The following is a 123879-nucleotide window of genomic DNA, read 5'->3' as shown; positions in this document are numbered from 1 at the left end:
GAGACAAAGTTCTTGTAGTTAGGAGTTAGTTATTTGACATTTTAAGCAGTTGTTGACTTCCAGAGAGTTCCTTGACAGAACTGCTCCATTTAAGCCCAAGTAAATATTTATTCATGATTCATTTATTTTTTGGAAACTTTATTCTCCAGATATGATTAATTGTGTACTTTCATTTCGTTTCATTGGAATTAATTGATTGGAAGTGTACCAGTTGAACACTGTCTGTACAGTAGCTTCCCTATAATTAGTACCTAATCACATAGTTCTTTCCAGGAAATTAACAGGAAATTACAGACATGTGAAATAAAGCATTTTCAGGTACTGCAGTTTCTATCTTCTAAAATGTGTGTGATAAGCCAATATCAAATGATAATAAGGGCCTGCTGGTATGTCAGTCGGCTCTAATGTTTACATGCAGCAAACATGCTATTGTTGGTTTTCCTCAGTGGCTCATTAATGTAAATAAGAGCCTCCGACAGCTGACGAGTCACTCGTCAGGAATTCTGAGCTCATTGGAATTTCATTTTCCAGAGTGACTCCACATCCAGGAGGCGTGTGGCGGCGTGCTCGTGACAACATCCTGACACGTTTTCCGTGCAGGCCTATTATTTTGAAATCCACACAAAAACAGTTCACCTAAGTTGTTGTTAAGTGCACAGTCGGCAGGAATTTCCTGTCCAAAAACAGTAATTTCCAAAAGGCTGGAACACAGTGTGAAGAACAGAAAGACCGTGTTGATATTTATCTCGCTGTTCTTCATTTAGCACTCCCTGGAGATGGGACTTTAATAGAAAGATGCATTTTTGCCATTCATTTTCTAACACCAAAGCATGTTGGACTTCCTGTGGCTTTCTTTATGATTTCCTTGTTATGTAATCATGTGTAATTTCTCACTTTCAACTAGACTCCTGTTTCCAGCAGGCAGGACCTTCAGATTTCCCGACAGCCTCGTCATCAGGCTTAAATTGACCATTTATCCAAAACACTTTGACTTTACCAGAGGAGAGCATACTTTTCACATCTGGTGACTTTTGTGTGCAGTTGGCAGCACTTAGTTTGGAGGCACCTCAACGTCAACAAGAGAAACTGAAGGGCGGCCGCAGGTCGGCACACACAGCCCGGGGGATCTTTCTACCATTTGTAGTGTATTTGTGTGAAAAGATAAAGTGCTCACATAGTAGAAAGAACAATGACGACTTCTCCAGCCAACTTATGATATCATTGCTTAAACCTGTCAGTAAATCAAAGCTAATAGTACTGCAATGAGTGTGTGTGTGTGTGTGTTCAGGTGCCTGCTGTCCTAATGCTGAACTTACACACATGCTGCAGATTTGCAAACCAGACACACACACACAGACACACACACACACACACACACACACACACACACACACACACACATGCATTTATAACTGTCACACTTAAAGACACACTGTGATCCAGATTTAAAGCTGGAGTGCAGAACTTCTGTCTCCCCTTTCTGCCCAGAGCCATGTAGAGAGAGAGTTGTGTCAACTCCCTTCTCTAACTAATCACCAAAAATCGCAGTTCTGTCTCTCTGTATTCACTATGGATGTATTATATTTATCTATCTGAAGAACATGAATCAGGTGACGATCGAGCATTTTGAATTTCCTTGATGCAGCTCTCTCTCTACATGGCTCTGCTGTAGCTGCTCCCCCACTCAGCTCTGGCAAACCATTGCTGGTTGACGTAAAACGCATCGCTACTGGTGCACCAGTGCGGGAATGTTGCCACGGACACCACGTTTGAAAACTCCGTGAGATTTATTTATCTGATGCTGAGGAGGTTAACCAGCATTGTGTGAAGGCGTTCCACACTCCAGCTTTAAAGAGTCACTTAAAACCAGGAGGTTCGAAGCTGTAACCACACCCATCAGTGATGTCACAGAGTCCTGGAGTACACCTGTACATCACTGCAGCGAGGTTGAGAAGTGAAACCACTGGAGGTCGGCCAACACGAGGTTTTCATTAAAATAGAGACTACAACTAGACAGCAGCTGAACATAATTTATAAAGGTTTTCTGACGTTGTTTGTTTCCTGTTGAAAGTAAACAGTTCTTTATTTTCAGTTTCAAACTGTGAGCTGATAGAGACTAAAACTCTCCGTGGACCTGAGGAGAGCTGCAGAGTTGGGTGATAAATCTCTCCGACACATACACAAAGAAACTTCACCCTTTGTTATATAATATAAAATATTCATTAGTGCAGCTTTAGATAATAAGTGGGTATATATGCAGGGACATATATATATATATATATATATAGCACACACTCCCTGACGCACAAAGACACACAGTCTCTCACTGATTATCACACTCACTTCCCCTACTTGACTTCATTTCCTGGATTAGGGCTATCTCAATTATGTTGAACTTCCTTTTGGAGCATTTTAATGCACCGTTTTCCATCATGCTGACATTTTTATTTTGCTGCACAGTGTTCTTTGTTCAGTCAGTGTCATTTTCTTGTTACTGGTGTACACCAAGAACAGCAGTTTGAGTCCTACATTTTGTGGCTGAGGAAGACGCTGTGCTGTCACTGGGATGAAAATGTATAACATATGAAATAAGTCTGATTCCACAACACATTTTACACAGCGGACGGTGTTAATGACCACCAGGACATCCAGTATCTCCAGTTATCAGTGTGTGTGTGTGTGAGGAGCCGCTGAGAGACACAAGAGAAAACAAAGAGAAAGCAAACACACAAAAACAGAGACACTGAACAGGATTCAGGAGCGGGATTTAGCCCCCCACCCACACTGCAAACACTGTGGGGCCTCTTTCTCCACAGAGCTAACTCAAGGGCAGACATTTAGGTGTTTGCCAAGGGACCTGAAACATTCTCCATTTGCTGATTCATGGACAGGTGTTTGGCCTGAGAACAGGAATGGGAGTGTTCTTCATTTAGCTCTGGACTCTATGAGACCATTTCTGGCTGTCTCCACTTCACTTGAAGACAGGTTATTGTATAAAACATTTTTCAATACGTATCTTTTATGTTTTTAATATAATAAGTTGTAAAAACAAAGCTCTTTTTTGGTGCTTTAACCTACAGGGGCTCATTCTGACAGACATTAGAAAAGACACAGGAAGGTGAATAAAGCATGTGGACGAGTTAAATCTAGTTTCATTTGTTAAAAAGAACCGAGACCTGAAAGCAGACTGCAGAATCAAATTAAAGTGAGATTTACAAATTTCATACCCAGACACTGGAATGGAAATGTCCTTTATGCTTTATTGGACACACAGAAGCAGCTGATGCCAAGTTCAGCCAATGTCCCTTTAATGTCCAATGTCAACTGCAACACCAGAAGGTTTTGACCTTCAATTCTGGACCTGCAGTTCCAGTCCAACCTGCACCTACAAGAAAGAGAACCACAAGCTTCTGAAATGTTGACAATTCAACTTGAAAACTGCGTCCCATACAGGCGACCGCAGCTTTTGTTGTTAGCTGAAGTCATTTCTTTGCTGCTGAACAGTTTAAATGTGAACATGGGCGTTTCCTGAAATAATTCACACGTGTCCTTAATAGTAAGTAGACATTTTTATTTTAGACGTCAGTTAACTCATTAAAACTGAAGCTGGAGGTGAAAAACGTATCGTTGCATGAATTTAAACCTGCACTTGAATTGTTTTTAAAATCTATTTTAATCTACTTCTGACTCCTCTGATCTCCAGATGTTTGATATTCACCATATACTGTCACTCAATGCACAACCTCCTTCCATCTGGCCAACCAAGCTGCATAAAACCGTAATTACTTGAAATGATCATTTGCATGTAGCATGTCTTGTAGTTCTGCTGTGCACTGAGCAGCGTTACTGTTGAAAGCAGACTTAAATGCTGTTTATGATTTTTCTGGTGATTTAGTTAAAATGAGTTCACGTGTTCAAGACAGTAAAGCAAATATCAACACTTTCATCCAAATTCTTGCCAATTTCCCACAAAGGGACGCGATGATTGCATTATAAATCTTTTAATCGTTATTTGTTGGGGCACTATTTCATCATGGTGAAGGAATTCTGAGGTAATTCATGGCTGATCCAACCTGTGTGTATTGAACAATACCACAAAGCCTGTTTTGGCTTCGAGCCCTCTGCAAACAGAGCCTTCAGACTGAGAGAAAGAGGTGGAAAGACAAATGTGCAGACAAATCATTCTTTATCTGGCAGTCTCCCCCTCCCCCTCTCTTGTTGTAATGGGTAACCAAGGCTCTCAGGGATCCGGTGAGGAGTTTGAGGGTCTTTGCCCTCGTCCTCGAGCAGCAGAAAGCTCAGGTGTACACTAGATATGCACACACAGCTCAGCCGGACACGTTTCTGGCACTGTTCGCCTCGTTGTCTCTTATGTAAATGTGGTGAATAATGCATGGCTCGGCTCCATACGAGAGCTGGTGACTTGTGTAACTGCCTGCAGGCCTGATGGAGCTTCACCCTTCCTGCTCAGACTTCCTAAATTTAAAAACAACATTTATCACCTGAGGGAGGCCGAACCTTCAGACCCCAAACGACAACATTAGTAAAAACCTTCGTCGTTGTGTGTAGTTATTTATATTCAGACGGATAGCTCGGTGTCTCCAATCACTTGTTGCAGTAGGAATTCAGTATTTGAGCTCAATTATATGAACTACATGAAAAATACCATATATTAAGGTGACAATCAGTATAATGATATTGTGACATATACGTCCAAATAAATGAGAGAACAGAGCCAAACATCCAAGTAGAGAGTCCACTCTGTGATTTGTGACAGAATATTATAAACTCAAGGTTCACTTACGTTTTTCCAGACCTTCCTGCAATTTTGTTAAAACGTGACTAAATTTCCGTATTTAGATCACCTGAGAGAGCTCCACTCACTGAAGAAGGCAGTGTGGTCAAAAGCTCCAGGAAAAAAACTTATAAGTGAGACTTGAGTTTAGAAACACAAATATCACTGTCAAAATAATACACACACAAATCATTTTCAAAAAAATGCCTGTTTTCTGTATCCAGCAGCTTCAAGTGAACGCGACATGTTTTCTAAATTGTGTCATTTTAAGTCTCTTTTCTTGTTGTTTTTATTTACAGGCCTATTTAAGTCTCTTCAGGAAACTCAACAAAACCTGCAAAACTGTCGGAGACATTTTCCTGCGTCACTCTGTCTCCCTCTGGTGGACTCCAGGCATCATCTCCCAGCTGGCTAAGAAACAAGAGTTCACAGTGCAGATGGTATACTGATTATTATATTTTAATCTAAATATCTTGTAAAAACCCAATGAAATGTCATCAATATATGAAAAGGCTTAAAAACAGTGAGGAACTCAACAGATGGGAAATATTATAGAAAATATAGCATCAGATTTCAGTCCAGCTGGTCGAGGAACTGAACTTTAAAGTCAGTTTTGTTTACTTCCTGTGTGACTGACAACTTAACTGAAACTGAATTCTTCTGATGCCGTAATGTAAACTCTTCCCTGTAAAACTCTCCAGGTCCCTGCGTCACAGGAAAAACACTCAGAGGATCGTGTCTTTGGGCTGTGGGAGGGAATCAGGACAACAAGATTATGTTTTTGTATAATTTGTGAATGGAAAAAACAACAACAAGAGATTTGACAAACTGAAATACAGAAAGTTGACCCGGAAACACACAATAAACCTCTTTGTCTCATCTGTCCAGAGATATTAGCTGCAGCTTACACAACACAAATACAGCAGCTCTTGATGGGAGGCTGTAAACAGTTTATCTAAGAACGACCGTGTAACAAAGTTCATCTGCCGACTGTCGCAACAGAAAAGAGTTGACAGACGGATCACAGGCGTGTCTGTGAATCACTGACAGCGTCTGTGTTATTGAGCTCTACAGATTAAATGCCTCTGAGTTCCTTTGTGCTGCGTTGAGCCGCAGCCGATATCTTCCAGCTTCTGCAAATCAAATCAAGTTCTGGAGCACACAAGAGCTTTCAGTGAGGCGCAGCAACAAGAGGATAAAGTTTCAATGATGGTGGACACTTTCCTTTCCCCCTCCAGTGTGATGGATATGTAGCTGTTTCAAGTACTGTACTTAAGTACATATTTGAGGTACTTGTACTTTACTTGAGTATTGAGCATTTTATGTAACTTACTTATACTTCTACTCCACCACATCTCAGAGGGAGATATTGTACTTTTTACTGCACTACATTTATCTGACAGCTTCTGTTACTTTAACAGATTACAATTGTTAATAACCTTCCTGTCCAGTGAAAACCATGTATCTCCAAATGAGGTGATTTTGAATGTGAATGTTTCTGATAAACTCAAGGATTAAATGTTCCTTTATGGGTGTAGAAACTTCTCCTCCTTTTTCCTCTTGGATCAGCGGGAGCTTGACTTGTAAGAGATACGTGGTTCTCACAGGACAACGACGCTACGATGATGATGATCTTATAGAATATGATGCAGATTAAACTACCCAACAGCATATAAAGTCAGTCAAAGGAGCTCAACCTGAAACATCTGCAGCAGAAATATGAATCCAGGAACATCAGATAGAATAGAAACCCTGACAGGGAGCATTTCACTGCTACATGAGTACTTTTACTCTGATAATACTTCTATACCTTTACTTAAGTAAGTTTTGAATGCTTTTACTTGTGGTTCTAGCTTCAGCATGGACGGCCACACTAACAACGGAAAGCCTAACCAGTCTGAGGGTGGTACGTCATCCTAGAGGAACTTTGTTTATTCTCACTGACTGACAGACCGATGGGAACAGAGCAGTGATGTCACATTGAAAACAGATCACACATTCCTCTCCGGGCTGAGAAACCTCATCTGACGAAACACTTCAACCGTAAACTCAAGGAGACGAGAGGTTCAACGCCCTGTCGTCCTTCCCCAGGTCACCCCAGGACGTTCAGAAACTTCAATGTGAGGCTCAGAGCTCGGTTCTTCACTGCTGCTGGTCAGTCAGAGGCTGGTCCATCAGCCGGATCACAGCGGGGGATCCCCCAAAAGCAGCTTAGTGGATTGGATTACAGTGTAATTGTTGTTTCAAGCCGCTGAACTAAGATGATTTTCATGTTCACATGGTTTTTAGGGACCTTATTTAAACACGTTTCTTTCCCTTTTCAGAACAGTAACCTTTGTGTTTGAGTTTGTGTCATTACCTTTGAAGCTTATTGAATATTATTGTCATATTATATCACTTAACACTATTTCTGTAACTCCCTCTACGGGTGTTGGAGCCATAGTGCAAAAATGTATTTTTATTTTGTAGTAAAAGTTTTTTTTTTTTGTTTATTTCTTTTTTTTGAATAAATATCTGAGTGCTTCCGCTGGCTTGCTGTTGTCAGTTCCACCACATGAGGGCAGCACAGTCACACAGCTGCTCGGTGGCTACAGGTTTTTTTTTTTTTGGGGGGGGGGGGTTTATTGTCTGACATACAGATAATACTGTATGCCCAAATATGGTCCTCTGGGGATGGAAGGAAGCTCCACATGTGTCACATACGCTGTTGGACAATGAACAGAGGTATTTTGATGCCATGGTGATCTGGTGATCTTAGTCTGGGGGGGGCTTCAACTCGCCTGTTAGTAACTGCAGTCCCAACAAAGGCAGTAAATCCTAACTACGTGTTTCTGAATCATCTGTTAAATCACTGTTGAGTTACAGATGAATATTTCAGTAAAGCATGAAACTAATGTCTGCCTCTAATGACATGATAAGGCAATTATTTATTTATCATTATTATTATTATTATTCTGACTTTGACTAAAACCACCTGTAGTTTGAAGGAAAAAATCATTTTGTGTGTGTGTGTGTGTGTGTGTGTGTTGTGTCACGTACCAGTGGCTCAAACTCACCACTGATAAAAATACACTGAGCAGTAAGTGCTCTGTGCGTAGCGTCTGGGTGTTGGTCAGACTCACTAATCCTCACGAGCATATGTTGGAGTAGATAAGTGTTTACCGCGTGTGCGTCTGTCACATATGATTCATGATGTCATCCTGTAATAGTGCTCAGAATGATAATGATAGTGATTCTTTTAACTGCTGTTTTCACTCATTCTCTTAAAGTGAAAGTACATCCTTATCCTGCTGAGGGCTTCTGGAGCCCCTTGGAGGCCCCACGAGGGACTCCGAAGACCACTTTGTTGATCACTGAATCCCAAATGTTAAACATATGTAAGCATTGGATAGAACTTGATGTCATTCATGAAGAGGAAGTTTAAACGTGTAAAGTATAAATGTTTAAATCACAAAATGAATGTTTGAACAAACAGAAGGACAAAATTAAAAGACAGAAGTAGCAGAAGGTTATTTCTGGTGTTTTTCTGCATGGACTTCACTGTTCACTGCACAGGAAGATACTCTGCAGTTCGTGCAGTCTGTCTGTGTGAGTTGGTGTCAGACACAATAGCTGTTGGTAGATTGCATCATCAGCTAATTGCGACCCAGGAGATAGCCTTCACCGGCAGGCGAGTGAGAGGGGCAACCGTGTGTGTGTGTGTGTGTGTGTGTGTGTGACTGAAAACCCACTGCCTCTGCGGCTGCTGATTCTGCTGCTGCTGCTGCTGCAATCACCTGCAATCCTTTCAACGCCTCGCCACTCCTGCTGGTTGCCTGGAGACGGGGTCGCCTAGGCCACAGAGCTAATGATACTGGGAGAGGATGAGGAGGAGAAAGATGGAGACAAAGATACAAAGAGAGGAGCGGGTTCAAGAAGGAGGAGAAGGTGGCGTATTCATCCTGTAACTAGGACTCACATGTTCAGTCACTTCTGATGCGCGTCTTGTTGAAGTGCCCTTGAGCAGGACGCTGTCGGGCTGCTCGTCACTGTGAGCCGGCTCTGGAAGCAAAATCACAAACAGGGATGGCAGACAGAGGGAGACCAGACAGACAAACCTCCCGTCGCCTCGTCCTCACACACCAAAGAAAAATGGATATTAGACTTTGTTCAGCTCCCAGCTCATGTCACCAGGTCAGCTTCAAAAGCCACAGGAACAAAGGCACAGCATCCACAAAGAGTGCACTCTTTCTCTCCACCGGCTTGCATCATGGAATAAACCTGGTGTTCTGGTGTCTGTAAATAACTAAAGACGCAAGAAAAGCCCTGAAAACATCAGCAGTGAAAGAGCTTCTTCGTGTTCTTGACAAATCAGAGGGTTTGATATTAAAAGCTTTGACCCTGAGGCTTCACTCAAGGACCTCTTACTAGCTTATTGTCTGGAAAAAGCAAATTCATTCATCAAATTCATGCCCAAAATCACAAATCTAAAATATATATTTACCTCAAAGAGATTTACAGCATATGACACCTTCTATCCTGTGACTCAAGTACATTTATCTTTTTAACAATAAATTCAATACATTTTTGTGTTTCTTTCATTTCTATTTCCCGCCGCCAACTTCACCAAAGAACCTTCATTTTTCCAGCAGGGGATCAATTACATTCACAACATCAGCAAAAGACCCACCGCTGGGTTGACGCAGCAACAGTGTCAGCGATTGCTCACCTTTGCACCATCCCTGTGTATGTGTTTGTGTGTGTGTGTGTGTGTGTGAGGGAGGGGGGGGGGGCATCAGAGACCTGCTAATTGATTTCATCCCTCTGGAAAGTCATTTCATCATACTTGGTGTTTTTAACCCTTGTCTTACGACAGCCTTACAGCAGTTAGTCTGCACGGAGACTCACAGCCCTCAGGGAAATTATTATCTCCTGAGTGTGTGTGTGTGTGTGTGTGTGGAGGGGGGTGAGAGAGAGACAGAGAGAGAGACAGAGAGAGAGAGACAGAGAGAGAGAGAGAGAGAGAGACAGAGAGAGGCACATAAGAGAGAAGTGATAAATGTAAAAATGAGGCAGGGATGGGTTAGGATGGATGAATAAAACTGAACGTACTGAGAGCATTTCAAACATCTCTGCAGACATTTAACTGCATCTACAAAACTCAGTCCAGATGTTTTTTTTAGACATCCAGTTACATATAACTGTTGTTTCAACAGCATCAGTGACATTTCAGTGTCCAAACTACAGGCTGAGACACAGAGATGCTGTTGACATAATGGTTACATGTTACAAAAACTTCCATTTTCCAAACATAGACGTCCTGACTCACCTGATCGGTGCTTACATGGAGGGCACAGTGAGCTATGCAGTTACCTCAGTCCCACCATAGGTGGAGGTCACACACAGTTCACACCTACAGGTGTGCTGGAAACCTCACACCCACACTGAACACACGGGGTGTGTCCAAACTGGGTGAGAGGTTAAACTGGTTTGTTTAACCAAAGCTTTTGTTTTGAGTTACTTGCATCATGTTTGCATCAGATCTCCTGACCGGTAAGGCTGTCCTGCTTTTCTGCACGTTCCTTCTGTGTCAGCAGCTGGATCCAGACGGGGGTCGTGACTGCGGTGCGCAGTGTTTTAAAAGTATCAGTGATACACATATCGCTCTTTTGCAACATTTGATAAGATTTCTTGAAACATCTAAACTGATTTTATCTCACCTTTTCTTCAACGTTTCAACATTTCCTCAGAATATATTCTTCCAAAAGGCTGACGCAGCTGATAGGCAGCTTTCATGCACCCTCTACTCAAAAAAGACCCTTCTGGGATGTTGTGTTCTGTCTCCAGCTCACTGTAATGTTGGGAAACAACAGTTGTTTGCTTCTGTCTTTTAGTGAAGCAGAATGAGTTAACTCGTGTCGCCACGTGAACCAGGGAACGATGACAATGTAACAAATTTTATTGATCAAAGCACCTAATGACAAATTTTGCTACAGATGATTTCTGGACATATTCTGGCTACATGACGTTACCACGAGAAGCCGAGTGAGTCACAGAGGACAAAGTGTTTGAATCTTTCCAGTCAAGATAATAATAGACTTCCATCTGCCCACTGAGAGCTAAAAGGCTGCTATTATGTGTCTTCAAATAAGGAAATACCAAACTCAAATATTTGAACATTAAGACAAGAACTGCCACAGGACTGTGTCCATCGTGCTTAAAATAAACTTTTCAAAACACTTTGTACTGTAAAGCTCTGCTTTCTTATGATATCATCATCTACTTTTAACTTCTAGATTCACCACTGTAGTTTGTTCACACATATAAAAACACATAAAAACAGTAAAAAAAAAAAAGAAAAGACAAGCTCCATAGGGCATAAATAAGTTACATTACTAGGTCTGTATATAAGGCATACAAAAACAACATTCCACACGTTAATGCTGAGGTTAATATGAGAAAGTGTCAGTCAGTGCAACAGTCGCACAATGTATAAAACCTTTTGAGGTACAAGGTTGTTCAACTTGACACCGAACATTTAAGTTGGCCTAACATCAAATTTCTAACGGGCCTAAATCAAAATCACTGTTGCATTGCAACCAATCACAAGTTCTCATCCAAAAAGGAAATAAAACATTCAGTGTTCAGGACTTTTGTTTATTTCAAGGCACCGTCCAGATACGCCAGGATCCTCTCTCTGTGGGGCTGCGTGAAGCAGTGGCCGATGGCCTGCTCTGTTTCCCGGATCCGCCTCCAGAAGCGGTCCCGGTCTCGCGCCATTTCTTCCCAGTGTCCTTTCCGAGACGCCTGTCGAGCAAACTGCCAGGTCCGCATGACGTGGACTTGGACAAGAGGAGAAAATTGCACCTGAAATCCAGAAGAAATGAAGAAGAAGAAAAATTCAATACATTTAGTTAAATGATGCTTCTTTGGGGTTTTTAACCTGCTAATGGTGCAAGTTAAGGACTTCAATTAAAGGTCATTAAATAGATGGTTATTACCACTCAGAGCTAAGTTTCATGTGAAAATACCCTACAATTAAAAACTGCACAATGAAGAATGTGTACTTTCCCAACTCTGAGTTCTCCGACGGGCATGTAATCACAATAAGACTGTGACTTGTTTTTCTGCCTCAGGATTTATGTTCTCAGTCTGATGTAACAGGCTATTAATTGAGACAGTATTCAAAATTACTTTGCACTACTGCTGCACCTTCATTTAGTCCACGAGGAAGTAAACCTCTCTGCTGACTCATGGGAGTCACATGACCGGCTTAGTCATGACGACCAGCAGCGTTACTAACCGACAACAAACAACAACTGAGCTTAACACACTGGGCAGAACAGTCTGTGTCTGCTGAGGCAGGAATGAACCCTAATCTTAGATATTCTGAAAAGAAACAGAAAAGAGGTTGCAACAGTCAGCAGGAGACACTGATATGAATGTACTAACTTTAAATAAGTTGATAATAATTATCTTCTGTATCGACTTGGACTAATGAAAATGAAGGTGTCAACTGCCTAAAGGCAAAGCTGTGTTTCTTAGTTTTGGAACTACACTGGCATTTTGGAGAAATCTGGTTATATTACTTCCACTTTATGCCGTTTAGTCCACAGTGGAATAAAGAGGAACATTTCCGTGTATTTAACCTTTTGTCCATATCAATGCTCTGTAGTGTTTACAGAGTAGACTATTTTTATTTCAAACCCCTCATGGGTCTCATTTAAAGCTTTGGCTCAGCCTGCCTGGTAGTTTAACTGTAAATTGTTTTGAGATAATTACCCTTTTCTGGGTACTGCTGGTCTTGCTCTCCTTCTTCTCCTCTGGCAGTGACTGAGGTGTTAGTCCAGGTCTTCTCCAGGGAACCAGTGTTTTGTCTGGATGGGAGTGATGCTTTAATTGCCTCTCTGGCAGAAGGGGCTTCTTGACTCTTGATTTTCGGGGTGTTTTCGCCTCTTTTTCACAAGTTTTGCCCTTCGCAGGTAGAATATATGTGTGCTGGACAACAAGGGCATCTGGATCTTCTCCAGGCTGGAGTGTTGTTGTTGGGGAGCTCATGAGGCAGGCCTGAAAGTTGAGAGGGTGGTACGGGTCGTCCTTTTGGCAGAGAGATTTCCACAGCTGCTCTTCTTCGTCATCCTCAGATGAAGAAGGAAAGCTGCTCTCCTTCTCCTCGGTGTCTGTGTCGGACTTGGAGGGAGGTGCAGGAAGTGAGGCCTGTTGTCTCGAGACTGTGGTGGTGGTGGTGGCTTGAGGCGACGTGCTGCTGACTGTGCAGGCAGTGAAGCACATGGGATTGTAGGGGTCAGGACTGCTGAAGAACTCCAAGAGCCTCTCGCTCTCCTCCTTATCAATGTCGGGGCTCGAACCGTCTGAACTGGCCCAACTGCTCCAACTGCTCTCACTGTCAGAGCGACTGACCCAGATATTCAGGCCTTGAGGCCCCAACATCTCCTCGCTGGCCCTGCTCACTGACATGAGGTCAGTATCGCTGCTGTCCCTCGCTTCGCTTTTACTTTCCCTCATGTTTGTGTTTGTTGAAATGCATGCAGAGAAAAAGAAGGGGTTGTATGGATCACTAGATTTTGACAGAGACTCCCAAAGCGCCTTACTTTCTTCACTGTCAAATTCTACCACGTTCTGGTCTTCCTCGCTACTCCAGTGAGAGCTTTTCTCCTCTTCTGAAGTGTCCTGTTTGAAAACTTTCTCCTTTGAAATGTCTTGTTTGAAGACTTTCTCACTACTTTTGTGGCAGGTGTCGTTTGAGCCAGAGCTGTCGCTGCTTGACACAAAGATGTTCCAGTCACCAGGGAAGCCCATTTTCCAGCTGGATTGGTGTCCAAGAAAGATGCCGTCTTCTTTGCCAGATGTTCTGGACACAAAATCGTCCACTAGTCCGCAGCACAGGTCGTCAGCACGCAGACTGGACAGCAGCGCCTCAGCAGTGGATTTCCCAGCAAACGGGTCGCCGGCGTCAGCGCAGAAGTTAGAGAGGGGATTCGAACCTCCGACCATCACTCCGTTGTCTCCGTCAAACAGGGAGGAGAACAGGAAGGATTCAGTCGGGTTTGCTGCCGTGGTCATGTGCTGGATGTGCTGACCTGTCTCGTCTGTGATTCTCACGTGAACCTCAAACCTGAACATCTGGAAAACTGGAAAATCAGGAGAAAGATGTTGAAGTTGAATTTAAATACAAAAGAGAATGATTTAACTTTCATTCACTGTGCAATTATGATCTCCTTTAGGTCATCAGGACATGGAAAAAAAACAAACTAATGCTTCTTTGTTTACTGCTTATTTTAAACAGACAAACAATAATAACACAACCATCACAGGGCTGGGTAATATGGGAAAAATACAATTGTAATCAGAAGTTTACTTTAATATAAATACATACAATACACATTAAAGTTATGCCATGTTAAATCTGACATGATGCTTTGACCAGTTCATTCTCACATCACAACTGTGCTTCACGATTTATAACAATGCAACATAACTCTGGAGCACCACGGGGACTTTACAGGGAGGGTTACCGTGTTAGCATGGGAAGTAACTGGATTTGGACGTAAACACGAGGAAAACTAGTTTATGTCTCAGAAATAAAATAATAACTGGGCATAACGCACACCTTGAAATAATAAGGCATTCATTGGGGTTATTATAATGGAGTTAACGTCATTTAAGAAGGAGTAACGTTACAGCGACTCGACGCTCACTGTTCCTCCCAGTTAGCTAACGTTACAACGGCTAAATACTGCCGCGGTAACTGGAGGCGTTAACGCAAATAAAACGAGCCAGACCAACTAAGTCACAAGTTTGAATTTGACTTTATTCTTACCCGACATGAAGGTGTAGTATATGACCTGAACCAGCAGCCGAAGCTGTTCCCACAGTACAGTAAGAATCTGTTTAGTCCAAGGCAGAAGCGCCATCCCTCCGCTACCGAACCTCTCCATCGCCGTCCGTTCAGAACCCTTCTCTGGACCGACAATCGTAGCCATTTTAACTTCTTTCCTCTCCTCCTCTACTTGGCTTATGGCGGTAATGTTAACAAAAACCCTCACGTATTCTGGTATTCCTCGTCGAAAACAAACAGATTTCGCGTGTTTGTCAGTGACAGATAAGCGTCGGTGTGCTGTCGCTTCATTTTCCGGCAAGTATGTGCCATGTTTTGATCTCCTTCGTCAAATGTTCTCATGTATTTTCTCCATGTTTCTCTGCGGTGTTATCGTCGTTGTTGTAGTAGGAGTGAATGTCCCGATATTGCAACACTATGCCTTAAATTAAACAAGCCCGACGACAAGCGGTGCTGTGATTGGACGCAGCAGCCGTCGCTCACCAAACCTCCCGCCCTTCCCTTAACAAGCCCCTCCCCCGGATTACGTAGCGTCTGACGCATGGAAAGTGCCAGTAATTTCCTCAGCCGCCAGGAAAGCCCTTTTTACAGGCACACGTTCACAACACGAAAACTGAAATTAGGTTATTAAGAAAGGGCAGGAAGTTCTCAGCCTCCAAGATAATGAACAGAAAAACTCCCTTCAAATAGAAAAATGGTGCCGTTTCAATTTCAGCGCACCACAATTATTTGTTTATATTCCCATGTACTAAAAACAAAATTCCAAAATGTAAACAAGACCTGTAAAACACAAAAAATACAATACAACGATTTCCAATTTAAACTGTTTTATTAATCCAAAAAGTGTAGAGTTTATGCCACCAGAGCAGAAGCTGTAGAGGACTCACTGTAAACAAAGAGAAAACACACCATTAAAGAGAGCACTCCTCAAAATGACTACCACAGTATGTAAAACTACTCCACTGAAGGAGAGAAGTCTGGCTTACATTGTGAAGAAAAATAGCAAATGACTGATGGTGTCAACATCAAGTGACTTGAACTGATTGAATTTGTAGAGTTTCTGTTATCATAATCAACAACCAATAACAATCTATATATCTGGTTCCACGATAGTCCGATGTTTAAATGTGAATGAATATAGTAGCAAACTTTTCATTGTGTGAAGGGGACTGGCAGAGGTGGCACCAAGTAGCCACTCTGCTAATTTACCTCCAGCTTTTTCTAGCACAACAGAAATATCACTACTCTCAATTATTGGAAGAGCAGGACAATGATTTGTGCATATATGCCCATGTGGAAACGTTGGTTGTAATTCTACGACACCATTGAGTTTAACTTTGTCACCATTTTTCACAACAAAAATTGAATCAACTTTTCAAAATGTTTGCAAAATTACATTTCATCAATTTTGGAATAGAAAATGGCAGCCACATTCAAGACCGACCAACATCTGGCTGGTGGCTAATGTTCATTTTCCAACCTAAATATGACCAGGAAAGCTTCCCAAAGCAGAACCAATACGTACTACTTCCAGTTGGGGGCCAGTACTCTCTTGGTCTTGTAGTAACGGGCCAGCCTGTGGATCCTGCTCTCAATGAGAATCAGGCGGAACTTGGCATCCTTGTCCTGCAAACATATTAGCAAAATGTTATGGGTATGAAGTCTAACATTTTAAATTACTGAACATGTGCATCCACCCATGTAAAACCCAATAACTGCCTATGCACAGCCATCACCATATCACTACTGTGACACATATCTTATTCCTTGAGCATTGTGATTTTAATACAATACAAAAAAAAAGAGCCAAATTTCATTGAAAAATGCTAAGTTTATGCTGTAAATGCTGCAAGTCAAGCGGAATTGTAATAGTTACTCAAATTCAGTAATTTCAAAACATTTGGTGGCACCTGCAAACTACAGTTCCCACCCAGAACATCATGGGTGGAAATTAACCACCGAACAACTCAAACCGTGTGACAGAGAAATTAAAAGCTGACTTTCCAAACCTTCAGGTAACGGCATGAAACTACACCAGATACCACTCTAAACCTGGTTGAAAATGACCATGAATGGTCTCAATATTTGACCCAGGTTTTGGGAATAGTCTTGTCATACCTTTCTGTTTCTCTCAAGATGCTTCCTGACTGCCACAGCCTTCTTGATGAGATGGTAGAGATCCTCGGGCAGGTCAGGGGCAAGACCCTTGGACTTCAGGATCCTCAGGATCTTGTTGCCAGTGACGAAACGTACCTGGGCCACACCATGGGAGTCCCTCAGAATCACACCTAGACAAGGTGACAAACAGGCTTGAAACTTGGACACTGTATATTGCTCACAAACAGTTTTACGCATTTGTCTGCTTTTTTTCTGCTTCCTCCATCTAAACTAACCCAACTGGTGCTTAATATTTCAAAAGCAAAGGGGAAACAATTCCGAAGGTCGTAGTGAACGCCGGTTAGCCATATTTGTATACATAAAAGCTTATGTATTAAGATATTGAGCTGGTGCCAAGCTAACACAAAAAGCCTTGAGCAAGGTATCAGATCAAGTTCTTTAAAACAGGTTACATTCATCAATTTCTGTATATCTAACAAAAAGCTCAAGTCTAAAGGCCAAGTTCAAATACGAAGAAAAAATATACAGTTATGGGAATTTATATTTATTAACAGATGCAAAAAATTATGCAGTTTGGGCGGGAAAGATTCCCAACTTTACTGTGTCCTTGATAAGTTGCAATGCAATTTTAGTACAAAATTACAACACTAGGAACCTGGAAAAAAAAAAGGTGTGCAATTAATAGAAAAAGATGTTACATCCAAATTGTAGTGGTCCCTTGTTTTCATGCAGGATACTTTTCCTTGTCACTTTGTGTGGACAGATTGCTGACCAGGCAGTGTTATGTCTAAACTGTCCTGCTGACCTGTGCTCTAAAGCTAGAATTCAAGAGGACGATGTTCATAACGCTCACATGGCAGCTGATGCGACATACAGTTCTTCCAAAAGTTCCGGTGCCGTGTTAAATTTACACAATAGCAAACAAGCTAGATACCCAAAATATATAAGTACATGCTATTATTTTCACCCAAATTGCCCTTTTCAGATATACACTGGGCCTTGAAACAGTTGATTTGTAAAGATGGTAATTCATTTGTTGACAAGAAATTTAACAGCTGTGTTAAGACATGTTATATGAAAAAGAGCAAATATGCTGTCATCCACATCCTCAACCAATGCTACAGAAACTGAAATCTGATTTAATACCATATGTAGCGGTATTCACACACTAAGTCGAGCAATACACTTGTTTTAAGTGGTCATGATTACTATTCTTCATCGGCATACAATAATACATTTCTAGTCCAAGAGTCTCTCATGGAAACACTTACCAATCTGGGAGGGGGTCAGACCCTTTTTGGCCAGCTTGAAGATCTGCTCTTTGACATCATCAGATGTGAGCTTCAGCCACTGCAATTAATGTTTAAATGATTACCAACTGCCCAAATCGGTGCAGAAATATCTAAGCTAGTTAGTGTCACTGTGCGAGACAAACACATTTCTGTATCGTATACTCACAGTGGGAACACTGCGCCTGTAAGGCAGAGCTGACTGGGACAAGCCCTTTCTGTAAAAGAGAAAAATATACGACAAGTTAGAAACTTCAACGGAGAAACCTGAAAAGAAACATTACAGACATGCTGATAAGCAATGATGGAAAACAATTTCTAGCATCTGCAAGTCCTGACATTAACGTTAAATGAGGGTTGACGGGCCGGCTAACGCTAGCTTCATACTCGTGTTAGTGCCATCTATTGTAAAAACTTAACGTCAAGTGCTTACGTTACAAGGGTTTAATTTCTTCGTCAACAGGACGGAAAAATCGTGCACTTGGGGATGTTAATGTGTAATATTTAACGGTCTAACTTGGAAGCTACAGTCAAGCAGCAAAATCGTGGTGAGCAGCTAGCGCCGTTGGCTAATGGTAGCTAGCTGGAGATGGATGTCGATTTGAAGGTGCCTATATTTCAGTTATTTTCTCGCTTCAAGGTTGACTTTGAGAGCTCAATTTGGTCCTCAGTCACCCATAACATGTTTACAAACTACGTATCGCCATCAAAATCGATCCATCGACATTAAAGTTTAACTTTAAATGATAAAAAGAGAGCTCACCCGGGAGCGTGCATGCGACCCATGATGGCGGTAGAGGAAGAGAGGCCGCACACGCGACAGAAAATGGTATTTTGCGCCTGCGTCGGAAATGACGCAATGACGCAGAGAAGAGTTTTGTTGACGCTGCAGACGCATTCAAGATGAAGAAATGGTTATGAACTCTAACGTGTTTCATACAACTAAGAAAAGACATAAATAATCAAATTGATAAATGTATTTTGTTACGTGGGGATCCATTGGAGCGCCATCGAAGTACAAATCCATGTAAACAGCTTTTCTGTTACTAGCTGTAAAGTTTTATTAAGTAGATAATTTCTGTTGTCGCCAATATTCACTGAATATTCCTCCTGTCTGTGTTTAACCAATAGACTGTATGGTACATATTTCAGATGAATATAAATTTAGTTAAAACTTTGTAACAACCTAATTCTACAGTAATAAAACAATTAAAACATATTTTATTGTTGTTGCTGAAAACGAGGCTAGATTACTGACTAAACAAAGCAGGTTGCAAGGCCCCGGGACCTTTGGACTCCCAGAGGCCCCACGTTTACTGTGTATAGGAGGTTTTTGTTTTGGGATGCAATATTTTACAATATTTCACTACTGTGTAGGCACACTATTAACTTAAACTTCATGGGTTTTAAGAGGGGCCCTTTGTTTGATCTTGAGGCTCTGACTTGTGTACGGGTGTCTATGTATTCCCAAAGCCCCAATCAATTATACTGCTCTTATTTATGCATATCCCTTGACAATCTGACTTTTTGTTTGTATCATCAGATTGACAATCTGAATGTAATGAGACAGATGATGAACCTGTGGCCAAGAAGTGTTCCAGTGTACCACTGCTAGGTGGTCAAATATATCTTAGGTATTTTCTTAACCGAGTCAGTTTCAGATACCATACAAACTGCTTACAATAGCATTGTTTGTATTTCATGCATGAATGGGGGCGGCTGTGCTCGGAGGATAGAGAGAGGTTGGTGGTTCGATCTCCAGCTCCACCTGTCCACATGTCAAAACGTCCCTGGGCAAGACGCTGAACCCCACCCCCACATTGCTCTCAGTATGTGTAGATGGGGAAAAAAAGGGAAGTCACTTTGTACTAAAGTGTCAATTGAATGTAACGTTAAGGATGGAAGCGACAAGTGGGTATCAAGATATGTGTCCCGGGAGCCATGTTTGAAACTGAACCTTAAATCACAACTTGGTAAGAACACAACCTAAATGATCACTTCTCACACTTAAATGAAGAAGTTGGATTCTTGGACCAGCCATCTTAAATGCAGATGGAGCACTCACCATAAAATGCAATCAAAGTAGCCTTGAACAAGCCAAACTCACACCTGCATCGATGGAGGTATTCATCAGCCCACTGCAGTTATTCCATGTATCATATCAATACAAACCATACAGTTACATACTCTTAAAATAGAGGGTAATATGGTAAAAATAGATTAAAATAACAATGTGAGATGGCTGGTGCCGTGTGTCTCTAATTCATGCAATTCAACTATACCCAACACATTTTATACTACAGAAAACAAAGTGAAGTAAACAAAGTGTCACACCATATTTGTTCCAAAAACATTTAATTTGCTTTAGGAAAGAGGGATTACAGTACACACTGATCCATTCGGGTTACAGGTCACCAATTAAGAATAAATAACTGGCCATGTTAATACAAACTCTGCTTGCTTTCTTTGTACAGTCACTAAAAGAGTGGATCAAGTCACTAATGTTCATAGTGTTGAGTGTTGCTCATAGATCACAAATGTCTTGTAGATCTTCTCTTAAAAAAACGTTATCAGATAAATTCATCTTAATTTCTTTATTAAACATTAACAACTTTAGATTTATAGTTAGCGAGTGGAGAGGAAAGCAGCAAATCTCTTGCTCAGGATCTTGTTCCCTTTTTGTGAAGATGTTTTTAGATAAAGTTGCTTTTTCGACGCTGATCTATGTTCAGTTTTCCTGAAATTCTCTCAACAGAATGTTTTCTCACTTAAATATCATGAGACCTGGCTGGATCTGGACTTCACTGGCAGTTTAAGTTATTGCTAACCCTTTACCCAGTTACTTCTCACAGCGTCATTACACCACATTAGGCACTGGGAGTGAGTGTGGTATTGCTGCCCGAGATGCAACAGCCTCACATCCAGACTCCAGTTTTCACTCTGTCCCTAAACTGCACTTTGAAAAGTCTGAATTGTGGTTTTAAATCTCCTGAAGGAAACACTGAAGTGACTTATGATCAGCGTTTTTGGGCAACCATAATCTCTTCATCCAGAGAGCAGACGAGAGCGTGTTCCAAAGCTTATGATACAAAGTCCCCTTTAAGGTGTGCTGTGTGAAAATAGTCAAGTAATACCACGAGAGAAAGACCTGGTAGTGTGCATTTAGTGGCAGTCCACTGTTACAAAAAACCTTTACGGTGCCGGTCCGGCACCAGACCTGCTGTGGAAGAACTACTGATATAGCTTTACAGAATATAGGACATATCAGATTGTTAATAAAATATATATAGCAATAAGGCCAAGTTGAGCATTAAAGAGACTGTGAGCACAAACAAAGGCACCCCGTTCAGCTCCCGACTCGGGAGAGTGGTTTGATTTGCCGTTCTTCTCATTACTTTTGGCACATTCTTGGGGAATCATAAGGTCACTGTTGATTTCCTGGAATCTGGTGTGTTGGACTACTCTACCCAGAAGTGTCTGCTGCAAAGCAGGAAACCCTGATGCCTCCTATTTGTCTATATAGAAAATAAACAAGGAAAATGTAAAAATGAGCCCCCTTTCTATTCCTTAAAAAATAAATGTGTCAATCTATATATACTCTTCTGAAAGTAAGCCGTTTTGGTCCTCTAATATCAAAATGTACAAAACATTACAGCTCTTCGTTATAGTTTAGGAAAAAGAGACAAAATAAGTGGAGATTGTTTTTCACAGAAACAATCTTGATTAGTTAAAGAGGGAGAGAGAAAAATAGGGAAGAATTGAGAGCAGGCTCCCCTTTGAGGGTTTGTGAATTGGCCTGTTTGGTCGCCCTTTGAGGGCGCGTCTGAAGGAGTCTGCATTCATGTCATATGGGAATAACCACTGAAGCAACATGATCGGTATTATAAGCAATGACTTTGAGGTGAAGCTGTAACGATGATGACATTCTGTACAATCAGGTGGTTACTGATCAGTTGTTCATGTACATGTTTTTCAGCCACAAGCACAGCTGTATCCTGCCACGACGTCTCAAGAATAATAATTACAGCATGATTCATGTGAAATGGTCCATTTGGTTTGTTAGATTTGAAATGAAAATATCACTGCTCATGCTTCAAATTTAATCATGTGAGAAATCCTGGAAAAAAACGAGGGTCCATCTCCAGACGTTATGAACTGAAAACTGAGGTGAACAGTATTTTCAAGCAAGGCCACATGTGCCGCCTTTCCCATATGATGTGAATGCAGCTTTTGTCTGGAGAGGCGGAGTCGTTCCCAGCTTCAGGAGAGGCAGGTGGGGGTTAGAAGTAGGGGACGGCCGTAAGTTTGTACCACTTGACCGTCTCCTTGCTGAGGTCAAAGTCTTTGAGTCTGAGTGTGATGCCGCCCAGGAAGTAGTTCTCACGCAGCGACTCGGCACTGAGCACGCTCAGTTGAAGTTCCCGCAGGCCCAGGGTTTCCTTGCTGTAGCCACTGTACACCAACTGTGGAGGAAGATGAGGGAAAAGTGAATAAAGTGGCTGATGGCCATGAAGTTCTTGTTTTGGTTCAGCTGGTTGAGAGTGTTCTCATCAAAAGAAAAAACCTCCCTGGTTGATATTTACATTTATAAAACCAAAACCATGGTTCTTGAGCTCAGGAATATATATATATATAAATAAATGTAGCCAATCATTTTTTAGTATTTCCTAACCATCTCATTGAAAGTGGGGTTCCTGGTTTTCCTCGAGATCTTCGTCTTGCGTTTGGATGTCTTGTGTGGATCTGGAAGCAAGTAGGTTTTCACATATGGGTTGGGATCTGTTCCATCTTCAGAAACCTGACGGGGAGCAGATGGATTATTAGTGTGACAGCAGATAGATAAACTAAATGAGAATGAAACAGCACAACTAACTGTCAAAGCAGCATGTATTAAATCATCGCTGTACCAGATCTCTGATGTGCATGACCATGATGAAGAGAGTGCTGTTCCTGTAGGAGATTGAGAGCTTCACTTCTCCTTCCACCCGACCAGAAGTGGGACTCAGTGGAGGCTCTGTAACAGTCAGATACCACAAATCACACAGGATACACACATTTTTAAATATATGTAAATGAAGCCTTTCCTCTTGGGTAGAGACATCCAATAAATAACTACAATGATTATAAACATAACTGTAACCTCACTCTATTTCTCATACAGTGAAAGTCTGACAAATACATGGGAATGTATGGTGCAGGTGTGTACCTGGTGCTTTGGGCGTGGCATCCAAACCTTCTGTCTTGTCATCCCGTGCAATTGGATGAAAGAAGGTGTAGATCAGGTCACACTAGCAACAGAGGAAATGAGATTACTTAACTGACTATTATAGAATACTAATATTGTCCTGATTTCTGAGCATTTGTGTGTGAATGTGTACCTGGGTGACCTCTGTGGAGCTCCTCATCAGGTTGTGGACGTAGTTGTTGAGCTCCAGCTTCCTCTTGGCCGCCACTTCTTTGATGTGGGTGCGACCGAGCACCATTTTGTTAGGGAAACTAGAGATGAGGAGAGAGACAAGGTATACTTGGTTACTGCACTGAGCGTCTGCATCGCAACCTCACAAGGTCATAGAGGGAAAGTTAAGTGGGTGATAGTGGGCCTGTATTATAGGGATATTAATCCAGAAGGTCAAGGTGAGATTCTCTTTCTCCAAAACAAGCTGAGTAACTTGCGAATCACACTGTGCTAACCCCCGATGTGTCAATAAATAGAAGTACCATATCACATTTACCTATCGAGGATTTCAAATCAGTAACTGAGACATTAAGGGTCACAGCGGAGGTGATGCCTTACCTCGGCAGCTTCCAGAGGGGGAAGAGGATGGTGAGTTTGTTGTGGAGCTCCTGAAACTCATCAAATGTTCGGAAGACAAACTGGGGCTCATTCTGACCTTCCCTCAGGATCCTCACCACATACGTCTGCACAGAGACAGCCAGGCAATCAGGTGTCACTACTTTCACAGTTAACACCCGGAGATGTGATGGAACATGGGAAAGTAAGTGGTTGTAAGACAAACATGACACAATGAAACTCACATAGTGCTTGTCGGGGTTGTATCTCTTCTGGAAGGAGAAGATGGAGGCGTGGAGGATGCGGCCCTCCTGTTTCAGAGTGTAAGTCTTGGGGGAGAAAGACAGGATGGGCTCATCGTTGGCTGGCAAACCAGAGAATCGTAGCTGGGCAAGGTTGTGGATGAAGAAGTTGAACTTGGTGGCAACGCTGCCCAGACTGGACTCTATCAGCCTGGAGGAGAGATACAGGTGGAGGCGAAACAATTATCAATATGCTGTTTTCGTTTTGATGAGGCTGTTACACAAAGTTTCCCCGAGGCAAATTCTTTTTGTCAACAAACGTAGTTACAGTCTAACCTGACCGGTCTTACAAAAACAAGGTCCACCTGATACTGTTTCTGGCGAGTCGGGAGTTTTTGTTGCTGTAATGTGAGACAGCAGCTACTCGTTTCCAACCTGTGCCTATACTGCCACCTGGTGGATTTTGAGTTTGTAGCAGCAAAAAACACAAACAATTGTCCTTGAACTCACTCTTAAAACAAAAGCTCCTATTTTGAGGTTGTGTAAAAGTTTGGAAATTACATTTAGCACTTTGCCCAAGCTGCCAATGTATGCTAGTTTGGATCAGCGCTGGGAGAACAGAAGGTAATGCATTTACCTGGTGAAGAAGATCGTTGCCTCAGCATCTGTGTTGTGTGGCTGCAGGGCATCAAACACATACTTCAGATCCTGAGAGCCGGTCAGCTCTGGGAGGCCTGAGGACGTCATCTACGACACACACACACACACACACACACACACGACGAGAAGAGATGAACACACAAGTTCATCATTTTGGACAGTAACATTATTCCATAAAATAAATAAATAAATAAATATACACAAGCATTTTGCATGACTGATTCCATTTCAGAATAAAGCCAGTTACAAAAGTCAACGCGTCAACGGCATTTAAATGTATTTAAACTTTTACATGCTGTTTTATTACTCCTTCTGTAAAGCCCTCTGAATTGTCTTTGTGTTTGGAAGGAGATACAAATACACTCCACCTACTACTAGTACCCCAACATCAAGAAGCCATGTACTACAGCATATTCTATAAACAGACATTTCCAGGACAACAGTGAAGCACTGATTTATTATGTAGGCACAACTGCTTTGCTTGCATATCTCTTTATTCTGGCTCTTGCAGGTGCAGAAGAAAACAGCTAAACGAGGAGGACGCTTTAAAAAGGAGGCCAAACCACTAAAAAGAAAAACGCAGTCAGAAAACAAGAACAAGAATTTAGAACAACTGCACCACAACTACAGATGCGACACTTAGTCGATTAATTGATTGATATAAAAGTAATCGGCAACTATTTTGTTTATTAATCGTATTCGTAATTTTAAAGAAATGCCCCAAAGTCGCTGCTCCCATCATCTGCAATGTGAAGATTTGCTGCTTTTCTCTGGTTTATGTCAATATAAACTGAATATACAGTATTTGGGTTTTGGACTGCTGGTTGAACAAAACAAGACATCTGAAGATCACCTTCCTAATCGCTTAATCGAGAAAATAACATGCAGATTAGCCAAAAAATAATCATTAATTGCAGCCCTAACTACAACCACAGTAACAACCATGACACAATGTCAACCCGATGCAAACACCCATGTGACAGATGGTGCTCTATTCCTTCCTGCCATGTATGTGTGTATTAATAAGTGGTGTGTTTATGTATCTATGCTCCAATGTGTGTATATGGTTTATGTGTGTGTGTATTCTGTCTAACCAGTGACAGCAGGTTGAGGAAAAGCCCGGAGTGCTTGCGGATGAGGTTGTAGGCCTGGCAACACAAGTCCACAAACAGCTGGAAACGGCTGGTGGGACGCTCGCCTCCGTTGATGACGTACGCCATGTCAGAGGTCAGAACGAACGGAGCTCGGTCCCTGATGGGAAAGAAGGAGAGAAGATTTCGATTCAGCTTCTGAGGGGGGGTCGAAGGTCTTTGGTTTAAATCCCTGGGAAACTCTGGATCAGGAAAGTGAAGGCCTCTCCTTCCCTGACACTACCACAGAGTTACGACAAAGCCTCCAAATACTTAGAGGAGATGCTCAGAAGACTGCTGGGCAGCCCACCTGAGTGCAGTGTGTGAGCTATGAACCAGGTCATGCTTAAATACACATTAATCTTGTTGTGTAGAAACACCTGAAATGCAGTGACCCACAAAGGAATCGTGGGTCATTGAATTTCTTGCTGATCAAATTGATGATGAGAACAAATTATGACATCAAAACTATGTGTCTTCATTGAATGATTGAACCACTGTAACACACACACGACAACCATGACACACTGCTTTAGAGTCTATGTTTTCATCACTGTAATGGATAACGTAACCACTAGTCCAATGTTCCAAGGACTTGATGTATTCCTTTACAATTCTGTGTTAGCACTCCCCACTGAAATCAGTTGGTGCAGGAAATTCCACCTATTATCTGTTAACTACCTGCTAATAAAAACAAAAAGATAACAATTAACATCCTGATACACCCTTATGGAAAAAAACCTCTCGACGCCGACAGTGCACCAAAGCGTGTTTTATCTGACAAGCACTTGCACACATGCATGCACATAAACACGCCCCAAAGAGCATATCTGATTTTCACCTTTTGAAGCTGCCAAACATCTGGGCGTGGCCCAGGAATTTGCCAAAGTCGATGTGGAACATGTGACCAGTGGAGCGCAGCATAATATTGTCATTATGGCGATCACAGATGCCCAGTACGTAGGTTGCCACGCAGCATCCTGCACATGAGTAGATGAAGTTCTCTGATGCCTAAAAAGAGGACGAAGAACAAACATGAATACTCAGTGTGAAGCACAGGATTCAGGTCTTGTTTGGCTGTCTACATACGGTACTGCCATGATGTAGCGTAATATCGGCCGCCGAGAAGGAAGCGAAGTTTCGGACCAGAGAGACAAAGTTCCCAACTTTTCCAGATGTTTCAAGCAAACCCAGAAATTATTTTGCAGACTTTCCAGAGTGGCATAAGAACACACTGTCGTGACCAGCCTCAAGAACAGCAGAGCTCCATGTGACCGTGTGTCTGAAGTTTATTCCTTCGTCCTGCTGAAGTTCATGGTCACACTTTGTAGCAGTAGATTTTTAGTGTCAGAAGTTGTGAGTCAGAAGTTTCACATTTATAGGTGTCAAAGGTCATAAAGCTCTACAACTGCTGTAAACGTCAGGAGTACATTAACTTTGTTTTTAACTCCGACACAACCAAATCAAGATAAACTATGGTTTTAATATTTGATTACTTTACATGTTTACCTTCTCATACTCATCCTCGGCAGGGTTGTACTTGCGGAGCCACTCTGCCAGCGGTTTGTCCTTGAAGGATCCGGTGACGCCGTACTCCACCTGGATCTTTCTCAGGGTGTCGGAGGAAGGCACCAACTCCACCATGCCTAAACAACACATAACTTTTATTAACACAATGTCAGCACACAACAGTCAGCTCTGTGTGACTTAGAAAATTGTATTGTACTGCCGTGGATGATCAGAACACGTCCAGTAGTCATAACCTTAAGGCTGTAATGACGATGGCATTACAAAGATGTCTGCTTATGAATCCTCGTCAGCAGCAAGTTTAAAATAAGTCTATTTTGATTACAGGTTGATTACATGACATTCATCATGTCTGCCTGAGCCATCTGACAGCAACTAAATACTTCCTATAAATTAACACTTCAATAAAGGGCTGATCTGTTCTTCCTGTGGCCGTGATGTTTTTAATTCCAGACAGAAAGGTCATTTCCTTTCTGAACCGTGCCGGAAATGACTAATTACCTAATTACCTATTTGTGCAATGGAGTTTATGCTTTGGTGAGAGATGGTACAAATAAATGTTGACTGATGCGAGTGTGTCTAACCCCAGTTACACTTCATGTGTCTTGGGTGGATCAGACAGCTATCTGATCTCAAAAAAGCTGAGTGTAAATGCATCCAAGGAGCATTCAATGGAATGAAATCCTGATTGCTCACGCTTTCTTTCCAGATGTTAAAGAGGTGTAAATGCGTCTCTCCAAGACGTACATGTAATCTTAACTCCTCCCAGTTAAGTAAGTAAGTAATTCAGTAATTGTACAATTTCCCCCCCGGGGATCAATAAAGTGATTCTAAGTAAGCTGTCTGAGCAAATAGCCGCTTACTGTCTGTTTTTCTTAGTTCATCCATGGTCTGTCTCCTGTTGTAGTGACAACAGCAGCTAAAGTTACACAAAAAAATGAGCTGTTTGTTCTCCGTCTCGTTAAAGCAACAAGGAAAAACAGGTCCAGCGATTTCTACACATACAATCAAACAATCAAATACAAAGCGCATTGAGCGGCTGTAGCGTTTATCTGTTCCCTGATCAGTTCAACCTCTGAGTGACCTGTATGGGTGAGAGAGCATTGATGTGACTGGGTGACGGAGCGGTGTGAGTTACAAACCTTTGTCTCGCTGTACTTTATAAACACGATTCATTCCTTTATGTTTATGTTAGGGTAGTTGTTATCTAAAGCTAGCTAAACTGTTAGCTAGTCGTAGTAAAGTTATTCTTCTTCTTATTATTTCCTCCTTCCGGACTGGAAGAGGACCGACTCTGATTTGCATGTAGCCCGGGAATAATAAGATTTGTCATCTGGCCAACAGATTATACCTGTATGTGTAAATCAAATCTCCTCTGGATTTTATTCGGGTATGAGACACTTGAAATGAAAATAAGTGTACATGGGGCCGCCGTACGTTTACCTTTGTCCTTGCCGGTGGAGATGCATTTGAAGTTGACAATGCGGAGGTCCAGCCCCTCCTGCAGCCAGATGCGATCCATGATGCGGATCATCTGAAGAGCCAACATGTCCTGCCTGAGGTCTTCTCCAACCTGACACACGCACCAGTAAACAGAGAGACGAATTACACCAACGCACTGCACTTTTGTTAGTACTGGTTGGATCTCAGTTCAGCCACCAGGGGGCGCAGTGCACAGATGAGAAGCATGTAAACAACAGTTTTGATGTACCTGATGACAACTCCCCTGTCCACTAATGGAGCTCGTGTGAAATACACACAAGAACCATTTCTCAGGTATATAAACCACATACTATACGAACTGCATTTTCCTTTGTGTGTCCATTGTGAGCATCTTCACACAGTTCAAGGTACTGTGTGTGGGTACGGTACCTTGAACATAACATTGATCTCTTCTCCCAGTGGGTCGGCGTTGACCAGGGCCAGCTTGAGGGGAACTGCGTTGGAGTTGAAGAAGGAGCAGGCCTACACACAACAACAGCATACAGTTGATATTATATTCTGCACATTATTATGCCATTATATTGTTTTTAAGATCCTGCTTCACAACAGGATCTAATCTTTTCTTTGTATCTCTGATTTATTTTGAGATATGTTTTCAAAGCCACTTGCTGTTTTGTCTCATCTACCCAGAGGCCACATACTGTATGACACCATCAAAAGTTAGCATCCCATGACAGAAAAATTGCTAATTTTCAAGTAGAGGCAATGAGATTTATGTCTGCTGAACAAAGGGAACTCTGTGGAACACTGTGCCTGGATCATATCTACGTAAGAGACACATAAAACTAATTTGTAACTAGGGTCTATACTTACTAACCAATTAAAGCTATAAATGCGTCTGTAAAACCTGAGGTATGCAGAATGATAGCCAGGTTGATTAGATGCTACTTTAGAGTGCATGCAGATATGATAGATAGGAATATGACACCAACAGTGTCTCATTATCTGTGATGAATATTTGTATGAGGCATGTGTTATATTTTGGTGAAACTGTAACTTAATGAGCTGAGTTTGCTTATTCTCCAGCTGTGTATTTCTATTCAGTGTTACAGTTATGAATTCACTACTGCTGATTATTTGTGGATCAGGTATATCCAGTGTGGTGAGAAATGAGTATTGCGGAGACCCTGATTTGTGTGTGTGTGTATGTGTGACCTTGATGTTTAGCTCCTTGGCCACCAGACTGGGGCTGAGGGGCAGTCGGCAGCTGTTCCTTTGGAAAAAGTTCTGGACATTTTCAAGGCCCTCCTGCAGCGCCACCTGAACACACAAAAATACAAAAACACAGATGTTATAACACACACACACAATATATATATATATATATATATATATAGTAACGTGCAATATTACAGTCAGATCACAACCACACACACACACACACACACACACTAACCTGTCGTGTAGACCCCCCGGCCTGTCTGACCCTCTCAGCCACGGCTCCCAGCAGGGTCACCAGGTGAGTCTGTTTCTCCAGCTCCGCCCTCAGCTTAGCTCCGCACAGACACAGCAAGGCTCCCAGCACCCGCTCATAGCGCCGTCCCCAGGCAGGATCCTGCACAGCGTCCTTGAGCAGCCTGCAGCCATTACACACATCGCAACAGACAACATTTAAAGGGACATTATCATCCTGGACACGAGCTTTGAGCATCAAAGTGCTTAACTTAACATCATCTCTAAGTGTGGTGCAGGGAGTTGGTTCAACAGGTAACCTACTTTTACTACATTCTCTACAGACAGTTTCAGCACTGAGATCATAATTTAAAGATTATTAATTACAAGGCGTCTCTTAGTTTAATACGTAAAGGACCCTCTAAATGGGAAAATAAAACAAATACATTACAAGCCACTGAATAAAACAGGACATGAAGAAAACTTGGGGTTAGATTGTATCATGAACATACGTCTCAGGTTTGATAAATAATGCTACAAACAGCATTGTAATGTGTATTTCTTTGGTGGCTAAGAGCTCATCCCTTCTTGAAATACCATTCCTCCTGATGGATGTTTTTTCACTTGTTCTGGATGCCTGTTTATTCACTTCAGCACCTATCAGACTCATTTTTTTGCAACAGTTCCTTTCAGAAGTTGCTTTGGAAGCACCTGGTTGGTGCTTCAGTGCTGCTGTGAACTCACCAGTAGAGGTAGTGGGCAATGTTGATGTTGCCTTGTGCTCTGGACAGCAGGAACATGACGAGGGCGCTCTTCAGGTGACACTCAAACTTTAATGCCTGGTGAGAGACGAAAGAGAAAAGTGAGAATGACGGAAGAATTGAGTGACAGGGAGTGAATACATAAGACGGACAAGTTGAGTAATAAGTGAATGAGTGAGCGACTGGGTGAATTAACATGTGAGAGTGAGTTTCAGTGACAGTGGCTGTACCTGCACTAGCTGTGGCAGGTAGTCAGCCAGCTCATCATCACTGCTCTTCTCAATCCAACTAACAGCCACACTTCTCACTTCTGTATCTGCAAATCTACACATACACACACAAACAATTAGACACAAGACACACAGATCCATAAACAGAAAACAAACACTTCAAACTTGACTTTGGCTTTACCAAGAAAAATTAAACCACTCATATATATATAATAATACACATGTCAGTTTGACAATCACGAACTAAGTTAAACAAAGTTCAAATCAAGTTATAATATTTTTTGAAAAGCAGACCATGACCAAAAAAAAGAACAAACGTACTCCACTGTATTATACAGTAATGGAAGAACATTGTCACCGTGTTTTGTGTGGTAAAATATATCCTTCAAATGAAATGATTTTAAACTATTTTTATATTTAAATCATTTCTGAAGGACCTGCGGTGCCATAGACCTAATGTGTGTTAACAGTGCATACTTTGAGTCCAGCATCTCCAGCGCAGTGACTGGGGGCAGAGTGGGCCAGTGGTGCAGCAGGGAGTGGATGTGAGCCATGCTGGCCCAGTCCCAGCTGGGCACACTGGCCAGCACCTTGGGGAGGCTGCTGGTGTGGTCCTTCCGACAGTGGAGCCGATGGTCCCATAGGAGCTGGTGATCTGCCCGCTTCAGCCTGGAGACGGAGAGGGAAGATCGATGGGGTGGTCCATTTTTGTACAAAAACAATAAAAATAAAATAAAAGATGTAAATAAACTGGATTGTCAAAGGTGATTTTCACCTCGATCTTTTTATCAGATTTGTCCATCATATCAAATCAAAAGAGAGAATCTGAAATGAGTAAGTGAGCAATAAATTCTCTACACTTTCTCAAGAATAACAATTCAATGTACATTTAAACAAGAAATATAAAGGCTTTCCACCGTCCTCAGTGGGTTTGTTAATGAGAAACACACTGAAAATAAAAGAGCCGGCATGTTCAGATAACCTTTCTGGTCAAACGAAGGTATGTGAATACAATCATATCATGAGACTTCAGAGTCACATCCTTGGGAGGTCTCTCCTGAAGTGCTGTGAGAGTGTGCACTGTGAAACTATATGTATGTCTGTGGCACGTCGCACGAGGGGTCTCCTGGTGGGCCCTGTGTCACTTTTTGAAGCAGTGCTTTAACCAAATAAAATGAGGTTAAATTCCTCTGTTAGCTCGCATTTGCCTCTCTGAAGTTGCCACAGTTGTCGCTCTGTGCCTGACCTCCGTGTAGTAATAAAAACGAACATTTGTCCTTCAGGAATTGATGGAATATCACACACGCTGAAACAACACGTGACAGATCAGCGAGACTGCAGCTACACAAGTCTTGTGCCCACAAAGGCTGGAGAAATGAATGGGCAGGACAGAAAGCAGGCGGTGAGAGCCCACTGAGGGAGCGCTCTGTGCGAAAGTGCCAGTTGAGCCTCATGGATGTTGGCAGAGTGCAGGAGATTTGCCTGGCAGCAGACATAAGAGAGCATTTAGCTGGGCCTGGAGCAGCTGGAAGAGAGCAGACACACTGGAGCAGGCAACATACAGGCGTTTATGGGGAACTGAGGCTGGCAAAGTCAGTGGCATCTTTTAAAATCTCTTCTTAAATCTGGTAAGTCAAACAGATTTTGGGTGGTCTGAGAGACCGCCAAAAAGCTGACTGCTGAAGGGGATAAATTTAACTAGAAACAAGTTTCGGTGCATGTTTTTGACTCTCTCTCAAAAAGCCCCACATTTTCTGATAAGGTACCACGTACTCCATTACAGACTTAGTGGTGTTGTCTTACAGACCATAGAATCGTTTTCCACATAAGAACAATGCAATACCAGGTTTTGTTGCATTTTGACTCATGCAGATGGACATTTGAATCACAATTTAAGAAGTTATTAGACTTCTCCAGCAGTTGCTTCGAGCCTCTTGTGTTTGTACAAGAAGCACGTCTGTTTTGCACATCAAGCTGAGCAACATTAAGACCGCCTCTCCAGTGCTTTCATTCTAAATCATTCCTGCAAACCCAATTTCCCTTACAAACTCTTAGAACTGAAGTGACAGAAACAGCTGACCCATTCACTGTTTCATGTTTATGATATCGACTCTCAGACTGCTATCACCACTTTATAGTTGTGAAAACACGGCCGAGATGCTCCTACCCGAAATTGGAAGCTCGGCTGCAGATTTTCTCCAGTTTGCGTCGCAGATCAGGGTCCAGCTCCTCCAGTGCGTGGGGCTCCGGGCTGGCGGCTTCCTTGGGACCCACGTATAAAACATCCACCGCTGAGCTGGGGAAGTCCACCTGACAATAACACAAGTCATCAGTTTATCCCTCTGGAGTAACTTTAATCACCGTTTGACCACAGTTAAAACCACAGTACTGCTTCCACTACTACACCTACCAGCTCTGCTACTTCTGCTACCACCAGTACAACAACTATCAGATGTACACTAGACGATTTTGGTACTATTAGTTCTATCACATACCTGTAGCACTATTCTCTCTGCGGGCACCCTCTTGCGGCTGCCTGTAGATCCAGCGGCAGCAGCAGCTCCCTGGGGAGATGTCCACAGACACAACAACCTGCTGCCCCTGGCAAGCACCCTGCAAAACACAGTCAGCAATAAACAACCACAACAACAACAACAAAACTATTAAAATAATCGGGGTAAGCAACCTTATAAATAGCATTCCTTACACTGCGGCAAGGACTCAAATTATATATGTATAAAAACAAGTAAAGGACTTATTTCCTGCTGACCGACCAATGTGTAAAATGAGTTTAACATAGAATATGTCTAATTCTCAGGCAGTGAGTGTTTTGAATACATCTTTCACAACTGAGTGTTATTTCAAAAATGTCACAACACGTGGAACATCCAGTCAAACATGAGTCCAGCCTACACCGGATGTTCCTCTCTCCTCACCGTCTGAAGTCAAACAGCGGCATAGAGACTTTGCCCAGCAGCTCCGGAGCTTTCCTCTGTTTGTTGGAGTCTGGGGAGCCGCTGGCATTCTGGTTCAGCACCCCGAACAGAGTCAGGCTCAGTATGGACTCCAGTGGGAGAACAGCTACTGCTATGGGGAAGTTGATCCTGGGAGAGACAAGGACAGTACGTTGTTGTTAAAGGGAAGTTTCAAATAGCAAATAAATGGAAGAGAGGAGAGGAAAGGAGATGAAAGGAAAGGAAAGGGGTCAAGGCAATCACTCACAGTTCATCCCATTTGATGTGGTAGAAGAAGCTTTTGTATGTGCCCACTCTCTTTGACTGGACCGGCTTAAACAGGTTCTTGCCATTGTGGGTGAGGGAACACATCAGGAAGTACTTCTCATAACTGCAACAAAACAACACAATAAGTATTTCTACTGTGTCTACATGTCTCTAAGTAAGTTCGTAATTAGGTTGTTTTTTATCCCAGACACTATGAGCACACGTTCAGCAACGTCCTGCGTCACAGATTTACAGTTAAACATACTTCGTCTTGGGAGCAACTGGGCTACGAGTGCCTTGGCAACTCTGGGCAACTCATAGCTTAGTAAGCAAGGGGGCAGCATCTTGTTCATGATCCCCAACCAGACTTTCTCAACAGTGTGGGACTTGAACCAGCAACCTTCTGGTCTGAATCAGACCACTGATAACACTGACTGCCCTGAACACCCACACAGGTGTTCCAACTATTCGGATTAGACCTCAATGATTTGCAGGTTGATTTTTCTAAAAACTGTTTTAATATTGTTTCATCCAGGGAAGCTTCTCTGTACCTGCCCACACAGACCTGAGAAGAGGTCTGATCAGGCACCATGAGTGAAAACACCTGTGTGGGTGGACCATGGCTGTGTAGAGGCTTTAAGACTACAGAGACTTCAGTGTAACACAACTATCTATTACATTAGCTCTATATGATTGCATGTATATACAGTACTGTAACTTTAATACAAATAAGACATCTATGTAATATTAATATAGGCTAACATGTTGAAATAAACAAACTCCAATAATCACAATTAAAGAGAGTGTTTCCTTCATGCACATTTTGTTGTGGACAAAGAGGGATTTATATTTCCAGACGTGATGCAATAATGAACAAATCAGTCATATCCGGCATTTAATTTGGTTGCACTGCTCAACCACACATTCAAAAATAACCTCTGTGTTTCAATTAGAGTCATATGTGAGTGGAGAGAGAAAATACAAGCACATCAGATACACATTTTCACCACTACAGGCTTGATCCACTGCTCAGTGCCATCTGTGCTGGCAGCTCCACCACTAGTCATGGTGTGTCAATATGCTGGCAATGCCGTGGCATCTACTGAGGCTCCAGATGGATGACACACTAGCTACAACTACGCCAAACACTCAGATCTCAATAAGGGAGCATTATAGTAATACCACAAAACAACAGATATGCTTAGCTACTCGTCTGGGCTGGGAATTACTGTACTCGCTATGTCCCTCTGGCCTTGGGTTGTGAGCAGCTAAATATTTTTGGAGGTGTCTTTGGAATGACTGTCACTGCAGCAATGTTTGGTGCTGGCTTAAAATAGCTGCTTGAGTAAATAGGCCTGTTATTAAGTAGTTGCTCTCTTTGTGAAGGCCTCACTGGCTGACCAGAAAATGACCATGGAAGGAAAGGAAAGCAGCTTTTAAACCTGCCCCCACCTCACAGTCAGGGTTAAAGTTCCTTTATATTCTTTTTAATCCGACCATAACCTATTGACCAGATCTTCACCATGACATATGTATATACTGATTGTGCGCTCAACAAGTCGGAACTATAGCTGAGGACTATTCTCCAGTGATGACTGTCTGGTGAAATGACTGTGGCACTGAATGAACAGTATCTTCCCATATTTACCCAGACTTCCTGTGCTACTTCAAAGTCTTTGAACTCATCTTTTTTTCCTACTTTAAGAGAATCCAAAATAATTTTTATACATTTCTAGATGTTCCAAACCAATGCAACTGTGGAAGGGCTCATCAGAGATGTAATGAGTCTGGTCGCTGATGCGTGACAGAGCTGGGAACGGAAAATGTGGCTCAGCTCTGTTCCAGACACACGCAGGAGATAAAGTCAGGGTGAAACTGGACACCGGCATGGAAAAATAAGACATGTGGAGCAACACAGGAGCTGTTTGTTTAGTGGAAGAAAACTAGACTATCTGCTGTGACAGCACAGCCTGTGCCGTAATGTTGCAGTGTCACAAAAATACTCTCCTTGGTCCTAGCTGCTTACCAATAAATTGTCATCGTATACGTTTATTCTAGAGACAAAACCATGTTTTCTGATCATCACATTACTGTTTGCTTGTGAATTTAAGCTTATTCTTATTCATTGTATGCACAAATAAAGTGATTGTAATTCTGAACTGGCTTCTGTCTTCATCTTTGACCCTACCATGCAAAAGTACAATTAAGTGAAATGTGGGTGGCACTAATAATACTGAACAAGTGGGTGATCATGCAAGAATAAATGCATGAATAAAGGTGTTAATTATCCTCCAACAAAGGAAAGAGTACTTCGAATATTAACATTTCACAGAAACATTCTGCTGCACAATATATCACATGCTTCATGTGGTCGTTCACCCTTATGTCATTATACAGTGATTTATTGTGAAGCAGCATCATCAGCAACAGACGCACATCACTGTTTTATAAAACAAATAGAATACACACCTATCTACAAAAGAGACCAGTACACTTCATATATGGTCTACAATAAGCTGTGTCATTTGTGCAATAAATGACCCCCTATCCTTTATATTCATATTGAGTTACAAAGTGGTTACTCTACACTAGCAGGGCTCTTATTAGCACTATTATTAGCAAAGCTCAAAGTACAAAACATTCAACTAACAACTTTTCACTTTCACAGCTGTCTGTAACTGCTGATGTTGGCTTTGTGTGTTCTCAGCAAAGTTTTAGTTTTTCAGCTTTTAGTTTTAGTTATAATTTGTAACTTGAACGCTAAACATAAATAGGTTCACAAATTGGTTTGAAAGGATTCAGATTAAATAGGCAGATCTGATACTGAGTTCAGATTGGATAAAATGCTAAAACAGCAACCTTAATTTCAAAAGTCTAAAAATAATTAGTGGATAACTGTGCGCCTTAATTTTCATCTGTGCCCCTAAAAGTAAATGTAGACGCAGGGCAGAGTATGTTCATGTATGTTCATCCTCTGACTGTTTACCTGCTGACCCAGTTGGCCGGGATGCCGTGCAAGGCGAACAGAGTGAACTGAAGGTGGTCTGTGGTGCCAGAAGCTTCTTTGCTGCTCCTCCCCTCTACGCCTTCCCCGTCTGCGCCCTGGGGCAACGGAGGCGAGCTGAAGGAGGCAGATGGGGGGCAGAAGGAGCGCAAGTAGAGCTTGGCCAGGCCGTAGACAGCCTGTGTCAGCAAGGCCATGCTCTCCTCCACAGGACTGGTGTGACCTGTCAGGGTCAGGTAGGGATCAATGTGGGGTCGTAGACGTATCATGGCAATAGTTGAGACCGCAAACACAGTTATTAGAAGATGTATACTCGCACTGGAATAAACCACATTTTAAATCAGCTTTTCATCAGTAAATAGGTCAACTTTGTCCTGCTGTCATTACAGACTTGTCATTCTGTCTGTAATATAAACACCACAGTGACATACTACATGCTGTACATGCTGCTACTCCCAGGAACTTCATAAGCTGTCCATGGTGGTTTTATGGCCATTAGTTGGTGAATACTGCCAGTGCATTTCTTTGTTGTTTTTTCCATTGGACAGCAAAATGGTGTTTATTTCTTATTGTAGAGTTTGGAGTGGAGGCGTGACTGTGTGTATGTACAGAACTTACCATTTGATGATTGACCAGAAGATGTGGACCCCATCTACAAAGCAAAACAAAGACATCCTTACATTTAAACAATAGTATGTGTGAATGTGTGAGCGCATACAGTATGTGTCAAGAGCCCACCTTGGGTGAGCGGGTCCTGGGTAAATTGATGGAGTGTCGCAGCCTTTTGACAGCCTCTGTAATGGCTTGGGTCTCCACCTCATCCAGAGCACAGCACAGGTTCTTCATAGTCTGCACCACCCGGTCCACCGTCTTATACTGGGTACTCTGAATACAGAGATACAGAGCAGGTTGGTATAGCACGTGTGTTACAACTGCATCAATCTTCACATAGTCATTCCAGCCTGTTGTGAAAGGGATATCCTCCTGATGCATACTTTTGTTTTCAGCTCGTCTTTAAAACAGACCTATTGTTTAACACAAGAACGACACATCAGGAGGTCTCTGTGAGAGACTCATAAACAGTATTTCAAACTCAAACCAGCCTTCTGTGTGTGCATGCGTTTGTACAAACAGGGATCAAAACAGCACACTTTGGCATGCTAAAAGTAAATCCGTTACTGTCAAGGCTCCCTCATATAAATCTTGATGCCATTATCAGGTTTACGTTGGGTTGAGGGTGGAGCGCAGTTCTCACTTCAGTCTGCATTCAATTACTCCACAATAACCCGCACTGGCTGAAAAACACATGTGCCATTTCTAGAAAGCTTGCCTTCCAGGAATGTCCCAGTCTACAAACATTTATGTGTGAGGTATTCTAACTGACACAAAAACCTTCAGGGAGATTCACGAGGCCTTCCATTACACTACTACTATTTAGGTGTAGCATCAGGAGAAAATACACACCTTTCTACAAAGTACTGTGGACATATAACTAGCTGCTCTACACATAAGTTAATGTTGTCATAGGCTTAACAGTGTACACACACTCTCTGAAGGACAGGAAGTACTGTGAAGAGTTCACAGTACAATGGATTGTTTTCCAAACTAAAGACTACCATTTTACTTTACTTTCAAGACCACAGGGACCACATGTACCTCATTTTGTAGGCAGATGTTGACTTGATTGTGATAGCCTTCTAAATAGTCAGCCAGGCCTTGTCTGCAAGAAGACACACACAGAGAGGTGAGTGAGGAATGAAAAATGACAGTAGTATCACTTATTATCAGTGTTAATCAGATAAGGACAGAACATAGAAAGTTTAGAAAGTATAACTTCAGATCTTTAAAATGTTTTGGCATAATAAAAATGACAAAAAACTGTATATTTAATTCACTCAAATAGGAATACTAGTGAAAAACTGAAATAGGAGTTCATCATAACAGAATTTCTTAACTAGAAAACAAAATCTTAAAATCATAAATACACAGACATTTGACAGGGCCCTCATACCTGGTGACATTCTCCTTGAATGGCCTGTCCACTTGGCCCAGGTGCTTCTCTAAATCTACTGGAGAGTTGTCATCTTCCGCCTAAACAAACAAAATAAAAGAGGTCAACATTTACCAACCAAGCCGATAAAAAGAAAGGTGATCCGTTATCATTAGAAATGATTGAGATCATCATTTCACCAAATGTTGTCAGTTTCCAGTGGGACAAAAGTTAAAAATGAATCTTAGTGGCACAACATGAAATGTTTTATGTCTCAGTTCAGTAACATTCTGCTATAAAGTTTATATGAGCTCGTATGTTAGCTTGATAGGGTGACTTACACTGCGTGCCAAGTCTCTTCTCATGGTGGAGTGAGAGAGTAGTTGTAATGTGATCTCATTCTCCCACTTCCTGCAGTTCTGGACGTACTCATGGCTGCCTAGGCTGTGTTTACTGTGGCACAGGGCAACAGAGAGGCAAGGTTAAGAAAATCACACTATACGCTGTGGATTGTGTTTTTCTTTCATAACTGAAGTCAGAGTGGATTATCCCTCTTATACCAGCGACACTATTACTGTTATTCCAAAAATAATGCACCACCACCACCCAATCAGATTCTAAAGTTTTCTATATGGTATAATCCAAAAACACTTTAGAATAATAACACAATAATAAAAAGACATGTTTTGTTAGACATACTGTATGTCCAGGATTAGATGTTTTGTGTAGAGTCAACCTTGTGCAATGTTGGCTTTAAACACAGCCAATCAGGATCCTCTGATCACAGTCACAGAGAGGCTACTGTAGCTCATTTAAGAAAAATGACAAAAGCCGCTACGGTTTTAACAAGTTATCACTGGTGTGGCAGGGGAGGCTCGCTAAATTACAGGCTAAGAACAAACATTACCAATATTTGGGATTTGGCAGATGGTACATGGCTTCAGGCCCCGTCCTGAGAGGGCTGTCTTTACTATGATTACAGGTAGAGCAATGATGCCAGCGTTGAACGCATCAAGGAATCCATAATAATCATGATTTACAGGTCTTAATACAATGGCTCTCAGTGTATGCGTTTGAAAGAGATGTCTGATTGTCTCCATGGTTACCACAAGAATTGACAACTTGGCAAGTGCAAGGCTGTAAAGATTAGTTACAGTATATGGTCACACAGCATACACAACATTAACCTGTTCAGCAGGTATCATCAGAACAGATTACTTATGCAACTTTGAACATTTGGGTGTACTGGCCCTTTAAGTCCTGGTATGGGGGCAGCCATTCCCATGTAGCCCAGATTAGAGGGAGAACAGAATTTCTATGGAGGAGGGCACGGGGCGAGATATAGAAACATCCGCCAGTCCCCTTTGTACAAGACTTTGAGGGGATGCCAAGATAAGAGCGATAGAGAGAGAGAAGAGAAACATTAAGGGGGAGAGAGAGAAAAGAGAGAGGGAATAAGAAAACAAAACCCGATGCATAATTAACAAAACCGCCAGGTCAGCCTGGGAAACGTTTTGGAGATAAATGTAGTTATTTCTTTCTGACGGGAGCAACATAACTTTTCTGTTTGTGTGTACTCACTTCTGCAGCACCTCCTCCTGGCCACACACTTTGAGCAGGTAGCTGGAGAAGTCGACCTGGTCCAGGTCATCGTGGACCCAGCAGAGAGTCTGACTGATCAACAGCTCCACTGGAGAACTCACTGAGGAAGGCAGAGAGGGAGGGCCAGAGGGAGATCAGGGATATTGATGGAGAGAAAGGGAACCACATGAGACAGATGTGAGGGAGGGGCAATGAAACGGAGAAGCCAGAAAGAAGGGAGGGAACAGTGGTTGGTGAAAAGAGAGGATGAAGAGAGGGAATGATGGAAGAGAGAAAACGTAATGAGAGTGAGGTAAAATGCTTTTAAAACAATAAGGTTATACCTCAGTTACAGGAAACTAAAAACAAGTGGGAAACAATACGATACAAGGAGTATGATCAAGAAATGTCTTTGTGGTGGTTCAAATAAAAGGACCTGAGGAATTTTAAACTCTGTATCCCACACATGTATACATGTTATTAGCAGGGTCAGGCGTCAAGTGCCTGTCATGTCATGCTACTATATCATACAAATGACCCTTTTAGGAGAGAGTCTTATTCAAAGTGATGAGTTTTGACCTGTGTGCTGCCGTGGGAACTGAACTACAGACCTCACAGTTATAAGAACTTCTCTCTAACCGCAAACCATCCTGCCATGTTTTGAGCAGCTCGTGTTTCATTTCAAATAAAAACTACCTTCTCGAATCAAAGGGATTACAGCCGTGTGTTGTGGAACGACACCAAGTGGGGGGGATTTGGGATCAGCTCTAGGTGTTGGCGTATGCTCCGATATCTGATGTGTCCGGCCAAGGGGAGACTGGGTGGAGAGTGCAACCTGATACACGGCAGATTATTCCGATGTTTTGCTACTTCTACAGAGGTTTTAAGCACACTCTTAATCTTGACTGTACACAAACACGGGAAGACAGATACAAGGACAGATACAGACACATCTCAAGCACACACACACTCAGGATACCTAAAAGACGTTGACATAGACACACAGGGAGGGAGACCACCCCTGGCTCTGGCAACAACAGACCTCCACCCCTCAGAGGAATGCTGAGTCTTTTCTTACTACTTAGACCAGTAGCTTTAGCTTCGCCGTCCCATATGCCTGTGTGGCCGTGGCGGTGGTCGCTGGGGTGATATATGTGTTTTCTAGCAAAGCAATTAGACAGGCAACGCCTCATTTTGTGAGCGCTCTGAGGTGGTAAGGGAATTCCCAGCAGGGCATTTTTGAAGGCACCAGTTAAAAGGGGAGAAAATTCCTCCGTCGCATGCTGTTAACCATTTCACACATGGTTGGGGAATGGTGTTAGCGTGTCACACATGGGCACACGCAAAAATACAAGTTTCAGGTCCAATCAGTGTTGTGTAGGATCCACAATGGGAGGGCTGACGAAAGGGCAGGATAACGCCAGAAGTCACACAGCACTTGTTAAATCCACAGGACCAACATATTTCAGATGTAAAAGAGGAATGATCTAATTCCGACATGACTCAGAGAAAACACAGATTTCTGCTTCTGCAACAAGTCCAACTGTCAGACACAGATTCAGAGACAAAAGGAGACACAGGAGGAAAATGGAAAAGCAATAATTAGAAGAAAAAGTACAGTGTTACACTATAACGGTGTGTAGAAAATGGAAGAGTTTAAGGCTGAAATGCATGCAAATTCATGATTAAGGCATTCAGTAAAAGCTTCTGGGAACTCATCTCGTATCTTTTTCAGTTCAGCAATCTCAAACGATCACAAACAAAACAGCATGCCCTTAACAAATAACATAACATAACATCTTGAGGCAAACATCAGTGCATCATGGTGAATTGGCTGTTATAGCTTTTTGCCAGTTTATTAGGTACACACCATTTTGTTAATACCTTGACACACATTTTAATGAGACTTACAGACCTCAGGCCCCAATTTCATCACATGTGAAACATTTTAGACAGAATTGATATATACGAAAAATGAATGGACTGGCATGTATTGCTTATTCATATCATATTTGTGTATTTGCATTGGTATCCTACTCCACCAGTGTCAAATTCCTGCTCCTTTTTTGAACTTTGAGAATGAAAAGGTTCTGGGTTCTTAAGTCTGAAATGAGAAACACGATGGTGTTCCCTCTCCAACACCCTCTCAGCCGCAGACAGTAACCTGAGGCCAACTCCCAGCATTTCTTTCCTCTGTCGAGCTCCTGCCATCTATTTTATCTATTTCACAATACATCAGATTTTCTTAATCTGTCTCATTTTCATTTTTCATCAGTGCACCTTTACCACTTTCTTTCTTCATAACTCTCATCCTGTCTTACTCTATTTCTCTCTGTTCCTACTCTCCCTTCCTCCTTCTCACTGCATTCTCTCTCTCTTTTTTAATCTTTTTCAATGCATTGCTTTTTCCGTCTCTCACTCTTTCCATCTCCCCTATTCAGCCACAGTATGTTAGGAATCCCCAGAAGTCCACAAGTTCACAGCTATGCCCTGGAAGAATTGATTTCCTTTCTTTCTTTCTGCTCTCTCGGAAAAGAGTAAAGGCAAAGATGCAACAACATGGCCAGCAATGACACTAGCAATAACAACAGACATATTTCAGAAAATAATCTCTAATCTCCTTTTACATCCTTCTTTACTCAACAGATTTTTCCATTGTTACTTTTCACATAATTGCACAAGACAATCAGCCACAAGTAAATGTAATGACCTTTTGCAATATTGCCTAAAAGTTGCAAAATATTGCCATTTCCACAGCAGACAAAAGTCAGAAAGAAATATAAAGGTAAAATGAGTTTTAGGAGAATACAAAGCGTGAGAAAGAAAAGACAGAAGAGGGAGGCAAGAAAGAGCGTGATACATTTCTTACGTCTCATGTTAATCTGTATAGTCTCTGAGGTGATAACAGGATTCATTTAGGGGGACAACAGGAGGAGCAAAGGGGGGCAAGATGGGGAGAAAGACGAAAGAAAGAGGGATGAGGAGATGCTGCAAGGAAACAAGGGTGGAGGAAAATATTGTCATGCAAGAGAAGGGAGGGGAGACGAATTGAGAAGAAAAGAGAAAATTAGGAAAAGGAAAAGTAAAATGGAAAGAGAAAAGCAAGAGAAAGAGGGCAGGAGAACAAGCGAGTGGGACACAGAAAGAAATGAAGAATGAGAAAAGGGAGGAGAATGTGAGAAGTAGCCTTCCTGTCCTCCCTCTCTCTCTATCTATCTTTCTATCCAGCAGAACTGAGGCCTATTGTTCCGGACAGCAGATTCCAGCAGTGTCCAACCAGAGGAATCCAAACACAAACAATGTGGGTCAACACGCTGCTGACAACATAGGAAGTCAACCAGGAAACAACGAACTAGACATCATGCTCGGAAAGAAGGAAGCATATCTAGGAAGTGACCCGGGCAGCGGGAGGAGGCGAACTCAGCAGAAGCAGAAAGTCGAGATAAACGAGGAGTCGACGCAGGAAGTGCAATTAGGATGTAGAACGAGCAAAGCAGTAAATATACTTCCTATAGGTTGTTGCTGTTGAACTGGGCTATACAGACAGGTGTCTGGGTCAGTAGGACAGTCTGTTACATACACAGACACTAGAGAGTGCTGAGGACATGGCTATGTGTAAATATATGGGCTGGCTGTCATAAGAAACAATTCAGTGGGGTTGTCTGACGTATAAATATACAGACAATAAAACACACCCTTATAGCAGACATAGACAGCAACACACACACACACACACACACACACACACACACACACACAGTGGCCTAATGGTGATCCTCAGGGACCCACACAGACAGTGGTGAACTTGGTCACACAGTTGGGATAACATGTCTAACAAAAAAGCCCAGTGGATTGGCTGGCAGCCTCCAGTGTGCTTGGCTTCGGATCCCAAAAGACCTGTCAATCACAGTGGTTGTACTTTTGTATGTGTATAACGAGGGGTTAGCCAATAACAGCCCCCCGAACACCAAGGGAAGGAAACCAAAACTCTTAGTGGGCCCTTGAAGAAAAAAAACAACTAGACTCCGGTCCCTTTTGCCCAACATGGCTACACCATGGTGAGGGGACAAATCTTTATTTGTGCAGAAAAGGAACGTAGTGTACTTCCCACGAGAGAAAAAATGAAAAGAAAAAGAAAAAATGAGGTGGGGAGGGGGTTAAGAGTTTGGCAGCTGTGAATGTCGTTTCCTCCTTCAGAGCTCTCATATCTGCAATCTGAGCTGCTCACTCTTAAAGGCAAAGGAGGTACAAGGTTTCTTCTTTGGCTGACTTAAATGTGATCCTGTACCACCATGTGTAGAGGATTTTCTACACTTAACAGTGGGCCATTCTTACAATTAATGTCTATTCTAGAAAAAAAAAGCTGTTGTTGTTCGATGCCTCCAAAACAGGAGGAGGATGAAGACTGCATCCTTGTCATGATCAACGGCCTAATTCAAACACAAACTCTGAGAATTCCCATAATTTGTAGTTTCTAGCAAATGAAATATCCTGATTTGTGCTCAGTATGTTCTAGTGTTACAACAGTTGTAAAATCTGCCATATGCTTTATCCTGTTAAGAACTGGTTTAAAGATGGTTCATACGTATATATGATAGACACTTTCTGTCACTTACCGTCACAGGTGAAGGTTACAGGCTGCTGAGATTCTGAGATTTCAATAGAAACCTTGACAGAGCAGCTATTGTCACCTCCACCGTCTCTCTGGGTAATGACAGGGCTGAGGACGTAGCCGGGGTTGGTGTGCATGTCGCCATGAGGGAATTTGGAGCGCAGACTGGTAGAGAAAAAAAAAAAATCACAACAGAGCAGAGTCAACACTTTTTTCCCGTATTTTGGTCTACTTGGCCAGTGAAAACACATCAGGGGCAGCCAGAGCCAGCCTGGCATATCAGATTGCTTGGATGAGACTATTGGACGCATCTTGGGCAGTATAACAGGAAAACTGGATTAGAAGGGAGGAGGAGCAGCAAATCTGAATAAAAACGGTATTTATATGCACACTAATAAGGTTATATAAAATAATTTGAAATCAAGTCGAAATAGCCTCCACATACAAAAAGTCATCACTCTGCCTATAATGTCGCCACATTTGATACTTGGGTAGCTGATGAGATGAAAACGCTCTGAAGACTATGAGTTCCTTTAAATATCAAACTCTGTGGAGCGAGTGTTGACCAACAAGCAGGCACTGAAGTCGCTGGACAGACAGTGGGCGTTGACTCTTAATGAAAGTGGATTCTCTGAGCGCAGCTTCATCATCACTCCACCCAAACTAACTACTGGAGATTCTGAACAGAGTTGCAAAACATGCAATTATGTGTGTATATGCATGAAAATGTGTATGCATTTACATTCACATACCAAAAAAAGGTTGGGGTTTTTTTGCTAGCAGCATGGCTAAAGGAATGGCGATGTTGGTCTGCGGGTTTTGGTTCAGACTGAAATATCTCAACAACTACTTGATGGATTGCCATGAAATGTTGTATAGACATTCATCGTTCACAGAGGATGAATCCTAATGACTTTAGTGATCCCATGACCTTTCTTCTAGCGCCGCCAGCAGGTCCAAGCTTTCACTTATCCTGTAAAATTTCTCAACATCTACTGGACGGATTGGTCACAAAATTTGGAACAAACATTCAGGGCTCCCAGATGACTTTTGGCTATAAATTAGTTGGGTTGTATAGCCACAATTTGAACTGTGTTTCTGTTTCAGTGTTTTGTAGCCAAAATAACAATCAAAATAATGTTCAGTATTTAATATTTAGCTGCTGGTACAACTGTTACATGTTAAACCTGAAAAATGCTGGACAACAGTTAAAACTGTAACACTCACTGTCTGCAGGTCACAATTGCAGTTATTACTTTCCTTGCCTGTAGGTGGCAACATCACCATCTAAAGGTTTAAACTGTCTCTGTTATTACTTTCTCTTCCTACGTAGGTTGGGCAGGTTGGCAGGTATAGAACTGCAGTCTGCTCAATGTGAGTTTGTGAGACAGTTGAACAAACAAAGACAGTCAATAACAGTCTGAGGGGGGGCTTCATCTGCACTGCAACAGGAGGGAGCTTACGTTGCTACGTCTTCACAGAAGGCGACAACCTCCAGGTTTTGAGCGTCCTGTTCTTCCAGGGCGGGATTCTTCACCAAACCTTTTCCTTTTCCCTTGTCCTACAGGAGACAACAGAGCCCACAGAGTCAGGGAGCTAGAAAAGTACATATGATTAACATGCTTACATACTTCAAAACAGAAGCAGGCCAGATGGAGACAGGCAGCACAGCACATATGAACTCCTTACATCAGTTTAAAAGGACAAGTGGTGGTTTCAGTTTGAGGATTATTGAGGGGTTTTATTAAAAACACCTCAGAGCTATAAATCCTACAGAGTGAATAAACATGTCAGCAAAGGCTTGACACAAAGAAACACACGCAGAGGTCTCCAGCTATTTTATGTCTTTGTCTCTTAAACTGTGAAAATGCATTAGTTTCACATTTAACTAAGGTTTCTGTTTTTTAAGGGTACATTTTGATTAAAACGGTCTTTCTGGTGCACACAATAACAAGTATACACTCCAGAGGCTGAGCTGGCTTTCTCTGGAAAACGTTTTACAATACATGGTGAAAATACTATTCATTTATTTATACACACACACACACACACACACACACACACACACACACACACACAGATCTAGAGACAGCTCCCTTTCCTGGAGGCTGGCCTGTTGCCGGGAACTCGCAGTTACACTCAGCTTTTAACTGCAGTCTTGCTGCCAGCGGCTGAGGAATGCGCTTCCTGTGGCACAGGAAATGAGAAGTGAAAGGGTTCCGCCCCTTCCTGCGCCAGGCTCTGGGCTGTCTGCAGAAGTGCTCAGTCATGCCTGGGAAATCTGTGACTCTGACATCACTCCCAACGAGGGAGAGAGAGGAAGGGAAGAAAATGGAGAGAGGGCAAAGGAAGTCTGGAATGTCATAATAATAGCTCATTCCTCCCCTTAAAGACCTCTGGGTGATTTAGAACCCAGATTTCTTGATGAGTCGTGTGCAATGACACGGAAAGCTTCCTCAGTGTCAGGTCAACTTAACTTTGATTGTTCAATTTAACCAAAAAAAAGCAGAAACACTTGATTATCAGTTTTATTTTAATGACAGACAGTTTAACATACTGTCATGAGCTGCTATTGCAATAAATCAATTTGTAGATCGTTTGAAAAGAAAATCAGCAAATCCTCACTTTGGAGAAGCTGGAACCAAAGAACGGCTGTTCTGCTTAAAAAATGATTTAAACAATGAATCAGAAACAAAAGTAGTTGCCAATGAATATTCAGTTGATTGATTCATTGAGTTACAGCTATACATAAAATGCAGTCACATAATTCTGCTCCTCATAGTCCAACCCGAGAGTGACACATGCCAAATAACCACAATATCTAAGGTTCGGTTCCAGCCAGGGACCTTTGTTGCATGTCGAACCCTTTTCTTTCTTTCTCCTCCTTGTTTCATGCACTATCCATTAAAAGGTAAAATGAATTACCAAGATCACAACAACCAGCAGTTTAATCTGAGATATCATTCAGACCATAACTGTGCAGCCCCAAGAGCAAAGACCTCTTGTTCAAAGCAGCGAGCTGACCTGACTTAACACCAGGAGATATAAATCTCTAAGTCAGCATGGAGCTTGGAAAGGGGGCCAAGCCTGACACCAAACCACCTGCACCTCCCAGCAAGGGAGAGAGGAGGCTGGGTTACTGCCTGCACAATTTCTGTCTCAAATGCTGTTAGTGGTTCAATAATATATACTTTATATTTGACAAAAACAACAACAGAAAAATCAATAAACAGAGTGAGGCGACATGGGGACGGGGAGGGAGAGAGAAAGACAGAAAACAATAAAAAAAAAAAAAGAGAGAGAGAAAGTAAGGATGATAGAGAGAGTGAGAGAAAACATTAGAAAGCCAACGAGAAAAAAAGACTGAGCACATTAGCTGTGTTTATGTTTGGATTGCTTCAGCAAAAACAAACACGGGCTGATGCTCCAATGCGGCCGTGCTAGCTGACTGTCACACACACACACACACACACACACACACACACACACACACACACACACACACACACACACACACACACACACACACACACACACACACACACACAGCAGGCAGTGCAGTGCGACAGCCCCATCTTTGTTTCGCTCTATCGATTTTGTTGGGCTCGGCCGGTCGGAGAGCTCCTGGTGTCTGAAGTCATGAGAACGGCTTCATATGATTCACACGTTGACTAATCTTTTCTCTGCTTTTACTGTGATGTGTCACGGTACTGACTGTAATACCGGGAACACACTGTACAACATAAAGGACTTTGATTAGAACCCTGAACATGGCTGATCTCCAGGGTCCATGGAAAGTAAACTGTGGTATGTGACGGATGACAGAGATCTAAACAGTCAGTCGTAGAGCATGTGATGCTGAATCTTTTCACAGTCTGTTAGGATTATAAACCCTCATTGTGTAATAATTGATGCTACAGTTATCTCATTTACAGATTTACACAATTCCTCTTTAGCTGAGAATTTAAATGACACTAGCTTTAATCTAAAAATCACCATTGAGGTGAATTTCTTTCAACTTTCTCATGATGGATTTCCTTCACATATTTTTCCATACAGACATGGAACTTGTCAAAAATTATTTTTCCACACTTTTCAAATCTGCAGAGAGCTCTGATGTAACCGAGCTGACAAATATCTATATTGGCAAGATTCAAATCTGGAAAAGAGGCTTTTTTTTCCCTCCACCCTGAGTGTCCTACGTCAGTTAGTTGGCCCCACTCTGCTCCAGACTGACACATAATCAATTATGAAACATGTGACTCCTGCTTCTACAAAATGACACAGACATAAAACTATTCATGCTATTTTAACTTAACCTCATCACTGACTGAAGAGACATATCTAGACATATTGAATAATGATATCTGCTCTTAAGCTGTAGCCTGTGTTGGAGAAAGGGACTGAAGGTGTCGGCATGCTTCAGTGCTTGTCAGAACCCCCCCCCCCCCAGACGTCAGAATTAGGGGGGCTGAATCTATAGTCCGACAAGCACGACCACTTCATTCAGCGATTGGCCAGGTGTGTGGAGGGATGAGAAAGCAGGTATGTTTGGAACTTCTCTCTCAAGCTCTATTTTTTCATTCTTCATGCAATTACTCTTTGTGTGTGCACCACAATGCGTACTATACCTTCGAGTCTCAAAAACACAGAACCGTGAGGACGCCCGCTAAAGCTTTTCAGTGCATCTGCCAAGTAAGCAACTTTCCTAGGAGTGAATGCTTTAACTGTGGTATCCAGTTCTCCTTAATACATCCGTGATGTAAACGAAGTGTCGAAATCGCCTTCGATAATGTTTGATGTAAAAGGAAATGAATTGAGCTCTTTTGTTAGACCTCAAGGATACTCACAAGGTGTTTTGGTGTGTAACACTGAAGGTAAACAGAAACTCTGTCTCTCTCTCTCTCTCTCACAGTTTTTCCAGTCTTAGTTTAGCATTTTACTACGTAACTTTGTTTTGTACTCACAGGAGTTCTACGCTTTACTACACAGCAAACATCAAAACCAGTATGGAGATCCCGTTCAAGCAAACAATGAAACATTAATGAACAATTCTTGTTAATCAATCTTCTAGATCAGGGGTGTCGAACTCATTTTCACCGAGGGCCACATCAGCGTAATGACTGTCCTCAAAGGGCCAGATGTAACTTATAAATGTAACTAAATGTAATCGAATGTAATGTAAAATAAATGTAACTCCTCCTTAATGTTAAATAACTCTGAATTTATTACTTATTCAAGTCACAAACATTGCAGTTGCATAGAAAAAATATGTTTGTTTGTTGCTCTGTTATAACATAAATCCTTTTAATTTGTCAGCTTATGAAACCCACATAACTCCATCAATCATGGATCAAACTATCCAAGTGAATGAAGAAAAATAACATAATAAATAACTCTGAAAAAACTCAGAAAAATAACACAATAAATACCCATTACCCACCACCCATTGGCGGTGAGCCGTCACTTCGCGGGTATCATAGTCTACAGGCATTGTGGGAAATGTAGTTTTTGGTCAAAGCACTCACATAAAATGACGTGGCGGGCCACATTTGGCCCGCGGGCCTTGAGTTTGACACATATGTTCTAGATGATTCAGAATTTATCAATCTGTTGTGTTGTCCCTCGAGTTTAACAGACAACAATATGGTTAGCTTGAGGAGCTTTGTGGCATCTCAGACACACTCAGGGAGGCCTGACTGAATACAGTGGCAGAACTGGAAGGCTTAACCACAGCCTCGACTGGTGGCTGGTGGTAATTCCAAGCCCAACATCAGTATTGAGTTACAGTACGCATCTAGACATTAGACACCTACGTCCCTCTCTGTGCCAGCCTAATGGAAATTACCCCAGACTGTCCACAAGAAACCTGCACTCAAATATTCACTAGCCACTGTCAACATTTGAACAGCCTAAAAGTTTTTAAAAAACGAGAAGCTGTACAGCAACATATGACGGTTAACTGTAAAAGAAGAAGAGTTCTTCAGTATTCAAACCGTTAAAAACTTTTTTTTTTAACAGTAGCCAGAATCAGTCGATTATATCAGAGAGTCTACATGCAGGCATTTATCTGACACTCAACCTGCAAATGACCTGCAAGTCTCAACTCAGTATAAGCAAAATGTACTAGAGTTGCTTCAGGGTTCATTTTACAACATAACTTTGTGTGGGAAGCACTGAGTGATGCTGTCATGCTGAACCAGCACATACTGAAGAGATGAAGATTGATTTTAATGGGCTGTGAAAACACAGCAATCTCTTAACTGTCAGAAGAAATGTTTTTGGCTGCACACTTCTGTTTGGATACAGGTTTGTCCACGAGACGTAGTGCCTGTGAGAAGCTCCGTGGTTGACATCAGAGGAACCAGCTGCTCAGAAAACACAAATCAACTTCTTCTTTCATTCAGGAAGCGACTGGCGGCTAACTAACCCACACTTTCTGCGATAAACTGAAATCCCTAGCTTAGACAATTGTGGTTAAAGGCACAGACAAATAGACACTTTGATTAATACGCTATTTTGTGATGAGGTACACACACAAGACTCTCACCAATCTTGACCCTCACAGGAATGGTTTTCTCCGAAACTTGTTAGCAAGGTTTTTATTATGTGCATTAGTATCTGGTTTCTACCTGCTTCCTCACTCCATCTTCCACAATGCAGCTCCTGTTTTCTGCCAGTAAACAAGGTCAGAGGTTAGGAAACGCAGAACTGTTTGCCCAGTGAGTCACACAGTTAACTGGAATCCATGCCACATCCCTGCACTACAACATCGTCTAGCCCTGCAATCTGTCTGGTGGAAGTAAATTTAAAGAGTGTTAAGTATGCTGCAGCATCTCATGCTTGTGCTTAAGGTGTAATTAGACGATAATAAAAGAAAATGGGGCCGAGTCTGGTGTGGGCTGGTGTGGAGGTGTGAGAGATGTTAAAGAGCTACTGGAGGTTCATTAGTCTGCAGGAGAAGGAGACATTTGACACTGGATTCGGATGGAGAAATGTACAGTGCATGCTGGCATACTGTAGTTTTCACACATATACACAGTGATCTTAAATCACAGCACATATTCAGATAAAATTGCCAGTTCAGATAAAAATCAGCCCGCAGGTCATTTTGAAGGAGCAGTGCAAGAACAAACAGGCACAGACATGCTAACTCACTCTGCAACAAAAGAGCGAACAAAATACTTCAGCGTGTTTTAACACTACTACCCAAATGTAATCTAGTCGACTGGCTCATTACAACATCTTAATCTCCATTAACCACACTCATACTGCGCATCATCCGTATTAGTGTTACTGAAAAAGTGTTAATTAAATAGACCAACAGCCTGTTAATCAAACAAACAAATCTGCTTCACATTTTCCAGCGGCTTTCATCTCCCTGCATAGTTAAAGACTTTGTGGCTGGATTCAGAATCGGACCCAGAAACACGTTTATTTTTCACATACAAGGAATTTGCCTTGATGTTGGGGTACATAACGGTCAAAATAAAAACAGAATAAAAGTCAAGAGTCAAGAATATAAAAATGTACAATTAAAATATGTTAAATAAAGAGCTGTACATTGTTTAAAATGAAGAGGAATGAATGTGCAAAATATATTTATTATTATATAATAAAAACCTAGAGATCTTTCAGTCCAGACTACTGTATGTATGAACATATCTGACTAAAATCCTTACCATTTCGTCCTGGATTTGAAGATCTACTACACGAAGCAAAACAAACAAGCAACACTGAATGAAGTGGAACTTTTAACTTCTTGAAACAATTGTGAGGATAAGTAATATGAATGTTGGTTGTTGTCTCAAACCAGACATGGCGACGTGTGGTAAATGACGCATGAACTTTCAGTGGTGCTTTGCAAACAGTAAGAGCCAGGTCTGAACAGGCATTGGTGCTGTGAGGTGTGACGGCTGAACTGCAGATAGAGCTATTTGTTTGACTGCTGATTATAACAAACCTACAGCTATATATCCAAAGGCCAAAGCAAGGGATTATTACCCAGGAGGGAGACTGATGGAGGGGAGAAGAAAGGTAGACAGAAACGGTTAAAGTGAGAGAGGTGAAGACGGAGGACGAGGACGAGATAGGAAATACAGAAAGTAAAAGAAAGAAAGGAGTTAAAACTGAAAGACAAGAAGAGACAGAGGGAACGAGAGGCAAATACACGACAAAGACTACAAGAAGAAAAACAGACATACAGTAGAGGTGGTGTGACTCAGTAGATAGCTCGGTTCTGACTAAACCTCCAAGTTCAAGCTCATTTGTTCCATTTTACACCCCTCTGCCCACACGACCACATCTTACACTACAATCCTGCCAACCACAACAAGGTTTGGCAACGTCAGACTGACTTACAGCCATCCAAACACTCATCTTGGAAATAATGGAACTGAAAAAAACTTCTTGGAGCACATAACTGCAAGTGAAACAACAGGGCAAAGAAATTACAATCATGCCTGGAGCAAGGATTCTGTTAGGCCACCTGCTAAGCAAAGTCTGGCTATAGATGGTGAGTCTGACCCCATTAGCATGTGACATATGTAACTGGTAACAAGATTGTATCCAGAATCAATTTCTCCACATTTGTCAAGGTTATGGCAGTGTTTGCTTCCTAAGCTAGACTCAAATATTTATTTTTTTTCTACGCTAGTGGAGATGCAATGTTTTTGGACTGATTATTTATGTGACTTGGACAAACATGTCAGTTTACACTTGAAACCACAATAAGACTTGAACCAATACTTCAGAATGTGTTGCGGGGCAGTGGGGGGTTTCATTAAGCTTTTAGAGCAACGGTTAAGATGTCTGGATACGTTCTGTAACTCAACACCAGTGTCTCTAACTGATCAGCCTACACACAGTTATCTGTTGTACAGAGGTGGGTGTTTACCGTCATTGCTGACACTTATTGAGGAAGTTGGTGTAATAGTAAGTAAGTAATTGCTCTACAATCAGCTATTGTAATAATTAAGTATAACAGTATAACAATACTAGGCTTCTTAACAGCATAGTTGTTAAAGCAAGTCAACCTGTCAGATTCACATTGTGCTAAAGCTTTCTGTATGTCCTCTGAGTTTGATTTTCTTGCTTATGCTCTCATAATTGATCTTCTGGAATCTCAAACAGCATACTGTATTATTGCACCACGAGTCATCGTTAGACTTTTCAAATGAGTCTACATTTTTAACAATAGCACCACACAATAACGTAACTTTGACAACAATAAAACAAGACACAATCACGACCAAGGTCTAACTACCTAAAGCAAGTTTCAAGCCTTTGTAAGTTAATCTATTCCACAGTGAAATTAATTGAAACCAGAGGCTGTTTCAAATGGTAAGAAAACTACCCAACAATCTACACCATAACCGCACGCTTTGAAAATGTAAACGCATATGTAGTCAGAAACCATGCAAAACCTTGGTTTGGTCTTTCAAGGGAAGCAAGAGAAAAACTATTTTCAGGAGACGACAATATTTTAGTCTTTCTTGGAAAGCAAGGCCAGACCTCGACAACACTCTGCCCTCAACCAAGCTGTGTCATCACTGTAAACTGATTCGCTAAATACGTGTGGTCCATGCAGGCAACTAAGAGAAAGCAAAACAACAAAAAAAAGACTTGTTATGTGGTTTAGTAGCTCCTGGTATTATCGTCTCTGAGGTTGGAAGTCTAGTTTCACTCCTATGTTCCTGTTCTTACGCCCAACTAACAGACATCAGCCTCACTGCTTTCTGACTCTTCTCTTTGCCGTGCAGTTGGAGCTGTTGGAGCAGTTGGAGCTGTTGGAGCAGTTGGAGCTGTTGGAGCTGTTGGAGCTGTGGTTGCAGCGTTAAGCAACTGGTATGCAAACTTAACATTTCAAGCTTCATATTAAAAACTTTCCTCGCACAAACTACTGGAAGTAATTTATTGTGAAGCAGATAGTTATTGTCTTCCCGCATCACAGGATCTAATCAAAAGTACGGCATGCCACAGGTATCCAAACTTCATGGAAATACAGCATCTCCCTCCCCTGAGTCTAAATGAGAGGCGAGTTGTCACAGCGACTTATGAGCAAGTTTTCATAGGTCATTCTGGTGCTGCTGTGGGGCAGCAAACACACATACCATCTCAACAAGACTGCAGACATAATGGATGCAGTAACAGTTTAGAGGGACGTATGTGAAGAACACAGAGCTAAAAAGGCTCAACTTACACAACATGGTGGTCTGACTAGCAAACACAGGCTTTAACCTAGTCATAACACATAGGCAAGTGTAAACAAACACCATTTCATCCTTTCAAAGAAACAGACATTCCTCAACCCTGGAAGACACAGCTGGGTGTACAGACTGGACAAGTTGCCTTTGATGAGTGGCAAAGTCTGTAGAGTCCCCCACGTGGACTTGAAAGACCTGGAACAGTACATTGAAACTGCCCTCAGCTGGTCATGTTTATGACCTGTTCCACAAGATTTATTTTCCTTTTCATTTTGACTGTACTGTACCATAATCTCTCCAAACATTGTGTTCAAATTGTGTCACATTTTCTGGTTTTCCACAACCATGGGGAATTCTGGAAGTAAGGGCCTTGTACAGTGTTGTACGGTTAATTATCACCCTGGTGTGAGAAACATACCACAGAGGCTAATTGTTTGGTCATGACACAGAGAAACACAATGAGCAGGAAGTGGGTGTCTTGAAAACTGCACAAAAACTGACACAATGTGCAACAGAAGCCTTTCCAGACCTTTAAAGTACTCCTTACAATGAGTCTCCCTGTCCAAACATCCTGAAGTAAGATCATTTACTCACTCATTTCCAGGCAGAAGATTTCCGACTTATAGTTAATTTGACTCTCAAATACTGAATAAAGATGAAGACACATGGTGACAAGTTCATGTTTGACCTCAGTATGGTCGTACTGCTGTAGACTAAAATGCTCGCCTTCTCTGAAGTCAGAGCTGCCAGCCAAATGACAGATGGTTGTTTAGTTTTAGGGGAAATAAAGATTTAGAGGCAACAATATCCCATGCCACTGGCCCACAGCACTGTCCCAAATGAATGTTCTAAATATTCATCACAAGAAATTAGATCACTCATGTCTTGCATGGCAAAATTAATCACAAAATGTGGTTGAGAGGAAATTGTGGGGTGAAAAAGTGGGTAGCTAACCACAGTGAAAAACTTAATTACAGGGAGCAGAAGTAAAGAGGATGTTTTGCTTGTGCTAGTGAATGACTGAGGAGTACACATGCAGTTGTAAGTAAGACTTTGATGGGTGTTTTGGTTGAACAAGAAGATCCACCAGCATCTGTTCTGACTAAACTTTACTCCCACTTGCTCATGTTGTAAGAAGTTAGGTTTTATTTGGTAATTTATTGTGCAATGCATAATTGTGCCTATGTTGTCAATAGTGTGCAAAGACAGATTGCTGTTAGTTACTTTACTGTTCAGTGGCTAACAGTGGCTAACAGTGGCTAACAGTGGCCAGGTGTGAATGTGAAACAGAATGCTTGACAGAACAGGACACAGGTGTGACTAATAACATTAATCATGGCTCTGTTTTATTTAAGTCTCCCAGCAGGCCATGCAATTGAGCCAGCATCCATAATACCAGGGTCCTGGGACTGTAGTATTAGTAAGTATTTCTCTGTAACATTAGATATCCAAAGTTCAGAAAAACTCAGCCTTAGGTATTACAAGTTTAGCTCCGCCAATCTGCTTCTTCTTCTTCTTCTTCTGGGTGTGGCTTGATCAGATTTGGCTCGCAGCGGTTTCGACAACATCATCAAACAACCCCACAACTGTCATTACATTTTGATTCAAATATTGCTAAATCGTGTCATCGTGAGCCCTGCCCACTTCAAACCAGTGAGGACAGCACAGACAGAGCTTTCTGATGTAAAATTACCGAAGCTGTTGTAACTGTGTGTTCATATAGGACAACGGGGTGAAAAGCTTTCATGTTAACAATTTTCATGGCAAAATGTGTACTGTAGGCCTGCACACTTTCCCTGAAATCTAAAAGGTGCTTTTACTGTGATCCTACCTGATTGTTTGGTTTGTGCTGGGAGGAGGTCCCTGGGATGTTGAGCGAGTGACTCCTAGTGACAGCAGCTCCTGTTGATGCTCTCCTGTGCTGTGAGCGAACTGACAGAGATGCTTTCGTCTCCAGCGGGGGGCTGCTGCTACTACTGTTCCCTTCAGTCTCAAGCACTGCATCCCAAGGATCCCCTGCAGGAACTCCTGGTAGTGTCTCTGCAGTGCCTCCTGATGCCAGGGATGCTTCCTCATTCTCAGCTTTACGTTTTGTAAGTGGGTCCAGATCCAGCCAGTCAAAGCGGCTAATGCTAGAAGATTCCATCACTGCTGGCTGCTGGGGTGGTGGGTTGGGTGCCAGAGAAGCGGTGCCCACTTGAGAGGAATCTGGGTCAGTGCTGGCCGATTTGCCATTCTTCAAGTATTCTGAGGTGCTGGCAATCTTGTCGAAGAGTTTGGCCATCTCTGGGTCCACGGCTGGCTGCGGGAAGACCATGGCTGCAGCAGGCTGGATGGGAGTGAAGGCCATGAAGGATGGCTGTGGCGCTGACATGGCCATGAACGGTGACATGGTTGGAGTGAAGCCATTCTGAAATGTGCCTGGTTTGTGGAATGGAGCAGAGGGGAACATTGGGGTAGGCTGATGGGTGGGAGTGGACACATTAGAGTTAGATGGAGTGGACAGGACAGGTGCCCACTGGCTGCTCTGGAAAGGAGAGGAGCTACACGGATGGCCAGGGTAGGAGGCACTGAGGTTAAACCCCAGTAGTGACGAGGGGCGGGACACTTTGCTGTTAGCCCCGAAGTTTTCATCTAGAAGGAGCTTTTCAAGTTCCTCATTGGTCAGCTTGTCCACATCAATATCCCTGAACTTGTCCTTCTCTGCCTGCTTCTTGGTCTCTGGGAAGACAATGAGGTCCTTTTCTGGTCTATGAGTAGAGGGTAAAGGTTGAGGAGCAGTAGTGGTAGATTTAGATGGTTTTGGTTTCAACAAGGATGAGGATGCTGCAGATGATGATGAGGGTGCTGAAGCTGAAAGAGTGTGTCTCTTCTCCCTTTGCAATTTTGCTAAAGCCTCTTCCTCCATGCGGAGGGCTTCCTCTTTACCCACAACCCCCTTAGGCTGGGGGACATCCAGCTTGAACCCATTACCACTTGATATCTGGGCCATTCTGTCAACTGGAAGGTGCCATGAGTGTGACAGCTCTTAAGTCAGTGTGGCGCAAAGGGTTTCGTAGCAAATCTTTAAACACCTAAAAAGGGGGAAAAAGCATTTGGATAAATGACATCAAGAGGTGATCAAACAGGTTCAAAGCAGTCTGCATATAATTTAGAAAAACATTTTGATTATACTAGCAAACCCAAAGACCAGAAATATTTAACTCTCGTACAAAAACTCATTATTCACCTACATGAATCAAGAGAGCATGTTGCACACAGTCACAATACTTCTGAGATCCATGTAGGTAGAATCTATATCCAATATTGTTTATTGTTTGATATGGATGTCTGATGTGATGTCTATGTATGATATTATTGTCAATGTCAAGTGAAAATGAAGAGCCAGTTCTCAGAGGAGACATAAAAAATCTTATTTACATGTAACTTGTGTTATGACGCAGGTAAATAAACTTCATTTAAACAGCACTTTTATATCAACGCATTTCCCGATGACCCGCTCTTCCTCCTGAGCCGCAGCCCTATGGTCATCTTCGTTTGTTAATTGGCTAATTTATCTCAGGTTTCCCTAGGCCTTGTTGCTGTAACCAAGCTTTGATTGCTTATTGATCGGCTGTCATTTGTCACACAGCCAATAATTACTTGTGCTCATTTTGGAGTCAAGGGCATCAATTGGGTCAAATAACCGGCACGGGCTACATTACCAGCATGTTCACAACATTGAAGTTGATCAGCTCACTCACAGCAAGCACAATGCACTTGTTTAACCAAGCAGCCGGGCGGACCACATACCAAAAAAAGTCAAACAATAGCGAAAAGTTATTTATAACGAGATGACGTGTGACTCACACTACTTATTGGCAAGCAGTTGACTTACACATCTGTGTGCTACTGTGCAGGACAGCAACAAACCATTAATTTTCATTACCGATTAACGTGCCAATTATTTTCTCCTATCCCATGGTGACGACATCAAACTGCTTGTTTTTCCTGAGCAACCCTCAAAAACCCAAAGCTGATGCCAAACTGGGGCATCTTCCATTCTTGATAATCTATGTATGTTTAGCCTACAACAGGAAGGAGTTAAGAGTATCCCTCGTCCATAACATGAGAAAAACATTGCTGCAAAGAGTGTTTTGTGGTCCTAAAATGACACAGCGCCTTCTCAAAGCATCCATTCATCGAACGATCACAGCCCCAGGGTTGAGTGAGTTCCTTCCCTCCCCAGGCGTCACCGGCCTCTCCTGAGCTTCCCCTCCCATTGTGGTGGAGAAGACTGGCTGTGCTGGGGCTCAGGCTAGCCTAGCACTATTGTGCAGCTGAGGAATTTGGCATGCTAAGCAGCCCGACACATCTCTCGCTCTCTTCCTCTGGCTTTCTCTCACTCTGTTAGCATTATGTTAGCACCATGGCCCAAGATTGTCTTATCAGCTGTGCTAACACCAGCGGGCCATGACAATGTGGCTGCATTCATTAAGCATTTGACTAGGAGAGCTTAGCGCCAACTTTGCCAAGAACACAGCTTGCGGACACTAAATGCATGAAAAGAAAGGTCATCGTCTTTTGGCACCTGTTGTCACTGATAGCTTAATTCTGTGCAGAAATGTCACATGTTCTGACCAAAGTCGTTAATCTGTACATCATTGATTTTGCACACAGTAGGAATGCATGCTCTGACAGATTGAAGCTTGGTAGTTAAAGTCACTGGTCCATAGTTAAAAGGTCAGAGCCCCTTAACTGCCAAGGGTTCACTAAACATCCAATACAATGGGTTGTATGCTGTTTTAAACGTAGGAGATTCAACAGGCCTCAAGTTACACTAAGATAACCAAAACCAAGGCTAAACACCACCTAAAGATCCTGAATCAAGACAGCCATATGCTTTAAGTCCATATATGGCAACAGGAGCCATACAAAGGAGGAAAAGCCCACGTATGGAGAAAAGCCAACTGCAGCCAAGACAAATACTGCAAAAATGTTTACACTGAGTGAGATATATTAAAACCTTAGATTCCATGTTTCTTATGGCAGCGTCAATCAATCAAATTTGAAATATTTTAGCACTTGACTATTATTTTAAGACAGACTTCAAAAACTGTTAACCTACCCTTTAATTTAGGATTTGATCTTCTGGGTCTGAGTGAGAGTTTTGCTTCTAATTGCTGTGCAAAAGTGCAGATGTCAGCAATGCACTCTACAGCTGATCAAAGTGCAGGACAACATCTTTAAAAAGGAAAATAAGTAACCAAGTCGAGTTGATAGATTTGTAAAATATGTTCTGTGGTTGTTGGGAAAGGAAACAATACAGTAAAATGTATTTTTCCTTTTTCTGTACTGGCCTGGGTATTGCTGAGGCTTGCCTGTGCAGGGCATTAAGTCTAAAAAAAGAAACAAACACAAAAACTGACAGGATCTTTTAAGAGCACCAAGGGACTGAAATCCCAAATGTTGGCCACTTGGCCAGCATCCCAAACTATGGTTTATTCTGACTATTCGGCCTATTTCCTCCCATATTTGTGTTTACAAATGCATACAAGTGTAAAAAAAAACAAACTCAAACCCTATCTTTTAAACTGTAGGACCTTTAATTGAACACAGAATTGCACATTTGGTGATTGTCAAAAGCAGAGGAACATGCAATCACTACACACAAGCAGCTCCTCTTCACTTTGAATTGCTGCTGCGTTCAGGGCAGTGTGTGAGTCGCCTCTCTACGGTAGCTGTGATCTAAAAAGAGGACTATATAATGTTCATCTCTGCTTTTTAATTAGCTAAAAAGCTCAACTTTTCCTCGAATGACTTTGGGGTTAAACACAGTGTTTCATCTGATCCCAAGTGTTGACGGTTATAGCGCTGGGATGTTGTGTTGTCACGTAACATTTCGGAAGACACGCAATAGAGATTCAAGCGACAGAAAAACGATATGCTTGTCTTAGTAACAGAGCCTGTAAGGAGCTAACGCTACAGAACAATTACATGGAGCAGATTTCAGGCTTCTGAATACACAGCGGTGGACTAACATGTTTGTAAACAACTCGGCTAGCTAACGTTAGCTAACCTGTCGGCTGATGCTCACCTGACAACAAATGATGCGCGGTAAATATGTCGTGTACGTTTGTTTTTCTCGCAGTGTATACATCTTAAAATAGGAGCTAGCTGGTTGTTAATATTAGATAACAGTGATTTGTAACAGTTGATAAGAAAGTACTCCAGCTAAGTAACCCGGCTAGCCCGTTTAAATGTCACTTCTTTATACTTTTGATGGCGGTTGGAACTTTAACTTTTGACTTGTTGGATGCTAAGTAAGTTAGCCGCTAAACCTAACAAAACGGTACGCAAAATAGACAAACACGTTGCTCACAGAAACAGAAACACGACTGAATTTAGCGACACAACGACAACTTACACGACTGTTCCGCACTTTGAGGGACATTGATTTATTAATTTAAAAGTACCCAGGCAGCCGCTTCGGTGCTGCCAACTGCCCACAACAAGGAAGAAATGCAGGCTTTTGTCACACGGGGAACGGCTGCATACTGCGGAGCCGCAACCGCCGATTTCAGGAAAATAAAAGATAAAACTTTAAGCCGAAGACATCTACTGTAAATAGGTTAACTTCTCACCTTTCAGCGGTGCGGTGTTTGGAGCCATTTTTCCTGCAGCTGCATTTTTTCCATCCACTTGCACCGAGGGGACGTCAGTTCCTGTTGAGGAGGCTGGATGGAGTTTTGGTTGGACACAGTTGGACAGCCTCTCTGCTTGGCTGGGTCGCTCTACCCGATATTAAATGGGGAGGCAGCGCCACCGTGTGGACCAAAGTAGTTAGTGTCGAAATAAACTGTTGATGTAAATTCTGGAGGGATTTTCCGAAGAGTTCAGGGTAAGTTCAGCATGTTAAATGCAACATTACAACGTAAAAACATATTACAAATATCGTTTATAGCATCAGTAATACAATAAACAGTATGTGATAATATAACAATGACAGGGGCCATTCAATCAAGTCAATCAATCAAGTTTATTTGTCACATATAATCATAAAAGGTGCATACACTTACATAAAACCACAGTGAAATGTAATAATGAGTACTTCTTGTACATTTTGATGATAAAACTTATGCACTTTTGTTTGGGTAACATTTTTACTTGTAACAGAATATTTTCTAGATTGCGGTATTAAGACTGTGAATACTTATTTCACCACTGGTTGAATGTGCAAAGCAGTGTGTATGTTTTCAATCTGAATGTAAGGGTTAATTTAATACAGACTGCATAATGCATTAATGTCGAAAATGATGAACACAAAATAATAATAATAATAATAATAGTGTCCTGTGCTATGGATATAAACGCTTTCTTATGCTTTGTGTATTTTGACTTATATGATAATATCAACTTTCATACAAATTTCATATACATTATATTATTTTGTATGTGGTAGTTTAGTACCCAGTGGTGGAAGTACATTGACTCAAGTAGCTACTGTACTTACACGGTAATGCATCAGTAATAATTATAATAAACATTACTTTTAATTGAGTATTTTTACATTGTGCCATTGCTACTTTTACTTAAATAAAAGATCTGGATACACGGTTAGTACTATAGTTTTGTACAGGCATGCTCTAACCATGTATAGTTAGACTGTACCAAAGCATATGTTGCATTAAATGTGAATGAAAGGTACCATAATTATGCAATAATCGAGACTTAATACACACATACACAACACACAAATGGCACATTTTTAAATATACTGTATTTGATTGCTCCAGACTTTTATATGATCTTTTGGACAGTTTTTATTATTTAAAAAAAACATTATCTCAGTTCTGCAGCATTGGTAAATCAGTATTGGCCCAAACGCCACAGGAATTCAATGGATTCCATTAAAATACTTAATGTTTTCCATAATTACTGAACTGGCAAGGCCCTAGGCTGTCGTGTACAAATATATAATGAAGGATTTAAATATATAATGAATGTTGCCCCTCTCTCGCATCAAACACTAACTCCGCCCTCGTCGGGGGTTGCCTGAACGCCACGTACAGTTTGGCTCAACGCACCTTAAGCCACGGGTTGACAGTTTGATACACTTTGACTGACAGGCTCAGCGCCCAATCAGCTCTCAACGCGACTGTTTTACAAAGAAAGTATACTTTTTCTGGCCAATAACGGCGGCCGGAGGCGGGGCGTTGCCATGGGGAACACAACCTTTTTCTGTAGGTTGTGGCCATAGGAGGCTTGTAATGTTGGTGGATGACAGCTGTAAACAAGCTCCGGTGAAGCTAACACGGTTAAAGCGCGGTAAAGAGTGACAAGAGGAGCTTAAAGAAGGTGTCGGTTTACAAGTGAGTGTCATTTATTATTATTGTAATTTAAAGCTTGTTTTGTAATGGGATAATGAGTTAGCAACCATCCTCACTGTTCTTTAAATGATGCCGTTAGCCTGCGTGTTTGTCTTGAACTGTGAGCTACAGGTTCACAACACTCTGTCAAGTTATAAGCTTATGGTAGAGGAACTGTTTCGAAGTGAGCTCGCTGTGTCTTTATCCACCAAACACGTGTGCTTTGCTTGTGGTCGAGAGTTGCTTTTAAGATTAAGAATCTTGCATGACCTCATCCCATATGGTCTCCAGGTGAATCTGTGGCTTGTATCCCTTCTGCAGTGCTTGAGAAATGAAGGGAAGTTAATGATAAAGCACCTGCCCACTCTGTACTGGTTAGACACTGGACACTTTCTTTTTTCAGTACAATTTAAAAAGCTCTTTGAAGGACGTAACGTATTCATGCAACGTCACAAAATGATGATTTACCCAATTAACTCCTATTCTTTTCTTTGTCTTCTTTGATCTACCTAACCAGATGGTGAGGGGTAAAGCCTTGGCCCATTGTGGGCTGGTTCTGCTGAGTCTGTGGCTGTGTATTCAGTCAGTGCCTATCAGCGTGGACAAGACCAAAGAGAAGCCTCAAGAGGAACTGGAGCCACCACAGAGTGCTGTGAGTCAGATTGGCACTGTCACATGTAAATCTGGGTCTTATAGCTAATTACACCAGATACCACTCAGTCATCCAAAGGAGGGAACTATTCGGGCTCATAGTGTCACACACTTTGGTTGACAGAAAAAATTACATTCAGTGTATTTCAGTATTTGCTCAAAACAAATATCAGGTTGCTTACAACCGTCCACCGTTCATTAGCAAGAGCTAAGTGACCCAAAAGTTTCCATGATAGCCCTGAAGTTAGATTTTAAGTTAAATGTGAATTCTAGTCCTCTAACAACAAACACTGATATGTGCTTCAGGAAACTGGGCTGCACTACGACCGCTACCTCAGGGAAGTCATTGAGTACCTCGAGAAAGACCCCCACTTTAAAGAAAAGCTCAAAAATGCCAACATGGATGACATCAAGGTACGTCTGCATGCTCACTAAACATGCTGTTATTTTGTAAGCTCTTTGTTGACATGAACACTTTGTTTTGACCTGTGGCGTGTTGATTTTCTGCTTGCAGCAAGGCAAACTTTCCAAAGAGCTGGACTTTGTCCACCACAATTTTCGGACTAAGCTGGACGAGCTGAAGAGGGAGGAGATGAACAGGCTGCGGATGCTCATCAAAGCCAAACATGACCTAGAGGGGGGGAATGGTAAGTACTCATCCTGCATATCTTGCTGACATGCTCCTTGTTGTTGCACAAGAGCTTTTGTAAGACACCTCAGCAGTTGGGTCATCGTCAAATATAGGATGTTGTACATTATGCAAGATGGTCATCATGTTAAATAAAACTTTTCATTATTCCCTTCCTTGCAGGCCGGACAGTGAGCCACCAGGCCCTGCTGAAACAGTTCGAGCACCTCAACCACCTGAACCCCAACACTTTCGAGGTGGAGGACCTGGACAGCCTCATCAAATCCGTAAATAGAACTTCTACTGTAGTAGATCTGACTGTTTTTATGAAGAATATTTATGAAAATCCATCAGGTGATTGAATTTAGTATACCTAAATTAGAACTGGCTTCTTTGGGTAATGTAAGCATCCAACGTTAAGCACACTCAAAATATAGTAATGACTTCTTTCAGAGGAGTAACTGTTGTAGCCTCGGGCATGCTGACTGTTCAAGCTGGAAATAGCTGAAAAGTTGTAAGACAGCCTCCCATGTACACACATGGCAGCCACACACAGGCATTAGTGAAAGCACTCGTAGGTTTTCTTAGATACAAATTTCTATATTTTGTTGGAGTCAGTGATTTGTCCTATTTTTTGTCTTAGACACTTTGATGGCTGTGCCTTTTTAGCTCACACTGATGTTCCTCCTACACTGTTTGTGGGTTCTGTAGTGCTGCTGTTTATATGTAACTGCATCACAGTCACACCTATAATCACAGTAAAGAACACCTTGCCTCACATTACTGCTGTCATTAGGATGGATGATAGAGAATTACAGGTGTCAGACTGTGTTCATTCATTCTTTTCTGCTGCCTCAGCTTTTTTAACCTTTTTTTGATTTTAGATGTAATAACTTTCACAGCTTTATGTCCTTTGTTGGAGAGGGCTGGCGCATCAGAGGTGAATTCATCAGTATTGAGAAGGCCACAAAGGGGAAGTCGGCTCACTGGGTTTTCTTGTCTCTCTGGTTTGACAGTAGAGGCTACAACGCCAGTGAAGGCATGCAAACCCTGACAATATTTTGTGTACCGTCATTGATTTACTCTATTCTGGAGTACCTGCAGAATAAAGAAAGCCATGTTAGTTCCTCTAAGAAAGACCAGTCGGAATCAAGAGTTTCAGATTCACAGGAATCACCAGGCATAGATTTGGCATTTTAGGACCTTTTAGGAATATGAGACAGACTTTGTCGTCTTTACTCTGTTTCACTACTCAGGCTATTACTGCTGCAGAGTGGCTTTGCAGGGCCAAACAGAGGTGAGCGGCCATTAGATATTGTAAGCATATCAGAACTGAACAATACATGTATTTATATATGTATTTGCACTGCATTAGCTAAACACAAGGGCCATGTGTGATTGATCCTGCCGGGACATTACTGCATTAAATCCCTTGTGCCCTGGGTGAGCTATGAAATTGAAATTCCTTCAGTTTGCTTTATCCTCCAACTCTGATTGCACCACTTAGTGTTTCCAGACAAGTGAGTCTACCGTTATAAGCTGCACAATCCAGGCGTGAATTTCCACCTCTCAACTTTTTGCTTTCATTTGTAGGCGACCAAAGACCTGGAGAACTTTGACAAGGACCGCCACGATGAGTTCAAGAGGTATGAGATGATGAAGGAGCATGAGAGGAGGGAACGTCTGAAGGCCATGAATGAGGAGGACCGCAAGAAGGAGGAGCAGCACTACGAGGAGATGAAAAGGAAACACAACAACCATCCAAAAGTGAACCACCCTGTAGGTTTTCACCTTCACTACTCTCAGAGTTATCAGTTGGTGGAATTATTTGAATTTTAGGGACTGGTTGTTGGAATACAAATAGTGTGTGTGTGTGTGTGTGTGTGTGTGTGTGTGTGTGTGTGTGTGTGTGTGTGTGTGTGTGTGTGTGTGTGTGTGTGTGTGTGTGTGTGTGTGTGTAGGGCAGTGAAGACCAGCTGAAGGAGGTGTGGCAGGAGTCAGACGGTTTGGACCCAGAAAACTTTGATCCCAAGACCTTCTTCAAAATGCACGGTAACCAGAGACCATAAAGAGCCAAGAACGACTAACAAATATCAGAGGTCTCCTCTGTTATCTCTCTTAAATATATGGCCAGTTCTGAATCTAGCATTGAAGTGTGATTCTACAATCTAGAGACAAAATCTTCCCTCACCAAAAAGGGATCTTTGTGGCTGAAAGTGTCGTGTTTAGACCAGTGAACCACTGAGCACCGTTGACATCTGATGTGTCTGTGACAAAACTGTGTATGGACGAAATGATCTGTTCATTCCTGTTTTGTGTTGCAGACAGCAATGGAGATGGCTTCCTTGATGAGAGCGAGCTCGAAGCTCTCTTCACTAAAGAGGTATTTATGTGTTCTGCATGTTTTTAGGATTATGTAATATATATAATTGAAGAAGCCTTAGAGGTTAAAATGTGTATCCGTATGTGTCTTCAAGCTGGAGAAGGTGTACAACCCCGAAAATGAAGAAGACGACATGGTTGAGATGGAGGAAGAGAGACTGCGAATGAGAGAGCATGTTATGAACGAGGTGTGCCACCACAATAACTTTAGCAGGGAGTTGAAAGGTCGAAGCTTTCTCCTGGGAGGTTGTTGGTTCATCTTGAAGACCATTTGTTGGCCCTGACGTTGACTAAAGCCGCTTCATGTGTTGATGTTCAGGTGGACACCAATCAAGACAGACTTGTGTCACTGGGCGAGTTCATGGCAGCCACGAAGAAGGAGGAGTTCTTGGAAAAAGACGAGTGGGAGGTAAGAGCTGGAATTTATAGGACGGTCTGACGGATGCTGACAGAGATGTGAGATCTCTCTTGAGTAGATGGTGTTGAGTCAAGATTAGGATGACCTCGTTGTCATGTTAGTGTATTTTATCAATGATAAACCATCAGTTGGAGAGCTACTCACTCTTGAAACTCTCTCTTGTTGAATAGAAGTTCAAATGCAAGGTTGTACAGTTCTTTTGCAGATTTCCTAATTTAAGACTGACATTTGAAAATTACGTTTTGTCATCGGAAATGAATCCCCTTACCGCATCTATTAAACTTATTACGTCCTATAATTCCCTGCCCTCCACAGACTTTAGATCAAAACCCCCTTTACACTGAGGACGAGCTGAGAGAGTACGAGCAGCAACTGGCCAGCGAGGGGAATGACATCAACAAGAAGTCTGCCGAGCTGCAGAAACAGAGGGAGGAGCTCGAAAGGAAAGAGGAAGAACTTCACGCTCAGAAGTTGGGGCTACAGCAGGTGAATTAAAAAATAAATTATTTGCAGGTGAAATCAGGCATCAGGATCTAAAGTCTGCAGTTGCTTGTAAGGGTGTTACGATAGTTCAGATGATTTAAGTAACTTTAACAGCACGGCTGAGCCGCACCCCAACGTTATTGTACTATAGATTCTGTGCACGTACAGTAACACTTACTGCTGCCAAGTTTGAGATGCAGAGGGCAGGCTAAAGCCAACAAGAAAACCAGAGGATATGAAGGCATGTCAAGCTGTGACTTAATGCAAAGTTATAGTGCAGTTGTGTTCTTACGAAATACTGCTGTTAATAAACTGAGCAGAGGTTCTCGCTTACTTTGTGATGCTCTGACGTTTTCCATCTTGTTTTCTTTGCTCAGGCAGTAGAAGAAATGGAAAGGTTAAAGGCCCAAAGCTCAAAGGCAGAGGTCAAACGTGAGTATCTCATTACAATGATTGTTGTCTAAACTCAGTTTCACCTTAACGGACACACAGACTTTTACAGTAACGCACACAGTTAGTACTCCTGCCATTTAGTGTTGCTCTTCTATAAAATGGGCAGACTCACACGATCACAGTCAAAGCAGCAGGGGACAAGATATCCTGACTTTTTGTCAGTTAAGCTCCAAAAATGCTTCAACCTACAATTCCCATAATGCAACTCAATTTGTCATTTGTCATTTCACTCCATCGCAGAGCCAGAAGCTCCTGTAGCTGAAGATGAGCCCGCACCAGTTGTACCAGGAAACAGTCAACCACTGCCTGCTGGTCACCAGCAGCAGGATGTACCAGTGCCAGGACACTCTTAGCAGGCCTGAATACTCCGTGTGTGTGTGTGTGTGCGTGTGTGTGTGTGTGTGTGTGTGCCTTGTAAAGATTCCAGTTTTCCATTTTTTGTTAAGGATTTTCAAAAAACAAACACTAAATATTAAGAGCCTGTAGGAAATACGGCTCAGGATTTCGTGCCAGTGCCCTTTACGCCCGATTCGGCTGCATAAATCAGACTTGAAATGTGGAGCTGGTCCAGATTTCTCTGTGGACAATCGACCCTTTTGTTTTTGTTGTTTTGATCTTTTATCACAAGGACTCTGGTACTCTCTGTTCTCAATGGGAAGTGCTTTGGGGTGGAATGGGGAGGGCTTTCGGCCTGATTAGTGAATGTTTTGTTTAGTCCACACTGTAGTTAATTGTCAGTGACAGTTTCTTATAGGAAATTATTTATTTATTCCAGTAGATGGATGATTATTTTAGAAAGAATGAATGTCAGAAACTTGACTTAAGAGTTTATGTCGTGTTGCTAGCTAATGAATGAAATTGTCTTATTTACATTAATGTTTTTTTTTCATATAGTAATATATGAATAATGTAGTCAGCACATTTACTCAGAGGAGCAAACATTCTGGATCCATAAAATATTGTTCTTTCTTTAACAACTTGCATTTCACATTGTTCATTTATTTTCACATTTGTTTTATGGTTTCATTTTAAAATGTGAATATCGGTGTGTGGATGCTATCAGTCAATATTTCAAAGTTGATTTTGTCCCCTTAATACCTCATAAGTGTTTATAGAAGTTCTTCAGAGGACTCCAGACTGCAACCGTTGCCCACAATTCTCTTCAGCCATCATTTTGTTCATGTTTTTTAGACCTTTTGCGGTGAAACTTTTAGTTTATACCTACATAAAATTTCTTCAATGGTCTTTTCTAGCTATTGTCTCCTTTGGAGCAGGTGATTGAAGAATATATTTAGTTTACGGATGAAGTTACATATATTATATATTGAAGTCTTTTAATCTAATATAATTGTGCTGGTTTAGAGTGACGACTGTGTGGATTCTAAAATGGTCGTATGTGTGTCCGTGAATTTGTGTCATTTTTCATGATAGACTTTTAATTTATTTATTCTCTCCACCACTGGACATGAAACTGCAGCAGGTCGAATTTGACCTTGTCCTGTCTAGACTGAAAACCTGAATGAAACAGGTAAACACGGTCTTCATTATGGACGAATGCAACAGATAAGAGATAGAAAAAGGACACAAAGATGGCTCATCTTCTGAGGAACTGAGATACAATATACCGGTTGATTTTATTTAACTTTTCGGCCTTTTCTGTTAAATCTATCCAACAACCAGCGTCCTGAATCCATGAAACTGTTGTACAAGGTTTGAATGTGGACAATAAAGTGAATGAGCTTGCAGCTTCGAGGTTTGTGTCTCTTCTTTTTAAAGTCATACACATTGTCTCACTGATTATCTAAGAAACAATTTAAAATGTAAACACATCATGGGATCCAAAGGGAAGATGAAAGTAACTCGAAGATAAAACCTGTTAAAAGACTTTCCAGGCAGGTCTTTAAGGCTCAGCACGGCACCTTGAGTCCTTTGTTGACAACCATCGGTTGTGTATGAATGAACTGATGGTGGAGATTCAGTTTTGTCCGTACGACTCGTTGAAGCGCTCGATGAGGTAGGCGCCTGCTGTAACTGGAGGGTATTTGTTGGAGCCGTCGCAGCAGGTGATCAGAGCCGCGTCATCCGGCTGCACGAAGAAAGCCAGAGACTGACGTGTGCTGGAGTCTCCAGCAGGGGGCAGCAGCACTCTGTGGAGCTGTAATAAGAAGCTTTTACATCTTTTCTGTTGGTGTCGCTTTAATGAGCTCATTCTGAATTTGAACTTTTTTATATCGTATTATTATTCCAATCTATTATTCCCCTTCAGTATTTCTCGTTTAGAATTACTGTAGTTCTCGTTCTGTAGGGTCAAAGGCCAACTTCAACATTAACAACATGTATTGTTGTTATTTTCTGTTTTTTTCTTAGTTTTTCTTATGGTGTTGTATCGAGTCTGTTTTTGTGTAAGGTTTTGATTCACTATAACTGAACTTTTATCTCTGTAACCTGCGCATCACTAGCGGCCTCCACCTCTGCCCAGTTATATCTGGCACAATACCCGTATTAATAAATAAATAAATCACTGTGAAACACTGCAGTCATAACCTGGCTGCAGACCTCCGAATCGCCGATCTTTTCAGTCATAGTGAAGTGAAACAAAACGGCAGTTCAGTCTCATGATCTGACCTCCGTGGTCAGACATTACTGGGTTAGGGTTACAATAAAGATTACATTTCTAATAAATCTTAAGGTGAGTATTACATGGAGGTTTGGATTTGCAGGCCAGCCAGTGCGTAAAGACAGTGGTCTCCTTTTTAAATCTTTTACCATCCCTATTTCTAATATGTCTTATTAAGCCCCTTAAAGTATAATTCCTCTATTCTGCACTGTAAGAGATCCACCAAAGCCTCTCCATTCAGATGTGAGACATATCTGCAAACGTTTCCTCTCAACTCACCACAGAGACAAACTGATTGCCGGTCCAGCGCTGCATCAGGTCAGCGATGTTGATGAGGACCGCCCCGGGGATGCAGGGAGCACAGATGAATTCACCTGAACGTTTACGCACCTGAGGGTTCACGAGTGTCAGGTAGATTACAGGCCTGAAGATTTCTTCAACAACAACAAATGTCCAGTGTGGTAATCCTCCGCCTTAAAGGAGGTGTCAGCAGTGTTACCTGCAGACCTTCAGAGCTCTGAAACAACAGGGTGATGCTGCCGTAGTCCGAGTGCTCTCCACACCGCAGCTGCCCCTCCTTCGCTTCCTCGCGGTTCACTGACGGGTAGTACAGAGACCGCAGTGTCGAGCCATTCTCATCAGCTACAGGAGACACAACAACATGTATATTAGTATCACAAGAGTTTACACTGGGCTTAAGATTCAGTACTATACTGGGAGTCATAGTACTTTTGGCTGTGGTATGAGAACAAGAAGGTACTTTAAGGTTTGGCAGTCTGAGGATGTACGTTGTTCCAGTAAATATGAGCCTGTGGGGGTAATCAGAGGTACTTGTATTATCTCTACTATTGAGTGATTACATTTTATGTTATTAACATTTATACATGAAGGGGTCTTGTTTTAGAAAAAGGTGCTATTATGTGTAAACATTTAGTTGATTCGCTGATCTTTTTCCACCTTGAAAAAAAGGATCATCATTCAGCCTTAATCATGTTTAGTGCCAGAAGGTGTGACTTCCTTTAATGCAGAGTGCTGCTGAGTGAGCAAAGCTTTTCAGAGCGAGAAATGTTTGAATTACTCAACAAGCTGGGAAACGAAAGTGTTTTCGCCTACTCAGCAGAATACAATGATGTGAATGCGAGACAGGAAGTGCCTGAAAAGGTCCACACATGCTGAGAAGACCCTAAACAAAGGATCAAGTCACAGTGTTGCCTCATGTCAGCTGATCTGGACTCATGGACTCTCGTACAGCTTGAACCCAACAAACAACAACACACTCCAAATAGTGAGAGCAGTGAGGTTTTTTTTGTACATACTTCCTATTAAACGGTGTGCACCCAGGAACACCTCGGGGTCCAGACCCAGACTGTGGGCCATCACCCGCAGCACCCGCAGACTCAGCTCTTTGCAGCGCTGGAAGAAAGACGTCTGGATCTCCTGGAACCCGGTTGCAGCACCTGATGCCCATTTCTGCAGCAGAAGAGAAAAGACTCAGAGCCCGACTGATGCTGGAAGTTTGAGGCCGATATCGACTGATATCTACATTTGAAAGTTAAAAAAAATCTGCTGACAATTTATTGGCCACAATTGTTAGATTGTTTTAACATAAACACACACAAGAAAACATTTTGTTGATAAGGATTCCTTAAACCTGTTTTAAAAGAATTACAAAGAAAATAAGGCCTGAGCAGGACACTTGGTGGTCATGTGACGGGGACCTCAGACATCTTTGGCATTTCTGTACTGCAATGTCCTGTTTACTATATGTGCTGATACTAATGATATATCAGTATCAGCTGATAGTACTGGCAGTGGAACAGGACTTTGTCTGGTTATAGAGTAACTTGAGGTCTGTTGTATGCAGTGAATCATTACTATGGCAGGGTCAAGTGAAGACGTGTTGAAAGCCTCCTTTAGGTCTCCAGGTCGCCGTGGATTCAACCTGGAAAAAGCAGTTATTCACATTTAAAACGAGTAAAAGGAGCAGAGAAGAGGTGCGATGCGTCGTGCGTTTGTGGTCTGATTCCCACCTCTCCGTCTCCACAGATACCCAGCCGTGGTTCGGGTTGTTGGCGAAGCTTTTCCTGCTGAAGGGCTGTTTCAGTTCTTCTGGCTGCAGGAAGAACTTCTTGGAGATGTCCATAACGCGATCCACCTTCCAAACACACCGAGAGAAGAGACGCATTCCGCTTTACGCACTTTCAACAAAACTAAAGGCTCATTTTGAACTATGTCTGCTGGTCTCACCTCCTCCTCTGTGATCCCAGTGTTGGTCAGAAAAACAAACCCGACTTCAGTAAAAGCTGTTTTCAACTCTTTGCTCAAGTTGTGCATCTGCTGGTCATTCACATCTTTCTCACTCAGGCTGTATGCGCCGAAGTCCACCACCGGGATGCTCATTTTAAAAACAAAGAGGTGTATCTGTAGAGAGCTGCAGCAGATCTCAGACCAGCAGCACTGACTCACTACCTGAAGCTGCTGTCAGTGGTGACTTACGACCTCATTCGGCTGTCATGTGACCTTTCCAGCCAATTGGAAGAGATCCTAATCATACAAAATTACATAAGAATTGATTATCTTGTCACCTTTGGATGATGTTTTGCAGGTGATGTGAAGGTGGCAGTTGGCCAACAGTTTACATTTCAACAAGTTGTGGTTTTCACTAGTTAGTTTCTGTGGTGGATTTGCACAGCCTGGACCCCCGTTGACAAGATGTTTGATTTGAAGAAAGACTGGAGCATCTCCTTTGCAGGATGCGGTTTTATGGGGATTTATTATGTTGGTGCCACCAGCTGCATCCTTGAACGGTTCCCTCGCTTCATACAAGGCGCCTCCAAAATCTATGGAGCGTCTGCAGGTGCTTTGATGGCTGTTGTTCTTAGTGTTGGAATCCCCCTAGGTGAGTTGTCGGGCCCTTCTCGACTGACCAAACTTCATTCAAAAAACTGTCATTTTAACGCTACGGTGGTTATTAACATGTGTACTAGGTTAAATGAAACAATACTCAAGATGTAATTTAAGTCACAACATTTTATTTTATATTTCGGTATAGATCTAATGCACCAAGCAGCATTATACTTTGATTAATCTCCAATGTCAATGCCAATATCAACAGCACCAACAAACTTTCCTTTAGATGGCCTTCCATCACCTTGGAACAGAGTTTAGCCAGGTGAGCTTTAGACAACCTGATAGTGAAAAAGAACACAGACATCAATAGATTTTTTTAATCCAATATTTGATATTAGTGACCAATAGTCTAGTTTGCAAAGAAAATATGATGCATGTTAAATCAAATGAGGCTAACTTAGTCTTTAGACTTAACTTACTCCTTAGTTGACAGAATCCCTGCAGTTTTTAAGATCTATACAGTCTCGATTCATCAGGATTTCTGTATTTGAAGTGCATCAGCTGTGTTTAAAATACAGTTTTCAGCCGTGTGAGCTTCTAAAGATCTGAAAATGTCTGAAATTGAATGGATCCATAATATAGTTTTATTTCTAAAAGATATGCATTTCCTGTTTACTATGTTTGTGACCTGTAATTATATAACTCCAGTTCAGCACTTATGCCATGCATGCACTGTAATTACTGTGTTCCTCGGTGCAGAGAAATGCTGTGCTGATTTGATGTTCATGGCCAAAGAGGGCAGGAAGCACAAACTGGGGCCCCTGCACCCAGCTTACAACCTGCTGCAGATAGTACAGGACTCTCTGGTGGGGAGCCTTCCAGAAGACGCCCACGTTCGAGCCTCGGGGAAACTCTGTGTGTCCCTGACCAGAGTGTCTGATGGCAAGAATGTACTAGTGTCGGAGTTTGACAGCAGAGAGGAGCTCATTCAGGTGTGTTTTACTCTTTGAGAGTGAAGCTAACCCTTTAATCCAGACTCAGTTCAGTGTCTTTATTCTTAATTAACATGACAAGTAGCCAAAAGAAAGGAGTAGATAGGAGTTATTATGATACAGTCATCGTTGTTTTTGGTTACATTTAAGGTTGTGAAAAGTACAGATGTTTTGTAATTTGAGGATACGGAGGAGGAACATGTGGGAGCTGCCCTCCTTGACCAGAGCTGGGGGAGTGATTCTGCTGTTCTGCCATGTTTTTACATCATATCTGATGTTACTAATATAACCTCACCAAATCTTCCTCTTTAGAAATGAGACTTTAAAATGTATTTAGCCCTGTCAACATTTTAAAGAAAACTCTTGTTTTGTAGATCCCATTACTCTTTTGTTGGTGTTTCTGTTACTAATATGCAGTAATATCTGCCTTTTCCAGGCCCTCGTATGCAGCTGCTTCGTCCCGTTCTACTGTGGTGTTATTCCACCCACTTACCGCGGAGTGGTGAGTGAACCAGCGAGCCGTTGTACTTAAGCTAGGACTTTAATGGTGATCTTCACCCCGTAGGTCACAGCACAGCTCAGCATCATTCAGCACTTGTTTTGGTGAACGGTTTACCTTGAAACTGCGTTTGGAAAGACATTGAACGCATCCTCTCTGTGCTTAAATTTACATGTATGCACATGACCAGACTGATATGGTGTGATGTCTGCTGGGGGTGCTGTTACTCTGGGCGAGCAGAAAAATGGATGTTTTCAAACATTTTAATGTAATGCAATTTTACAAGCCCTGCAATAAATACTACCTGAAAGAAAAATCTAAGAAAATCTAGCAAAATATTAGACCACAAACTACAAGAGTTGAATCATTCATTTATACAGATTGTTTGATTGCATGGTAATGTAAAGGGGGGTGTATTTCATTCACATGCTTCAAACTTCGTACTTCCTCCAGGATTAACCTGTCAAGTTGATGTAGTCATTGCATGCTCCGTTAATTATTGCATCTTTATGAAAACTGTGTTTATTGATAACTGTCTGATCAACACCCTCCTTTCCGCTCAGCATTACGTGGACGGTGCCGTCAGTGACAACCTGCCTCGATGTCACCTGAAGAACACAATCACCTTCTCTGCGTATGCCGGTGAGAGTGATCTCTGCCCTCGTGCGAGCACGCTCAACTTCCACGAGGTGCGCTTCAACAACGTCAGCATCCAGGTCAACTCAGAGAACCTGTACAGGGTGACCAGCACCTTCTTCCCCCCGGAGCCTGAGGTGAGACACAGAAGCTACTGACTCAGAATCAGAAATACTTTATTGATCCCGGGGGGGAAATTGGACAATTAGACTGACTGTCAGAGGCTGCTCTTAGAAACCTTTTTATTTATAAACTGTGTTTTTAGGATAACAGAATTCTACGGATACAGTACAGAGTTTTATAGGAGGTATGTTAAGTAGTAAAGGTAGCTGTTTTCTGTATGTACTTCAGTTGGTTTCCACTCTTTGCAGTATGGCAATGATGATATTGATGGCTCACACAGAAGTCTGTGTCATGCAGCTATCTTGCTTATGTGGGATATCTCTCTGTCACAGCAGTACAGGGAAAGTAAGGATTCCTCTTCAACCAGACAAGGGTTAGATTCAAATTAGTTAAAGCCCTCCCTCTCCTCTCCAAAGGAGATGAAAACACGTTTCCAAAGTTTGTTGTCAAAGTCCTGCCTGAAGCAAAGCCTGGCTGAGGGGAAAACATGGATCTGAAATTAGTTTCAAATTTCTTTGGCTCTCCTTTCTGCTCTCTGCTGGACAGAAACTGGTTATTGCAACCTTAAATATAAACCACACAAAAACCCAGAGGCAAGCCTCCCATTTGTTTTAATATCAATGGACAGTGAACGCCTGCAGTTTTTTATAGATTAAGTCGATTTATCTTGCATCCTCACCAAGCACCTTTTGGATTTTACAGGCAATGGCTGAAATCTGCCAGAATGGCTACGTCGATGCCCTCCGCTTCCTGCAAGAGAACAGTGAGGACATCTTACTGATGAATATTGATGTAAACAGGAGTTTGGGTTTTTGTAGTAATCACAGCATCTAATGGTGAGTAATGCAGAGCTTCTCATTGCAGAAATCCTCTCAATTTAAATGCCCATTACAGATCTGATCGGCAGCGAGGGTCCCCTGAGAGGTTTAGAGACGGACGCATCCAAACCTGCTTGTTGTGAACTGGTGAAGGAGCCGGCTGAAGAGTCCAATGAGAGCACAGAACAGAATGGACTGAAGCCACTTCAGGAGGAGCACTGGTGGCTGGATCCACAGCTCATAGAACGCCTCCCAGTTAACATTAAAAAGGGTAAGAACAGCCACTGAGCCACAGGCACTGTTCATTTAATGCAGTAAATGAAATACGTAATGTTTGTTTGTCAGCGCTGTGTGAGGCCTGCAGAGAGACACATACTGCTGGTGGTCTGCTGTCCCACATGACCGAGTACCTGCCAAAGAAAGTGACTTCTTACCTGCAGATCCCCCGGACTCTGCCCGTGGAGTCGGCCTGCTCTCTAGCCCAGAGGTACAGTGTACTAGCCTGTATTCAGCCTGTTACAACACCACATCCAAGCCACTTTACCAAAGACACCATCTTTGCCGTCTTAATGCCAAAAAACCCACCTGTCTGGTCCAAATAGGTTCCAACAAGTGCTACAGATGATTTGCAAATACTCTTTAGCTTAAATGTATCAGTGACTATGAACCACAGGTGGATATTTGGGGGATGATAATAGACGTTCTGCTGCAGCATCCAGGGAGTTCAGTCTCTTTCAGTTCAGTGTAATTCAGTTTGCAGCTAGACAAACATGCCACATGACCTTTTGTTCCTTTAGATGTGATCATTAAGCACATTAAGGCTTCATACTTCTGCTCCGCAGCTGTAGTCACTGTTGCAAATAAAGATTCATTTTTCCTTTTTTTTTTCTTCTGCTTTCCTTTTTTCCATTTTCAACTAATGTGAAAGCATGAAAAGAAATAACAAGGTTTGTCTTTTCACAATGAGAACTTCATTACGAATATTTGCAGCTTTCACTCAAAAGTTTAATGTTTGATTATTTACCCTTCAGTGAGTATTTTTCTACCACACACAGTATGTGCCAATTTGACTCGCCAAGACTTCGGCTGTTCCTTTATAGACTTGTGGACTGGATCCCAGATGTACCAAGGGACATGAGCTGGCTCTATGGCGTGGCTGGAGACATATACAAACAAGCTTGGAGGGGCAAGGTGGAGGACCATGACAGGTATGCAGATCTCTGTGCAGACTTAACCAGGGCTTCATCCGTTCACTGCAAGTTGCAGTGCCTTAAAAACCATAGCGCTGTGCTGTGTTTAAGCTCAGCTGTGTTTTGAGCTGAATGCTAATGTCTTGAACTGAAGAGTTACACATTGCTTACAAATTTGGGCTTGGTGGTCACACTAGATCCTGAATGAAAAGTCAGTTTATCTCTCTCTCGAGATATTTCAGTCTGGAGCAAAGGAATGGACTGACTCACCAACACGACGCCAACATGGCTAAAACTGAACTATCCCCTAAGATGAATCCGTGTCTCCATCCTTTTTTTCCCCAGTGAGACACAGCTGTGCAGATGTACAAGCCTGCCTTTAGGCCTGAACCTGTGGAATCGAAGAAAAGAGGACACAAACACTCTCCCAATGGCCCCAGAAGCCACTCCCACCTCCAGTGTTACCTTCACCTGGAACACACCTTTGGACCATATGTCTGTGACTCCACCCCCTACACCCACCTCTGGGTTTGGTGAAGCCGCCACAGAGTCACCTAAAAGCACAGGTGGAGGCTGGGGTTTGAGCAGAGCTGTGGGGTGGATCCGAAATATCGCATCCGAGCAAACTTCAAGAACACGGATGATTCAATGTCCTTTTCTGCATTCGTAAAATAAAGTATATAATATATCAAATATTTTTGATATCCCACTGAAAGAGAAGAAGAAGAAGAGAAAATGTTGAATAAATGAAGGCAAAAGTGTGCTGTGTTTTGTGTTGTCACTACAGATAAAATATCACTGTAGAAATGTCTTCTGCCTCCTCTTCTAGCTCTCTCCCATCGAGCTTGTTTAGTCCGTCTTTTGGAGAAGCTGAAGATGTTCCTGGGGTTCTGTGTCTATATTATATAGCTTCATTAATCCATATTTTCATATTCAAAATGAATCATATTGCTGTGTGTAATGTGAGAGGTGGTGCTATCCCACGGAGAATTATTAACTGACTGCACTTCCCCTCAGCTCATTGGAGCTTTTTAGCATCAGCTCATTGTTTTGGACCTCCGGACCTGAAACTTCACTGTTCTCGTTCACTCCCGTCACCGTAGTAAAATCTGAACACTTTGTCATTTTAACAAAGATAAAACAAAAATAGCATTTAGCATTCAAGAACTTCGGCTGCTGTGAGTCTTTGATAGCGACAAAAGGACTCGCTGTGATTGAACGCTAACCCGATGCTAACAAAATAGTTAAAACGTTGAGGTGTTCAAATATTAGTATCGAGTATGGACAGAAAAATGAACTGAAGATATTTCAGTTTTTCAGAAAGATGGAAAGATAAAACTTCTGGAACAAAGTTAGGACAGGAAATGGGATGTTAGCTTAAAACATACCAGGTGATAAATGTGTTTATTTATGATCTGTTTATTGACTTGTACTGATATACTGTCATATTATGATGCACTATTCTGACTAAAGTGTAGTCCTCCATAATCATCCTACAAACAAACAAATAGAAAAGCAGCAGGATCTTGAAATAATAATAATCCATTGAATCATAAGCCAGTGGGGAAACTGGGCAGACTGGATACTCTGTGCCCCCAGAGGAACTGTTGTTTTCATACAGAGAGTTGCTTCATGTATAAGTCTTCAGACCTGCACTTGTTTTTCTCTCTGTATGATCATATGCAACAAGTCAATAGGCCACCCGTGCCCCCCTTTGCCCCCTCCCCGTACGTCTGTACACAGTTTAGTGTTGGTTAAGTATGTTATGAAAACTGTATCACATGTCATGCAGCTGGCCTAATTGCACTGACTCCAGCCTGTTTTCTATTTTGAAACATGTGACGTTTGAGCCTAGTAAGTTGTGTAATACTCAACCATAGCATAGCCCATTTTACCCCTGAAGGCAGAGGACATACGGCTGTGGTTTACATGTTGATGAAATGCTGCAGGGAATCCAAACGCGCCAGCTGAAAAGACGACAGTATTAGAGGTGTGGTTTTGAGTTTGATGGAAACCTCAGAGGAGATGTTTAAGTGGGACGAGGAGTGGAACATCTCTTTTGCAGGCTGTGGATTCAGGAGTATTTACTACCTGGGAGCTTTGAGCTGTATCCTCGAGCGGGTCCCACAGCTGGTTCACGGAGCCTCTAAAGTCTGTGGAGCCTCATCCGGTTGTCTCGTGGCTGCAGCTCTGACTGCTGGGATTCCCATCGGTGAGTTTACTGTACGTTGTTTGTCCAGCTCCTCAGGCTGACTCAAATCGCCAGGGTCCACAGTTTTTATTGGGTATTTATGCTTTACTATACAAAAGGATCTTTTGTTGTTTGTCTCATGATTATCACTTGATACATAGAGGTTTACACTATTATATAATGACATCTGGTATTTTCCTCTCTTACATGTCTAAAATAAACAAAACCTGACCCTAACTTTGCAAGTAGATCAGCTGTTTCTTAGTTTCTTAGTCCGTCACTGACAGTGTGCCAATGTGGATCTAATCAATGGGTAATGATTAATCTGATTTTGATACCTTTTGATAACTATCTATACACCACTCATGTCTGGTGTTACTACAAGTTTTCTTCCTGTAGTAATTGAAGTTCCTGGCCATTCACAAAGGTCAGGGATGTGTGGTTATTGATACTTGGCAGGTTCACTGACACACACACAGAGTTCATGCAATAGTGAGAGCAAATTCCAGAGGTCATGTTTATAGCCAGAGGAGGAAAAACACCTGTCACTCACTTTCTTCTCTCAGTCAACACACAAAAAATGACATCACAATAACAACAAAGGCCATAATATATTTTATTTTGATTTTTCAGGCATTTTGATGATGTAACAACAACCTTAAATCCTAAGTTGAAACGGAAAAAATGACTCACAGCAATAAAGCAACAACTAGCAAAGAAAACAATCATTGATCTCCTACGTTACCCAGAGTGCACTTTGCGTTCACCTTATTCACCCTTTCTACATCGTAAATGCCTCCTTATCTCCAAAGACTGTTGAGTTTGATTGATCTTCCTCCTCAGAACAGGTCTGTGTTGATGTTTTGACCATTGCTAAAGAGGCCAGGAAACACACTCTGGGAGTTTTCCACCCGACCTTCAGTCTGCTGCGGACAGTTCGGGACTCCCTGCTGGAGAGGCTGCCAGCAGACGCCCACCTCCGGGCCTCTGGAAAGCTCTGCGTGTCGCTCACCAGACTGGCTGATGGGAAGAACGTTGTGGTGTCAGAGTTTGACAGCAGAGAGGAGCTCATTCAGGTAGAACAAAGTTGAGAGACTTGCCATGTTTTGCAGCCCAGTGGGATTTCACAGGAGCTGTGGGTCTGATATGTGACATCTTGTCCTGCATTGTCCACCTTTGCAGGTTCTCATGTGCAGCTGCTTTTTCCCTTTTTACTGTGGTTTCATTCCACCTTCATACCGTGGAGTGGTGAGTAGATATCCTGTACATTTTTTAAGTTAAGTTATTGTAGAAGGATTAGAAGAAAACAGTTATACAATATGGTTTTACACCGTTCTTCACATTAAAGCCCCTCTAATCAGACATTATTAAGTCCTATAAATAGGGGCTTTAGGTAAAAAATCAGAGGAGGGATTTCTGGCACAACTTCACCTACTTCACAATGCACAGAGAAGGAAAAACTCCAGCAACACTTGGTCTTTAACAAGTATAAAGTTGTTCTTTTTACTATGATGCTGCTGGAGTTTTGATCATTTCTGGGCCCATTTTGTTTTGTTTATTTCACTCCTGTATGAATAAAGTATGAATTTCTTTTAGCTCTAAACATCATTTTAATTCAAACTTTTGGTGTCACTTCAGAATGAAAGGACTTAGCTGCCATTCTGCATCCATGTTCAACAGTCATACATCGAGAGAACCAACATAGAAAAGCAGGAGCACCAGTTTCCCCACTTACAATAGACTCAACAGACCAGAAAGCACTGGAGTCAGAAGATAATATTTGAAGTTAAGCGTGCGGCCCAAGCTTTTTCTCATCTCTTTCTTGCTATTTTAATCTCCTCTGACACTTGTGTTCAACTCACAGCTGAATGCAACAAATTCATGCTCCTTTTCTGAGAGTTGCAAAAGGGAATCGAAGTAATGTCGGAAATCAATCACTTAAATAAAATAAACAAGTTGACTTGAATGCACTGAACGCAGATAGTCTTTATTTTCTCTGTGGGGAACATAAACAGACGCAGTATTCATAGATAAAATATGTGCGATGGCAAAGGACTATAGTACGACTTAAAATGCAAAATTGTGCCCTTTTACAATTTAAAGTCTTGTATCTTTAGTTTTGAGAACATGCTGTCAAGACCCCCACACCTTTTGAATGTAATGTTCCCTTTTCCTTCAAATCATTAATGACAAGTCCATCAACGATTCATTTATAGATAAATGAGACAATCCCAGTGGATCCCAAATTGTGGCATTCGCTGCTGCTATATTGTCTTTTTGTCAAAGGTGTAAATTATTAAATTCTGCACATGGTGGCTTTAATGGATTTATGATCAGAGTACTATTAGCCAGTTCTCCTTCCTCTCAGCACTACATGGACGGAGCCCTGAGCAACAACATGCCCCTGTTCGAGCAGAGAAACACCATCACTATGGCCCCGTTCTCCGGCGAGAGCGACATCTGCCCCAGAGAGGGTACGTTCAACTTCTTCGAGGTTCACTACGGCAACGTAAGCATCCAGGTCAACACCGGCAATGTGCATCGGGTCTGTACGTCCTTCCTTCCTCCCAGACTTGAGGTGGGTCCTTTTTCTTTAAAGTGTAAACATGGTTTTTAACTGAGAGCTTTCACAGCAGAGAAAAATCTCTACTTCTCTTCTGTGTCACACCAAGAATGTATTCAGTTTAAAAGGCAGATGAATCTTGAGATGAGAAGTTCTCTGTAATGGAAAAGCAAACACACCTTCATGACTTCCTCTTGGTCTCGACAGAAGCTCGCTGAGATCTGCCACAACGGCTACATGGACGCTCTTTGTTTCCTGAGAGAAAAAGGTGAGCTCTTCAACCTTCCTCCTCCTCGGGACTGAGTCTTTCTGGTTCCCACCATGCAGTAACAACCAGCACATGTTATTAGTCAACTGTCTGTGACAGATCTGCTTGGAACACAGCACCTTCCCCCCACTTTGGAGGCGGAGATGGACGCAGTCACACCTGCTTGCTGTGAGCTGGTGGAGTCGGTTCAAGCAGAGTCAAAGAAGACACTGCTGGATGGTGGAAACCCTCATCAGGCAGATCATTGGTGGCTGGACCTGAAGGTCATAGAGAACCTCCCGGTTAGCTTCAAGAAAGGTAGGGGGGGGGGCAGGTGGGACCTGCTCGTAATCAGCAGGTCACAGGTTTGCAATCAAAGACAGAAGAGTTTAGTTAGCATCAAAAAAGGGTGAGCAGTACAGTTAAAATGAAAAAGTAAATAAAATTGCACACAAATTTAAATCTATTGCCAGAAAGAAATTGATACCAAGAAAAGAATTTGAAGACGCGACCCAGAAATTTATTGCTTCAGTTAAGTTCATTTAACCAATAATATCTCATTTCAGTGGCTATAATTTCCTCATGTCAGACGTGTTCCTGAAGAACGGTTCATTTGTTAAATTCACAACTAATTCAGCTTCTTGAGATGAATGAACTGAATTTGGATTGAGCCCAAACACAAACTGGAATACAGAATACAGAATCTGTGTGTGTGTGTGTGTGTGTGTGTGTGTGTGTGTGTGTGTGTGTGCGTGTGTGCGTGTGTGTGTTAGTGTTATGTGAGGCGTGTAAGGACAGTCACTACAGCGTCCCTCAGTGGTCTCAGCTCATCAAGTTCCTTCCAGTGAAAGTGAACATGTATCTGCTGACCCTCCTGATGCTGCACATTGAGATGATCCTCTTACTCACTAAAAGGTAAAGTTCTCTGTTGATGCAAGCGAGGGGGGGGGGGGGGGGGTTAACATCCCGCTCCTTTCTGCACTTGGATTTGTTTACTCTTCTGATATATTGGTCTTTTCTTGTGGCAGTGTGGTTTTATCAGGCTGTGCAGCGATTTGCAGACTGTTGACGTCGACTGCAGATCTCTGCAGGCAGACGTGGAGCAGCAGAGACAAGGACCCCAACAGGTGGGCGCCAAGGACTCGATTTATTAACCTTGAGTTTATCAAATGAATCATTTTAATCTCAGTTATTGGTTGGGTAATTATTAGTTATTCTTTACATACACGTCTCTGTCACTGCAGGATATCTGTCGCTGTTAAACCAACAACACTCCATGAAGACATGTCTTTACTTTTGATGGCTCAGTTTTGTCTTTGTGTCCTCCAGTTCATTTCCAGAGCAGCGCTGCAGCAGCAGGTCCTCCGATTCAGGAGGAGACAGAAAAATTAAACCTTTGACCTCAACAGTCACCCCAAATTCCAACGTAACTCTTCACTGGGACAACAATGGTAACCTCTTCTCCCTCACCTCTACATGTACAGGTCCATCCAACCCCCCGAGTACACCTGCATGTGGCAAGGTGGCTTTAAACCACAGACGTAAATGGACACATCATCAACCATAAACCAGGCAGGAAGAAAATAACTGTTGGATCAATCAGCAATAGAGTTTCTAAATGGATATTCATTATCCAATCATCTTAACACATCTGTACTTTGTGTAGAAGAAGAAATGCTAGTGATCGTTTCAACGCAAACTTGTCATCTGCTAAATGCACCTGTTTCATCGCAAACATCTGGTGTTCGTCTAGACTGTATGAAAATCAGTTAAATATGTGGTATGGCACCGCTGTAGTATTACAAGTTCACAATTGTTTTTCAAAGGATGATATGAGCAGTAAGTTTAGTACAAACATTAGCAAAAATCATTTTCAATCAAGATTTGAATGAGTCTTACTTTATCTAGCATGTGTGTCAAATCCTACAAAGTGTGTGCTGCTGTTTTGTATGTAGTATAGCGTGCAGTAACAGGCAGCTCTGATACTGCAGCGCCGTGACTCTGAAGTGGTCATGTTGAAGTTGTCCAACATTGTCAAACACGTTACTTTACCTCTGCTGAAGCATCTTGGGGGAACTCAGATTCTGAAACAGGATTTCACAGTAACATGGTTTGTAGCTTTGACCACTAACACACAACCTTTGTTGCATGTCAGCCCTTTTCTTCAATGTTGGGCTCCACTTTTAACTGTTTTCTATATTCTCTACAAATAAAACACCTCAGTGATCCTCACTATACTCTAAGTTTACCCACAAGGCTGTATGACAGTTAAAATGACTGAAAGGTAATCCAATAATATAGAAAAAGCATTATCAGGACATTTTAATTGACAAGTGTTTCATAAAATTCCTTGTGAATGACATTTTCATAAACATACAAAACATAATTCTAAAATTACTAAAGCAGAAAAGTGATAATAACACAGATTAAAATATAACCTGTTTGAGTTTTGTAACATTATTTTGAAAGGTTTGCCAGAACTTCCTTCTGTGGAGTCTGGTTTCACCGAGTGATCACTTTGCATCGTGGTCAGTTCATAGCACCATGAATGTAAAACATTAATGCTAGCTAATTCCTCAAGTCACATAGAGGATCGTATCGGCTCTCACTGATCTGTCAAGCTTATAAAATATCCATCTGGAGTTTGATCTACTGTCAAAACAGTAGACATGAATGTTTACACTTACTGCATCGCAGTGCAGTACAGTACAGTACAGTGCAGTACAGTGCAGTACAGTACAGTACAAAGGCAAAACAAACATTTAAATACATGACCTTCTCCAAGGACAGTCACGCATCATTGTCGAGTCCCTGATTTCACATATTTAAAAAGACTGCCATGAAGATGATCATACATGTATACAAGACCACAAACAAAATAAAAAATGCAGAAAGAATATTCTGCAACATCTCTAAAAAGTCCATCTATGTGTATTTATCCCACTCGGACACTAATAAAAAAGGAAAACAACCTAAAAGCTGACAAAAGAAGTCTTTTCCTTATACGCTGCCGTCCTTTGGTCCGCCGCTGATGTCTGGGATCTGATCTGCGAAGGACTGGGTCATCCACTGTCCGTCTGGGAGCTGGCCTTCTGCTATTTGTGACGTAGTCGCCTCCTGTGCTCCTTCTGCAGACAGACAACTCAGACTGAAGCCCTCTGCTGACGATGATGTGACACAACTGATGACTTGTGTTGCCCACACATTTTACTTTCCAGTCATAAGCTATGGTCATTGAGTATGTGGACATGCACACAAGACACCAGGCTACTCAGGGAAGTCTGATTACTCAGGGTATTGGACAACCTGGTTACCGTAAATGTACGTGCACATGCAGCAGCTCAGTAATCCGATTTCTCCTCTACCCCAGACCTTATATCAGAAGCATTACTTATTTTAACTGTAGTAGTGACGCAATATGCTGCTTCCTTTTGAGTGTATGTGTGTGTACATGTGTGTTGGAGGCCTTATAGCGCAGTGAGAGGACAGGCTTGTCATACATCTGCATACTGAAGCCCTGTTAGATGTATACATGGCTAAGACATTTGGCTGTAAATCATTCTCATATTCTCTGTTCCCTGACCTTGATCACAGGAAGCAGTTTTCTTATATACAAGATGTTTAAGAAGTCATCTTACTGCAGAAAGCCGGCAGTAACCCGGTTACTTAAGTTCATGTAAACAAGCTAACTGATTCAATCACAGCTGAGCAAGAACTCCGAAACTTCACAGAAATATTTAAATTCAAAGATGGCTGAAATACGTGTGTGGACATACAACATCATCCTGCACCCTGATCAGTGCAACGGGTGTTTAATTTAAACAACCTATAACAGGTTTAATAAAATGTGAAGAGTGGCATATAGCTGTGTGTGTGTGTGTGTGTGTGTGTGTGTGTGTGTGTGTTACCTGTGTTATCTGCAGATGAGAATGTACAGTGACCGTTGGTCTGGCTTTGGGCCTGGTCCCCTTCGGGTCCTCTCTCTGCATATGCACCACCGTAGGCATCTTCATAACCAGGATCGTACTGCTCCTCCTTTATCGCCATCCTCTTGGCATCCTCTGTTGACGTTAAAAAGGAGTAAATGCTAATACTTTCAATGCTAATTCTTCATACAGTATTTTACTGCACTAATTATTTTAAATGATGGTTATAGCTTTTTCAGTCTCTTTTTCTGTATGTCACAATCCTGCTTCCTAGTTTCATTCTGAACTGCCATGCCATAGCTACAGGGTGGATAACTTACCCTTGGCCAATTTCAGGTCAAACGAGTACTCAACCTCCTCGATCTCAGTGCTTTTTTGGACGCCCTTCAGCTCATCTCTGAGCTCCCTGAGTTTGATGTAAAAGTGGACTTTGTCCTGAGCACGAGGAAACTGAGCACAACGAGCGCTGGATGAAGGCATCAGATAGAGAGCCTGTGTGTAAGGGGGGGGGGGGGTGAGTGTCAGATCAATTCTTCAAAGGTAATAGCTCTGCATTTATGAAACTGATGTTTTTTCATCAATATTTGAGGAATCTGACATGAAGTTGCAAAGCAGTGGGGCGCTCACCACGTCACAGTCGGGGATCTTGTGTGGCTGCAAACCAAAATCAAGTTTCTTTGGTTTTTTACCAAACAATTCTCTGCAGAACATTTCATAGATGCCTTGAGGGGAAAGAGACAGAAAAATATGACTTTCATTCACTTTAAAGACTCATATTATTGTAACCGTTGCTCTGTAGTGGAAGACTGCTTACATTTTCCATTAAAAACTGCAATAAGAGGCTTGAATTTCTTCAGCTTCTCTACAAGAATCGTGCCTCCTTCACGTAACTCTTTACTGTTGAGTTGAAAACAAAAGATATATGGTTACAGGACAGTGTGTGGCTCCAGTTAACATGATGGTGAGTGATCAAATCAAGATCCATGAGTGATGCTACTGATGCGTCCGTTTTTCTCCCCAACATCTTTAAACCTACCTTGAGAGGTCTTTGCTCCCTGGTGTTGCCCTGGCCACCATGTTGGTGAAGCCCATTTTGTATTTAACAGGCAGGGTGGTGTCATGCATGTGGTTGAGCTGCTCCTCAGTAAATCCAGACAGAAACAGGCACTTCCCTGAAATTAAAAAGTTACCCAGTCATTCATCTCTTTTATCGGCTTCTTATTTTTCTGAAGTTAAGGGTGTCACAGCATCCTGCTTATTCTCCATTTATGACACAACATGGGATAAAAATCAATTCTAGGTAACATGTTTAATTTGAACGTGTATAACCTCACTTCACAAACGACAGTTACACTTACAAAAATGATTTCCAGGACCTGGAAACCACCGTCCAATATAAGCTGCCATCAGTCCTGGATTGATACCAATCTGAAAGCAAAACAGCAGATGTTTTTTGGAAGTTTACGAACTCAAATTCACTCCTGTACAGTGTTTGGCTCCACCGATAAACAGTTGAACAGGGCATCTTACAATGACATAGTCCAGGTTGTAATCCAGCAGGTCTGGTAGAGTTTTTTTCATGACTTCCTCCTCTGACATTCCTTTGAAGCGGTCAATTTTCCTCTTCACCTTCTTGAAGCTCTCATCAATCTTCTCTTGCTTGCCGTCTGCCTGAGCCTCAGTGGCCTTCTTGGGCTTAGGACCAGGTTTGGCTTTAGGAGCATTTGGGTCCTTAGGCGGCTTTGGTGCCTTTGGTGCCTTGGGTGCCTTGGGGACTTTTGGTGGTTTGGGTGCCTTGGGTTGAGCTTGTCTGCCTCTCTTTTTGGCTGGAGCTACAAGAAAAGTTCAGAGAGCTGACATCAAAAGGAAGAACAGTGTGAACCTTCACCGTGTCCTTACACTCTGTTGAACTGTTGACAGACTCCTTCTATATCTTACTGTGCCATAATATTAATCCATCTAATTCAAATCTGTCAGCCTGGAAGCATTTCAAACTTCCATTCAAACCACAATACTACTCAAAACTATTTCAGAAAGCCAAATACAAATCTGTCACTAACTTACACGAAGCTTTTCTCCAAACGCATGCTAATGCCATGCAGTATTACAAAACTTTCCTCAGACCTTATCATTCAGGTATAATGGTGCAGACCTACTGTCGACACACTGAGTCAACTCTTTACAGTAAATTAAGAAATCTGGGACCCACAACCAGCTGATCTATAAACAGTGCGGATGTTTTATTCAAAAGGGATCATAGTACGTTTTGCCAGGTTGGCAGGTTCCTGCTGATCCATCATGGGTTCTGGATTAGCCATGTGTGCCATGGCTGTCTCTCCCGACTGCCCCTCCGGGTAGTGAAACTGATTGTTGGAGTTGAAGCCTGAATACTGGGCCTGGAGAGCTTGAAACTGCTGTGCAGACTGAACCCTGTGGTGGAACAATAAGTAAAACAGGGGGAAATAATAAATACAAGTGAAATAACAGTAGGATGTGCTGCGGGGTCTGAGTTAATGATCAATTTATTAGATGAACTTAATATTAGGTTAATTAAATAAACTTGCATACTGTATTTAGTTTGCCAATTTAGTTGAAAGCGTTTTAGAGAGGTGTTTGTGGAGCTTTATGCCATTGAGAGTGAACTAAACACTAGAAACATCTTAGTATGACAGTCCACCGAGCAACAGCCTTCAAAATGACCATAAAGTTGAATCAACACCTCTTTAAAACCGTTTCAACCAAAACTAAACATTATAACCTTAACGGTGGTAGAATCTATTGCAGGTCTGCATTAGTTTCATCTAGGTGGACCTGATAAACTGGCAGCTGAGTGTATATCAGTTCTGAAAATGTGGAATCAGTGTACATCCATGGTTCAAAAAGGAGAATATACAGATTCCAACGTATTTTCACACCACATGGAAAACCCACACAGTTCCCAGTCAGGGAATCAAGGAGACTGTAGTAAAGCTTCACATCATATTAAGGGACAATATTAAACATTCCACCCATAAGATGTTTCCTTTGTTCCCCCTGTACTAAACTACAGTGAAATGCCATCAAACTGTAACAAAACAACTTACACAGCACTGTAAATCACAGTTCATGGTGCACAAAACAAATGACGAATTTAATGAAAACAATGGTGAAACAAAAGTTAAAAGGGCAACTGGGCGCACATGCTTTCATTTCATTTTCATCACACTTTGCCATTCAGAGGTTTGCTGACATAATCTGACTCCTGTGTGGTCACATTGTGGTGAGGAGGAAGACTCACCACTGATGAAGATACTCCGGAGAGACAACAGGGAATGATCCATTCAGCTTTTCTTCCATCTTTTGGGTGGTTTGACTTTATTAAATAAATCAATATGCAAGTTGAGGAAACATAGCTAGGTGATGTACATGTGTTTCAGTATATTAGGAGTCTGGCAGTGTATGAAACTGAATGCATGTGCCAGGGTACTGTTGACAAACTGTGGAGTTAGCAACAAAAGATAAACCACAACATAAACAAAGATAACTTAGATGGCGATTACACATTAAACAATTAAAACACTCCTGAGCAGACCCTATCTTATACAAGTACAACAACAATAGATATCTGAAACACCAAATAGTGCGACTACACATCTACACCTGCTAATATCTTTCTTCCTTCTTCCATGGCTATGCTAGCTAACAAGCTAAAGCCGAATGAAAACCAGCTATCAATCAGCTATTTTAAACCAGGTTTAGAATACAATGCTAGCAGGTAAAGGTACAAGTTTGTAAGTATCACATTTCAATCATAAATGTTCCGTATTCCGGGTGATTATATGAATGGTATTGTTAACAGCAGTTCAGTAGCAGTGCCACAAGTGCAGCTAATGTTAGCCAACAGCTAGCTGTTCAGCTAACTTAGCATGGATGAATGGTTTCGCTCCCACTGAGATTCCTCGCAAAGAAATTGCACACAATTTACTAGTATTTAAAAACTTGAACGAACCTGTTGTAGGTTGAGACTTAAATGTGTTTCTTCTGTACCGATAACTCTTTTTTCCCATCTATCCCGCTCTTCTATTCACAACATATGTGGTGTAACACAGGCAACAAAGACATGACAGCACTGCCGGTCAACTTTGACACCGGAAGATCTCAAGTCGAAGACGTAGGGGTGTAAAAAGAAAAATATCTTTGACTATAAACAAGAAAAATGACTCCAAGGAGCATATTTTAGACTATTGAATATTATAATCTCTTGTTCAGTTAATCTGTTTGAATATGGACTTTTTGATATAAACTGCACAAATAAAGACAAACAATATAAAAGCGTGAGCACCTATTTTAGCATTGGTATGAGCCGGTCGACTTTTAAACTCTGTGAGATTTGTTTTCTATTGGCTGATAGTCTGAGACGTTTAAAGGGTTATGTTTGCAGTTTGCTGGTTTTTAAGTATTTCATGCTATTTTTCCGACTATGCTTCCAATAGTGAGTACAACTGTTAATATTACTACCATAGTTAAAAAAAAAAAAAAAACCTTTAAAGTTTAAAGGATAGTTTCAGTGTTTTTTAGAACAGATTTATTTAAAATTAAAATAATATGCTGATGGCTTTGGCTCTATTATAGATATTACTGCATCTTACACAGTTTAAATGTTCCAATGGGGCAATTTTATTGTCCCGTCTTTGTTAACCGCATCCACGTTACAAACAGGAGGTTGTGCAAAATATTTCAATACAACTTGATAAGACATCATTGATGTTTTTTTTACTTTTACAGCAGAAAATATAAAAGGCATTTCTTACTACACTATGAGCTCCCCATTTTTGAAAAATAGATTAATAATAGTTTTAAAAGGCTAAAATAACGTCCACATAGTACTGTGTTTAAGTGCAAAGCAGATTTGCACAATGTCCGATTACATCCAAATGATAACAAACGCTTTAATATAGTCTGGGTTCAGGTCTTTTGAAGTTGTATTCAACAAAGCGGTTGCCCTGTACTGTAGTATAGCTGCACATGCTGTATTGTAGCCAGAAATGTGTAAATAGGAATTACTTGTGTCATTGTTTACTCATGCTCTCTGATGGCGTGTGTACGTTTCCTTACGTTACAGGTTGTACAAATATTACAGCTTCACATGAATGACTTGAACTTGAATGACAACGAGACAATAAACGTGCCAGCTTTAGAAGAGATTTAATAACTCTGTAATTACAGATTAGAAATTCCAGAGTACAATTACCTATTTATACAGGTGATAAATCATAAAATGTCTGGGTTTTTTCTTTTTTTAAAATACAAAAATAAGTCACTGGACACACATACCATACAAAATGCAATAAATAGTGATAAAAAATAACACCAAAAACATGCACAGTCTGTTTGAGAGTTAGAAAATGTAACCGTTGTGGGCACTTTCTCCCTTGTGCGTCACATTGCGATGCCTCAGGAAACTGTATGACTCCTCTTCTCTTGTGGTGTCATCAGAGGGTTTCTTACCCTCATTGATGCATCATGCTACTAGTACAGCCGATATCTGGTATCTGTTGAGTGAACATCTCCAGCTGCAGTGGTTCCGTGTCGTGTTCTCCGCTGACTGGCCTACAATGTCCATTTCTGCAAGATACCACAATAAAGATGGATTGTGCTGCTTGCAGAAGCCATTTATAAGTCATTACCCAATACATTAGTAATAAAGTTCCAGAAAAAGTTATCATAAAAGGACCATGGCAGTGTTTTATATAGTTTACTGCAAACTTAAAAAGCTGTTTACATTCAGTGTTACTCTGCAAAACGCTTCGTGTATCGTCATAACACACTTGCAAAGCAGAGTTTCTTAAAAAATTGAAACCTGGATTGTTTACATCCATGTTTACTAGCAAGCAGTCTTCTTTGCTGCCTTTGCCGGCACATTGCAGCGCATCATGGCGTGTTACCGCCACCTGCAGATCAGTGGAATAGTGTGAATCTGCTGGCAGGAATGTGTACAGTACAGTGCCACCCACGTGTGTGTGCAGGAACAGGGATGGCTCAGGTCATTGGTTCACTTCATGTCAGTTTTGTATGAAAATCAGCTCAGACGTTTTAATTGCTTTAGATAGGCAATCAGTCACAGTGGTTTGAAGTCATTATTTACAGTTACAGTATACGCACCGGAAACTATTGATTGTTTTGTTTGTGAATACAAAGTTCCAGCTAAATTTGATTAGAACTACGTAGTAACTACACTACCTGTGTGCTACAGCAGACAGGCCTGTTTTTTAACCTCTCCTCAGTCTCTTTTAGTTGGAGGTGCTGCTGCTTTGCCTCGCGTCGTCATGCAGCCCACTACAGCTTTCATACTCTGGATCCACCTGCTCTTCTTTGATTGCAAGCCTCTTAGCATCCTCTGCAGAACAAACACAACATCAAGGAGTTAGATCTTCATCTAATATATACACATACATAGACACCTGTACTATACAGCTAAAGGGAATTGTGCCGTTTACCTTTCGCTAGCTGCAGATCGAACAAGTACTGTGTCTCTTCCACCTCGTGGCTGGGTGCCAGGCCTTTCATCTGGTCTCGCAGCTCCTTCAGCTTGATGTAGAAATGTACCTTATCCTGTGCACGGGGGAACTGGGCACAGCGAGGGCTTGACGATGGCATCAAGTAGCACACCTAGGTGACGGGAAATATGCTTTGAGGATTGTTGTTTGGATTGTTAACTATACTTTAAGAGTAATCCAGGTACTGTTTCAACACACCGTTTCGGTTTCTGGGATTTTGTAGGGCTGCAGACCAAACTCCAGATTCTTCGCCTTCACACCAAATGTTTCTTTGCAGAAGATTTCATAAATACCTGCCACAATAAACAAATGTCAATACACTGTTAAACTTCCTGGCCTCATGAATAAGTCTTCAAAATACTTGAAGTAAAGTAGTTGTAGTGTTTCAATAAGTTTACCTTTTCCATTAAAAGCTGCTATTAATGGCTTGTACTTCTGCAGCTTGTCAAGTAACTGTCGACCTCCTTCACGAATCTCCTTACTGGGACAGAAACATACAACCCCAATATGATTATGTATGTTTGTTTCAAGGTACACATGATTACTTTAGGTGAAGTTCGTCACTGTTGGTGGTCTTAGTGTTGCACTAACTCTGAGTCATTCTGTATGAAAGCATTCTATAAACTTGATAGATCAATGTGGGTTCACCTGGAGAGGTCCTTGCTGCCAGGCGTGGTCCTCTCTACCATGTTGGTGAAGCCGATGCTATAATTCTCCGGCAGGCTCTGGTCATGCATGTAGTTGAGCTGCTGGTCAGTTAGACCAGAAAGAAACAGACATTTCCCTGGATGGAAATAAAGAGTTGAAAATGTAATTAGCCAAGTGGCTATCAAGACACACAAAATACATTTCAAAACACTAGAGCCAGACTACTTTTTTAAGGTTAAAGGATTTTTCAGTTATTGTAGCTGCACCAAATCTCCAGAACTGCGTCAGCACACAGCTGGACAGTGTGCAGGTTTGTTTTCCAGCATAATGCAGTGAGCTGATGATGAACATGACGTAAAAAAACGGTTTTGGACGAGCAGTAAAATATTTTCATTGTAAAGCAATGTGCTAAAAGTGAATGACAGCACCAGCATCAAATCTGTTTGGCCGCCTTACCAGCAGAACAATAAACAATGTACAAAACATCAAGAGAGGAAAATCAAAGACTAATATTCTACATGTAGACAATGTGCCTACTACACTTTAGAAACGGTGTGATGATAAATATTCTTAAGGAGCTAGACATAAGAGCTTATGAAATCACGGTGCACTCTGATTTCAGCAACCTCTCATTTTGAAAACCTCCATGGATTCTGATTCTCATGATACATTTTAAAATGGCATTAATAAATTGTCTATTGATGTTGATATTCCCCCTTTATGACCCCTTAAAAATCTGGTGCAACAGTGTCACACACACACTGCATTCTGTTATCTGAGGGAAGTATTCAAACCAAGACAGCATTTATAAGTTACAAAGTGTATTTGCATCATTTTATAACATTTCTTTGTGAATCAGCTGCATGAAGTGAAACTTTGGGATCTCTACTTGCATTTGAAATTATTAAGAGTTTGAACAAATCTGAGCTAACAAGTGTTCGGTGGCTCCAACGGGGTAGAAGAAGTTAAGTGTGAACGCTGGAGTGTATTCCCTGTAGTCAGTAATGAAATTGAATTTCAACATACAGAAATGGTTTCCTGGGTTTGGGTAATGGTGTCCTTTGAAGGCTGACAATAGTCCTGGGTTAATTCCAATCTGAGGAGAAACATGAAGGTGTTACCATGGCAACGGACCTAAGAATTACGCTTTTTTTGCGAATGAAACTTTACAACATAGATACACTGTGTGTAAATCTTTAAAAAACAAAACACCAATCCATTACTTGTTCAAATAAACAAATATACAACTTCTTAATAGGTCCCCAGTTAAAAAACTCACAATCAAAATGTCCAGATTGTAGGTAATAACGTCTGGCAGGGTTTTGGCCATAACCTCAGCCACTGACATGCCGTTGAAGCGGTTGAGAGCCCTCTTGGCTTTCTTGGCGGCCTCAATCTCATCCTCCTCCTCCTGCGTCTTGCCATCCTCCGCCTGCTGCTTAGGAGGCCGGCCTCTCTTCTTCTTCACTGGCGTCACAACTAGGACAGAGAGGAGGAACATGTTGAGGTATGACAGTGACCGATAAAAAGACAAAAAGGCACCCGTTGGTGAATTCAGAAGCAAACTCATGTTCATCAGAGAACATACAGCGGACAATGACGTAGGTAGGGGCCCAGAGGGCAACTGCTTGGCTGAGAAACAGCTCAAGCTGTTGAGAAAACCTAGATTTACATTTTATGATGTGTTTTTCTGCTTCTTGGTGTCTTAGTCCTGCCAAATTATTCCAGAGAGGATCACTGACAATCAACTGTTTGCCAAGTCACACCATGCAGCATGTGCAATATACAGTATAGGCTGACAGATGTACTACTACAAAAAGTAGCAGATATTTAAATACAGTACATATGACTAAAAGAACTGTTGGGTCAATAATCTCTTCCATACCTTGAGGTGGACCAGCAGGCTGAGGTTGGTGCTCAACACTCAGCTCCTGCTGCTGTATTGTATGCTGGTGCTGAGGGTGGTGCAGGTGTGCAGGATGCTGCTGCTGCTGCTGCTGCTGCTGCTGGTGCTCCCTGACGTTGTGATAGCTCAGGTCCTGGTAGTGATTTGCGGCCGGGGGGTAGTTCTGATAAAAAGGTTCCTGGTGAAGAGGTGGCTCCCGGTGGACAGACAGCTCAGCCATGACAAGCTCATCTCTGGGACCTTCTGTGTAATGGCCCACGTTGTGATACGGCATCACATACTGCGCCTCAGGGTGCTGCTGGCTGGACTGGTACCTAGAAAAGAGGGTGCATGAGAGAAGAAGAGAGGAGGATGAAGACAAGGGTTAAAGACAGAGGGAAGAGGAGGGTGAGCAAAAGAATAAAACAAAACAGGACCCGGACACAGCGAGAGAAGACTGGCGTTCAATGGGGTGCGTGAACAAGTGGGTGAGGCAAACTTACAAGACACAATACTTACAAACATACATGCTCTGATATACACCTGTTTGTATACTCTGCATTTCATTCATTGCATGAGTATGTAAGTCTTTGCTTGATTGTGGCTATTTGATTTGTTTTGAGCATATAACCTAGAACACTCACTCATTGCACCCACAAATAGGTCTTTTTATCACCAGCTTTGTTGTGCGCTGACCACAATGGAATGAAGATATACAAACACTTGATAGGACTTGCAAAAACTGTGATTGATATATGAGGTCAACTACAGATCACACATGTGAAGAGTTTCTTTTCAGGCTGTATCCATTCTACAGTTTGCAAATAGGCTGAGTACGAGCCACTGCAGGTGTATTTATGGAGCCTGTAGCAAGTGATGGTGTAATAACTGCTGGATAATGAAGTAACGTGTCAAAACTTTAAGAAATATCTTTTTAAACGTGTCAAACGTACACAAAATCAACACATTTTAAATGAACTGACAATTAATACATTTATTGTCACACACCTGAAATTATAACTGAGAGTACTTATGATTCCTGTTATTAGTCCTACATTATTAGCCACGTTCCCCTTTAGAGGAACATTTTACTACATTTTCCTTTGACAGGTTACTATCCTTCATAATCACACTATCACTTGCTACAAGCCAAAATATAAAGTATACAGGTATGTGTGATGTCGTGTGTCAAATGCTATTTATTTTTCTCCATCCCATGCATGAAAATGAAGACGTCAAGGAGATAACATGAGAAGTTTCCCAGGACCTGCCACCTCCAGCACCAACTCACCACTGCTGAAAATAATCCGTGGGAACCGTCAATGATGTATACTGGTTTTCTTCCATCTTAACTGTTGACTTATTTGAATACATTCATTCTGCTGACAAATGCATTAATACACACTGGAGATATGAGCTGTGTGGAGATTATAGCACATACGGTACATTGCTGGCACAAAGAAGACGGATGGACGCTGCTACAGGAAGGTAGAAGCTTTAGCTAACAGTAAGCTAACAACATTACGCAGTCCTAAAGCTATCTTGAAACCGCAAGTAACCTCTACATTAACGGAACATAAAGGTATATGAACAAACTAACATACCTGTCATACATTTTGTTCTTTAGTTTTCAAATAAGGAGACGGGGGGCAGGGAATCCTCACAAAACAAAGACCATTTAAACGTGAACATTTCCTTTTGCTTGGGTTGAGCGATGGTTTACCGCCACCTCCTGGTTAGGAGGTTTACTGCAGGGGTCACACTAAAAAGATCATTTAGGACAAGTATCGATGCTTAGTCACATTACACAACTGTACTACTACAACCAACGATAATTATTAAGTAAAACTGTGTGTTATTTATTCATTTAAACATAATAAAATACACACGTGAATATAGTCCATGGTACACAGACCATGGTATGAATTCGTGCAAGCTACCGCTAGACGGCGACAGATCTCGTATATATTAAAACACCAACACGAATTTATACTGTAGAATAACGTAGCAGCCAAAGATGCTGTGTTTTTGTACAGCGCATCACTCCACAATAAAAACAGACCCCCTTCAAAACGCACACATCTAAAGCCTCTACATTATCCAGCAGTAGTAGTATTTAATTTCTTTCCCAACTCACCTGTTTTAAACTAGTACAACAAACAAGGTTTGCACAAAGAGGCGACGGGAAACGGAATCTTAACCTTTGGCGGTATCCGTAAATACAGACAGAGTGAGACCTCTTTACCTTTTTAAATGATCTCCGTGTTAGCTAAACAGCATGACCTGCTCGGATGTCCCAATGACAGACAGTTGGGTTTAAAATGGTGAAAATCAGCTTCATATTCAGGCCATTTATTTAAGTGACAGTGAATTCAATAAGGTAAGGTCTTACTAGCGTCACCTCTTGTCAGTTTATGTCTGTTGCTCTGTCACTATTTACTGTTCTTTAAACTTTTAGCCCTGGTTACTGTAACATCGGGGCTAACAAACAGTGACAGTTGCGTCTCTGTCACTGGATTTACTGCATGTGGTTAACATTACAACGTACAGAACATGTATGATATGTGTACATACAAATATATGATATCACAATGGTAAACTAGCTAGAAAACCCTTCAGAGAGCAGACAGAAATATTACATGCTTCTTTCTGCCATATGGTTTTGATTTGTTCACTAATGTCTTCCTCTCTATTTCCAGGTAGGGGGAGTCTGTGAAGATGCCAGCCGGTGTGTCTTGGCCTCGGTACCTGAGGATGTTTGGTGCCAGTGTACTGGCCATGTTTGCAGGAGCACAGGTCGTCCACCAGTACTACATACCTGATCTGGTGAGGGACAGAACGACCCTCTTTTTCCACAGTGGCCTGTCTGTGTTTTCTGTAGATGTTCTGTAGATTAAATCAATAAACAAGTTCATTTTCAGGTTTTTGAAAAGTTTTGAAAATACAAAAAATGTGATGTACACACAACTGTGTAGTGCAGCTGTTATTACTCTAAAATAAATAATTACAGTGTTGTTATACAGCCGAGGTATTCTTTAGCTATATAACAACACATACTATACATACTATACTATATGTGTTAGTATTTCCTGCATTTTCCAAAATACAATTCGACAGCCACCACGCTTCTGGTGTAAAAGTGTTGCTTTTACTCAAAGATGGGCTCATGGTCATACATACTGTATATGTGGTAGGGATAAACCAGCTGTTTCAGATTGCTGTTATGTTTATGTGATGTCATATTATTGACATTTGACCAGTCATGAATGGGAATTGAACCAAACAGGCCCAATCTTTCAGTATGTGTTTAACAATGCTTGCTGTTGTCTTATCTTTCAGAGTACACCAGAGATCCCACCGAAGCCCGGGGACCTTCAGACAGAACTGCTGGGCTACAAAGCCAGACAAGAAGCTGCAGCTGCAGTGCAGCAGCTTAAAGCACAACAAAAGGTGGATTGATGTGGAAGTATACGTCTTCCGTGTGATGGACACTCAACCAAGCAGACTAAGTCCATTTTTGGCAGTTGAAGGCTGCCACATGCCTGGAAGGAAAGTAATTTCTGGGACATCTGCAAATGGATATTTTCTGTGTTTGGAGTTTTCTTCTAATGGAACAAACAGGAGTGGAATAAAATGCTTCACTGCTGGCTGCTGGGGATAAGGATCTTATCTGGAACAACATCATTTGGTCTATACAATCATTTGTACCCGTCTGTTGATACGTCCCTTCATCCTTTTTGAATGTGTTTGTATTTTTAGACTGAGGGATGAAATATGTAAGAGAGTAGGAGAACACTCCATGAACACACGGTAGCTGCTGAAGTCATTAAGTAATTCTATTTTATTCAAAGTACACCTTTTGATTGTTCCTCCCCTAGCAGAGAAAATGTATTCGAAATAAAAATATCAAACTAAACCTTTGTCTGCAAAATCAATCGTCAAGAATGTTGATAATTGTTCAAAGTCATTAATCAAGCAAGAATGCCAAACGTTCTCTGTTTCCAGCTTCTAAGACGTGTAGATGTTATGCTTTTCTCCAAATTAAATATCTTAATTATCTTTTGAACTGTTGGTTTGACACAAGAAGCAACACCAAAACATCACCTTCAACTCAGGTGTTTCTGGACATTTTATAGTATAAACCTAAAAAATAGTTAAAGATGAATCAATAATGAAAATAATTGTTGGTTGCAGCCCTAAAAAAAAAAATATGCACCAAGAGGTGATTTGAAATCTGTCTACTGTGACTCTGACTGTGTTCGTGTGACTTTACTCTTATTTTCAGGTTAATGTCAGGGGTCAGGGGTTAGGGGTTAGGGGTCAGGGGTCAGGATGGGCTGTGTGTGTTTGTGCGCGCGCCTCAGCCGTATCATAGCAACAAGCTCAAACAAAAGTGAGGTGGAAAAGATGGCGACGCAGAGACAGAAAGACGCCAGTGATTATCTGAAGAAACACAAAATTATGGAGCTCATGGACAACTTGACCAGCATGCTCTTCTTTTACAGACCCGGTCAGAGCTTCTCTCGTCTCGGTTTCACACAACAACATCGCACCCGGTGCTGAAACACGCTCGCTTTTTGCAGTAGCTAAATGAGTAAGCTAGTTAGCTCAAATGATAACACACACACACACACACACACACGGTACAGGAACGTGGTTTTGGTTAGCTTTCCAGTCTCATATTCTAATAACCTTATTTAGCTGTTTCTGTGCTGGATTAGGGCTGCAGCGAAGGGTTAATAATACACTTTACTGTGTTTCAGAGAATCCCAGAGAGTTTCTCATTGAGCAGCTGGAGCAGCTGAAGATGTCTCAGCAGAGTGGTGTGAGAGGCCCCCACCTGTTCAACAACACCAACCTGAAAGCAGTGTTCGGCATACTGGACCCCGCCAACCAAACATACATCACTTTTGCCCAATACAAGCAGGGTGAGCGTGGGACACTGCACCCACTCTCAGTGTCATTTAATACATAATTGTTATTCATATTAGCAACACCAAAATAATACATGAAATAATGTTCATGCATTTATTTGTCAGGTATTTATTCAGTCTTTCTTAGAACCAGTAAGTGGACTAAAACAAATACTCACAGAGCCTTCCCCCCCCCCCTCCCTCCACAGCTCTGGCCACACTGGGCGTAAAGGACATTAACGAGTGTCCTGAAGGTGTAAATGAAGACAGAATATCCTTTGAGACCTTCAAAACAGAAGCGTAAGAGCAGCTCGTAAAAAAAAGACAATGCAGCATTTTGAAGTTCACCATAATACGAAGGTAATTTTTGTATTGTTTTGTTGTTACAGGATACAAGGCCTGCAGAGATGCTCAGCAACATATGAATAACTGTGAACTTGTGTTTAATGTTTTCTTCCATTCAGATTCACATGTTATTTATTCCATGATATAATGTTGATTTATTTGGATGTTGTCATTGGGACTGGGCTTTAAAATGAGCACATTTTATATGACTATTGTTATTAAACTGCTAAAGTTCAAAGTCAGTATTTGTATATTGTTGTGAAATTTCTTCTAAAAACTGGAGGTTGCTATGTCTCGAGAAATAACACCATGTCAGGGTACAAGAAGTGATGAGAGCTCTCAGTAATAATGACAACGATTCAAAATAACGATTATACAACATACAGTATGTAGTAATAAAGCCATGTTGCCATCCAACCTGCATAGATAGTTAACAGAACATATATCTTCCATTATATGAAGGCCAAACAACGACCACATGTTATTTTGTTTAAAATGAATAGTGCATATTATATATTATAGCTTTTAACTAATTGTTTGGGAAAATAAAATGAATTAAGTTAAGTTAAGTATGATATTAAATTAAAACATGGCAATCAGGATCTTTGAATACAAAATTAACTTTAATAAAACATGTTATTATCATCATCATTATTAGTAGTAGTTGTAGTATTTATTGGTAATACATGTAATAATAACACGATATAATATAGTGTAATTTGATATAACCTAACAATAAGTAATAGTATTATTAGTAGTACACATTTATTTTTACATCATTTAATTTCTTGTGTTATTTGCTTGTCATTTTGCAGCGTTGATGTGTTGAACGCGCACCAGCAGAGGGCGTGGTCAGGAAGTGACATGGCCGCCTCCTTATACGGAGTCTCTTCGTCTTTCTCCGGTTGCTTGAAAGGTTAAAGTAGTTAGTGTTTTTCTCCCTGAAGTTTCGCCCACATTTACCGGGACAGCGCCCTGCGGAGCTCAGCATGGGCACCGTCCACGCCAGGGTAAGGAGACGTCCGGTGAACGTGTTAGCTAAGACTTTGACCTCTCTGTGTGTTCAATGCGGCGACTGTGCTGACAGAAAAGGCCCATGCTGGACATTCAAGGCTCAGACGTTCAGCTCTGTGACAACACAGCGCTGAACAAGGCTGGTGCTGTCTGCTCTGCTGGGGCTGCTGCACTGCTGTTTTACCAACTTACTCGCTCTTCTTACCCATTCATCTCGTGCAGGGCTGTATTCAAGGATTTAGACATACTGAGGTCGTACATGGAGCACTGACACTGACAAAATGTAGTTAAAGGCTATCAGACAAGTCAACAATATAACCAGAACACAGCTGAATACGTAGGATGGACTGTAAAAGGAAATATAAAGCTTTGCACCTTTTCTCTAACCTCCAATCACTTGATTAAAAATGTGGTTGTAAAATAAATAGAGAAGGTGATTTTATTTTTTACCATTCTGTTTATCTGTCACACTCTTGGTACACATTTAATCATTCATCTAGTCTCTTTGCATATATGAAATGAGTGTGTCACCAGCCAAACTCCAGCCTTATGTTGTGGTGTGGATCTGAAACAGTGAATCGCTGATAGCTAATCAGGTGACTGAAGATTAATCAGCAACTATTTTATTTATTGATTGAGTCATTTTTCCAAGCAGAAAATGTCAGAAAATCATTCTCTGGCTCCAGCTTCTCCAATGTGATGACTTGCTGCTTTTATCTGTTTCATTATCATTATAAACTGAATATCTTTGGGGTTTTGGTCTGTTGGTTGGACAGTCAACAAGATATTTGAAGCGATAATAAAAAATATTCAGCATAAGAACACCCAACATGTATAATATGTGTGTAATTATAAAATGTAAACTCCTCTTCGCATCTTTATGAATCCCCAAAACCTCCAGAAATATTTCCAAGGACACGACCACAGTGTTATCTACAGCCCTGATCCTGCAGTCCTTTATTTAAGATATCTCAATTCATTCAACATGCTTTTTCATTTAATTGGTAAAACACGGTATGACCTCTGATTGTGATTTATAATTGTATTTCTTTTCCTCATATTTTGCGCTGCAGAGCCTGGACCCTCTGCCCATGCGGGGGCCGGAGCTGGGAGTTCAAGCTGACGACATCGAGGTTCCAGAGTCTGAGCTGGAGCCGAAGCACGAAGTTCTTGAAAACAAGGATGTAAGATTTGTTTTGTTCCAGACAGTTATTACACCAGACCAGACCTGCCTCCGCACTGTTTGTGTGTTGCCAGTGTAGGAGGAAGGGATTCGTAGCCACGTCACTCCTGTAAAATGAATATGCTGCATTTTGTTTTGGATGTTCTTAATGCTCCTAATTTTCAGGTTGTGGTTCAACGAGTGCACATAGATGGGCTCGGAAGAACCAAGGAGGACCTGTTGACTTATGAAATCGCAGGAGTTTTCCGGGCAAAGAACCTAATCGAGGTAAGTGCATGTTAATACAGCTGCTCGAATGAATGCTTGTGAGCAGTCGTCGTTACTGGCATCAACACGTGGTTCAATTCTTTTTGCAGGTGATGCGCAAGTCCCATGAAGCCCGACAGAAGCTGCTGCGTCTCGGTATCTTCAGAAAAGTGGAAGTTGTTATTGACACCTCACGAGGTACTGTCAACTCTCCAAATAAATGTACAAATTATAATGGTTCATTTTCTGTGTTGTAATAACTGTTATATACGTCATCACATGAGACACTCGCCTCATTGTTTTGAACCATCTCTTCAGGGGACGGTGCTCTTCCTAACGGCCTCGACGTGACGTTCGAAGTCACCGAGCTGAGACGGATGACGGGCAGCTACAACACCATGGTTGGAAACAATGAAGGAAGCATGGTGAGCACTGTGACGGCTCATGTCGCCTTCTGCTTTCTGAAAGGCAACATACTGTTTTGGATTCAATCGTAGTGCCACACTGCGCTGGCTGTAATGCACTGGTTTATGTTGACTGCAGCTTCAGTTCGCAGCACTGGTATAATTGCATTGGGATAAAATTAAAGTTATCTGTTTGCTTTAGTCAGATTGAGCTAGACGGTATTTTACATTAGATGTTTTTAATAGTTTGGTTGCCTCTAAATAAAGATCAATCAATCAATCAAACCTGCTTTAATTTAAGGTACTGGGCCTGAAGTTACCCAACGTGCTCGGCCGGGCAGAGAAAATGACCTTCCAGTTCTCCTACGGGACCAAAGAGACATCCTACGGCCTGTCCTTCTTCAAACCCCAACCAGGACACTTTGAACGCAAGTAAGATATGGACAACTTCATAAAATGTTATCACCTGGTTATATGGTATGCGTGTGTGTTTAGCGTGTCTGCAGGAAGGCTTATTCTTTTGCTCTACGTTATGCAGTTCATATTATTGGCCTCATTAGCATGGTGGTCGAGGTGGGACAGATAAGGTGACTCTCCTTGTTCTTGAGCTTTAGATTTTGGTCCATCAATGAGAAAGTAAATGCTTGAGCAATCTATGCAGTAACTATAGATGGAAATACTTTGTAATCACAAAGGAATCCTAGTTGGTTTTGACATTTCTTCTTTTCTTATTCCACTCTCAGTATCTCACTCAACATGTACAAAGTAACCGGTCAGTTTCCGTGGAGTTCACTGAGGGAGACGGATCGAGGCATCTCTGCAGAACTGAGCGTAAATATTTCTTTCTATTTTTGTGCCTTTTTTCCCCCAAAATTTTGTGGAATTCAAATTCAAATTGCTTGATCATTTGTGTCCTAACCCTCTTGCCTCCTTGCACATGGATGAACTGAATTTACACGTTTAGGTTGCAAAATGAGCTGAAAAGAATCATTAACAGATGGCATCAAAATGTTTCATTGACCATAAAGTGCAGTTCTGGGATTACATTTTGTTCCTTTAGAAACAATGAAAGAGGCCAACAAATAGAAGCCTTTGACGAGACGTTATGTTTCCTATGTTTTAAGGAGACAACAGTGGCTGTGTTACAAACAATGGCTGAGATCTGTACAAACAAAAGAAATAAACTGGTGTCTTTTTACCAATTTACCCCCTCCCACAGTTCCCTGTGTGGAAGACCAGCCAAACCCTGAAGTGGGAGGGAGTGTGGAGGGAGCTGGGCTGTCTGGCTCGCACCGCCTCGTTTGCAGTCCGGGAGGAGAGTGGCCATTCCCTCAAGTCCTCACTTTCGGTGTTTGTCTTCTATTTTACATGACAGGTTTTACTGTGGGCTTTGATATACAATAGGTGTGGAGTTTCGTGAAGCTGTTATTCAGTGCTTAAGTTTGGGTTTCAACATCTTTTGCACAACAAGTTCCAATAACTCTGTGTGGGAGATAGTGAATGGTGGATCTGAATTATGTTGAATAGTGGGAAAAGACTGAATATACAATAAGACACTGTAGACATTAACCAGTATTAACTGAAGTTCACAAAATAAATTCTGCTGTTTTGTTTTTCAGCATGCTATGGTCATTGACACCAGAAACTCCTCCATCCTTCCCAGGAAAGGCGGCCTGTTGAGGATCCATCAGGTTTGCTGCTTAATACTAGTTAAGTGTTTTTTTCCAAATGCTTTCTGAAAACAATATGACTGCTCTTATACACCAGGTGGATGTTTTGTGTTGCGGTTGTGCAGGAACTCGCTGGTTACACTGGGGGTGACGCCAGTTTCCTTAAAGAGGACTTTGAGATGCAGCTCAACAAAACACTCTTCTGGGACTCAGTGAGATTCTACATTTTACATTTCAGACATTTAGCAAATTATCTAATGAAAAGTAGTCTGACTCGCTTAAATTAGAGGATATAGACTTTAGATGTATTAGATTAGATTATTTACGTACAATAATTAAGTGCTAGGTAAGAATTCAAATAATATATCCAGGTTTTTGTGAAAAATAAACTAATTTCCAAAAGACAAAAAAAAAAAAACTTGACGTACTTCTATGGTTAGTTTGTTGTTTCTATCATTCTGTGCACAAGTCAACTTTACTAAACCCTTTGATTTACTCCTCTAGGTCCTTTCTGCCTCATTGTGGGGCGGTTTGCTCCTACCCATCGGTAACAAGCCAACAAGCATAGCAGATAGGTACAGTGCACCACACTATGAGCATTATCCACAGGACCAGAGAAGTCTGACGCTGTAGACCAACTGTAGCCATAAAACTAAGTTAAATAAAAAACTAACTGGATTACGTGTTGTATGTTTTGTGTTTTTGTCGACCTCCTAGGTTCTATCTAGGCGGCCCCACCAGTATCAGGGGATTCAGTATGTACAGTATGGGCCCACAGAGTGAAGGTGAGACATTACCTTGCCTGAGTTGCTTGGTAACCAAACAGAAGTTTGCTGGTTAATTGAAAGGTTGTGTGCTGGTATTACTGGTATGGCAGGTGACTACCTGGGAGGCGAGGGCTACTGGGCTGGAGGCCTCCACCTCTACACCCCTCTACCCTTCAGACCTGGCAAGGGGGGCTTTGGTGACCTCTTCAGAACACACTTCTTCCTCAATGCTGGAAACCTTTGTAATCTCAATTATGGTGAGTAGCTGGAAACAGAATGAGCACCAATGTAATGACAGTTGGACCAGACCGTGACATTTTATTATGGTCAATTTGAATTTTGATCGTGCTCTCATCTAGTTTGGACAGAGATTTGGACAGAGGTGTGCCTTGACACGTTTGTTTTTACTCAGGTGAGGGGCCACAAGCACACTTGAAGAAACTGGCAGAATGCATCCGTTGGTCATATGGACTGGGCATTGTGCTGCGTTTGGGGAACATTGCCAGGCTGGAGCTGAATTACTGCATTCCCATGGGAGTCCAGAGTGGAGACAGGTAGGGCTGGTTAGCTAGTTTTAGGTTTTTTCGCCTATTAGATTTACTAATTAGAGTCTCTTCAACTCATTCAGTGTAAGTCACACATCTGTTTACATGTGTGAAATATACTTAAGGGCTTATCAAACCAAGTATAGTAAATATTGAGCAAGGTCAAAACCTTGCCATATCAAATCTGCGAAGCTGATCCTTTCACAATAAACAAAAGCTTTTTCTGTACAAAACAACTTATTTCTGTTTGCTCAAGCTTTAAAAAAAAAAAAAAGAAATCCTGGGCAGCACCAATCTGCACTGCATTCTCTTAAACATGTACTTTACACTTTTCTCATTCTTTTATCTTTTTATCCTGTGTTTCCCTCATTTTACTTATAAATAGTTTTACCTTTTATTTGATCTTTTTATCTTGCAAAGCACTTTGAATTGCCAGTGTATGAAATGTGCTATGCAAATAAAGTTCCCTAAAGTTGCCTATAATCATGTAGATACACTTGGTTTGATGTTGATTTTAACAGATTTACTCCGGTCCTTGCAGGATATGTGACGGGTTCCAGTTTGGAGCTGGAATCAGATTCCTGTGAAACCACATTTCTTGGATCTGGATCTTCCGTGTGTTTCAACATTTTATGCAAAGAAACATTTTATTGGAAGGGGAAATTGCTTGTACAGAATTGTTGTTGTGACTAATTAGTTCAATAAAAGTGTTTGCACCGACTTTATGTTTTGATGTGTCTTGCTGTCAGAGGTCAAATATGGTACTCTAAGTCAAGTGAAGATGAAGAAATTGGTAAACAGGCTGTGTCCCATGAACCTGAGTCTGCCACAAGATGGACATATAGTTATCACTGTTATAAATTCAGGAAAACAAATACAAATAATTGAAATATAGTACATTACATAAAGGTTCTGTCAATACAAGCCTCATTAATGCATCAGTTTCTATTTCCCTTGAACATGCCGCTACCTTGAATGGTTTTACTGCGCACCACGTCAGCGCACATTAGCGGTCACGTGTGTTGTGACTCGCCACACGGTTGGCTAAACCTGCGCATGCACTTAACTCATTGTTCCGTAGCATTTTAGCGAGCACGCCAGAGATTGCGGGAAGACAGACCGTGGGGGGTGTTCATTCACGGGCTTCTCGAAATTTCATCTCCCTGTCCCTTTTCCGAAGAACATATCTTCCGACAATACGGCGTTGTTTGTGCTACAATCGTCTGAAACGCTGCAAAAGCGACTCGAGAGGGATTTTCTTCTGTGTTTTTCTCGGCGGTCTTCTCTGTGAGCGGCAGGCACCCGGGCGCACGCTGATGGCGGTCACTATCGAGGATCTCTATCGTAACTACGGGATCCTTGCTGATGCCAAGGACAACCTCAGCCAGGTAAATAAAGGCCAACCTGTTCATTTTAAACACTGTTGGGCCGAGAGCTTTGTTGCTTTGCCGCAGTATCTTATTTTATTTCCACTGTTGTTAACTTTGTTGAGTTACGCTACATAACATTGTTGTGTGCGTGCTAGGCTAGCTGGAACTAGCTAACGTAGTGACCGGGCTAACGTTAATGGCCTCGCTATAGCGACCCTTACGATAGGCGGTACACACTCGACATTCATAATTTACAAGTCAACCAGACGGTTATTTACTTCCTAGCGAACCCGTTTTCATTCAAACGGAAGTCGGAGCAATTCGATTAAGCCTAGCTTGTTGACTCAAATTCACCGCAATACTTGTCATTCAAAATAATGTTTTTCCGGAAGTTTTTTGGAGCTTTGTGAGTGTTGACATCGATTTGTTAGGTCGCAGCACAGCGGGGAAATCGTGTACTTCACCCTATATCTGAGTTTCGATTCATGGCACATAGTTAACGTGCTCAGGTTAGTGAACTGGCGGGTTTTTGCCAGTTCTGCAAGTCGAGGTGCTCCGTCTGAAACTGAAGCACGCCGGTTTTATTGTGTCTGTTGTAACTGACATGTGAAACTACCAAGTCTTCTTGTCCAGCAGAAGCCTAAAGGCACCTTCTCCAGTGTCCTTTGAGATATCTTCTAATAATTAAACGAAAGACCCACACTTACTATACTATTACTTATACTGTTTTGCCTGTTAAAGAGGGTGATACACCAAATGCACAATACACAATGCTGTGCTGCTGTTTTGTATCTTGCACATCTTTATTAATGCACTCTCCTTTATTCTGCAGCACAAAGATGCCTACCAAGGCATCTTGGATGGCGTGAAGGGTGGCCCCAAGGAGAAGCGTCTGGCAGCGCAGTTTATTCCCAAGTTCTTCAGCAGCTTTCCGGAACTGGCTGATGCAGCCATTAATGCGCAGCTTGATCTTTGTGAAGATGAGGATGTGTCGGTGAGTATTAAAGGACACACGTGTTCTTGGGTACCTAATTCGGTGCAGAGTTTGTCTTATTCACTATGGTTAAAATTTCAGGATCTATGTGTTCCAAGGTTGATGTGGAGTTGCCTCCCGCACCTGTGTTGATCCACTTGTCACTTTTATTCTATCATAACAAACCCCCCCCTGTGTGTTTGGGTACTTGTCTTTGTCCAGATTCGACGACAGGCCATCAAGGAGCTCCCTCGGTTTGCAACCGGCGAGAACATCCTCAGAGTTGCAGATATTCTCACCCAGCTCCTTCAGACAGGTGTGGTTCAGTCACGTTATGATCCTTTGTGAATATCGTAATCTGTTTTCCAGTCAGTATAATTCCCTGGATATCAGATTTGCTTGTCAGTGTGAGCAGCACATTGGTTTTTTGATTTTGTTGTGATTTTATGCAAATATCAAATCAAAATCCTTAAGAATGACTACTGAAGAATCACATTTTTTGTTTACAGATGATACAGCAGAGTTCAACCAAGTGAATGCAGCACTTGTTTCTATCTTCAAGATGGATGCTAAAGGTAAGTGCTGTGCCCCCCCCCCCCCCCCCTCCTCCCACTGTTGAGCATGGGATGTTCAATTATTTAGCCAAGTTTAGAAGTTTAGAGCTTTGCTGGAAGAAGACACTGTGAAAAGGGTCTTTCTTACTCTTCTTTCTTGGTTATGGGATAGTTGTTGAGAAGGTTAGTTGTAACCTGTGTTGTTTTGTTGTTCTCAACTTACTAAAATGGATCTTTGGATCATACCGTTTTGTAAACATGAGATATCAGCTTGCTGTGTATTTCATGATTGTTGCATCGCTAGTTCAAGTTGGGGTTGTGATCCCACTGAGTTTGTGGTTGTTGACTTGCATTGACCAATCCCATCTACGGCTGTCTTTTGATGTCCAGGTACACTTGGAGGCCTCTTCTCTCAGATCCTGCAGGGAGAGGACATAGTAAGGGAAAGGGCTATCAAGTTTCTGTCAGCCAAACTGAAGACCCTGCCAGAGGACGTCATGACAAAGGAGGTGGAGGACTACGTCTTTGCAGAGACGAAGAAGGTTAGCATATAGTGTAGAATTGATGTTAAATTAAGTTCAAACAACGATGTAGTATTTGGTGGGTCTTAGTCTGATAGACAAGAAATCATGTCTTTCTTTTCCCTGCTGCCTCCTCAGGTGCTGGAGGATGTGACGGGAGAGGAGTTTGTGCTGTTGATGCGTGTGGTGTCGGGCCTGCGGGTGCTGCAGACAGTGAACGGACGGCAGCAGCTGGTGGAGCTGGTGGTGGAGCAGGCTTTCCTGGAGCAGGCCCTCAACCCAGCTGACCCAGACACCGTTGACCGCCTGCTGCAGTGCACGCGCCAGGCCTTGCCCCTGTTCTCTGTGAGTACATCCAACGTACTTTATATCAACCAAGTTCACTGATCGGATAATGTCTTAACTTCTAATAGAAACTGTTGTGCAATAAAAAAAATTATAATCATAAAGTTCACAAAAGCCAAAAGTGATGTCTTTGAATCGATTGTTACAAAAATACTCTTTAATATTACATCAAACACAGATAATAAGACAATCCTCACCTTTGAGAAGCTGGAATCAGAGAATGTTATGTTGGCATATTTGCATGAAAAAGTACTTGAACAATTATCAAACTAGTTGCTGATTAATTTTCTGTCAGTCGATTAATCTACAAATATTTTGCAGCTGTATACAAGGTACATTTATTAATCTCATTGGTATTATTTTTGGATTAATCATGTTTTTCTCCTGTCTTGTAGAAAAATGTCCATTCCACACGTTTTGTAACCTACTTCTGTGAACACGTCCTGCCCAACCTCAGCGCCCTGACGAGTCCTGTGGCTGAGCTGGACATTCAGTTGGAGGTGAGTTCTTCTTTTTATGGTCTAATGGGACGTCAGTCTTCGGTCATACGAGTTATATCCACCACAGTGCTGCAGTTTCTAGAGGATTTCTGGTCAGACATGGTGGTTGTCATTGGGACATGTAGTGCTGTTCGATAGTTAAACCTCTGGAACCAGCGGCCCGTCTGCTTTGCGACTCTGTAGCTCAGTAAAAACGAACAATGCCTCTTTAGTAGGGCTGCACAGTTATGGCCAGAATGATAATCATGATTATTATGATCAATATTGAGATCATGATTATTTCACAATCATTTATTGATTTTAGAGGCAAAATATTTTGTATGTGTTTTGCACTCTTTGTATATGATTTGTTCTTAACATCACTTGCCCGAAATACTTTGCATGATCTGTTTCGAGGGACTAGCTCTTCGCCTTCTGATCCAGACATTTAACTTTCATTTTGCCCTTCTGCTCTCTGTTGGATATTACTCTTCTTCTCTACACTGCAGCCGCCAAAAGCAAAGCCTGTACTTTTGTACAGTGCTAAACAAAGTTTGGAGATAGGTCTGGCTGTACAAGACTACCCCAAAAGTGAAACCAAAACATCTCAAATACTCCCCGGTGGCTGGCTGTTAGTTTAGGAAGCGCTTGATTTGATATTAAGCAGACTTTTCTATGAGCAGAGCGTGCATTTTAAACGTCAACATTGCGGCCGATCACGTTCATATAATTTGGGGGAGCCAAACTAGTGATTTGCGATTAATATTTGATAAATTGTGCAGCCCCACCGTTCAGTTTGGTCATTAGACAAAAAGACTAGTTTCTCAACCTGGATTTATTCAGCCTGAATCAGCACTTCCATTCCAGAGAGCCCTGACGAATATGGCCACTGTTGTGAGGTCGATACTCCTAATGTCTGACATTTGGTGAGCGCTTGTAGTAGTAAACAAAGTCAGCGTGGCAGCCACCTGTCAGAGGTGTCAGCCAACTGCATGTTGTTAATGGGTCATTAGCCTGCACCATGCAACGCTGTTTCTCATTAGCAATGCACATTACATTGTGTGTGTGTGTGTGTGTGTAGGTGCTGAAGCTGCTGGCTGAGATGAGTCCGTTCTGTGGAGACATGGAGAAGCTGGAGGCCAACCTCAACATGCTGTTTACCAAGCTGCTGGTGAGAACGGGTTGTCCTATTGTTGTTGGACGTTGAGGAATACAAGTTGAAATGCGCTTAAAAATCAAGATAAACACTGGTTGGTTTCCCCCCGACCCCGATCAGTCTGAGCCTGTACTGCTCTTTTTAACATTTCCTTGCTTTACATTCATATTGTTGCACACATGCATCCTAGAGACCGACCAGCTCTCTACTGTGGGCCCCCGGCCAACTGAGGATTCATTTTCTGGTCACGGATACTTTAATAATAGTTGTTGTGACATTAAAGAGCATGACTCATTCACTTAACTTGGTTAGATTGTCCCACCTGGTCTGGGTATTTGACCCAGCAACATCTTTTTAAAAGTCTTTTTTTACAATTATTACTCAAAGTAAAGGAGGGTTGAGTGAAATATGTCTTCATAGGCTGATCTATTAAATACAAAGAGATTGTAGTAATCAACTTGGGGAACTTAAAACAGTGGCCCTAACAGTAATGATTTATAATATTCATTTACTTACTGTAGCGGTAGTTTCAGTGCTGCCTCCACAATAATTGTTCATTGTACAAAAAAACTATCCCATATATTGGTCTTGATTTTCCACGTTTTTCTGTTTGTGTAGGAGTTCATGCCTCTGCCACCAGAGGAGGTGGAGAACGGAGAGAACTCAGCGAACGAGGAGCCCAAACTGCAGTTCAGCTACGTGGAGTGTCTCCTCTTCGGCTTCCACCAGCTGGGCAAGAAGCTGCCAGACTTCCTCCTCGACAAAGTGGATGCTGAGCGCCTCAAAGACTTCAAGATCAGGTGAGGGGGTGACACTCAAAACTCCTGTGTAATCAGTGAAATGAGTTTGTACCAAAGTGTGATTTTGAGCATGTCTGGTGTGTTCGATGGTCATTTTATTCAAAACGCCCACTTTTCCCATGGAAACGAATGTGCTTTGTGTTTCAACAGGTTACAGTATTTCGCCAGAGGCCTGCAGGTTTACATCAGACAGCTGCGAGTAGCACTGCAAGGCAAGACAGGAGATGCTCTGAAGACGGAAGAGGTAACTGTCGGCTTCAGTTTGATTACTTGGTTTAAGTAGAAACTTCATGCATGAACTGTCAGCAAAAATACCAACACAGTTCTGCTGTAGAATATCTTCCAGACTAACTTGTCTTTTGTGTGTCAGAACAAGATCAAAGTGGTGGCCCTCAAGATCACAAACAACATCAACGTCCTCATCAAGGTAAGGTGTTGGTCGGATACACTGAGTGACCAGAAAAACAAGAACACCGGGTTTGTGGTGCTGTTACACTGAGCTGCAATATGTTAAAATATGTGTTTTCACATAGTTCTCACAATGATAATGCAATCCACTGCGGCAACACAAACGTAAACACGGCACCTTTCTGACACCGTGTCCACAACAATTGAGGATTTCACACCTTTTACAAGGGAAGACTTTATTATGAGCACCGTTTCATTGGATTGCATTACAATGTGCAGCTTTCTATTTTTCTGGTCACTTTGTGAATCGGGAGAATAAGATTAAAACTCTACATTGCCACCAATAGTTCTCTTTTTTGAAATGTGTCTCTTAATCTTTATTTTCCAGGATCTTTTCCACAACCCTCCATCATTCAAGAGCACCGTCACTCTGTCCTGGAAACCTGTCCAGAAGGCGGAGGCAGTAGCGTAAGTCTGCAGCCATACACTTAGCAGCTGAGTGTCCTTGTTTCCCCATTAGGTCTTCATCCACTTTTCTTTTTGTGTGCGTTTGCAGGCCCAAGCGCCCCTCAGGTGAGGAGATGGGCTCCGGTGGCAGCACAAAAAAACAGATCTCTCCTCAGCCGCGGAGGGACGCACGGCAAATCTACAATCCCCCCAGTGGCAAGTACAGCGCCACCATTGGCAATTTTAATTATGGTGAGGAACACTTGGTGGCACCTTTTATTCTCACCGCATTAAACACTTTTGTGCAGCATATTCACCTCTTATTTATTTTGGGTTATGTGACTGACTTAGAGCTACAGTTACTATCTCTGGTCTGATCTGTGTCTGAAAGGTTTGGCTGACACAAAAGTCTCTGTCTATAGAATTTGTGTAAAGACATACAAATACTAACCTTCTGTAGGTTTAGAGGTGACTCAAACGTCTGCCTCCAAAATTCAGTACTGGTCAGATTATTATATTTACAGTATGTGTGACCACGCTGAACTGTTTTGTTGTTGTTTTTTTACTCCAGAGCAGCGTGGAGGGTTCAGGGGCGGCCGAGGACGAGGTTTCGGAGCCAGAGGCAACAGGAGCCGGGGCCGAATCTACTGAGACCCGCACACACACACACACACACAGTACATATTGCTCATTGAACTGCATCACATCGAGATCTTTTCTGCACCAAGATGGACTATTTGTCACCTACTCTTCTGTTTTTTTTTTTTAACTGGTGTCCACGTCTTTTTCACTTTCCAACTCACACACCCAGATTTTTGTTGTTGTTGTTGTTGTTTGTTGGGGGGTGGGGCGTTTGGTTTTTTTGTCTTCAGAATATCAGAAACTGGGCTCAGAGTTTTTAACATTTAGTTAAAGCGATAGTTAAAGTAAATCCAAGTGTTTTTTTTCCCCCCTTAATTTTTAAAATACTATTCTGTGTATTTTTGTGGAACAAAAGACTGCCAAGTTGTAACTGATAATTATTTTTGTCAGATCATTGTAGGAAAAGTTAAAGATCCTCTTGTTTTGCAACATGTTGATGAATGCATTTCTTTCTACATTTTTATTTAATCTTGTTTTCTTTTTTATTAGAGCTTAAGTTGAATTGGCTGACAATGCTACTTTGTATGAATCAATGATGTTTCATTGGATTTTTATCATAAACTTGTATGGAAGTATGAACTTTTGTCCTTTTTTACTTGTTTATGTAGAATAGTCTGGTCTGGGATCAAGACAAAGATGCAACTCCACACAATTCTACTGCTTCACGTTTCTATTTTCTCATTGCAAAACTTGACTTGCATGTTGAAAACCTCAAACTTACCCTTTTCCTCTGATTCTGATCCATTCACTCTCTCACCCACTCATTCCTCCCATTCATCCTCTCCCCCCTCATTTCCTTTTCCCTCTTCTCTCTATTTGTACTCACTATATCTGTACCAAAGCAGAGTGAAGAGAAGGTCATTTCCGCTCACGATCTGGCATCTGCATGTAGAATACACCCGCCCCTCAGTCCAGTAAGTGTGTGTGTGTTGAGGTGCTGAGGGTGGGTGTGTCGGCTTTGAAGTAGAAAACAGTAGAATCCAGCTCTCAATAATTGAGGGGGCTATAAATAGTTGGTGCCATGTTTAGAACACACACTTTTATCTTACACACTGGTGGTGGAGGCGCTGCTTGCTTTGTGCACGTTCAGTCATGCGCACAAATTTCACAAACAACCTTTTATGATTTTTATGATTTATGAACACTTGTGAGGACCTTCCATTGACAACTTGAACCTTTATCTTAAACTTGAACCTTATACCAAAGCCCTAATCTTGATTTATGTTGCTCCTGAACAACTTCATATTATTCTGATGGACTTAAGGAATATATCGCTTTAACAAAAGCCACTTTAAAAACAACGTTTAGCCACAAACTTGTTGAGGGTCTGCATTCAGTTTAATAAGTTCTGTCTCCCAGCAGTCGTTTCCAATAGATCTGTTCTTAAACTGGAGCCTGGTCCTTCATTAAAGTTCCCTCATTTCAAGTTTAAAAGGGTACATGTTAGTTTTTAGTAGTTTACTTTAAGTATTGTTCCGAGTCTAAATCTGTGAATCAAAAATTGAAAAGAAGTCTGTGTCTGAGGCACACTAATTGGACGTGAATTCCTTACTTACCAAATCTTGACTTTAGTCTTACACTTGAATCCAAGTTGGAACTAAACTGAACCTCTACCTGCCTGAATTCTAGTCCATACTTGAAACATGAATGTTAAACCTTGAGCGTCCCCTAAACCTGGTCTAATTCTAATACTCGCTCTAAAGCCAAATCTTATTCATCAACTGTATGCCGAAATGAAAAACAAGGAACAAACGGTCCTAAAGTGGTTCTCGCAGAGACAGAAGACTCTCGCAGAGCCCCCAGTGGCTGCTTCAGGTCTGCATGTGAAGACACGTGTGTGCTGCTGTGTGTAGGTGGATGCGTTGCAGGAGGGGCGCTCAAACTCAATTTTCTGAATCGACTGTGGCAACAAAACCTCCCAACCATTAATATGGAAGTTACATAGTAATGAAATAGGAGGATGCAGTATTTTCTTTTTTAAGGGGGGGTAATGCTTCCAGTACCTTTTAAATATAAGACCTACCATCGTGCAGAAATCAGCTTCAATATGATAAAACTAGAACAAGCTGATGAAGGAGCTGCTTTTATGTACATAGTTGGGGATGTGCATGAAGATGAACCTCAAAGTCACATAAACAATAATTGGATCGTCCTCCAGAAAGCACGCAGTGTTTGTTCTTAATGAAGTGAGTTAGATCCTCCAAAAGAGAAGACATCTACACTGTAAACAGGATAAACAGGTACATAAACAACTGCTTCATTATATACATATCATATATATATATATATATATATATATATATATATATATATATATATATATATATATATATATATATATATATATATATATATATATATATATATATATATATATAGTCAGATATATATATATATATATAGTCAGATATAAAGATGATGTGTGCTTTACTACACTGTTGAACATTTCAGCACCTTTATTGCAGAAAATAAACGCTAAAACAAGAAGCTGGTCCATCCACAGATTGTCTCCTGTCTTGGCAGAGTCTCCCCTCTAGAGGGCGATCCAGTCCAGGGTTTTCCTCGCAAAGCAACCGGATCTATTTTTATCCCACCGAACGAGTCACTTAAAGCTTTCATGATGTCTTTTTGTCTCTCTTTGTGTTTCTGCTCAGGTTAAGTTGCACGGAGGAACACTGCGATCCGGGCGAGCGATGCAGAGAAGAGGGAAACAACCTCAATGACCCCCCCCCCCTCCCCTCCTCCTCCTCCTCCTCCTCCTCATGACCCAGGATGAAAATATTTAGTGATTAAGAGCCTGGTGTATTTGTCAGTTACTGGTCAAGTGCAGTGCTGAATCAGTGCTGAATCAGTGCTGAAATGAAGTAAGGCTGCATCAGCATCACACATGTACCTTTAGTTGGGGGCAATATTTATATGTATGTGTATATTTGTGTGTCATGATATCTTCTGTGATGCATCCAGGGGGCTGGGACTTCTTTATAATGCATCACTTTCCTCCCCCGTTAGGTTTCTTTTCATTTTCTTCTAATTAGATCCTCACTGAGTTGCAGGCTGATTGTGTATTTTGTACACTGTACATCTTTTGGCACAGGCATCATGGTGCGTTTAAGGTCTAAGTTTAAGTTCTCGTTTCAGGACAGTAGGGGGCGGTATGCAACCAAGATAAACCCTCTCCTCATTGATCGTGACCAGGTATTTCCCAAACCAGCCCGCCAGCCAGCCAGCCAGCCAGCCAGCCAGCCAGCCAATGCCTGGCACGCACACACACACACACACACACACACACGGCGGAGCTGAAAATAATCAAGTGGTGGAGGAGGAGTGGGCGGCAGCAGCAGCGGGAGAGGAAGCGAAGACGACCCTCAGAGGGAGAAAGAGAGAGGGAAGCAGCAACTGTAGGCCTACGAGTCCATGTGAGAGTAGAAGTGAAGGTAAATCAATAGTCCTGAAGCACTTGGTGGAACTCTGTGGGTTTCCTCACTTTATCACCAACCTTTGGGAGAGTTTGGTGATGATAAAATAAGACCCCAACAGACCTGAGGCAGAACCAACACTTAGCATGAATGGGTGACTGTTTCCTACTAATTTACAACAGTTAAAGCTCCTTTATCTCATTATTTTATTGCCAGTATTGTTGTGATGAGCTTGATGTTGTATGAGGTGAGGTCACGCTGCTGTATTTGTGGTGCGTTCAACTTGTTAGTCTACTCTAGTTGTTGTGTGCCGCTAAAACAGTCTCAACAACATTAATCCAAGATTGATGTCCTGAAAAGGATGATGTGACTTGATGGCTAACATGTAAATGTAATGATCTGCTATTCAGATGAACATGTGTGGTGGTTTTATGGCAAACTACAGATCTCCTGTTTCCATATCTTCCTAGTTTGAACTTGCATTGTTTTGCTGTACCACCGCACAGTGGTGATGGTTGGACTTAAATGATCCATATGAAGGGCTGTAGGCCTGTCTTTAAGTTTGGACAGAGAGGAAGAATTGACCTTCTGGAGGCTTCGCACCTGAACACATGTCACACTTCAGACTGAGCTCTCTTTACTGACCGCGATCAGAACAACGAGCTGAGTCTCGCATGACCTCCACTGCTGATCAAAAGGGACTCAGAATGTACTAAAGCAGCTCGGATGAGAAACAAAGGGTACAGTTGGAAAGTATTTTTGATTAGTAAGCTTCTTAAATGAGATGGAAACACCTGGCGTTACATTAATGTTTTGTGCAGGGGCATTTGTTCTCAGCACCACAGTGTTTTATATCCTTCCTTGACCTGATGACGTTTTCCATCCCTGTCCAGTAAACGTTGTGAGGACGGGGGAAAGGGACGACAGTCTCTGTGCACGATGTCATGGAGCTGTCCGTGACTCTGAACCTCCGTGTGTGGATGAGTTCTGATGGCACTCTTTAGTTTAGTTAGTCAGCATCTTATTGAAGCATAGAGGAACTACTTTCTTTTGGAAAACACATTAAAGGATCGTCATTTTGTCTCAGCGTACGAGGTGTGAGTTTAACAGAGTTATCTTACCAGTATGTCCAGCCTTGAACGTCTTGAAAATATTTATATGGAGTTTGATGAGATGTGAGGAAAGCCAATTTTTCCACACAGAGGTCAGAGGTCAAGGTCAGCTGCACACCATCATTGCTTTCCTCAATGACTGGTGGTCGACTTCTACATGTATCATCATCTGGTTCTGTTTGTTCATCCATTTATCACCAATCAAACCTCTTCTCACCCGTCAGTCTGATGGCCTTTAACTCCAGCCTCCCTGAACTGGTGTAGTATTGGTGGCAGACAGCAGGCCGGGATGTACGCGGGAAATTAAATCACTTGTGAAAAGGGAACTTTTTCTTCCCTTTTTATAAAAAAAAAAACATAACAAAACAAAAAAAAAAAAACCCGCCCCGGCCGCCCCCTCATGTACAATGCTGGGAATAGTAACAGCACTGTGAGGCTGGGCTAAATATAGCAGCCAGTGAGTGTTAACATGTCAACTTCAGCAGGAGTGCAGGGAAGCGGCTGCTGCACGTGTGACCGCTGTGGATGTACACAGTATCGCTATAAATACCAGCCCCCCCCCCCCCCTCTGCTGCTGCAGATTATATGTGTACCAAGCCGGAGCTGGTTTGTTCAAAAATAAAACAGGCTTTAATATCTCCTGTCGCACGACTGAAACACAAATAGCCAAACATGGAAGCAAACGACGCGCTGATTCCGTCTTTTATAGCCAACAGAGAGAAATAATGAGCAGTTTGATCACGAAAAATGTCAAATATTGGAAGAGAAGCAATGATTTCTACCGTCTCCGCCTCTCAAAACACAGACATTACAGCACATTTAGCTAATCTATTCACATCACCTTTGATGTAAGGTGTTCTGGAAATCAAACTGAGACCCAGACCGGGGTTCTGCCCCGTTAGACCCCCGAAATCATCATCAACCTGCCGGCAACGCGATAAATGAGAAGATCAGCTGCATCATCCTCCTGATAGACATTTACACGGTTCCGTTGATGAAGGTTTGGAATTCAGCTTTTCTAAATCTAAGAGTGGATGGGGGTGGATGATGGATTTTGGGAGGGGAGGGGGGGGGGTAGTTTATTTTTATCACGGCCGCCTTTCAGAAATAGAAGGCAGTCTAAAAAAAACAGACCTCATGAGTTCTTCTCAATCGAAGACACTTGTGCAGCAAACCGTGCATTTATTTGTGATGGAAGGAGACTTTAAACCCCCCCACCACTCCTCCAGCCTTCACCCCCCCCCCCCCCCCCCAACTATGTTACGTAATCTAGCATGTGAATGTCAAGAGACAGAACGAGTCGTGGAGAGAGAGAGGGGAGGGGAGGGGGGGCTGTTATTTGGTCTATGCATAGAGCTCCCAAAACTCATACCCAGGGAACACAGTGTACTCTGGTGTCCCCTGAGACTCGGTATGTTAGATTTCAACTCCCCTCCCTCCACGCACGAGCACGCACGCGCACACAAGTTGGTGACTCCAACTGTATAGACCCCCCCCCCCTCAAAACAAACTAGAATAGCGGCAGGATCAGAACAGGTGCCCCCCCCCCCCCGCATTCATCCCATTTGCCGACCATTCACAGGCTCTGCGGGAGGAACCAAATGAGTGAATGAAAAGGAATATAATGGCAGGGGGCGCGCGTCGCTCCCCTCCCTCTCAATGGGTCCCTGCAGAGGGAAGTACGGCTGCACGGGCAATAACCAGGCATGGAGAGCAAACACATACAGTACACGCACACGCACATTAAAGGGAGGGGGGGGCGAGGACGGGTGATAGGGCAGGGGGGCGTATGCGCATGCGCCGCACATGTGACAAAGCCGTTCATACATATTCAGCGGCTCGATTCATGCGGAGTCTCTCCTGAGGTGCTTTATTGTGTGCAGCAGAGCTCCCAGCCAAGCGCGTGATGCTGAGGATGGTTGGTATTAGGTGTAGGGGGGGTATGTAAGTGGTGGTCGTGATGTGTGTGTGTGTGTGTGTGTGGTGTGGGGGGGTGGGGAGGGGGCGTTCTATAAATAGCACTTTAGCTCTGCTTCCATTGACATCATTTAGGCAGGAGAGATGGAAAAATAAATAGGGAGAGGGGAGGGGAGGGAGGAGAGGGCGCAGGGTTCCTTAATCTGGACTTGAAATTCAAACAAAACCTGGCCAGCCATCCCTCTGTACACACTCTCAACAAAAACGGTTCCACACAGTAAACCTGCAGATGGTTCTTATACACCTGGAACCTTTCTTCTCCAGCTTCTCTTTGATTCAGTCTGAGTTATTCTGTTTATCAAAATACACAATAAAGCTGAGCCAGAAAACAAATTAGACAGAGTATTTTCAGTTACTCCACACAGACCGTAGCAATGCATCAACTACTTTTAAAGGTCCTTTAAAGATCCTTCTCTTTTCTGATTTCACTTTTTAAATATATTTCTACATTTTAAATCTTTTAAAACGTACGTTTGGATTTTAATGTATATTTTACTCTTGGGATTTATTTCTATATATTTGGGATTTTTTTTTCAATTAACATTTAAACCAAAGGATAAGGATGGAGGTTACCAGTTTATGAAGACAGTAAGTGAAGAAGCAAATTAGCAAGGCCTCCAAAGAAAAACATCAAACCAAGTAAAAGTACAAGACATTACAGCACTGATAGTGTACCCTTCTCTGAGGTTCCTTTTTTTAGTCATAATGGCTAAATACTTAAAGCCTTACCCTGCATAAGGATCACTTGAATCCCTCTCTTTTTGGTGTGTATGCTTGCCCTCATCCACTGCAGCCCAATAGTAAACATCAGACCAAAACACCCACTGTTTCCTAGAAAGACGCAGCCTACGAGTTGGAATGGAAAGCCACAAGGCAGATGGGAGGGGACATCAAACAAATTAAAAGGACCTGTGTGTATACAACAGACACATACACACAAGCAGAGATCCAAGTGGAAAAGACGGGGGCCATCGTACACCCAAGGCAAATGTTTTGGAAGGTATTATTATTGTATTGACATGCTTTAAAAAAGGACAAGGCTCAATAGGCCGTACAGAGGGAGCGACATTTTCATTTCGTTATCAAGACTAACATTTCCGCTCAAACAGGCTGACTGACTCGTGTGTTTATGTTATTATGGAGGAGGAAAGAAGGACAGCACACTGTTTTTCCATGGTCGGAGTGTCTTAGTCACACCCAGGATCTCTCTCTGTCTCTCTAACTCTGTCGTCAGCCTTGGCACTGACCCCTGAATGCTGCGTGACTTCCATTGGTGCTGATGACGTCTTCTATGATACATTTCTCCCCATGTGGGGCCCCCGCCTTATCCTGCTATCACACATCTCTGAGTCCCACAGCTTGTACCTGCAACAACACTTGGTTACTTGCTATTGTTTTTCCCATCTTTTCTCATTTATTGTAATTCCATTCTTGATTATTGTGAGAAAAACTCTTCTTTTCCTTTCATTCACAGAGAGGTCAGAGGTCAGCTGCAGCTACCGAGCCTCCTCCAGGTAGCGGGACTTCCTCGAGGGCGCTTCAGCGGGGCCAGACATTTGCTTGAACCCTGGACGGACACCACTGGCTCGACCTGCCGCCTTTTATCCGCAGTAAACCTG

General features: G+C 41.9%; 12 protein-coding genes, 1 non-coding gene and 1 pseudogene across 15 annotated transcripts; 7 read left to right on the top strand and 7 right to left on the bottom strand.

The window, feature by feature from the left end:
* Positions 1-10715: 10715 nt before the first annotated feature.
* LOC139286875 (protein phosphatase 1 regulatory subunit 15A) lies at positions 10716-15011 on the bottom strand. The gene is made up of 3 exons (XM_070907807.1): positions 14616-15011; positions 12557-13926; positions 10716-11641 (listed from the first exon to the last, which is right to left on the bottom strand). The coding sequence occupies exons 1-3, from the start codon at positions 14776-14778 to the stop codon at positions 11432-11434; spliced, it is 1743 nt and encodes a 580-aa protein (XP_070763908.1). The 5' UTR covers positions 14779-15011; the 3' UTR covers positions 10716-11431.
* Positions 15012-15443: 432 nt separating this feature from the next.
* rps13 (ribosomal protein S13) lies at positions 15444-18849 on the bottom strand. The gene is made up of 6 exons (XM_070907166.1): positions 18804-18849; positions 18210-18258; positions 18023-18101; positions 16752-16921; positions 16159-16259; positions 15444-15519 (listed from the first exon to the last, which is right to left on the bottom strand). The coding sequence occupies exons 1-6, from the start codon at positions 18824-18826 to the stop codon at positions 15486-15488; spliced, it is 456 nt and encodes a 151-aa protein (XP_070763267.1). The 5' UTR covers positions 18827-18849; the 3' UTR covers positions 15444-15485.
* LOC139287203 (small nucleolar RNA SNORA19) lies at positions 15787-15916 on the bottom strand. The gene has a single exon (XR_011597408.1). It is a non-coding gene; the product is annotated as a small nucleolar RNA SNORA19 (small nucleolar RNA).
* A 1529-nt stretch (positions 18850-20378) lies between the features above and the next one.
* pik3c2a (phosphatidylinositol-4-phosphate 3-kinase, catalytic subunit type 2 alpha) lies at positions 20379-62547 on the bottom strand. Its single transcript, XM_070906659.1, has 33 exons — positions 62513-62547; positions 57721-58963; positions 47148-47245; positions 45689-45849; positions 41073-41193; positions 39833-39944; positions 39513-39592; positions 39158-39221; positions 38240-38386; positions 38120-38153; positions 37484-37724; positions 34499-34621; positions 34213-34380; positions 33772-33889; positions 33444-33586; positions 31754-31945; positions 31277-31370; positions 31030-31124; positions 30290-30470; positions 30049-30153; positions 29263-29355; positions 28834-28963; positions 27373-27509; positions 26705-26874; positions 25828-25984; positions 24711-24820; positions 24077-24284; positions 23835-23959; positions 23419-23536; positions 23247-23328; positions 22948-23054; positions 22713-22838; positions 20379-22503 (listed from the first exon to the last, which is right to left on the bottom strand). The coding sequence occupies exons 2-33, from the start codon at positions 58879-58881 to the stop codon at positions 22321-22323; spliced, it is 5184 nt and encodes a 1727-aa protein (XP_070762760.1). The 5' UTR covers positions 58882-58963; positions 62513-62547; the 3' UTR covers positions 20379-22320.
* A 140-nt stretch (positions 62548-62687) lies between these two features.
* Positions 62688-69605, top strand: LOC139286012 (nucleobindin-2-like). The gene is made up of 13 exons (XM_070906661.1): positions 62688-62769; positions 64755-64889; positions 65195-65302; positions 65403-65535; positions 65700-65803; positions 67110-67295; positions 67478-67568; positions 67841-67899; positions 67994-68086; positions 68218-68307; positions 68632-68802; positions 69177-69231; positions 69493-69605. The coding sequence occupies exons 2-13, from the start codon at positions 64755-64757 to the stop codon at positions 69603-69605; spliced, it is 1338 nt and encodes a 445-aa protein (XP_070762762.1). The 5' UTR covers positions 62688-62769.
* Positions 69606-71227: 1622 nt separating this feature from the next.
* LOC139287147 (uncharacterized) lies at positions 71228-74269 on the bottom strand. Its single transcript, XM_070908136.1, has 7 exons — positions 74117-74269; positions 73900-74024; positions 73745-73811; positions 73186-73339; positions 72369-72511; positions 72149-72259; positions 71228-71407 (listed from the first exon to the last, which is right to left on the bottom strand). Exons 1-7 carry the CDS (start codon positions 74267-74269, stop codon positions 71228-71230), a joined length of 933 nt encoding a protein of 310 aa, XP_070764237.1.
* Positions 74270-74581: 312 nt separating this feature from the next.
* On the top strand, positions 74582-79652 carry LOC139286207 (patatin-like phospholipase domain-containing protein 2; annotated as a pseudogene).
* A 1332-nt stretch (positions 79653-80984) lies between these two features.
* On the top strand, positions 80985-85545 carry LOC139286995 (patatin-like phospholipase domain-containing protein 2). The gene is made up of 9 exons (XM_070907948.1): positions 80985-81189; positions 82012-82244; positions 82351-82416; positions 83537-83746; positions 83939-83999; positions 84099-84296; positions 84752-84893; positions 85007-85105; positions 85308-85545. The coding sequence occupies exons 1-9, from the start codon at positions 80985-80987 to the stop codon at positions 85543-85545; spliced, it is 1452 nt and encodes a 483-aa protein (XP_070764049.1).
* Positions 85546-86285: 740 nt separating this feature from the next.
* On the bottom strand, positions 86286-91994 carry LOC139286560 (G/T mismatch-specific thymine DNA glycosylase-like). 3 transcript variants are annotated; one of them, XM_070907400.1, is made up of 11 exons: positions 91893-91994; positions 91182-91256; positions 90168-90334; positions 89435-89736; positions 89263-89332; positions 88941-89076; positions 88719-88801; positions 88532-88626; positions 88225-88396; positions 87887-88039; positions 86286-87106 (listed from the first exon to the last, which is right to left on the bottom strand). In XM_070907400.1, the coding sequence occupies exons 2-11, from the start codon at positions 91238-91240 to the stop codon at positions 86979-86981; spliced, it is 1365 nt and encodes a 454-aa protein (XP_070763501.1). In that variant the 5' UTR covers positions 91241-91256; positions 91893-91994; the 3' UTR covers positions 86286-86978. The 3 variants fall into 3 exon arrangements, with proteins under 3 accessions (XP_070763501.1, XP_070763502.1, XP_070763503.1); XM_070907401.1 differs by having other exon boundaries at positions 91182-91240; positions 91893-91991; XM_070907402.1 differs by lacking the exon at positions 91182-91256 and having other exon boundaries at positions 91893-91918.
* Positions 91995-93171: 1177 nt separating this feature from the next.
* tdg.2 (thymine DNA glycosylase, tandem duplicate 2) lies at positions 93172-98657 on the bottom strand. Its single transcript, XM_070907501.1, has 10 exons — positions 98578-98657; positions 96974-97308; positions 96368-96567; positions 96115-96184; positions 95089-95224; positions 94839-94921; positions 94639-94733; positions 94381-94552; positions 94124-94280; positions 93172-93508 (listed from the first exon to the last, which is right to left on the bottom strand). Exons 1-9 carry the CDS (start codon positions 98586-98588, stop codon positions 94174-94176), a joined length of 1209 nt encoding a protein of 402 aa, XP_070763602.1. The 5' UTR covers positions 98589-98657; the 3' UTR covers positions 93172-93508; positions 94124-94173.
* Positions 98658-99233: 576 nt separating this feature from the next.
* On the top strand, positions 99234-100889 carry uqcc6 (ubiquinol-cytochrome c reductase complex assembly factor 6). Its single transcript, XM_070907964.1, has 3 exons — positions 99234-99353; positions 99673-99799; positions 100313-100889. Exons 2-3 carry the CDS (start codon positions 99692-99694, stop codon positions 100430-100432), a joined length of 228 nt encoding a protein of 75 aa, XP_070764065.1. The 5' UTR covers positions 99234-99353; positions 99673-99691; the 3' UTR covers positions 100433-100889.
* Positions 100890-101380: 491 nt separating this feature from the next.
* efcab10 (EF-hand calcium binding domain 10) lies at positions 101381-102315 on the top strand. Its single transcript, XM_070908122.1, has 4 exons — positions 101381-101483; positions 101737-101901; positions 102096-102186; positions 102276-102315. The coding sequence occupies exons 1-4, from the start codon at positions 101381-101383 to the stop codon at positions 102313-102315; spliced, it is 399 nt and encodes a 132-aa protein (XP_070764223.1).
* A 785-nt stretch (positions 102316-103100) lies between these two features.
* samm50 (SAMM50 sorting and assembly machinery component) lies at positions 103101-108780 on the top strand. The gene is made up of 15 exons (XM_070907307.1): positions 103101-103241; positions 104319-104429; positions 104594-104695; positions 104785-104872; positions 104993-105099; positions 105380-105510; positions 105822-105909; positions 106298-106426; positions 106698-106769; positions 106874-106960; positions 107253-107323; positions 107466-107533; positions 107626-107772; positions 107928-108069; positions 108602-108780. Exons 1-15 carry the CDS (start codon positions 103221-103223, stop codon positions 108645-108647), a joined length of 1410 nt encoding a protein of 469 aa, XP_070763408.1. The 5' UTR covers positions 103101-103220; the 3' UTR covers positions 108648-108780.
* A 375-nt stretch (positions 108781-109155) lies between these two features.
* Positions 109156-116314, top strand: api5 (apoptosis inhibitor 5). Its single transcript, XM_070907479.1, has 14 exons — positions 109156-109448; positions 110263-110424; positions 110626-110719; positions 110913-110978; positions 111348-111499; positions 111617-111823; positions 112219-112323; positions 113384-113473; positions 114077-114258; positions 114409-114502; positions 114629-114685; positions 115055-115134; positions 115223-115365; positions 115685-116314. The coding sequence occupies exons 1-14, from the start codon at positions 109377-109379 to the stop codon at positions 115762-115764; spliced, it is 1584 nt and encodes a 527-aa protein (XP_070763580.1). The 5' UTR covers positions 109156-109376; the 3' UTR covers positions 115765-116314.
* The last annotated feature ends 7565 nt before the right edge of the window (positions 116315-123879 follow it).

This window comes from Enoplosus armatus, chromosome 6 (assembly GCF_043641665.1).
Source record: "Enoplosus armatus isolate fEnoArm2 chromosome 6, fEnoArm2.hap1, whole genome shotgun sequence".
NCBI lineage: Eukaryota > Metazoa > Chordata > Actinopteri > Centrarchiformes > Enoplosidae > Enoplosus > Enoplosus armatus.
Note: the sequence above shows the minus strand (reverse complement) of the source record. Positions and strands in the feature narration are given on the sequence as shown.

Excerpts from the sequence above, each read along its gene's own strand:
- samm50 (XM_070907307.1), top strand. The coding sequence starts at position 103,221 with ATGGGCACCGTCCACGCCAGG. Across the intron at positions 106,427-106,697 it reads CCCTCAAGTCCTCACTTTCG|CATGCTATGGTCATTGACAC; the intron begins GTGTTTGTCTTC and ends TTTGTTTTTCAG. Across the intron at positions 107,534-107,625 it reads TATGGGCCCACAGAGTGAAG|GTGACTACCTGGGAGGCGAG; the intron begins GTGAGACATTAC and ends CTGGTATGGCAG.
- LOC139286995 (XM_070907948.1), top strand. The coding sequence starts at position 80,985 with ATGGAAACCTCAGAGGAGATGTTTAAGTGGGACGAGGAGTGGAACATC. Across the intron at positions 83,747-83,938 it reads TCCTTCCTCCCAGACTTGAG|AAGCTCGCTGAGATCTGCCA; the intron begins GTGGGTCCTTTT and ends TGGTCTCGACAG. Across the intron at positions 84,297-84,751 it reads CCCGGTTAGCTTCAAGAAAG|TGTTATGTGAGGCGTGTAAG; the intron begins GTAGGGGGGGGG and ends TGTGTGTGTTAG.
- pik3c2a (XM_070906659.1), bottom strand. The coding sequence starts at position 58,881 with ATGGCCCAGATATCAAGTGGTAATGGGTTCAAGCTGGATGTCCCCCAG. Across the intron at positions 38,154-38,239 it reads CCAGGACCCGCTCACCCAAG|ATGGGGTCCACATCTTCTGG; the intron begins GTGGGCTCTTGA and ends TTTGCTTTGTAG. Across the intron at positions 23,055-23,246 it reads TGCCACGCCCAAAGCACCAG|AGCCTCCACTGAGTCCCACT; the intron begins GTACACACCTGC and ends TGACTGTTACAG.
- rps13 (XM_070907166.1), bottom strand. The coding sequence starts at position 18,826 with ATGGGTCGCATGCACGCTCCCGG. Across the intron at positions 18,102-18,209 it reads ACAGGCGCAGTGTTCCCACT|TGGCTGAAGCTCACATCTGA; the intron begins GTGAGTATACGA and ends CATTAATTGCAG. Across the intron at positions 15,520-16,158 it reads CTGGCCCCCAACTGGAAGTA|TGAGTCCTCTACAGCTTCTG; the intron begins GTACGTATTGGT and ends CTTTGTTTACAG.
- tdg.2 (XM_070907501.1), bottom strand. Across the intron at positions 94,553-94,638 it reads AAATCCCAGAAACCGAAACG|GTGTGCTACTTGATGCCATC; the intron begins GTGTGTTGAAAC and ends CCCGTCACCTAG. Across the intron at positions 94,281-94,380 it reads CGATCTGCAGCTAGCGAAAG|AGGATGCTAAGAGGCTTGCA; the intron begins GTAAACGGCACA and ends TTTGTTCTGCAG.
- uqcc6 (XM_070907964.1), top strand. The coding sequence starts at position 99,692 with ATGCCAGCCGGTGTGTCTTGGCCTCGGTACCTGAGGATGTTTGGTGCC. Across the intron at positions 99,800-100,312 it reads AGTACTACATACCTGATCTG|AGTACACCAGAGATCCCACC; the intron begins GTGAGGGACAGA and ends CTTATCTTTCAG.
- LOC139286012 (XM_070906661.1), top strand. The coding sequence starts at position 64,755 with ATGGTGAGGGGTAAAGCCTTGGCCCATTGTGGGCTGGTTCTGCTGAGT. Across the intron at positions 67,296-67,477 it reads ATCCAAAAGTGAACCACCCT|GGCAGTGAAGACCAGCTGAA; the intron begins GTAGGTTTTCAC and ends GTGTGTGTGTAG. Across the intron at positions 68,803-69,176 it reads AGAAGTTGGGGCTACAGCAG|GCAGTAGAAGAAATGGAAAG; the intron begins GTGAATTAAAAA and ends TTCTTTGCTCAG.
- efcab10 (XM_070908122.1), top strand. The coding sequence starts at position 101,381 with ATGGCGACGCAGAGACAGAAAGACGCCAGTGATTATCTGAAGAAACAC. Across the intron at positions 101,902-102,095 it reads TTTTGCCCAATACAAGCAGG|CTCTGGCCACACTGGGCGTA; the intron begins GTGAGCGTGGGA and ends CTCCCTCCACAG. Across the intron at positions 102,187-102,275 it reads GAGACCTTCAAAACAGAAGC|GATACAAGGCCTGCAGAGAT; the intron begins GTAAGAGCAGCT and ends TTGTTGTTACAG.
- LOC139287147 (XM_070908136.1), bottom strand. The coding sequence starts at position 74,269 with ATGAGCATCCCGGTGGTGGACTTCGGCGCATACAGCCTGAGTGAGAAA. Across the intron at positions 73,812-73,899 it reads GTATCTGTGGAGACGGAGAG|GTTGAATCCACGGCGACCTG; the intron begins GTGGGAATCAGA and ends TGCTTTTTCCAG. Across the intron at positions 72,512-73,185 it reads TGCACACCGTTTAATAGGAA|CTGATGAGAATGGCTCGACA; the intron begins GTATGTACAAAA and ends TGTCTCCTGTAG.
- LOC139286560 (XM_070907400.1), bottom strand. The coding sequence starts at position 91,240 with ATGGAAGAAAAGCTGAATGGATCATTCCCTGTTGTCTCTCCGGAGTAT. Across the intron at positions 89,077-89,262 it reads AGGTCCTGGAAATCATTTTT|GGAAGTGCCTGTTTCTGTCT; the intron begins GTAAGTGTAACT and ends TTTTAATTTCAG. Across the intron at positions 88,627-88,718 it reads TGCAGTTTTTAATGGAAAAT|GCATCTATGAAATGTTCTGC; the intron begins GTAAGCAGTCTT and ends TTTCCCCTCAAG.
- LOC139286875 (XM_070907807.1), bottom strand. The coding sequence starts at position 14,778 with ATGGCTACGATTGTCGGTCCAGAGAAGGGTTCTGAACGGACGGCGATG. Across the intron at positions 13,927-14,615 it reads ATACTACACCTTCATGTCGG|TTTTCCAGATGTTCAGGTTT; the intron begins GTAAGAATAAAG and ends CTGATTTTCCAG. Across the intron at positions 11,642-12,556 it reads CCAGCAGTACCCAGAAAAGG|GTGCAATTTTCTCCTCTTGT; the intron begins GTAATTATCTCA and ends TCTGGATTTCAG.
- api5 (XM_070907479.1), top strand. The coding sequence starts at position 109,377 with ATGGCGGTCACTATCGAGGATCTCTATCGTAACTACGGGATCCTTGCT. Across the intron at positions 110,425-110,625 it reads GTGAAGATGAGGATGTGTCG|ATTCGACGACAGGCCATCAA; the intron begins GTGAGTATTAAA and ends GTCTTTGTCCAG. Across the intron at positions 112,324-113,383 it reads AGCTGGACATTCAGTTGGAG|GTGCTGAAGCTGCTGGCTGA; the intron begins GTGAGTTCTTCT and ends GTGTGTGTGTAG.